This window comes from Durio zibethinus, chromosome 27 (assembly GCF_047325235.1).
Source record: "Durio zibethinus cultivar Kanyao isolate XHJ-2024 chromosome 27, ASM4732523v1, whole genome shotgun sequence".
NCBI classification, from domain to species: domain Eukaryota; kingdom Viridiplantae; phylum Streptophyta; class Magnoliopsida; order Malvales; family Malvaceae; genus Durio; species Durio zibethinus.
This window is the reverse complement of record NC_143188.1, coordinates 328,540-470,694: the sequence shown is the minus strand read 5'-3', so window position 1 is coordinate 470,694 and position 142,155 is coordinate 328,540. Positions and strand designations below refer to the sequence as shown.

At 34.3% G+C, this 142,155-nt stretch overlaps 14 protein-coding genes and 2 pseudogenes across 24 annotated transcripts in view; 5 read left to right on the top strand and 11 right to left on the bottom strand.

Moving 5' to 3' along the window:
• The window catches only part of LOC111279231 (pleiotropic drug resistance protein 3-like), a 10,616-nt gene extending 3,891 nt beyond the window's left edge, over window positions 1–6,725 (top strand). For both annotated transcript variants that reach the window (XM_089756504.1, XM_022866196.2), the window contains exons 13-24: window positions 82–185; window positions 269–422; window positions 503–631; window positions 722–795; window positions 884–1,213; window positions 1,442–1,732; window positions 4,481–4,564; window positions 5,018–5,151; window positions 5,401–5,628; window positions 5,720–5,891; window positions 5,971–6,225; window positions 6,346–6,725. In XM_089756504.1, the coding sequence (XP_089612630.1) occupies window positions 82–185; window positions 269–422; window positions 503–631; window positions 722–795; window positions 884–1,213; window positions 1,442–1,732; window positions 4,481–4,564; window positions 5,018–5,151; window positions 5,401–5,628; window positions 5,720–5,891; window positions 5,971–6,225; window positions 6,346–6,612 (2,222 nt within the window). In that variant the 3' untranslated portion in view covers window positions 6,613–6,725. The remainder of the gene's footprint in view (window positions 1–81; window positions 186–268; window positions 423–502; window positions 632–721; window positions 796–883; window positions 1,214–1,441; window positions 1,733–4,480; window positions 4,565–5,017; window positions 5,152–5,400; window positions 5,629–5,719; window positions 5,892–5,970; window positions 6,226–6,345) is intronic.
• Window positions 6,726–10,228: 3,503 nt separating this feature from the next.
• LOC111279217 (squamosa promoter-binding-like protein 1) lies at window positions 10,229–18,214 on the bottom strand. Of its 3 annotated transcripts, none has more exons than XM_022866168.2 (10): window positions 17,011–18,214; window positions 16,649–16,853; window positions 14,470–15,110; window positions 13,814–13,888; window positions 13,627–13,734; window positions 13,419–13,536; window positions 13,056–13,197; window positions 12,739–12,889; window positions 11,180–11,815; window positions 10,229–10,810 (listed from the first exon to the last, which is right to left on the bottom strand). In XM_022866168.2, the coding sequence occupies exons 2-10, from the start codon at window positions 16,809–16,811 to the stop codon at window positions 10,355–10,357; spliced, it is 2,490 nt and encodes an 829-aa protein (XP_022721903.1). In that variant the 5' UTR covers window positions 16,812–16,853; window positions 17,011–18,214; the 3' UTR covers window positions 10,229–10,354. The 3 variants fall into 3 exon arrangements, with proteins under 3 accessions (XP_022721903.1, XP_022721902.1, XP_022721901.1); XM_022866167.2 differs by having other exon boundaries at window positions 10,229–10,904; window positions 16,649–16,803; XM_022866166.2 differs by having other exon boundaries at window positions 16,649–16,803.
• A 7,896-nt stretch (window positions 18,215–26,110) lies between these two features.
• On the top strand, window positions 26,111–34,156 carry LOC111279643 (Protein kinase superfamily protein). Its single transcript, XM_089756062.1, is given in 9 exon segments — window positions 26,111–26,201; window positions 26,388–26,644; window positions 26,733–26,829; window positions 26,832–26,858; window positions 27,303–27,576; window positions 27,920–28,052; window positions 28,140–28,179; window positions 33,491–33,543; window positions 33,778–34,156. Coding segments are annotated over 9 exon segments (1,116 nt in total). The 3' UTR covers window positions 33,922–34,156.
• A 125-nt stretch (window positions 34,157–34,281) lies between these two features.
• On the bottom strand, window positions 34,282–38,446 carry GPK1 (glyoxysomal protein kinase 1). Its single transcript, XM_022867281.2, has 7 exons — window positions 37,166–38,446; window positions 36,956–37,060; window positions 36,643–36,765; window positions 36,388–36,558; window positions 36,054–36,183; window positions 35,518–35,730; window positions 34,282–35,283 (listed from the first exon to the last, which is right to left on the bottom strand). The coding sequence occupies exons 1-7, from the start codon at window positions 37,789–37,791 to the stop codon at window positions 35,185–35,187; spliced, it is 1,467 nt and encodes a 488-aa protein (XP_022723016.1). The 5' UTR covers window positions 37,792–38,446; the 3' UTR covers window positions 34,282–35,184.
• Window positions 38,447–57,314: 18,868 nt separating this feature from the next.
• On the top strand, window positions 57,315–61,620 carry LOC111279243 (Nucleotide-sugar transporter family protein). Of its 3 annotated transcripts, none has more exons than XM_022866215.2 (11): window positions 57,315–57,652; window positions 57,832–57,898; window positions 58,048–58,149; window positions 58,391–58,498; window positions 58,908–58,939; window positions 59,039–59,089; window positions 59,666–59,727; window positions 59,818–60,079; window positions 60,306–60,571; window positions 60,672–60,766; window positions 61,043–61,620. In XM_022866215.2, exons 3-11 carry the CDS (start codon window positions 58,066–58,068, stop codon window positions 61,220–61,222), a joined length of 1,140 nt encoding a protein of 379 aa, XP_022721950.1. In that variant the 5' UTR covers window positions 57,315–57,652; window positions 57,832–57,898; window positions 58,048–58,065; the 3' UTR covers window positions 61,223–61,620. The 3 variants fall into 3 exon arrangements, with proteins under 3 accessions (XP_022721950.1, XP_022721952.1, XP_022721951.1); XM_022866217.2 differs by having other exon boundaries at window positions 57,342–57,652; window positions 58,043–58,149; XM_022866216.2 differs by having other exon boundaries at window positions 57,456–57,652; window positions 58,023–58,149.
• A 302-nt stretch (window positions 61,621–61,922) lies between these two features.
• NPSN13 (Putative plant snare 13) lies at window positions 61,923–65,381 on the bottom strand. Its single transcript, XM_022866219.2, has 10 exons — window positions 64,990–65,381; window positions 64,597–64,689; window positions 64,397–64,490; window positions 64,097–64,134; window positions 63,759–63,856; window positions 63,146–63,225; window positions 62,993–63,049; window positions 62,818–62,910; window positions 62,655–62,729; window positions 61,923–62,235 (listed from the first exon to the last, which is right to left on the bottom strand). Exons 1-10 carry the CDS (start codon window positions 65,067–65,069, stop codon window positions 62,140–62,142), a joined length of 804 nt encoding a protein of 267 aa, XP_022721954.2. The 5' UTR covers window positions 65,070–65,381; the 3' UTR covers window positions 61,923–62,139.
• A 118-nt stretch (window positions 65,382–65,499) lies between these two features.
• On the bottom strand, window positions 65,500–68,307 carry LOC111279678 (pentatricopeptide repeat-containing protein At5g66520 pseudogene; annotated as a pseudogene). The gene has a single exon (XR_016334550.1). The product of XR_016334550.1 is annotated as a pentatricopeptide repeat-containing protein At5g66520 pseudogene (transcript).
• Window positions 68,308–69,084: 777 nt separating this feature from the next.
• LOC111279150 (pectinesterase-like) lies at window positions 69,085–71,512 on the top strand. The gene is made up of 2 exons (XM_022866041.2): window positions 69,085–70,195; window positions 70,574–71,512. Exons 1-2 carry the CDS (start codon window positions 69,196–69,198, stop codon window positions 71,269–71,271), a joined length of 1,698 nt encoding a protein of 565 aa, XP_022721776.1. The 5' UTR covers window positions 69,085–69,195; the 3' UTR covers window positions 71,272–71,512.
• Window positions 71,513–72,991: 1,479 nt separating this feature from the next.
• Window positions 72,992–74,116, bottom strand: LOC111279152 (PHD finger family protein). Its single transcript, XM_022866044.2, is given in 2 exon segments — window positions 72,992–73,393; window positions 73,395–74,116. Coding segments are annotated over 2 exon segments (849 nt in total). The 5' UTR covers window positions 73,979–74,116; the 3' UTR covers window positions 72,992–73,128.
• Window positions 74,117–74,731: 615 nt separating this feature from the next.
• RPL3P (ribosomal protein L3 plastid) lies at window positions 74,732–79,049 on the bottom strand. Its single transcript, XM_022866042.2, has 5 exons — window positions 77,844–79,049; window positions 77,455–77,664; window positions 76,874–76,978; window positions 75,420–75,533; window positions 74,732–75,114 (listed from the first exon to the last, which is right to left on the bottom strand). Exons 1-5 carry the CDS (start codon window positions 78,216–78,218, stop codon window positions 74,944–74,946), a joined length of 975 nt encoding a protein of 324 aa, XP_022721777.1. The 5' UTR covers window positions 78,219–79,049; the 3' UTR covers window positions 74,732–74,943.
• On the top strand, window positions 78,590–82,102 carry CRSH (Ca2+-activated RelA/spot-like protein). The gene is made up of 4 exons (XM_022866040.2): window positions 78,590–79,142; window positions 80,010–80,942; window positions 81,075–81,359; window positions 81,753–82,102. The coding sequence occupies exons 1-4, from the start codon at window positions 78,750–78,752 to the stop codon at window positions 81,885–81,887; spliced, it is 1,746 nt and encodes a 581-aa protein (XP_022721775.1). The 5' UTR covers window positions 78,590–78,749; the 3' UTR covers window positions 81,888–82,102.
• Window positions 82,103–85,001: 2,899 nt separating this feature from the next.
• On the bottom strand, window positions 85,002–90,140 carry CIPK1 (CBL-interacting protein kinase 1). Of its 2 annotated transcripts, XM_022866873.2 has the most exons (12): window positions 89,644–90,140; window positions 89,196–89,258; window positions 87,398–87,469; window positions 87,211–87,318; window positions 86,977–87,057; window positions 86,718–86,897; window positions 86,411–86,623; window positions 86,235–86,339; window positions 86,004–86,120; window positions 85,742–85,804; window positions 85,465–85,539; window positions 85,002–85,378 (listed from the first exon to the last, which is right to left on the bottom strand). In XM_022866873.2, exons 1-12 carry the CDS (start codon window positions 89,836–89,838, stop codon window positions 85,310–85,312), a joined length of 1,341 nt encoding a protein of 446 aa, XP_022722608.2. In that variant the 5' UTR covers window positions 89,839–90,140; the 3' UTR covers window positions 85,002–85,309. The 2 variants fall into 2 exon arrangements, with proteins under 2 accessions (XP_022722608.2, XP_022722610.2); XM_022866875.2 differs by lacking the exons at window positions 87,211–87,318; window positions 87,398–87,469 and having other exon boundaries at window positions 85,080–85,378; window positions 89,644–90,034.
• Window positions 90,141–97,960: 7,820 nt separating this feature from the next.
• LOC111279811 (Late embryogenesis abundant protein (LEA) family protein) lies at window positions 97,961–101,902 on the bottom strand. Its single transcript, XM_022866863.2, is given in 2 exon segments — window positions 97,961–98,670; window positions 101,334–101,902. Coding segments are annotated over 2 exon segments (1,014 nt in total). The 5' UTR covers window positions 101,776–101,902; the 3' UTR covers window positions 97,961–98,098.
• Window positions 101,903–102,564: 662 nt separating this feature from the next.
• Window positions 102,565–107,499, bottom strand: LOC111279312 (uncharacterized). 2 transcript variants are annotated; one of them, XM_022866336.2, is made up of 4 exons: window positions 107,337–107,499; window positions 106,670–107,019; window positions 104,664–106,582; window positions 102,565–102,992 (listed from the first exon to the last, which is right to left on the bottom strand). In XM_022866336.2, the coding sequence occupies exons 2-3, from the start codon at window positions 107,014–107,016 to the stop codon at window positions 104,689–104,691; spliced, it is 2,241 nt and encodes a 746-aa protein (XP_022722071.1). In that variant the 5' UTR covers window positions 107,017–107,019; window positions 107,337–107,499; the 3' UTR covers window positions 102,565–102,992; window positions 104,664–104,688. The 2 variants fall into 2 exon arrangements, with proteins under 2 accessions (XP_022722071.1, XP_022722070.1); XM_022866335.2 differs by lacking the exon at window positions 102,565–102,992 and having other exon boundaries at window positions 104,280–106,582.
• Window positions 107,500–110,950: 3,451 nt separating this feature from the next.
• LOC111279721 (protein TRIGALACTOSYLDIACYLGLYCEROL 4, chloroplastic) lies at window positions 110,951–113,668 on the bottom strand. 2 transcript variants are annotated; one of them, XM_089756223.1, is made up of 4 exons: window positions 112,694–113,668; window positions 112,218–112,578; window positions 111,605–111,936; window positions 110,951–111,288 (listed from the first exon to the last, which is right to left on the bottom strand). In XM_089756223.1, exons 1-4 carry the CDS (start codon window positions 113,198–113,200, stop codon window positions 111,091–111,093), a joined length of 1,398 nt encoding a protein of 465 aa, XP_089612349.1. In that variant the 5' UTR covers window positions 113,201–113,668; the 3' UTR covers window positions 110,951–111,090. The 2 variants fall into 2 exon arrangements, with proteins under 2 accessions (XP_089612349.1, XP_022722479.2); XM_022866744.2 differs by having other exon boundaries at window positions 112,218–112,575.
• Window positions 113,669–113,816: 148 nt separating this feature from the next.
• On the bottom strand, window positions 113,817–118,227 carry LOC111279105 (G protein-coupled receptor 1-like; annotated as a pseudogene). The gene is made up of 9 exons (XR_016334604.1): window positions 118,049–118,227; window positions 117,523–117,554; window positions 117,247–117,416; window positions 116,922–117,016; window positions 116,522–116,623; window positions 116,338–116,422; window positions 115,606–115,748; window positions 114,866–114,936; window positions 113,817–114,413 (listed from the first exon to the last, which is right to left on the bottom strand). The product of XR_016334604.1 is annotated as a G protein-coupled receptor 1-like (transcript).
• Window positions 118,228–142,155: the final 23,928 nt, after the last annotated feature.

Sequence of the window (142,155 nt, the reverse complement as noted above, 5' to 3'; positions counted from 1 at the left end):
GAAAGGATAGGAATTGATCCATATATTTCTCGAAACAAAGCACAGCAACTAGACTAATGAGCAGAGCTCTTTCATGTACAGCTGCTTTACCACCTTGGTTGAGATGGGGATTCTGGCTTTTTCCCATGACATACGGGGAAATAGGTATATCGCTGAATGAATTCCTTGCTCCACGCTGGCAAAAGGTGCAGTCACGATGGCAGAAACTATTCATACCTTGTTAGGTAGTATTGTTTGGTTAATAACTTGGGATCAGTGTCATTTGTAGGTCTCAGAGGGAAATACAAGCGTAGGGACGGATGTTCTAACCAGTCATGGATTGAATTTTGATGGTTACTTCTATTGGATATCATTTGGGGCATTGCTTGGGTTCACAATACTTTTTGAATTTGGATTTATCCTAGCTTTAACTTACTTAAAACGTAAGTTCATTTTAATCAATCATCTGCATTAAAAAGAAGTATTTTCTCTGCTTATTTACCCGTAGTTTTTGATGATGCAGCTCCAAAGACATCTCGAACTATAATATCAAAGGAGAAGTTCTCTCAACTTCACAGAAGAGAACCTTGTAAGGTTACCACACGGGTAGACACAGGGTCAACTGCTGTTCCCCAAACTACAGCAGAAACAAGTAAGATAAAAGTTGTTGCTCAATGTTGAACTCTCAATATAATGAACAAGAAGCTTTTATAATGATGCAAAGATATGATTGGTGATACAGAGAGGATGGCCCTCCCATTTCAGCCATTAACTGTAGCATTTAAGGATGTGCGATATTTTGTGGATACGCCTATGGTAATTAAGTTAAACCAATGGTATACAATATCTATAATGAGTTTGTACATCAATGAAGCTGACTTCATTATTTGTTCCTTCTGCTCAGGAAATGAGAAAGCATGGGTCTGAGAAGAAGCTTCAACTACTTCATGATATCACAGGAGCATTTAGGCCTGGGATTCTTACAGCTCTGATGGGAGTCAGTGGAGCTGGAAAAACAACTCTCATGGATGTTCTTTCTGGAAGGAAAACTGGTGGAACCATTGAAGGAGATATAAGAATAGGAGGGTATCCCAAAGTTCAGAAAACGTTTGCAAGGATATCAGGATACTGTGAGCAGAATGACATACACTCTCCCCAGATTACTGTTGAAGAATCTGTCATTTTTTCAGCATGGCTGCGGTTGCCTCCAGAGACTGATCTGAAAAAAACAAGAGTATGGAATTCTCACAAAAAATATCCGCTAAACAAATTTCATTATAATGAAAACCACCAAAAAAGTGCTCTTTTGCAATGATCAGATCAAAGCATACCTTTCCTTATTCTATGATAAAAATTACTGGATAAATAAGATTAAACAATCCATTAAATAGGAATGAAATAGTCTGTCTTATTAAAAATTTACACTGAATCCTCAGCTGTCCATGCTTAATCTGTGATGCAGAGATTTGTAGAAGAAGTCATTGAAACTATCGAGCTTCATGATATAAAATATTCCTTAGTTGGCATACCTGGACAAAGTGGCTTGTCTACTGAACAGCGTAAAAGGCTAACAATTGCAGTGGAGCTTGTTTCTAATCCATCAGTAATATTCATGGATGAGCCCACATCAGGCTTAGATGCCAGAGCAGCTTCTATTGTGATGCGTTCAGTAAAGAATGTAGCCGACACAGGAAGGACAATAGTTTGCACCATCCACCAACCAAGCATTGATGTGTTTGAGGCATTTGATGAGGTAAGGAATTTATGGTCTTCCTCGTATAAGTGCAAGATATGTTGAGCTTTCCATATTTAAAGTACTATTTTGGCTAGTTATAAGACCATGCTTATTCTTCGAGGGAGCCAAATTGTCACGCCTCGATATGAAACGTAACACGGTCGTGTTACTTTGAAGAAAATTTCAAAGTAATACGAAGTTTTCTTTTTTAAACATTCTAAAATTCTTTAATAAAACAATCTATTAAGTAAAATTCATGTCTTTAATCTAATTGATAATACATTTTTATACATCTAAATACAAATCATATAAAATACAAAACTATCTTGTAAGATCTCATTGGTCAACATATTCTCCGACGACTAAATAATATTTTCCATTTCATCTTCTAGCTTCACACAAGACTAACCAAACTTATCACTTAATCATCTGTAAAGAAAAAATAAAAGGAAATGAGTAAACCATAGCTCAGTAAGTATAAACTCACACACCTTACCAGATCAAGCATCGTTTTCTTACACATCATATAGATCATTCAAAACATTCATCAAATCATAATATCAAAACATTTCAAAATCATCGTTTTGTCAAATGTTTCATAAATTCATAAATCAATGTCAAAATATGTCACTTCATAAATCATTACAAAAATGCTATCATTCAAATATCATAATCAAACTAAATCATAGATCAATCATTAAAAATCATCATAAATCATTATTATCATAAATCATCATTATCATTGGTTTATCATTAGCTACGATCACAGCTATAACACGTGACATTGGTCGTATCAACAATTTCATCAACATGATCATTGCTAATTATTATAACCCGCTAGCCAGGGCCTTATGCTAACTATTATTACCTGTTAGCTAGTGTCGTATGATCATGTCTTTGCTAACTACTATTACCCGTTAGTCAGGGTCGTAGAACTAATTCTGGTGTCGATGATCCCATTTTTCAGGGATGTAAAAACGTAGCCATCACAAAATCATTCTTTAATCATAAATCATTTTCTCATTTTATTTATAAGCATGATCCATCATTAGTATAGAGAAACACAAAATAATCATATACTTGATCATATTTTCATACATCAAAAATAAAAAAATAAAATATTCATTCATTTATAAGCACATATATACATAGATTCGAAAATAAGCAAAGTGTGTGAGATTCTACTTACCTCCATTAGATTCCACCACTTAATTTTTCTCCCAAAATAATTAATGGCCTATTCAAGATCATTTAACATATTAGAATTTAATCAACTCTTTTTGAGACAATTTATACAAAAATCAACTAAATTACACAAATGGTTAACTTAACTAATTAATACTAGAAGCCTGACCTATTTTCATTAAAACAGTCATATCTCAATCCATCCAAATCAGAATTATGATCTCTTTAATGCGTTAGAAACTAGACTTGATAAGCTTTCTAACCATATATGGCAAACCTCATAATTCCTAGTAGATTAATTATAACAATTTTTGAAATCTACGTCATATACTGCTGCCAAACAGTCTATATACCTTCTAATAAAAATTATATATTTATTCACAGGAAACTCCAAATTCAATTCCGCTTATTTCATTGAAAAGTAGACTCAATAAGCTTTTCAAACATGTATGGCTTAATCAATAAATCCTTGTATACAAATTAAAAAGAATTTCGTAATTCAACCCTGATACTGCTGTCTTATAACCTGCACATCTTTAAGTTAAAATTAGACAACTTTTCATAGAAAATTCGGATTTGATTTTCGTTTATTTTATTAGAAACTAGATTCAATATGCTTTCCAATGATGTATAATAATCACAGCAATAATCTATCCATTAATACAAAATTCTATTTTAATTCATTATTACAGATCACAATATCTCATCCAAAAATAGAATTTCTCCTTCAATCTTTAAAAACTAAAATCCTTATTTTCAGCCTTCAAACTCGATTCAATAATCATCAATAAATCTTAAGAACATAAAATAAACAAAGCCCAGTAATTTATCCAAATAGATCATGAAGATTAATAAAATATTTCATGATTTTTCTTGGTTTTGCTCTCAAAACTTCAACTCCAAATAATAACAATCAACTTGATATTTCTTTTTAAATAAAAAGAGAGCATGTACTCACCTTTAAGGGATTAACTTAATTGTAGCCTTTATTGTGAATCTACAACTTGATTTTTCATATTCTCTAACCTTAAGGAAAATGAAGAAGAAAAACTCTATTTCTTTTTTGTTTCACGATAGGTAGGCTTTCTTTCATCTAATATTTCGACTTTTTTCTTTTTTCACTAAATAATATCTTAATAAACTGATAGGTTTTAGTATTAGTCTAATCCAATTATTATTTGGGCTGAAGTATTACACAAATAGCTGTTAAACCAAATGTTGGAGCACATTCCAAGTTTCTGTAGTTACCTACAATAAGTTGGTGCGATTGTCAAGAGAATTCAAAATTCCCAACTACAGGGTTGGTTACAAAAATTAATGCCACCCATTTTTCCATAACCTAGTAATTGTTTTGTTTCTAATTAAATTATATGTTTAAGCAGTTGGAAACGGGGTATCTTTATTCTTTAACACTACTTTTATGCTTATGGCTTTCAAGTTCCATGTTGCACCACATATCTCAGTCTTAACAGTAGAACACTTCGTCAAGATTCATATGAACAAAGAACTAATAATTACACCTGTTTTCTTTCTTGTTGCCACTATCTTTTGGTCACTAAACGAGACTTCCTGTTCCTGCAGTTGATTCTAATGAAAGCTGGAGGGAGGATTATTTATTCTGGGAAGTTAGGTCATCATTCAAGCAAACTTATAGAATACTTTGAGGTCCTGCTTCTTTTTCAACTTCTCATAGTATATTAGTATCAGTTTTTTATTTATCAGTGAGAATGTTTCTCTATCATGGATAACTTTAATTTGGATGTTCCAATGATTAGAAAGACATTAATCAACTAATATGAGTTATAATTAAGTTTATATGTGCATCTTTTACAATATGAGGGTATTGGATTAATTAGTAGATAACAAGAAAAAACAATGCAATCATATCAGCTATAAGTCTCAAAATACAAAGTGCCTGTAACCTTTTGTATCGGCATGCGTCTGGGGTATTATCATCAATGAGCCAATTGTGTTGTTAGCAAATTTCTTAGAAAAATTGAAGAAATATGCTAAATAACATGATATAGGCCACTATTGTGTGCACATACAATAGCCACCTCGGTATGTACTTCAATATTTTCAAAATTACTGACATCATAGACAAGCGTTATTTGACAGGGGATTCCTGGTGTCCCAAAGATCAAAGATAATTATAATCCAGCTACATGGATGTTGGAAGTTACATCTGCATCAGTGGAAGCAGAACTCAAACTAGATTTTGCCAGCATTTATAAGGAGTCACATCTGTATAAGTGAGTAAATGACTATATTATTTGTTGGGATTCAGTGGAAAGGACTTTATGTCAGTGAAAAAAAAAATTTCAAGCGGTTAAACAAAGAATCATCATCCTGTTCTTGGTACTGAGCTCTTCTGTTTGCTCAATTTTTTCTATGCATGTTGAGTTGATTCGTAACTCTGTCTGTCCATAAATCATAGTAAGTTTGCAAGTTGAATTTTCCCAAAATTAATTATAATCGTTATTATTCTCATTCATTTACAGGGAAACCTTAGAATTGGTGATACAGTTAAGTGAACCTCAGCCAGGTTCAAGAGACTTGCACTTTCCCACCCGTTTTTCACAAGGTAGCTGGGTACAGTTTAAGGCTTGCCTATGGAAACAACACTTATCGTATTGGAGAAGTCCCGAATACAACCTGGCCCGTTTCATATTTATGCTTGTTTCATCCCTGTTGTTTGGGGTAGTCTTTTGGCAAAAAGCAAGAGAAATGTAAGCATACAATGAAAGGAGAAAAATGAAAATGATAGTACGAGTTTGACAGGTATAAACGACTAACAATTTTTTTGTTGTTTTTCTGAAGCAACGTTGAACAGGATTTAATTAGCATACTTGGATCAATATACGTTGCTTTCATATTCTTGGGAGCAAACAATTGTTCAACAGTTATACCATATGTAGCAACTGAGCGCACTGTTTTATACCGGGAAAAATTTGCTGGAATGTACTCTCAATGGGCTTATTCATTTGCACAGGTCACTACTCCAATCATGTGCTTAAATGTATTGATGGATTATGAATAATTGATATTGTTAATCATTTTGAACATTACAGGTGGCAATCGAAATACCTTATGTAGCATTGCAAGCAATTCTGTACACTGTCATTACATATCCAGCAGTAGGATATTATTGGTCAGCATACAAAGTTCTTTGTTACTTTTATGCATCATTCTGCACATTTCTATATTTCGTATACCTCGGGATGCTTATAGTTTCCTTGAGCTCAAATATCGAGATAGCCTCCATATTCTCGACTGCTGTCTACACCATATTGAATCTTTTCTCAGGGTTCCTTATGCCAGGACCGGTAAACTTTTTTGTCTTCCATCTCTTCCTGTATTATTCACATAATAATGTTGCTTTTAGCCTATTCAATTGTACAATTTCATCCTCCTTGAACAAGAAAGATAACAACTATATTATGCAGGAGATACCCAAGTGGTGGATTTGGTGCTATTGGATTTGCCCAACATCTTGGTCCCTAAATGGCGTACTGAGCTCACAGTATGGAGACGTGGACAAAGAGGTATCCATATTTGGGGAGCTCAAAACTGTTAATTCTTTCCTAGAAGACTATTATGGTTATCGTCATGATCGCTTAGGCCTTGTTGTCGTTGTTCTCGCCGCTTTTCCAGTTGCCTTTGCATTACTTTTTGCCTACTGCGTAGGAAAACTAAATTTTCAGAAGAGGTGACTTGGAACAAAACCGTAGAAAGGTAAGATATGTGGATTGAAATCATGAAGCATGACTGTATAATTTTACCAACTTGGGATACTTAATTTGATCAATTTCTAGGTTGATTTCCATATGGTTGTTTTTCGTTTGGACTGTAGTTAGTTTGATTCTTTTCTTTTTTTTTCTCCAACACATGAAGACCCTTCTACATTTGAGCCAGACGTCAAACAAAATTTGAGCCAGCGGCCTAGAGGTATCCTGTCAAGTCCTTTTTTTATAACCTTATCTGCATTGACTCAGCCATATATATAGGACGGCTTAATTGAATTAATACATTCAGATATTGAAAGTGTGTGTTTCTGGCTCAATTTCAAAAATACGGATCCCATCTTTCCATCATTTCAATATGACTTTTATTACCGTATAGGTTAAGTGTCACCGGTCGTTCGATCTTTAAACCAAAATCATGCATTCGTGTTGTACTAAAATTACTCAGAATTAGAAGTTATTCTTTATTGAGTCTCTTTTTTTATGAATAGCTCATTTTTTATTTTTTAAATTGCATACTCGTGAGTTTTTTTTAACTCGAATTTTGTAAAATCGCATATAACATTTTCAAATTCTGTAAAATCGTATACAACATCCATCTTTATTCACGAACATTAAGGTCTCAAGTATCAATCGATCTTACTTATAAGGACGCATAACCTCAATTATAATGATATTATCTCATTCTAATATAAGGAAAAACTTAACACCATTATTGTCCATATCATACGCAAACTCTCATGCCTCAAACCCGAAGACACAATATAAATGCTGGTCAGCAACTAACACAAAGCCACACTAGTCTCGTCTCATCTCACGAAACTCATATATTAAGACCTCAACCCTTAGCTTCATTTTAGCCTGCCCGCACATCCAACATTATGCTTGTCCTGCTTCGGAGAATTCAAGTGTGCTACTCCAACCGCAGCACACCTCCACCAAATGGCCACAAAAGTCTAGTAGCGTGCCTGCCTGCTAGCTTGCTCATCCTTTAGACTCAATGTTATCACCCCTATGCAAACACTATCTCATAATCTTTGGTTACACATCGATCTAGCTCAATGAAAGGAAACTGAGGGGGTATAACGAACATTACCATCAAACCCCATGGTTTAATGCAAAGGCGCGATACAAGCTTCATTAGCCTACATCATCCTCAAGTTTACCATGATCTGAAGAGACACCATGTCACACTCATGACTAGATAATATCCACTTACCTAGACACAACATATGCTTAGGAGTAGCTTACTTTAAACTAATCAAGCCCCACCCACTTGCTAGCCAAGGGAATGGTGAAAAGCTAACACTAGTCGTCTTCCTATAAAAAAGGGTAAGAGAAATCGCAACTCTACTACCAAAAACAGTAAACATGTCTGAAATAGGGACATTTTTCTTCGCAACCATCCCAAAGTCCTCTTCAGCTAAATAAATTCAGGCCCCAATAACATACCTTTTGGCCAATATAATATCAGCAATTTATTTGTTGCTCCATCAACTCACTTGAAGGTGCACGTGTCATAGATTGAGACTTAAGCTCCAAGCTTACGTGGCTTCAGGATATGGGGATGGCTTCTTTGGTATCCCAGATCAATCTAACTGTCACAAGTCACATCAATTTGTGAGATATTATCCACTTTGACCCCTTGGTCTTATAGTTCTTAGATCAGCCTAACTGTCATGATTCACATCAACTGATAAGGTATTGTCTGCTTTGACCACCTTGATCTTACAGTCTTGTTTCACAAAAGGGGTTTAAAGGTGATGTGAACTTTTATATTCCATAATCAACTCTAGTATACAATTGATGTAGGATTCATGGTTCCTCCCTAAGATCATAACATCCCCTCCACTCCAACAGACACAAAGATAGCCTCTTTTGTGTCTTAGATAAGCCTAACTGTCACAGTTCATGATTCACACGAACTTACGGGATATTATTCGATTTAGCTCCCTTGGTCTCATAGTTTTATCCCACAAAAAAACGTTTAAAGGTGATGTGAACTTTTATATCCCATGATCAACTCTAATACATCAACTTGTGATCAGCTCTAGTACATCAACTTATGTGGTATTGTCTGTTTTGACTCTTTTGACTTCATGATTTTATCCTACAAAAAGCATTTGAAAGTGATATAAAATTCATAGCTCCTCCTAAGATCGTGACATCCTCTCTATTCCAACGGATACAATGATGGTTTTTTTCGTATCTCATATCAGCTTAACTATCACAATTCACATTAACTTATGAAATATTATTCGTTTCGATCTTTTTAATTTTATGATTTTATCTTATAAAAAATACATTATAAATTAAAAATAATGTGAATCTTTATATCTTATAATTAATTTTAATACACAATCCATATAAAATTCGTAACTCCTCCCCAAAACCGTAACATACATGGTTTCGAGCCTCAAGACCGTGACACAGTTTCGATTGATAACACTCAACTGGCTATCAAGCTCCAGGGTGCTCGCACGTTGACTGCACACTGATCCGCAGTTGTCCACCCATCTTGGGATTAGGGCATACTGCCGACAGTCTATAAGCAATATGTTCCCGTCCTTATACTGCATGTACACTGCTCTAAGTGTTAGGATTTGCCTTGAATCTCAGAATCTCACATTGAAAGTTAAGTGAGTTTGAGTTTGTCTTGTATCTCACATCGGAAGTTTAGTAAAGGTATAAAAGGTTTCACCCTTATAAATAAGATGTTTTGATTTTAGTTTAATAACCCCAGAGAGTTAGACACCAAGAGAATAGCTAAGTGAGTAGGTTATTAAAGGGTGTAATTGAGTTTTGGGTTAAGTTTTGAGTAAGAAGTTTTAGGAGACTTTTTTCATTTTAAAAGTCTCATAATTGTAAAGATTTATTTGATAATGGATTTGGTTTGGAGTAGGTCATTTTGAGTTGAGTCGAACCAAATATATTTGTGTGTTTTTATTCTTGATTTGAGTTTATTATTTTATGTGTGATTGCTGCACGTAAGTATTGTGATATTTCCTAACACTAAGGTCACTATTTCAATCACAAAATCTCGGTCGTTGCTCCACTCAGGATGATGTTCATTGTCCACACAATTTTAGTACGGTTAAAAATCTCTTTTCCAAGAACAGAAAGAATCTTTAAAAAAAAGAAAAGAAATGAAAGCATGCAAACATCTTTGCAGGACGCCGTTATTTTTCTATTTTTTTAAACATAAAAGAAAGAGCTTCTTTAATTATACTTCTATTTTCTCGAGGTCTTATTCTTTAAAATAGTACTTCCTTGTGTTTGTTACAATGGGAAAAATGCACATTTACAACCGTCACTTGCGAGAGGATTGCCAGCATCCTTAATGCCCAATCTTTTTTTTTTTTTTTTTTCATCATACTTGCTTCTTTCTGGATAAAAATAAAAATAAATAAACAAAAAGAAAAACTTGCTCTAGGAAATAGCAGCTTGAAAAGACACCTTCACCAGCTCTTGCTCGGCCACATTGGGAAGAAGCCCAAGCATCGTAACTTCCTCAATATTTCAGGAATCCTAGTCTTGTATGTGTTTGTGTGTATGTATATATATATATATTTGAAGTGAACTATCATAAGTAAATTATATGGTGTATTTTCCACATAGATATATCCATACAACTCAGCCTTGTTTCTGAGAATAAAAGAAAAGACTGCAAACATGTTCCAGCCTGTAGCCGGTAACTGATATCATAACTACCTTAGCTAGACCCATACTTCAGCAGTTCCCATCTGAATGGTCGGGATACGTCAAGAACTTCAGGAGAGCTTTTGAAGAGCAAAGCCATGCACACACAGACGGCAGCAATTGCCACCATCGAGAGCATTGCTGGCCTATATACCGGGGATGTTCTGCTGTTTCTATTAGCCAGCTTTTGTTCACATGCCTTGCAACACTGGCGCCTGGTTTTCATCTTTATATTTTCCGTCTCCAGACTAGCTGCTTTTTCCAATCTGGTCCCATCTGATAGTTTCTGCTTGGAATTGGAGTCTAACATGGTTCGGGGGATATCCAGCACCACATGTCCACATTCTGATTTTTTGTTGATTTTTCTCTGAACCAGGTGGATGTAGGAGTAGTGACCTCGAAGGCATGCATAATCATTAGGTGTAAGACCCGTGCTGTCCCGGGCACTTCTCCAGGCTTCAATTGCTGCCTGGACAAGGCACACACCCAGATCAGCAGCAGAAGAGGAGCCCAAAGGGGGTGATTAAGACAATTTTACACCAAAATGCAAGAAATAGCTGAATCTTTCCTCCAAGAAAATCAAGAAATATGTCGTTAGAAAATCCAATTAAGTGCCTGTGTGTGTGTGTGAAAGAGAGAGGGACTCCAAAGATATCAATCAGCATTTGAGCAGTTCAAGCTCAGTGAGCCATCAGGAGTCAAGTAGGATCACAAATCAGTGAGCTAGAAAGAGAATGCAGAGGGGCACACAAGGATGATGAATTAAACTCAATAGCATGCTTTTGAATGACAAAAACATAATGCATTATGTTAAAAGTACAGAGACAGGAGGAGATACCGATCCAGGATCTTCAGTTAATGCATCTAACACATTCTCAGAGCCTCCCCTACTAGCTGCCACGTGAAGAGGAGTCAACCCAGCAGGCCCGGCAACATTTGGCTTGAACATGAACCCATAGTTGTTTCCATCCACTTTTGGCTTCTCAGATCCTGACTTATCCAATACTTTATCTGGGACATATCTTAATAGTAATTCTACCATGGGCCTGCAGTTTCTTTGGACAGCTCTGTGGAGCAGACACATATCCAACAAAGCAAACTCAATAGAACTATGGTCCCTCAAATCAATTGTTCCATCAAAGAGAATGCCCAGAAGTTTCTTCACTACGGCACACCAGTCATGGTCCATGGAGAATTCCATAAGCCACTTGAACCGCCTGAAAGGAAAGAGATATGAATTGGGGTTCAAGTGACCCAGTCTCCAACTCAAGTGATTTCTGTGAAGAAGCCATCCCATTTCATGTATAAAGTCCAGTGCTTGATTCTTGGTTTCCATTTTCTCCACATCTTTGTTAATGTCAACAGTAGGTACAGCTGTCTCTATCACACCCTCCAGAGTACAGATCTCAGAACACACTTCTTGCTCTGCAACTATGAATGGAAAAAAGGTACTGCTGAGTCCATGGCCTTCAACCTGATAGAATCAGATGACCAAAATCCTTGTATTAGAATGGGATGTGAAGAAACATTCCATCCATGCATGAAACAAACAATTTGTGGCAATTCTCTCTTCATTTGTGTTTTTCTTTTCTTTTAAAAATCCAAGATTGGGTCTCAACTAACACTTAGTGGATACCTTCTATAACGCCCCCAATCCTACATTTGAAGAATATGTGGATAAGTAATAATATATATGTAAAGATTTAATCCCAAACTTGCGAGACATTTTTTGTGGGACAAAACCGTAAGACCTTCGGGTCAAAGTAGACAATACCTCGCAGGTTGGGTGCAAGTCTCCACAAATGATATCAGAACGGTCACTAGTCGAGAGCTGTGGGAGTCACTAAGTGCTATACAGTGGGGTCGTGGGAGTCTGTGAATAGACTCGGCTTGACAGGGACGTCAAGCATTAAAGGTGGAGAGATTGTAACACCCCCAATTCCACATTGGAAGAATATATGAATAAAGAATGATATATAGATAGAGACTTAATCCCAAACTTGCGAGACTCCTTTTGTGAGACAAAATCTTCGGGTCAAAGTGGATAATACCTCGCAGTTTAGGTGCGGGTCTCCACATCTTCTTTCAATGATCTTTACCAAGTCACTGACTTGATTCCCTAGTTCTAAAGCATATGCCAGTATTTGATCAAGAAGATATGAATATTTAATAACAATATTTCACAGAAAATGAGACGTTATGTTTCCACAGATCTTAATTACAGGAATAATTAAGAATAGCCACCTTCATTTAATGGGATGGAAATTAAGAATTAGTCCTGTAAAAACGACCTTCATCATAGATACTTCAGTATTTTACTATATCTAACCAAATTTTGCTGTGAAAGAAAAAAAAAAAAAAAGAACATTATCAGAAAACACGAAACGATGACAACACCTCAATAAATCCTCTCCCAGAAACATTTGGTATAGAACAATGGAAGCTAAGGTATTGGAGTTCATCATGTTCATTGACCGGATCAACAACCTCCATCAAGTTACAACAACTTTCCTGCACCAGATATTTTCCTTCGATTGCACAGAGTAACCTGAACCAGAGGTAGCTGGATTTAGTACTTGTTCAGTCAAACTAATAGCATAAAAAATTATTTGAACGGTAGTTTTTATTAAATCTGAGATCCTTCACATCCTATTTCACAAAGTAAAATGGATGAAAAGAAAGCATAGCCAGATGAAAAGAGAATGAAGAAATACCTCGTGCCTGACTGATTAAGGTTAAAGCCTTTAACTAAAAATTGAGCTCCCTCTGTTACAGACACAGCAATCGGTTTAATGCTTGAGATCCTGCAGTTTTTGTCACTTTTTAGAGGTAAAGTGGTGTCCAATAGGACCCTACCTGCAGCACAGATGGAAAAAAATCATATGCTTTTCTTTTGGCAATGTCACTACAAAATACTATATTTGTTGGTACTTGGTAATTAAAATGAAAAGGAGAAACTTTGACTAAGAAACTCTTTCAAGTTCACACAGACGGATAGCACATACAAAAACATAAGCACACACAGAGAGAGAGAGAGAGAGAGAGAGAGAGAGAGAGAGAGAGAGAGAGAGCAGAACCATTATAAATAAATGCAACAGAGTGCTGAACCCTAGCATACACCCATCCTGTTTTCCAGAAAGAATCGTTGGACATATCAACTAGCCTTCTCAAACTGGAACCCAGATCACAGAATAGCTGTATGTAAAACAGTTTTTAAGAGGATCAGAAAGGCTTTTCCTTAATAATAGATTCAATTCCCATTTTACCATCTGTGACCAAGCATACCTCTTCCCATGCAGACTCCCCTAACCGAAGGTATATTGTTAATATTATACAGCCAGGTCTTATGTAGCTTTCGATGTCCGTAGGGCTGTGGGATAGCCAGTCAAGGATCTGAAAGTTCAATGATTTTTACAACCAACTCCATGAAATTATCAAATAGATTCTGAACCTACACAATTCTTCAAATTACCTGTCTACGCAGAGCAATAGGAAAATTATTTGGGTCCTTTCCAAAGAGCTTAAAAACAATGCGATTAGTGCAACTCTGAACATTGGTAAGAAAATAGTAGTCAAGTCAGAAAATGCTTTAACATCAATATAAAACAACTTTATATAATTGTGCTTAATCTCAATAAAAAGTGTTCCGGTAAAAGTTGCATATTTTCACTGCATTAAGTTCTCTCAATCATAGAAAAATTTCAACCCCATACTTAACAATACAGAAATCATAGAACAAAATATGGAGAATGAGACAGTCCAACAGCCTTTCCAAACAATTTATATAAAAATAATTGCCTCAAAACAGATAAATAAATGAAACACAGATGCATGGCATATGCGTATGTGTTGCTTGTTTATGTACGAGTGTCTATCTCTATCATAATATGCTTAGAGAGAAAGAGATACAAAAATGGAAAAATATAAGTTAAGCCTTTTGTCAATGGTAAATATTCTTTTGATCCAAAATATTGAATTGAACACAGTGATGGTAACATATTCTAGATGACAATAAGTCAACAAGCAATTGTTGTCTCTCTATCCTAAAATATAGTCAAAAGGTGACAAAGCACTTTAAAACACAAGGAATGTTGATTTCACCAAAAAAGAGAAGTGGTGATCATGCACCTGAGCCTCTCCACTAGAAGTACATGGTGATTGGCCAGAGGTTGAATCTGAGTTCCCACTCTGTTGATGTGGACTTGACTTGTGTGATTCTGACAAACACACAGAGCTATGCAAAGACCCATTTACAGGGTTTTTAAGGACCAGAGCTCTTTCTAAGTTATCCACATAGTCCTGTGAATCATTATAAACATTATTCAAGTCTATGTTATTCATTCTGATCCTCCCGACTGTTGCCTCTGGTTCATTTGCTCTGAATGGAAAGCTGGCTCCTGATGGAATCAGTATTTTGGATGGTGAATCAGACAAACTTCCATCCTGAACATCATCATTAGCTCTTTTCTGTGCCAAATCGGAAGCAGGTAGAGTCCCACAATGACCCATAGGCCCCTGCCTATCTGGGACATTAGCACAGCCATCTATTTTAGAGGCTGAACCAGAAGGCGTAGCACGTTCAGTACCATTAGAAACCACATCAGTCACCTTTTCAAGATTCCCAAGAGATGCCCCAGCATTCACTACACCTTGAGAACCTTGTGGTAATCCAGATATGTTTCTTCCAATAGTTGAACCAGTTAGACTCGCCAGGCTCCTCAACAGTTGAGAAAGCAGATCTTGATCCTTAGTTTGATCAGAGTTGTTAGCTGCAATTTTACAAAAAGCCAAGATATCTTCAAGTCATGGAAGGAGAAAGAAGAATGAAGTTGGCGAGACAGTGAGGAAAAACATATCACAAATAAACTAAAAGCATATCAAAATGACTTTACAAGTATGAACTATTCTGTAAAGATTGCAAGTGGAAGTTAAACATTTACATAAGCAGTTCCATACTCCAGGTATCCTAAAACCAGTAATACTAATGAGCTCAAAATTAAAAAATAGCATCTGCCAGGAGCCAGTGCTCAGTGGCACTCTTACATAAGCAAAAATTGAGACAGACCAATGAATCAACTTGCTATTGATCAAGGACAGACCAGAAAATCTGTCATCAACATCAGATGTAACAATCTATTTCAGTCAATAAACCTTTCTTGTAAACTTCCATGTGATCTATTGGGTAGGAAAGCATGCACATTGAGATATCTTGAAAACCATAAGTGCAATATGTGTGGAAACCCTCCCATCCTTTAGTAAGAAGCATTAGTATCTGCAAAGTCACCAATCTCCTTCAAGCTTAATATGAACCTCACGGCTCCAAATTCCTTGATAAATTCAGAGTTATCAAAGTATAACCATAGCTGGAGACTTCCAAAAATATTTTAACCTAGATCATAACAACTTCTATCGATAACTCCCACAGTTTTATCAATGCGGTGATTGGAGTTGGACTTTACATGGCATTAGCACTACAAGACCCCATGGCCCATAATTCCTCCAATCATGAACTATACCTGAAAATAAGTTTTGAACCAGCAATCTGCCACAAAATCTCCTGAAGAATAACCAACCATGATGAGAACACAGCAGAAACAGTTTTTAGAATTATCATGTGGCATAGACTCTGCTACTTGGAATTTATATCCAGTCCCCAGTTTTCATATTTACCATTACTACCTATAAGATTTCATTTTCACAATTTCATTTGGAAATCATATTCAGTCCTAACTTTTCAAATTTACTATTACTACCTCAAAGTTTTCATTTTTACAATTTAATTTATCAAAATATAATAATTATCTTTAACCCATAAGCACCTTGTTTGCTTTTCCTTTATCTTTATTTCCTGTCAACTACTACCCTCCAATAATCTAACTAATAGAGCTAACTTGCAAGAACTTATTCACTTGTAAGTCACTAAAATTCATAACAGACTCCAAGAACAAGACCAACATTGTAAGTCTAAATGAAGCTATTAGTTTGGACAGGTCATATAAGCCCTAAGCTTAAAAAATCGTGCTTTATGTGGTTCCGCACAAAATTCTAACATTTTGTCTAGGATGAAGAGCATGTTAACCAACAAGCAAAGTGTAAATCCATCTATTTTTCTGTCACAAAATGTAAAGTAGGTACTAATTTCATTGACTTATAGACAAGGTAAATAAAGGCAATTTTCATAAAACAGAAAATCCAAGCAGTGTTAATCTTATCCATAGCTTTCAGTAGGTCTTCTATGCAACCAACTGATACCACTGTCCAAGTTAAGCGGCAAAATAATTAATTTTGGGCTAGAGCAGATGCTTACAATGCATATTAGAGAGAATCCTCAGAAGACTTATTAACAAATAACTACTACTCCTTTCATTATCAGGATTTGTCTTCCTCCTACGTCTGTTATGGCCAGCCAAACGTCGTCGACAGCTCCTCTTCCCGTCATCAAACTCTTGAAGAACATGAAACCTGCCCATAAGTATAAGCAAGTTGCATCTAAATGGAGAACAAAGAATTTTCTGCAACATAGTCTACAATTAAAAAAGCATACAAACTAAAACCCATACGTAAACAAGAAATTAGAAATGATAACATGCAAAATGCACTCAGAAAGCAATCGATCTAATGGCCAGGATCAGGATCATATCTATGCTCTAGTAATAGAATATAACCTACCTGCTACACTGTTGACAGAACCGCTGCATAACATTTCCCACCAGTGCTTTACTGGCCTTAGAATGCATATCACAAACTCTATGCCGTCGATGATAATCTTTGGCATTGCTAAGATCAGTCCTACAGTCCTCCACCTGACAAACTGCATGACTAGAAGTAGTTCCAGTAACCTTAGGCTTCTTCCCACACTTTGCTTCGTCATTCATGATAGGGTAAACTTGCCCTCCAAGCGTTAAATTAAGGGCAGCAGCATCACGATTTACCTCATCATCATCAACAACCTCAATCCTCCTTTTCTGCGATTCCCTCTTTCCTTTCTCATAGCCTAGATTGTTATGTTCTGAACAAGAAGATGAACCATGTGGAGGACCAGCAGTTACCGGAGCCTCAGGTTCAACAGCACACAATTGCCTACTCCTACAATCTGATGGCACAGAATTTAATGGAGTCGCTGTAAAAAGGTCACCGTCCCATTTCCAGTTATTCAAATCCCATTCTACACTATTTTTTTCAACTGCTTTCAAATCAGATACCATTGGACCATAAAATTGATGAGGCTTGCCTCCAAATTTAGCCTCCATTCATCAACTCAAAAATTCCCAAAAATGTAAGTTGCAAGATTCCAGTTGAATTAAACACATTTACAGAAATTAAACAAAATTCCACTACAATTAAAAAAAGAGAAAACTTTAAGCTACCAAAAATTAGCAGCAGAAACGTCCAAAGAGATTAAACCTGAAATAATTTTCATATTTACCCGCCTTGCACCGCCAATACTCCAAAAACAGTGCACCTAAGACATCAAATAAGGGCTGCCCACGTGTCCAAAGTCTTATAATCACCCAGAAATCACCTCAAAATCCATAACAAAATCATCTCTTTATTTCAATTCTAGAAAGTTGCTGAAATGGAGTTGATCACCAAAAGTCATAACAAGTTCCACAACGAGCAGCCTCATGAAACATCAAATTCATGAGGGAAAAAAGGGAAAAGGAACAGAAAAAAAGAAACTTGGCCAGAAATGTTAGGAAAGGTGAAACCCCGAGAAAGACAAGTGTGAAGGGGAAAGAATATGGAAGTGGAAGACAGGGAAAGAGGCAGTGCTCCGCTGGAAACAAAAGTGAAGAGAAGTTAGAGGAAATTTAGGAAAGGGTTAGGAGGGAGTATGTGTGATGATCTAAAGCTATTTCAGACAACACTTTCTGTTTATTAAAAGCAGTATAATATTATTATATTAGGAATCTAAGCCCCACACCCGTGTGTCTCGCTGTCAACTTGAGTCTCATGTCCCAACTCAACACTGTAAGAAAACAAATACACTAAAATGTTGGCAGTAACATGCTACTTCTTACACGTTTGGATTCTCCATAGGACATCCCCGGTAAGTTTCATTTTTCACCTGAGTAGCACCCAGTGACCCTGAGGCTGAGGGGCTGCCCTGACGTGGCTGGTGGCTGGTGGCTGGTGGCTGGTGGCTGGTGGCTGATTGACTTGGCCTTGGCTCTGAAGTCTGAACAAACTCTGATGATTATAGATACAACAACTACTGATAGTAATAATAATAATAATATAGTAAAAGAAAGGAGCAAAGCGAGTGCCGAGTGGTAAAAAAATAAATAAAAAACGCATTACACATCCAATGCAACTGGGATTAAGTAGACAAATTGATTGAGACCATTCTATCAGTGGACTTTCTTTATTTTAATTCTGTTGTGACCTTCCTTAAATGTTGTTGTTTCACTATAAATATATTTTTCTTCTTTTTTTTTTTCTTTGAACCTGACGGAAATTTATTTTTTGGATGACTTTAGTTTTGAGCCAAAATATTGACATGTAGATTTCAACATGCTTTTAGAGTTCTCTTATACCTGTTCACATCTAAATCTAGAATTTTAGGATTTATTTATATAATAGCAAACTTGTCAAAGCCAAAGTGATGGCTAACAAAATTTTATGGGTTTTTTTTGGCTACACGAAAGCTATTGCTTTTCATGTGGCTAAAATAACATAAACAAAGTTTTAAATTTTATAATCTTATTTAGATAAATTTTTATATTTTAATTATACATAAATAAATAAATAATATTTAATTTATATTTAAATAAATTCTTAAGTTTTAATTTATATTTTAAGAAGTTCTTAATATTTAATTTATATTTAAATAATTTTTTAAAATAAATTAATCTTTCATTTGAAATAAAATTTTAATTAAATATAAATTAAATGATAAGGGTTTATTTAATATTTTATCCTTTTTATTTCTATAAATTGTGAAAGCTCAAATATGAAACAGTTATGTATAGATGATACATAAATTAGATAAAGGTTAATATAGGGTAAAAAGGTAAAAGATATATTAGGTTTTTCATTCTTGTTCTTGGTATTTTGACCTAAGGGAAGAGTTGCAAATGAAAGAAGAGTTTTGGTTTGTTTTGTTTGTGACTTTAAAAAAGAAGCACAGCACTCGCTGTGAGTGAACCAAATTAAAAATAACAATAATATTTTGTACACTGCATTCTGCAGAATAGAATAGGGACAGTCTTAAGCTGAAGCGCAAAGAGTACCCTTCACTGCAGCTCTGCTCAATTTCTCATGCCTCATGCAAATTAAGTAAATAAATAAAATAGCAATGCAAACTGAATTCGGCCAACAACTTTTGGTGCTTTGTCTGCCTTTTATCAGTGTCCAACAATCATTAGGACGAGTATTATCATAATATACATATATATATATATATATACTTGTCTAGTACAATCATTTATTTAAAGGTGCTGCAGTGGGGACCTGTGAACCATTGTATTTGGGGCCAAGTCACAGGTTCTTGATCCATCAATTGCCGAGTGATGTAAAAAAAAAATGAAAAAGAAAACAAAAGCACCTCAAATTCTTTATGGAAACGGAAGGAAAGCCATTAAAATGGAGAATCAAGCGTGGATTGGAGACCCACCAAGTAACCATATGGTACGTTAACTGAACAAATGCACCAACAGTAGCTAATAGTATTAGTGATTGATTCTCATTTTGCCTTTGCGACATTGCATAGAGAAGCCTTATCCTATATAGCCCCAGCCCTAGAAGAGCCTCCCTCTCTCTCTATCTCTCTCTGTGCCTTGAAAGATTTGTTTCTTTTTTCTTCATCCTCTTTTCCCTTTTTCCTTTTCTTTACAATGTATCAAATCAAAAGAAAGAACAAAGACAGCTCCCCCCCCCCCCCCCCACCATCATGTGAATGCAAGAAAGAAAGGGAAGTATTTAGAAAATTAATTGAAGAAAACAAAGTGGTAAATGCAAAGTTGTCCCTTTCAAAATGAAAAATGTTAGAACGTCATTTAATTTTTTGTTGTAAAAGAAAAGTAATTGAAGGAAATGGAGGATAGGGAAACGAGGCATCCTTATAATTCCTTCACTTCAATAATCTTTCAAACACGCAACATACACTATTGGGATGGATTGGGACCCCATATCTGTTGAAAAATGAGAACCATATATAATTTCTACTTGAACTTGTATATGATAATACCTAACCTAGGCAAAAATTTCACCTTTAAGGGTGTCAGAGTCTTAGAGTGAGGTCACTCCTATGAGAATAGGTTTAACTTTAAGAACACGATGTGCATTTATACATATTTTAAAGAGATTAATAAATTACAATTGCATACTTATGTAATATATATATATATATATATAAAAACATACATACATATATATTTACTATTATCTAGTGTAGCAGCATAGCATAGTCCAGTTAAGTTTCAGTACATAACTAAAGATGATTAAACTCAAACATTGATTGAAGTGTAAGCAAATGAGGTTTCGATAAATTATTTATGAACATATTTTATTTTTATTTATTTATTAAATTTAATAAATTATCATAAATATTATTTATATATTTATTTATTAAACGAATCGAATATAAATATAAATAATTGTTTATTTATTTATATTTATTAATAAATTCATTTATAATTTATTTAAATTTTATTTATTTATTATTTGTTTATAATAATATTAATAAAATTATATTTTATCTTTTATCTTAATTTTATTTTAAATTTTGTTTATATTTGTTTGAGTTAGTTTATGTTCATTTAAAATTTATTTGTTTAAATTTATCTGATTATAATTTATTTATTGTTCATAAATGTATTTATTTATATATGTTCATAAATATGTTTATTAAATTTTTATGAATGAATTCGTTTAACTTAATTAAATAAATACAAATAAAATATAAATAATTTATTATTTAAATGAATAAAATATAAATAAATAAAATAATTTTTTTAACAAACATAATCAAATATGAATATATTTAAAAATAAAAAAAAATACAAATATATATTTATTCGTTTATATTCAATTCGTTTACAATCATAAATATTACTACAACTAGCTTTTCAAAAAGAAAAAAAAAAAAAAAAGAATATGAGGGTCTCTCCACTCTGAGTCCTGAGTCGCAAAATCAGAAAAGTGAATAAAATCTTGCCTTTTTTTGTAGTGTATCCATTATCCATCCAGATCAAGGGGTAAATAAAGGAAAGCCGTTTGATTTTACCTAGATTTTTGTTATCAAAATCGAAAGGGTGTGATCGGGGTTGGTCATGAATCACGATGTTATGTTTTGTAAGATAGAGGTTGGGTTGAGTCGGTATCCTTGTACCTTTCACTTTTTTTTCAATCAAATCGCTCGAAGTTGTGCTAGTTCTACTATATTCATTCATATCATATCATATATCATATATCATATATCAGATATCATATACGAACATGATGATTGATGATGACTATGGTAGTAGTAGTATTTTGTATTAATAATAATAATATAAAACCCAGAATTGAAAGTCAAAGAACAGAAAGAGAGAGAGAGAGTTACAAAAGTCACGGCAAGTAGACAAGGACAGACCAACAGCCACTGTCTCGACCAACGGCCCTCGCGTCAAGTTTCGCATCACTCACTTGACAAGACCAAGTGCTTGCATTTGTTTTTCTTTCTTACTGTTATTATCTTATAACTGTATATCCACTCCTCCTGCGCCTCTCTGTACCATAACAGCCTTCTTCATCCTCTCTCTCTTTTCCACAAAATAAATAATAATATACTGGATCAGTAATAATTCACTAGTATATTTATTTGTTAATGAACAAAAAATAAATATATACAGGTTCAATAAATCTAATCTAAACTCCGTTTTAAGTCGCAAACTAAGACCAACGCTCACAACACACATACTAGACGCAGTGGCTCAGGCTGACTTTCAAGTTTTATTACCTATACAGCTATACCAATACTAATAGAGGGACTTCTTTTTCTTTTTCCTTTTCTTTTTTGTGTTTAATTCTTCTTTCTCAAACTGACTTTTTGTTTCTTTAGTTCTTTTAGTTATGTTTGTTTATATATTTTATCAATTTTCTCCCTTCTCTCCTATTTGCTGTTTAGAGGAATAAAAAAAATTGTGATATATACCATATAAATTTGATGCTTGATGAGAGCAAGAGGGTCATGTTATTAAACAAGTTTTTGTCATTTTATATAAATTTTATTGATTGATCATTAAATCATGGTCACGATATTTTTCTTGTAATGGACTTGTGTTTCTGAAAATATTGTTAGAAAAAAAAAAGATAATAGAAATAATAACAAAAAATTTTGGTTTCAACACATGAAAAATACTATCGTAAAAGCAATTGTACTTCTAAGATATAATAAAATCTTAAAACTCTTCAAATAGAATTAGTAAATATAATTATATTGAAATATCTATTTTATAATGGATGAACAAATATAAAATTTTATTCAAATGGTTATCATATTTTGTATAATTATAATTTTTATAAATAATAATTTATTTATATTTAAATAGTTATGACCATTTGTCATATGATAATTATTTCTCTTCAAACATAATTATTTAAAATATAAATAAAATTAATACAAAAATTTAATTTTATTCATCAATAATTAAAATTTTTTATCTAATATGTGATGCATCACATTCTAAATTATCAACAATCTTTCATTAGTTTGAAATGTGAGTGCTTAATTTTTTAACATTTCATACAAATAAGTATTTCTTGATTTAAACATTCAATTAATGTATATGCTTTAGAATTCTAATGAAGTTAATAATGTTCACAATTAAACCTTAACTTTTAGTGTTAGAATTGAAGATATAACACATATAATAGTTATTTATTATTTTGTCAAAAGTTTATTACCTCTTTAGCATTATTATTACCATACGCTTATCCTATTCATAAATATTTATAAGAATGACCTCAAATCTTCTTGTTAAAGCGACACCACTTCTATATTTATATAGGTAGAGTTTCTATTATGTCTCTATTTTTTAAACATTTAAATAATAAACTCCATTAAGAGTATAAAAAACATATCATTTTTACGCAATAGATCATACTAGTTTTTCAAATTTGAATGAATTTTATTAGTACTTAATAGACACGTAACAATAACTTATTTTTACCCATTAAACTTTGTAATTAAAGGTTAATAATTCAAAGTTGGGTTCCCATTATTGGTGCCTAATAATAAATGTTTAAATTCATTTTACTTGTAGTGGTACTAATCAAATATCTTAAAATTCATTTTTTTTTATGATAATTACCTCCTCTTAAAATTAAATTTATAATATAATCAATTCAAAGTAGTATGTCTAAATTTTTCATTTTGCATATCTTTTATATGTTTTAGATATTGTTGTTTCGTTCTTGTCATTTTAAGAAATAGATGGTATTGGTTGTGGCAAAAATTCTATACTCATTAATATAAATTTTCAACCATTCTATTTTTACATTTTTATCTATTTTAGTACAATTATTCTTTTAATACAATTGGATAAACTTAATGAATAAATCAAGCTATTTTAGTCTCTTTTAGATATTTAAAAACTTTTTATGATTTTACTTTAATAAGTTGTACTAAGCTTATTATTAGCTTGTATAATTTGCTCAAAAATTATACTAAAATCTTACAATACTATGGTGGTAATTTTTATTTTTTTTTATTTTTTCACCCCAACCATATGCAAAATTGTATTATTTTATTAAAGAATGTCCAATTCATTTATCAATATATCATATATACTTAATCAAGTTGTCATTTTTTTTTCATTATTTGGTTGTTGTTTTTGTTTAAATAAAAGGCCTCCAAATCCACCTTTAGTGAAAGATAGCTAGTAAATATTTTATATCTTAATATTTTTTTTTCATAAAAACTATTTTAACTCAATGTAAGAGTATGCATTAATAAATATGATGCCAAATATAATCACTCTTAAAATTAGTAAACTCATACTTCCAATAGTTTCCTTTTGAGACTTTCATTCTAACTCTTGGATATTTAAAAATTATTTGATCGTGAACAGTTAAAATTTCACATATAACCATACAATACTATAAATTTTGTGTCCAAATTATAAAATACATAAAATTTTTTCACCCAACAAATAGAAAGCATTTTAACTAATTATTAAAATTCATATAATTTCTCTATTGAATTAAAGTTATCTTAAATAATATGTTTATTTCTTATCGAAATAATATTATATAAATCAAATAATATGAATCATACATTATTCTCTTGTCAATAAAATGCACTCGTGGAATATGGACCATAATATGATTTTATGATAAGAACATATATACTTGCTTTTTTTTTTTTTCATGAAAAGATTTATAAATACACAATTTCTTTTATGCCTTAAAATAATTCTTGAAAAATTTTATCATTTTGATTTGATAATTATGGTCTTAGCAAAATATAACAAGACTATAAAAGATTTATAATCAAAACTAGTAAGTACTCCATTTCTATTTTATGCTCATGACTATTCAATACTATAATCAAGAAAATTCATATATAACATATCATAAAATCATGAATCATAAATTAAATAATTTAATTCAAATCAAAAGATTAAAAGAATAGTCAATAAATAAAGCAAAATTCAATGAGACTCAATGTCTTTTATGAATTATTAATCATCAATTCTTTTAGTAGAATATAAAAACTAGAAAAAAAAAATAAGAAACTTATCTTATATTTTATTTTACCAAGAAACTATTCTAACTGATTAAAGTTTTCCATGCTTATTTCAAAAATCAATTTTGGTTTTGAAACCTCAAAACTCTATGATATAATAAAAACTCAAAACTCTCAAAGCAGAAGTAGTAAAAATGATTATGCTGAAAGATATGTTTATAATAAATGAACAAACATAGATTTTTGTTCAAATGATTATTCTTTTTTATATAATAATGATATTTATGAATAATAATTTATTTATATTCAAATAATTATGATCATTTGTCATATAATAATTATTTTTTTAAAATATAATTATTTAAAATATAAATAAAATTAATATAAAAAATTAATTTTATTCATCAATAATTAAAATTTTCTATCTTATATAAGATGTATCACATTTTAAACTATCAACAAATATACTATTGATATGTTCGTTTATCGTATACAATCACATTCACCCTTTCATAAAAGGAGTTACTTTAACGGAAAAACCACCCATCATAGCAAATATTTGGGAAGAGTTCATTCATTTTAATTAAAATTGTGGACAACTGGATGAAAATTTGGTAATGCATGAGAATCCCTTCCCTGTTTCTTTCTTCTGGAGATTCGTCTGAGAATATTAAGTGCCATTTTATATCTGATTATGAATGCATTGGTTAGCATTGGTAAGGCTATTGATAAAGAGAAAGTAGGCAAGGGTAGTTGCAACTCAAACCATACCAAATCCTGAGAGATCAACATTTGCAGTGGATGCTGAATTTGCTTGCCAGACCAGACCACCATTGGTATTTAATATACATAATCTGTAAAATGCTCATATGTTTCATCCTCCTCTGCCTTTATTTCATTACTTATGATATTTTCACTACATTATTTTTTCTTTTTCAAGAATTCCTTTAGCTAATAGTATAGCACTCTAGCCATTTGGAATTTATACTGCTATTTTTTTGGTGCGATTTAATTTTATTTTAAGGGAATCATATTAAATGTGCAATCTCAAGTCTCATTTTTTCTTACGCATTGAATGAGATTGCCAGGAGAAACAACATGCGTTGCTTCAGCTGTTGTGAAGAAGATGATATCCATAAAGCTTCTGAAAATGGGCCCTTCATGGCAAATAACCCTTTTACATTCTCAAGTTCTCTTTCTATCTCTTTTTAATTTTGTGTTAGGTCATCTTACTCCTAAAGTTTCACGCTTAACTAGCATCTTTGTCTCAAATACGCCTTTTTTTTTTTTTTCATGTTTTTCCTCCTTTAAATTTAATAGCATGATTAACATCCTGTTGGTTAGCATGAAACTAATTAAGCAGGTGCTCATGTAGCAAATACCGGAGGATATCAAGCAAGAGCAGCTGTAACAAGCAGGGATACACAGCCTGTTAATACTTTTCAACCTATTGCCATCCCTGCCATCCCAGTGGATGAGCTAAAGTAAATGACTGATGATTTTGGTACAAAATCATTAATTGGTGAGGGCTTTTACGGAAGAGTATATTATGGCATTCTAAAGAGTGGGAAGGCTGCAGCCATCAAAAAGTTGGACTCCAGTAAGCAGCCAGACCAAGAATTCCTAGCGCAGGTTGGGCCTAACAAAATTTCATTGTATAAAACACTGACAAGTATCACAGAATGTGCAACTTCCTTTCTCAAATCACATAACTTGAAAGGTCTTCATGGTGTCAAAATTAAAACATGATGACGTTGTTGATCTTGTTGGTTACTGTATTGGTGGCTCTCTTCGTGTCCTGGCCTATGAATATGCCTGTATGGATCTCTCCATGCCATGCTTCATGGTAAGTAACTTTGTATCAGTTACCCTGCTCCTGTATAGTTAGGACTCTTATCTAGATTGACCTATATTCATCCATTAATTATAGCTTTGACTGAGTGCTTAATTTAATCTGTTTCATTTTTTCTGGCATCACAAAGATTTATATGCAGGAACGTACGTATAGTGATTTTATTGCATGAATCAAGTGTTTGAAAATTTTATATGTAGAGAAGCCAAAATGCCTAATGTGTTGCAATTGATTTAGCAGATGACATCGGAGGTTCTCTTCTGCTTAGAGTGACTACTGAACATTATGGACTGTATGCATTGACATTTGAGTAGATTTAGAGTAGTGTTTCTATGACAAAAGAAGGCTTGATTTCTTTTCAGTTTTATCAATAACGAGTTAACTATCCTTGGTTCTACGGTGGAGTAATACAATTATGCAATTTGTGAACATATATAGGAAAGAAAGATGTGAAAGGAGCACAGCCAGGTTCTGTTTTATCTTGGCCAGAGAGAGTCAAAATTGCTGTTGGAGCAGCAAAAGGCCTTGAATATTTGCACGAAAAGGCACAGCCTCCTATAATCCACCGTGGCGTTAAGTCCACCAATTTACTTCTTTTTGAAGATAATGTTGCTAAGATTGCTGATTTTGATTTGTCAAATCAAGGCCCTGATACGACAACTCGTCTGAATTCTACACGGGTTCTTGGAACCTTTGGTTATCATGCTCCAGAGTAAGTTGCTCCTTGACTCTTCAAACTTTTTCAAGTTAGTGACCATAAATAAGGCAGCATTTGGTTCTTACCACCTAAGAACGGCCAGTGCATCCATCCAGATCATCTCGTTAATCAGTTTACTTCTTGCTAAATAAGAGTAATGGATCAGTTTAATCGTATAGCTGCAAAGAACATAGCTAGAAAGAAAAAATCAATAGGAAGTTAAAACTTTCATTTCAACTTTGGTATATATATACATGTCCTCTGATCTCTTTTAGTTGCTCTTTGTCTAAATATAAACCAACCACATACACGACAGTCGGACACTGATCTAATTTCTATTTGTGATTTTGAATGGCAGATTTGCAATGACTGGAACGCTTAGGTCTAAGAGTGATGTCTACAGCTTTGGTATCATCCTTCTGGAGCTCTTAACTGGACGTAAACCTGTTGATCTCACACTGCCACGTGAGCAGCAGAGTCTTGTGATATGGGTACTGCTACTTTATAATTCATATTCATCTTATCTTCAGACTAGTAACTGATCCTAATTATCCTATTTGCATTCTGGACGGCATTAGGCAACTCCAAAACTACGTGATGAAGCTGTGTGTTGATGCTGTTAGGAAAATGGGGTCCAGTCCCATGTAAGTGGTTTTGGATCAAGTAAAGGCCATGGGCCTTGATCTTTTATTTTACACAGAACCCTAGCTACTTAATAAAAAAGAGGTGGGGTTGTTTAAGGTGTGTGTCGACAACCAAGCAGAGAAAGAAGAAAAGTCAGGAAAAGTAGAGAGAGAAAAAGGAGAAGGGAGAGTTGGTTAAACGGAAGTCGATCCGTGGTCCGAATGAGTTGGAACATTGTCAGGAGGTTTATGATTCAGAGTTATATATTCTGAACGGTGAAGATCGGGTTTGAAGCTCTCTAGGAACAAATCTATGGTGTATTTGTTGAGTCACTTATTTGGTGAGATTTCTCCAATTATTTCTCTAGTTGTTGATTAGCTCTAGTTTTAGCTAGAGAAGAACTTTGTATAACTATTATTTGATAGTGAAGATTTTTCTGGTGGCCCGTGGTTTATCCCTCTACACTAGAGGGTTTTTCACGTAAATCTTGGTGTGCTTTATTTTTCCTGCGCATTTGATTATTGATTGTTGTCTATTGCTTCTGTATTGTTGTGATTATTGCTTCAGGCGCAACAAGTGGTATCAGAGCGAGAGTTATTTTGAGACATCGATACAGAAGCAACCCAGGATAGAAGTAAATTCTGTTTGAGATCATGGAGGGTGATACAGGTTCCATGATAAAATTGACAGCATCAAATTATTCAATTTGGAAGCCTATGATGGAGGATCATCTATACTGCAAAGATTTGTATGAGCCAGTATTGGGTGATTCGGCTAAACCAGCAAATATGAAAGATGAAAGCTGGAAGAAGCTAGGTAGAAAGACGCTGGCTACAATCAGAAAATGGGTTGATATCAGCGTGTTTCATCATGTAGCGCAAGAATCAGATGCTCACATTGTTTGGGAAAAATTGACAGCATTGTACGAGAGAAAAATAGGTATGAATAAAGTTATGCTTGTTAAAAAGATTGTAACTTTACAGTACAGGGATAGACGATCTGTTACAGAGCACTTGAGTGATTTTCAAGATATATTTAATCGGATGACTACTATAGAACTTAAGATGGATGATGAAATGAAGGCATTATTTCTTTTGGGTTCATTGCCAGACAGCTGGAATACTCTAGTTGTGACTGTTCTTAATTCAGCTCCTGATTATAAGGTGACATTGGGGATGGTAAAGGACAGTATGCTTAATGAAGAAGCGAGGCGAAAAGATGTAGACCCTGGGAATCAAGCTCTGGTCACAAAGAACAGAGGTAGAAACATCGACAGAGGTCAGGACTCAAAAGGCCGTGGTAAGTCTAAACATAGATCCAAGTCTAGAGGTAAAGTGAAGTGTTTCCATTGTGGTAAGGCGGGTCATATAAAACGAAACTGTAGAATCTTGAAGCAAGAGCGAAAAGATGAAAAAGGGAAGAGTTCAGATGATGGCAATGTTGCAGCAGTGAATTCAGATAGTGATTCAGTTACTTTGATTTGTATACATGGTGATTGTAATCATGTTAGTGATCCCGGCATTGAGTGGATAGTTGACACAGGAGCGACATATCATTGTGTTCCTAAGAGAGAGTTGTTTACAACTTACAAACCAGGAGACTTTGGTTGTACCAAGATGAGAAACAAGAGTGTGTCGTAGATTGTTGGGATTGGTGATATTGTTGTACAAACTAGTACAGGCTGCATGTTGACTTTGAGGGATGTCAGACACATTCCAGATATGAGAATGAACTTGCTTGCTATTAATGTCCTTGATAAGGAGGGATATGAAAGCCGACAAAAGAATGGACAGTGAAAGCTTCTCAAAGGATTTATGATAGTTGCAAGGGGAAAACTATGCTGCACAATGTATAAGACATGGATGCAATTGAACGGTAACCAGGTAAATACCGTTGAAAATGATGCTTCAGCAAACTTGTGGCACAGGAGGCTGGCACACATGAGTGAAAAAGGGTTACAGGTTTTGGCAAGGCACTCTCTCATTCCCTTGACCAAAGGTATGTCTTTCGATTCATGTGATTATTATTTGTTTGGTAAGCATCATAGAGTTTCTTTTCGTAAAAGTTCTCAGAGAAAAAAAATAGATTGGAATTAATTTATTCTGACGTATGTGGTCCCATTGAGGTTGAGTCATTAGGTGGTAGCAGATATTTTGTTACTTTTATTGATGATGCTTCACGTAAGACTTGGGTGTATATGTTGAAATACAAAAGTCAGGTACTGCAATATTTTTAAAAATTTCATGTCATGGTTGAAAGGATGACAGGGTTACCCTTGAAGTGTATTCGAACTGATAATGGTGGGGAATACACATCTAAAGGCTTTGAAGAGTATTGCTCAAAGCATGGGATCGGGCATGAGAGGACAGAACCTGGAACACCGCAGCATAATGGTATAACTGAAAGAATGAATCGCACCATTGTGGAAAAAGTCAGATGTATGTTGAGGATGGCAAAATTACCAAAGCCATTCTGGGGTGAAGCAGTCAACACAGCTTGTTATTTACTTAACAGGTCATCATCAGTTTCTTTGGGCTTTGACATTCCAGAAAGAGTGTGGACAGGGAAAGATGCTTCATACTCTCACTTGAAAGTTTTTGGGTGTAAAGCATTCATGCATGTACCAAAAGAGCAGAGGTCAAAGCTTGATAGTAAAGCTACACAGTGTGTGTTTGTAGGATATGGTGATGAGGAATTTGGCTACAGGGTATGGGATCCAGTAAAGAGAAAGACAGTCAGAAACAGAGATGTGGTCTTTCATGAAAAAGAAACCATAGCAGACCTTAAGAAAAATGAGAAGACTACACGAGTTACTATTGAATGTGATGTTTCAACATCGACAGGGATTTCACAAGAAAGAGCCACAGATGGTGAAAATGAGCCAGAAACAGAACTTGGGGATATGAATGAGCCAGCCATAGTTGGTGATGAGCCAGATGCTATTAGTTTTGAGCAAGGGGAGCAATCCTCTCTACCTGAGAGTGTTGAGCAGGGGGAGCTACCTTCGACATCAAGTGAAGTAGAGTCTCAGCTCAGGAGATCTACTAGAGAGCGCAGGCCATCTACCAAGTATCCAAGTTCAGATTTTATTTTAGTTACCAGTGAAGGGGAGCCAGAAAGCTTTCAAGATATGCAGGCTACTCCGGATAGAGAGTACTGGTTAAAAGCAATGAAAGAAGAGATGGAGTCATTGCGAAAGAATGGTACTTATGATCTTGTTAAACTTCCAACAGGGAAAAGGCCATTAAAGAATAAATGGGTGTTCAAGTTGAAAAAGGATGGTGACAAACTAGTGAGGTACAAAGCTCGATTGGTAGTAAAAGGTTTTTCTCAGAAACCAGGCATCGATTTTGATGAGATTTTTGCTCCAGTTATAAAAATAAGTTCTATTCGAGTGGTACTGGGATTGGCAGCTAGTTTGAATTTTGAGCTTGAGCAATTTGATGTTAAAACTGTATTTTTGCATGGTGATTTGCAGGAGGACATTTATATGAATCAGCCTGAGGGTTTTGAAGTGAAAGGGAAAGAGCACTTAGTTTGCAAATTGAAGAAAAGCTTGTATGGCTTGAAACAAGCTCCGCGACAGTGGTACAAGAAGTTTGATTCTTTTATGGTGAGTCATAGCTATAAAAGAACAGTAGCGGATTCTTATGTGTATATTAAACAATTCCCTAATGGTAACTTCATTATCCTATTATTATATGTTGATGATATGTTGATTGTAGGACAAGATGCTAGTATGGTTTGCAGGTTGAAAGAACAATTGTCTAAGTCCTTTGATATGAAAGATTTAGGTCCAGCAAAGCAGATTCTTGGTATGGACATTATTCGAGATAGGAGAGCTGAAAAGCTGTGGTTATCACAGGAAAAGTATGTTGAACGAGTGCTTGGTAGATTCAACATGCAACATGCTAAATCAGTTAGCAGTTCACTTGCCAACAATTTTCATCTAAGTAAGAAATCTTGTCCAGTGTCTAAGGAAAAGCAACTAGCTATGTCTAGTATTCCTTATTCTTCTGCAGTCGGTTCTTTAATGTATCTTATGGTTTGTACAAGGCCTGACATTGCTCATGCAGTTGGTGTAGTGAGCAGATTTCTTTCTAATCCAGGGAAGGTTCACTGGGAAGCAGTAAAATGGATTTTTAGATATTTGAGGGGTACCTCAAAAATGTGTTTGACTTATGGAGTTTCACAACCAATTCTAGAAGGGTTTACTGATGCTGACATGGCAGGCGATCTTGATGGTAGGAAATCTACTTCAGGGTATTTGTTCACTTTTGCAGGAGGAGCTGTATCTTGGCAGTCTAAGTTACAGAAGTGTGTTGCTTTGTCAACTACAGAAGCTAAGTATATTGCAGCAACTGAAGCATGTAAAGAAATGTTTTGGATGAAACGTTTTCTTTTTGAATTGGGGTTGAATCAGAAAGAGTATGTGATATTTTGTGATAGCCAGAGTGCTTTAGATTTGAGTAAGAATACCATGTACCATGCTAGAACAAAGCACATTGATGTTAGATATCATTGGTTACGTTCAGTGATTGAAGAACAGCAGATGCTATTGAAGAAAGTCCATACTGATAAAAATGTGGCAGATATGTTGACTAAGATACTTCCCAGGGAAAAGCTTGAGCTTTGCAGTAACTTGGCCGGAATGAGTTCCCTGGCCAAGGTAAGTTCCAAATGAAATTGCTATGGTGATGAATCTCCTTCTAATGGGACTGGAGGGGGAGATTGTTAGGAAAATGGGGTCCAGTCCCATGTAAGTGGTTTTGGACTAAGTAAAGGCCATGGGCCTTGATCTTTTATTTTACACAGAGCCCTAGCTACTTAATAAAAAAGAGGTGGGGTTGTTTAAGGTGTGTGTCGACAACCAAGCAGAGAAAGAAGAAAAGCCAGGAAAAACAGAGAGAGAAAAAGGAGAAGGGAGAGTTGGTTAAACGGAAATCGATCCGTGGTCCGATTGAGTTGGAACCTTGTCAGGAGGTTTATGATTCAGAGTTATATATTCTGAATGGTGAAGATCGGGTTTGAAGCTCTCTAGGAACAAATCTATGGTGTATTTGTTGAGTCACTTATTTGGTGAGATTTCTCCAATTGTTTCTCTAGTTGTTGATTAGCTCTAGTTTTAGCTAGAGAAGAACTTTGTTAACTATTATTTGATAGTGAAGATTTTTCTGGTGGCCCGTGGTTTTTCCCTCTACACTGGAGGGTTTTTCACGTAAATCTTGGTGTGCTTTATTTTTCCTGCGCATTTGATTATTGATTGTTGTCTATTGCTTCTATATTGTTGTGATTATTGCTTCAGGCGCAACAGATGCTACACTTAAATGAGAATACCCTCCCAAAACAGCTGCAAAGGTATTGAATTTCATGGAGGTGATATCTATCTTGGGACGGAATTGTTTGCTTTAACCTTGTCAAGTTGGTTTACATTTCCCAAAGCAACGTTATTTCTGTCATTTGCATTTCCCAAGTTGGTTTGCATTTTGCTGAATTAGAAAACAATAGGACCCGAAAGGCATCAGGCTTCCCGAGTTGATGGTGCTTCGCTTCCGAGTATTTGCCTTGTTGATAGTTGTTTGTTGGAAACAGCTTGCTGCTGTTGCTGCCTCGTGCGTGCAATATGAAGCTGATTTTCGACCTAATATCAGCATTGTAGTGAAAGCTCTTCAGCCTCTTTTGAATACTACTCGGCCAGCTTCTTACCACACCCACAGTGAAACGCAACATTCGTGAATTCATCCATGAGGCTGAAGATGATCCCTATTGGCTATATTACTGTAACAAATTGGAGACTAGTTGAAGTGGAAATCCGGTCACTGTGATTTGTATTGTAAACGAGTGTTTTAGATCATCTTTCATCTACCATCTTCAATCCCAATCATGTATATATGTATGTATAGACTTCTTCATTGGGCAAAATCCCACAAATTTAAATATTTAATCTGCCAAATAAAGTTCGTTTTTCAAAGGTTTGCAAAATGTGACTCTGTTTGTAGTAATAATAATTATTATAATAATTGAGTTCAAAAGACGGAAGTGAAGAGAAAGAGGAGACAAGGATCTCATCTAAACTCTGAGAACAGAGGGGATTGATAAGAGGCATCCTGATCCTGGTGTAGCACCGGACGTGGTGGAGGATTGCCTTACTAACCGTAATCTGTTGTTTTCAATCCTTTTGCTTGCTTTATCTTGTGTTAGATTGCACGCACTTATCGTTGCCCCTTCCCTGCAAATAACAATTATATCCAAATCCACATTACCACCTGCCTGTTGTTAAGCTACTCTTCCACCTGCAATTTCACATACAATACATTTCTGTTATTGTCCCTTCGCCAACGGAACAAAATTGTCTAGGTGTAACTCTGCCTCTGTTCAAGTCTGTAGATTGACCACAAACAAAAACTTGGGACCATAAAAAAAGGTTTTACGTCTGCGATTCCCATCCAAGCAACAGATTTTTGAATGATCATCTGCACATGGGAGGCGCAAACCCACTCCAGCACATGGACCCACAGGCGCAGCCAGCACCATGGTCTTAATTTTCAGCTTGAATTATTGCTACCTCAGCAGAAATATGGTTGTACCTGCTTTGTTTTTCAGCATGCGTAGAGTACGTTCTGTCACTAGACTCACATCAATAGTATTTTTCTTTTCATTTTCTGATCCGAGCTACAAAATTTCATAAAAGTGAACTATAAGACATAATCCAAATAACGGGGAAAAATGATTTAGAATCCATATAGACCTGCACAGAGAATCTAGAAGCAATGGTGCCCTTTCCAAACTCAAAACAAATCTTCTCTAGAATCTAGAAGTGGACATGTAATTCAAAGCTCCAAAAAAAAAAAAAAAAACGATTCCCTCAGTTGCCTTGCCTGCATCTGCTGTACATGTTCGATCTCAACTATAGGCCATTCCAAGGCATCAGAATATTAACAAATGTAAGGATGATGGTTGCCCTTGTTCTCAGCTTCTAAAACCATTTTGCTCCCCAGTCTAGGAGTGATGCCGCATTCTACTGTCCAATCTTGAATCTGGATCATCACTCTTTTCAGCATCTGAATTCACTTCCGGATTCCTTCTGCGTCTTCTATCCTGAAAATTTTGGCCAGGATACATTACAACTTTAAACTGGACATTCTCCCATCAGACAATTTATCTAAAAGCAAGAAGTTGCTATCCTCTAGCCTGCTACTTCCAGCATTCACTATTATCAGCTTTTTGTCAGAAATATAATGCAACTTCCAAAAGTTTTCTTTGACATATATTTTAAGTAACAACACAAAGCAATTTTGATTAACTGATAATTGAAAAGCATCAGAATCCAACCTCTCGAGGAAAAGGATACTCCTCTGATTCAAGCATGCGAACAACCTGACTCATCTTTGGTCTTTTATCAGCATCAGAATCAACGCATCTCAAAGCAGTCAAAAGAGCTCGTTTAAGAGAACTAGTTGATGGTCTAGTCTCAATGTGAGCATCAACTACTTCCTCCGAGCGTCTAAGTTGCACCATCATCTTTAGCCACTCAACCATATTTACCTGAGAACTCACAATACAACAGGGCATGTCAAAAGAACTTTATGTCAAGTGTGCTATGTCCTTAGTTGTTGGGTAGGAAGAACAAATAAACAAAAGCACGAGACATAAAATTAACATCCTGAAATAATCAAGGCTGCAACGGGCTTCAGAGTAATTCTAAGCCTATATAGTTCAGGTACATAGGAATTAAAGACTTAAAAAGCAAACATCTGTATGGTATAAGCACATGAATGATAAAGCATTTAAAACAAATAACTCAGGATAAGCACAGGACATAAAAGCCTTTTTACAACCTATGCTGATAAAGAAGTGTTCTTCAGTACCTCAGGCTGAGGGCGACCATAATCTACTGGGTATCTTCCAGTAATTGCTTCTAAGAGCACAATGCCAAAGCTATAAACATCACTCTTCTCATTCAGGAGGCCAGAGTTGGCATATTCTGGAGCAACATAACTGGAAAACCATGCAAACAGGAGAAAACGAGAATATTAACCAATGATATTTCTAGCTTCTTGAATAATACAACTCCTCATTCCTTAAGAGTAAAAAAAAAAAAAAAGTGAAAAAACAACGCTAAAGCTAAAAGGAGTATGAATGAACTAGTGAAAGTTGAAAAAGTCAAGGCAGTTGATTGTAAAGGAAGGGCATTATTCTCACCCAAATGTACCCATAACTCTGGTTGTGATATAACTTTTACCATCACCTAGCAATTTGGCCAAACCAAAATCAGATATCTTAGCATCAAAGTTGTCATCAATCAGTATATTACTTGATTTTATGTCTCTATGCACAACTTTTGGTTCAATAGCCTCATGCAAATAAGCCAACCTGCAACATTTAGTTTTGAGTAACAAATGAGATTAAAGCCAAGGTAAGCGTTAACAAGCAAGAGTTAGTTAAAGGCAGACTTACGCCTTGGCAGTGCCAAGAAGAATTTTTATGCGAGCCTCCCAAGTAAGATATCCCTTGTGACACATATCTCCCCGGAGCCATTGCTCCAAATTGCCATTGTTGACATATTCATAAACCAACAACCTGGATTTTATGGCAGAAAATTAAAAAAAAAAATCAGTAAATATCTCTTTCCTTTTCATGCCACAGATTATATGAACACTAACACCTACAGATTAACAATTCATCAACTATAACTTTCATACAGGGACAAAGTCACAAGCAGCCCCCTCAACTTTCCAAATTATATGGAGAACAATAAACAACATTGTACCTCTGTGTGCCCTCGATGCAGTACCCAAGAAGTCGAACTAAGTGTTTATGCCGCACATGACCAATGGCTTCAACTTCTACCCTGAAATCCTTATCAGCTTGTCCCCTAAAAAAACATAGAATCATTATCAGCTAACCTTACAAGCTATGGACAGCATAACACGAATAAAAGGATTAATCTTCCACAGAAATAAGCTTCTCTGCAACATACGGATTGTTAAGGAGCTTTTTGACAGCTACAGGGGTCCCATTAATCAGAAAGCCTCTATAAACAACTCCATATCCACCATCACCAATAATATTATCCTTTGAAAACCAGTTAGTTGCAAGGTGTAGGTCTCTCAGAGTGAACCAATGACCCCAACCCAGCTGCGAAAATTCAGGCAGGCCAGACAAAGGTGAAGAAGCAGTCAATGGATGTGAAGAAGGCCTGTATGTGGAAACTGACTCAGTGCCTCCCTCTTCTTTGGGCTGAGATCCTTTAACATCCTTCTCCAAATGATTAAAGGAACCTGACTGACCACTATCATCTCCATTATCTACATCAAACAAAACCTTCTCTGAATCTCTGTCACTGAATTTATTATTTAGAGTGTTCAGACAAGCATTGTTCGCTGAAACTTGATCAACTCTTATCTCTTTAATTTCCTCTGAAACATAAAGTGCTTGCCTTACAGGAAGCATGCCATTAGGCCTTCTGGATTTCTTTCGAAAACTAAGCCACAAAGATATGCCAAGGATAACTAAAAAAACCACTCCTAAGCCAATTACAATAAGTACCCACAACTGCAGACTGATATATGTTTTTGACAGAGTTCTGTTCAGATCAGACGCCATTTTCACCAACACCAAGATGCCCGAAAAATGTTTAACTAAAATAACTTAAAACCTCAATCTGTATCTAACAATCAAAAACTGCTAAATATTTTGCATTTGTTGAAAATATCAATTGATTTATGACAGTAAATATTCCAATCAAATCTCCCTTCTAATTACATAAGATACTAAAATGAATATATGTGCATAAAAAGAGAAAAGTGACTAATAAGTCTGAAAAAACCACGTCCAGTACACGTTAGCATATCGCATATTTCACAACAGTAAACAAATGCAGTGGGAAAGCAAATATAGAAAGATAAGGATCAACAGTGTGATAAGAAAAACAGACCTTGAACCACAATCAAGTTTCTAAAGAAGAAGCCAAAGACCCTTCAACAACATAGAGCAGCTAAAAGGAAAGCAAAGTGCTTTCTTTAAATCAAAGTATACCGCCTACCAAAACTTTTTCAAATAATAAAAAAATATCAAAATCAAATAGAAATAGGCATCACATTTCCAACAAATATCCTACATTTGACAAATCATCACACATAATGAAACATACAGACTGAACCAGATATCATATATCCAACGTAAAAAAAAAAAGAACTTCAGACACCATTTGACAGGATCAATCAAAAATCAAAACTTTGAGCATTAGATGCCAATAAACGCAAGAAGAGCAAATGAATCACAACAAACCTCGTTGAGACACGGCTGGTAAGAGGCAACAAGGAAAAAATAGCAAAGTTTAGGACTTTGGGTGTTTATAAAGAAGGAAGGAGTAAACCCCACAGGGAAGCACATTGAGAGGCTAGAAAACAGGATGTTGCATTGTCAAAAAGAAAGGATTTGTGTAGGGTTTGCATGTGTCTGGGTTGGGAGATTGGGTAATAAGAAGAGGAAGTGGAGTTGTCAGAGGCAGGTAATCAGGATAGACATGCCTTGCTTTAACAGTGAAAATGGAAGCAGCTTAACAACAATTGGAAGCTTTCTTTACTTTTCTTTTTTTAATTCATTATCTAATAGATCTGCATAGTCAAAAAAAAAAACGGAGTGGTATTTGATTGACCTTGTCCCTGTGTGCCCCAAACACCCTTGCTTTTATACTAAGATTTACCCTTTAATTCCTTATGGGGATCATGTTATTCATATCAATACAATAATTAAGGTGGATGTGTGAAGTGTCATCCATGTATGGACATGAATAAAAAGAATATTGAAGAATCAAGCATAGTCCCCACAAACACAAAAGATAAAAGTGGGTAGAAATTACAAAAGGTTGAAGAAGCATTCGAAAGGTAAGGTCCAGCAGCGGCCCCAAAAATGCTAGAACATAATATTGGTGTAATAATGAAACCTGTGGAGTAAAGGAATAATCATGTGGTTTATATTATTATATATGTCATTAGAAGCAACCTCCTCTCCAGCCAAAAAGAGCTGTGTCATCTTAGGACGACATTTCACAAAACCAACATTTGATATCTAATTTGATTGGGTTTGGCAGAATTAATCAAGAATTTTACTGCTGTATTAATATATTTCTATATAGAGAGAGAGACTTTCAAATAATAATGGCAGTGTTGAAGTGGTTCCAAGGACAAAATTGTTGTTGTAATCTTTGTCCAAGTAAGAATAAATAAATAGAAGTCCAAGTAAGAATAAATAAATAGAATTCTAATGTTTTGATAAACTACGTTAAGCACTTGTAACTAATGGGTCCATTATTGCAAAATTAACTGCATATTCCAAGCCAGCCAGACCCTCAAGGCCTACGTGTCAGACTGCTTCAGATATCAAATACAACATGGCATCAATTTATGAGCACGTTTTTCTATTACATTTGTTTTGCCACCTTTGGCTCTGGCTGATGAACCAGAATCGTTCATTTCAAAGCGTTTTGAATCTTCTTGCTCACTTCAAGGATCTGTTGTGTTGTGTCGATCAGACTTTTGTTATCTGGTTTGTGGTCCTTAATTTGAAAGGGTCTGTACAAACTTTAAAATTCAAAGGCTAGTACTTAGTTTTATTGTAAACGGCCATCCAATCCATTTAGCTATAGCTAGCCCAGGCCGAGAATTTTAGAAATGAAACAAAAAAAAAAAAGCTCTCCAAGATATCAGCTGTCCTACGTTTTAACAACAATATTGTAGCGTTTAAAACGTGTTTTAAGGGGTGATCATTTATAGTTTTTAATATAATCTAATGACAATGAATACGAGGAGCTTCAGGGAAAAGCAAGACATTTATCCTTGCTACATGCATGCTCCTGACTGCAGAACATTATACAAAATGTTTAATGTGTCTGAAAAATTAACAAGGTGCAGTCTTATCTTAAATGTTTTAGTAGTTTACATTTTAATTAATTTGTTCAATCTATGTGTTTGTGTTATAGGTTTCGACTTAAGACTCAAAATCCATACGATCTTAGATTTGGAATCACTTCTTTCTAGTCTAAGTCAACCTAAAACATAAGCGTGCGAGCACTAGAACAAAGGGAAAGACAAAATGCACAAGTTTGAAAGAAACAAAAGAACAAGAAAGTTATTGGAATATGCTCTATATTACTAAAGCAAAGGTGTGTATCATGATATACAAAAGAGGGTGGGGCAACCCTCTATTTATAGTTGAGGCTCCCGACTACACTTATGGTTAAATCTCTAGAATTAAGGAATTACAATCAATTAAGGATTACACAAAATTACATTAATACAGGATTCTGCTTTCTGATTTTTAAGGTCAACCAAATCCACCAAAAGACTCATGTTGATCTTTTGTGCTTCTAGAGGATATTGTTATGCACTTCCTCTCTTGGGCCCTCCTGGATGTGGTGCGGCCATCATGTGGGCCTGGCCTTGGCCGTACGGGTTGGCTTGCATGTTGTGCGGGCTGTCTGAACTTCTCTACAAACCCCCGTCAGTGCTCCTGGTGTGCGAGCCTTAACCTCTAGTTCTAATGCTGGTGCGCCTGATGTGCCCGGCGTGCCCGCCCAGGGCGTGACATTCTCCCCCACCTGATTGCGTAATGCCTTTGTTGTGTCCTCTGCATCGTACTGCTTGATTGGTCTCAAAACTGCCATAAGTCTCATGATGGTTCCTAGCTCACCTCACTATCTAAAAGTCCCTTCCAGTGCACTAAGTACTCCTATCTTGGTTGGTAGTTCTTCTGCCTCGCTTCCTGATAAGCTATGATGCTATGAACCTCCTTATCATACGAAGCCCTAGCTCTCATGGTGTACGCTTTGACTCTGCTCGTCCTGGATCTCTCTTATCCTCATGGAACAGCTTGAGCATGCTAACATGGAATATCGGGTGTACCTTTAGCTTGGGTGGCATATCCAGCTTATAAGCAACCTTGCCTACCCTTTTGACTATTCGAAAAGGTTCCTTATACTTTCAGACTAGGCTTTTGTGCAGCCTCATGTGACATATAATGGGATGCAGCTTCACCAACACCAACTCTTCTATTTGGAACTACACATCCCGCCTATTCTGGTCTGCCCATTTCTTCGACCTCTTTTTCGCCTTATGTAAACATACTTTAGCCAAGTCAGCTTGCTCCTGCCAAGCCTTGGCAAACTTATATGCTGTTGGATTCGACCTTGTATAACCTTCATCAATCGAACCTTATGTCAAAGGCTACTGACCTGTTACAATCTCAAATGGACTTTGGTTCGTTGCCTCTCTTCTTTGCAAGTTTTAAGAAAATTGGGTGACATCTAACAACTTTGGCCAGTCCCTTTACGTGGCACTCACATAGTGCCTGAAGTAGACTTTCAATAGCCCATTCGCACGCTCAGTTTACCCATCAGTCTACAGATGCATGCTAGTGGAAAATTTCAAGTCTGACCCCAATAGCTTGAGCAACTCAATCCAAAACCTGCCCATGAACCACCTGTCCCGATCACTAATAATGGCCCTCAGCACTCCCCAGTACTTCACCACATTCTTCAAGAACAATTGGGCTAGTTTCTTGGTTGGGCATTCATTGGTTACTGGAATGAAAATCTTATACTTGGAAAACCTGTCCACCATTACCATGATGTTTCCAAACCTTTTTGACCTAGGTAGATTAACTATAAAGTCCAGAATGACGTTTTTCCATGGTTGCTCTAGCACTGACAATGGCTTCAAGAGACCATCTGGTTTCTTGAGCTCTAACTTATCTTGTTGGCACACCAGACAAGTCTTCACATAGGCTTCTACATCTTTTTTCATGTGCGGCTAATAGTACCAGTCCTCTAGCAAAGCTAAGGTACGGCTCATCTTTGGGTGTCTAACGTACCTTAAAATCATGGCACTCGTGCATAACTTCCTTGCAGAGCTTTCTATGCTGTGACACAAATAGCTTACTGCCCCTGATGAACAATAAACCATCTTGCAACTAAAATCACCTAGTCTTACATTGCTAGGCATACTTCATGAGAGTCATGGTTGTAGGATCGTGCGTAAGCCCTTTCTTGATGCGTGGCACTAAAGACCCTTCTGGTTGGCTAATGGTAGCAAGATTCACCTTCTTGCTTAGGGCGTTAGCCACCATGTTTGTGTGCCCTGGCTTGTACTCCATCTGAAAATCAAATTTCGTAAGAAAATCTTACCATCTCGCCTGCTTAGGGGATAACTTCTTCTGTGATTAAAAGTAACTAGTCACCATATTATCCATCCTGACCATAAATCTTGACCCCAACAAGTAATGGCTGCACAAGCAGTGCACCATTGTAGTCATCTCCTTATCTTGGATTGTGTACTTGTACTTAGTCTCATTGAGCTTCCTGCTCTCAAACACGATAGAATGTTCCTTCTGCATCAACACACCCTCTATTGTGTAGTCCGATGCGTCTATATGCACCTTATATAGCTTGGCATGGTCTGGTAAGGTCAAGATTGGTTCCTCAGTCACAACCTACTTCAATCGATCAAAGACTTCCTGACACCCTACGCTCCATTCCTATACTTTCCTTTTCTTGAACAAGTAAGTTAATGGCGTGGCTATGGCTGAATAACCTTTGATGAAGCACTTGTAGTAGTTGACCAGCCTAAGGAATGACCTCAACTCAGTGACCTTGGCTGATGGTTCCCACTTTAGGATGGTACATACCTTACGTTCATCCATGTGAATCCTGCCACCTCCCATTATGTGGCCTAAGAACGGGATTTTTTATTGGGTAAATAAGCACTTCTCCCTCTTAACATACAGCTTGTGTACCTGTAACACCTTGAACACCTACCTCAAGTGGTCTATATGCTCTTTCAACATCTGGTCGTAAATCATGATGTCATCCAGATAAACCATAACAAAACGATCAAGAAACGATTGAAGTACTGAAGTACCTTGTTTATGATGGTGTAAAATGTTGCTAAAGCATTCGTGAGTTCGAATGGCATGATCAAGAACTCATACAAATCATATCGAGTGACACATGTTATTTTGAGCTCATCCCCCTCTATGATCCTGGCTTGGTAGTAGCTCGATCTCAAATCCAGCTTGGTGAACCACCTTGCACTCTCAAGTTAGTCAAATAAATCTGCAATGAGTGGGATAAGATACTTGTTCTTAATAATAAGATTGTTCAAAGCCCAGTAGTCTATGCACAACTGCAATGACCTATCATACTTACATTAAAATTGAACCAGAGCACCATATGGCGCATTTGATGGCCTAATGAAGCTAGCATCAATCAACGTTTTGAGCTACTTCCTTAACTTTTCCAACCCTGGTAGGGACATTCATAAGGGGCTCTAGCTGGTGGCTTGGCCTCGGGCACTAGCTCGATCTTATGGTCCACTTTTTTCTTAGATGGTAGGTTGCTAAGCAGCTTTACGGGTATCATATCGCTAAAAGACTTTAGCACCTTTAGCATCTTTAAAGGTGTCTCAGTCTTATTTTCCCTTGGCTTTTCATACTTCAGGGATGCCAAGAAGGCGTCTTCATCCTTGCTCACCACCTTGGTAAATTGAATGGCTGACACCACCTTAGACTCAATCTTGGACCCTTGCCTCAATGGTACAAGGCATTGGCACCATGCATCCAAAATGTAAATACAATTGGTAAAAAGCACAATGAGGGCATTAATTCGAATAAAAAAGTCTAACCCAATCACAAACTTATAGTCATCCAAAGGTATTACTTTAATAGTTTCCTTACCTTTTCAATCTTCAAGCTGTAACTCTACCATTTATGTAACTCTAATGGTTAGAACTTCATTGGAGTTCATCGTCTTGATGGTACCAGTCTTTTTTTACACCTTTAGTTCGAGCTTTTAGGCTTTATCACTTGAAATAAACAAAGTGTAAGGCATCTGTGTCCACTAGAACACTTATCTTATGGCCCGTAACCATAAGATTCACAAACATCAAGCCCTTAAGCTTGTAGCTCCCCTTACTCTAGACAGTATTGAGCAGCAACAACCCAAGTTTTACTACCTCTGGCTTTTCATTAGACTCTTTGTCTATAGTAGCCAACTTGCCTTTCTATAGGCAATTACGCACTATGTAGCCTCTTTCACATAGGTAGCATCAATAAGATATATTAATGCGGTGCTTACCTTGGTAGCCTCATCTTGTATGCCCGTGATCCGAAAGTACTGTTTCATGCCCTATAGGTAGTTATCTACTTCTTTGACTGCCCTAGTCCCCTTAAACTCTCTAGGCTTGAAGATTTTCACAGAAGTCTTAGACGTTCCAACAAATATGCCATTCCCTATGGCAGTCTTGCACGCAGCGAGCTCGTTCTTGAGCTCCTCTAGCTTTTTGCACATGGCCTCCATGTCATCGTGCATAGTTTCCACTTGGGCTTTTAAGGTCTCATTCCTTTCGGTGATCACGTCTAAGCCATGATTGAGAGCAGCTTGTAACTCATTATTGAGCTTCTCCTCTATGGAGTCTAGCACTTCAACGTGAGTCTCTATATCATCAAACTTCTCTTTCATGTCATCCATGGTCACCTCTATCTTAGACAGCCTCTCATCTATGGTAAATCATATATCTCTCGAACTGGCCTTCTTATTTCTTTCACGACCTTGTTCTTGGGCCTCTAGTTGTTAGCTAGCAACATCACTTTTGGATGCCATCTCTTCAACTATGATCTAACCTGTACACACACAAATAAATAGAATCAAAACTGCTCTGATACCAACTATCATGGGCTCTGACCTAAAACTCAGAATTTATGTGGCTTTAGACTTAGAATCACCTCCTTCTAGCTTAAGTCAGCCTAAAACACAAGTGTACGGGCATTAAAACAAAAGTAATGAAAGAATGTGCAAGTTTGAAAGAAATAGAAGAACAAGAAAGTTGCTAGAATATGCTCTGTATTACTAAAGCAAAAGTATATATGATGATATACAAAGAAGGGTGGGATGACCCTCTATTTATAGTTGAGGGCCCTAGTTACACTAATGACTAAATTCTTATAATCAAAGAATTACAATCAATCAAGGATTATATAAATTACATTAATACAAGATTTTGTTTCTTGATTTTTAGGGTCAACCAAATCCACTAGAAGGTTCTTACTGATCCTGTGCGCTTCTAAAAGATATTTTTGTGCACTTCTTCTCTTGGGCCCTCCGGATGTGGTGCAACCATCATACAGGCCTAGCCTTGGTCGTGTGGGTTAGCCTGTATGTTGTGGGGACGGTCTAGACTTTTTTGTAAAACCTTGTGCCTAAACCACTGCTAGTGTTCTTGGTGTACGAGCCTTAACCTCTGGTTCTGGTGCACCTGATGTGCCTGGCACCCTCGCTAAGAGCGTGACATATGTACCGAGCTCTAATTTGAGGGTAATCCTATAAATACAAAAGAGAAGAACAGTTAGAAGTAAAAGCAAATGATATTTCTTATGTTTATACTTCGATACACAAGTCAGCAAAGGTCAAGTAAAAAAAGAGATAAAGTTATAAGTTTTTTTAACCTGGTTTTATGGTGCCTAAGTCTCCATATTTATAGACAGGGTGAAGGAGACAAAATGGGACAATTAGGATAGGATCGAGCTAAGGTGGCATTAGAGATATCAGACTGACCTGACATGTTAGGTTGACACAAATGACTAAAATATTCCTGATAATTTACTAAAGACTGAAAGAAGCAAAAAGACTATTATGCCCTTTTGACCATTATATGCCTCTAACACTTTGTCTTTTATCAAGCGATCTAAGTATCATATCACTAAATTTATTATCGACATACATGGTATGGGACAAGTTGTTGCATATTTCATCAAAGGTCGACGTTGTAGAGGGAGGTTAATTTTGAACGACAACTAGCTTTGAGTCGTGGTCTAACCTGACGATTATCCGATCTCGTGCATTTTTTCAAGATGAGTGCATAATCAATTTAAAGGTTGTTGAGGTGACAATTGTCTGGGGTGATTCGAGATTATGGCTAGAGTTCACATAGCCATGGTGAGACTTATGTTTTCTTTCAAAAATTTAGGCTTGAGCATTTGTTTTGAACCTTAAGAGTGAATCAAGTTCTCGACTTGCCTCTAACAATTGTCTAATTTAGTTGATTCGATCTGGGGTTTATCTGATTGGGTTGGTCTGATAGTATTAGATAAAGAGAGAATTAGTTTAAACATGGAGGTTTAAAGTAGAAAGATGAAAATACGTCTACCCATCCATTCTTTGACATATGGCAAGGATCATGTCATCCCTATAGGTTGAAGCACTTCTATATAAAAAGGCTGGTAGGGTTTCAGCTTTTCATTTTTTACTTTTTTTGCTCTTGCTCTAACCTAAAATTTTTGAATTTCATAACTTTTTTACCTTTCAAGTTTTTTCTACTTTCACTTCAGTATGTATTTCTAGCCATGTCTTTTAGTATGAGTTTTAAAGAGGCTAAGAGCTATAAGGTAAAGGCAATAAGAGGTCAATAAGAGCAACAAGATGATGACCTGATCCCCCTATTATTGGAGGTCGTAACTATATAAAAATCGCCTATTAGTTTAATCTAATATCCGAGAAAGGGTAATGACGTAATGAATAGAATGCTTGGGTAAAAGACGAGCGAATTTTAAGCACTGAAGAGCTGTGTGCTTAAATCAACTTTGAACTTTAAAATTCACCTACTTTTTCTATCTCTCAGGCCGATCCATCTTCAATGGCTGACCTTCTTTCTTTTTTAAGTATTCTTTCTTTTGAGGTTCAATCTCTTTCACCTCTTACCACTTCTTGAAATCTCATCATTTTTTAAGGGGTTTTCACTTCGTCCTTCTTTCTTCGGAATCAAGCTACTTTCGTCCACTGTTTTTTCTCGAAATCTATCTTTCATTTTAGAGTCAGATACTTTTAATAAAAAAAGTTTTAAGAAGAAATAAAAAGAAGAAAGTACTTCATTAAAAAAAAAATGATAGTGAGGGGAAAAGTCTTGTAAAGTAGGACAAGCTCATTAAAGTTCCTATATATACTCTATGTGACATCGGTATGATCCCCAAAGATGTGATGAGTAAGCTAAAGTGTAAAACAAATCTAAAAAATTATCCTAACATATACTGAGCTTATCACGTTTGAGTTTTAGGTACTGTTTTTCTTTTTTTTAGAGAGGGTTACAATGTAATAATACCAAACTCTTCAGACCAGATCACTGATAAACTAGAGCCACATTAGCTATATGTATATTAAGATTCATTCGTGACAAGTCTGAGGTTTTTACTTCATCTTTTATTCATTTCAATTTTTAATTCTTATAATTTAATAATCACTTAGCTCACTTTTAATATTGTTCAGTAGATAATTTTTTTTATCATTCTTTATCAACATTTAAACCTTCTGCCTTCTCTCTCTATTCAAAGAGTTCTTTTTCTTAAAAAATATTTCAGTGATAGTAGGTGATTTTATATCATAGCTCGATTAAATAAAAATATTCTCATCGAATGTATAAGCTCAATAAAGAATTGGAAGCTACTTTTCTTATGCTTTAAAAAATAAAAGGCTAATAAAGATGTTGAGTCTAAGGTTGAGGCTTAAGAAATAAGAAGTACACCTGGTTCTTTTAAGGATGAATCAATGGCTTTCTCTATCCTTGATCTTTCAGATTGAGATAATTTTAGATTTTACAAGGAAGATGGAGCTCATTATCGATGCTCTTGGGCTAACCTCATTGGAAGTAATAAACAATATAAAGTAGAGGTAGGTCTGAAGTAACCTCATTGAGTTTTATTTTCAATTGATATTTCATCTAACTATTAGCTCAGTTTTACAGATATAGCTAAAGCTGGATAAGACTTCAATGTCGCCCTATACTAACATGCCCTAAGGCCCAATAGGGGAAAAAATCTAGCTTAAGGCCCCATCGTGTGAGAGAGACAAAGTGGTCAGCATTGCCATGCATTGTGTTTTTTCAGGTCAAAAGTTGAAGGCTAGGACAGGTTCGGACCTGTCCTCCGTATTAACACCAATGCGACTTTTCAGGCAAAAAATCACAGGTGAAGGTGTTATTTACTCCTTCTGAGAACCTTAAGGCTAGGGTGCTGAGATCTAGCTCAAAAAAGATAACTATAAAATTAGAGTTTGCTATAACAGATGACATCATCTCCAATCTTGATGTTGCTAGAAAGTTTTACAAGGTCATAATTCTTTTTCTTAGTGAGTACTTTCTGATCTTAGCTCAGTTTCTTTCTATTATTTTTGTTTTTATTTTTCTAAGTCCAAAGTCTTTCCTTACAGTCTAAAAGAAGTTTTCACTTTAGTTTGTGAAGAATAGCAGTCGAGCTTATGCTTATCTTACAATGGGGCATATAATGAAGGTTCTAAGAGATGTCACTGCCTTTATTAAAGAGAATATAAAAAGCTCAGAAGCACTAAGTAATTTCAGATCAAGCCTCACTGCATTTTACAAAAAGAAGGCAAAGTTGAAGAGAAAAGTAGATAACCTGGTAACGAAGTTAAAGTTGTCTCAGTAGACAATACCTTAGTCAAATCAATAAAAGAACAAGCCAAGTTGAAATTAAATGATGCTCAGGTTAAAATTACAAGGTTGAGGTTTAAGCTAGAGGCTCGAGACAAAAGAGAAAAAGAGCTACAGGTGAAGGCTGTGGAAGAGTATAAGGCCTGCGATAAATGTTTTTGGGTAAAAGTAGAGTTTTTTAGGAAAAATGTTTTTAGTGCTTTCTAGCTAGCCAAGGAAGAAGTGTAGTTCAAATTCTTCTCTTTCAACCTTGACTTTTTTTACATTGATATCAATAATATCATATTAGGGCCTATTCCGAATCAACCCAGAAAAGATGAAAAAGAGGATGAGACAAAAAAAGAAGAAGAAGATAAAAATCAAGCCTTGAAGGAAGAGCTATAAGCTATTATGAGGATAAAGAAGAAAGCGGTAAAGGTTGTTGACGCTGAGGTTTTTTCTCCGCTGCTACTGACGAGAGCACTCTCCTAACTACTAGTAATAAGGGTACTCTTTTTGTTGCTATTGCTGCTAATGAATGAATTTAATGTATTTTTATTTTTGTTTTTGTAAACTTTTTTGTATACTTTGTGACTTTGAGGTCGGATTTTTTATAAAGACCTTTCATACTTGAACTAATATACTTAGTTATGTTAGAATAGAAAAGAAAATTTTTTGGTTTTCAGCTCATTTTTATTATTATTATTTTTTATTTGCATTAGTTCGAAAATGGTTTACTAATCCAAAAGTAAATAGTTAGATTGTGGACTCATGTAGTTGTTTTAGGTCAGATTAATGTAACTATGAGTTCTAGGTTAAATTTTTTCAAATGACTTTAGATCACTTATAGACAGGCTTACTGAAGATCTGTGTGTGAGTTCAGTTAGAACCAATCTAATGATAATAGATCTTTAATTGCATTTTATATCCTTAAGACAAAATAACATATGTGCGAGTTTGATTTGCTCTGATATACTGGTAACTAAGTTGATTTGTATTTCACGTACTTGAGTGGCAGCGTCATTCATAAAATAGTACAAGTGTGAGATCAATTTATATCGAGCTACTGATAATAGACCTATAGGTTGTCTACATTTCATGTTATTGAGACAACATCATTATTGAGATTTTGTAATTTATAGGTTACGTCATGTATGACCTCTTTAACAATATACGATCCTTCTCACATTAGGGCCAACTTGCCATTTTGATCATCTACCCTTGAGGTTTTACTTTTTTAAATACTAAGTCACCCTTTTTTTATGTGTTTACATCAGACCTTTTTATTATAATAATTGGCTATCTTTTGCTAATAGGCTACAATTCGGGTCAGGGCTATATCTTTTTATTCTTTGACAAGGTCTAAGTCAACCTTAATTGTCTCTCCATTTTTTTGCTCTGATGTTAATTCAACTCTTAAGCTCAGTAAGCTGATCTCAATTGGCATTACAGCCTCTGTTCCAAAAGTCAAGTGAAAAAGAGTTTCACCCGTAAGGTCCTTTGCGGTTGTATTTAGAGCCTATAAAGCTCCTAATAGCTCATCGACCTATTTCTCTTTTACTACATTGAACCTTTTTTTAGAGCTTTTAGTATTATCTTACTTACAGCTTTAGCCTACCCATTGGACTAGAGGTGGGCAACCGACGTAAACCTAAGATTGATATGAAAATTTAAGCACCATTCTCTGAACCTTAGATTATCAAATTATTTGCCATTGTCTGTTTTTATGGATTGAGGTAGCTCGAATCTATTAACTATCTTTTTTCACACAAACTTCTCAATTTGTATTTTCATAATAGTGCCTAAGGTTTCAGCTTCTAACCATTTTATGAAGTAATCTACTGCTTCTAAGACAAATTTGCTCTGACTTGTGGCTGAGGTAAATGGTCCGAAAACATATATCCCTTATTGCATGAAAGGCCATGAGATTATAATAAGAGTGAGATTAGTTGAGAATAGATGTTGCAAATGGGTAAACCTTTGATATTTGTCGTATTTTTTCACCAGTTTGATCATATCCCTCCTGATAGTGGGCTAATAGTAGCCCTACCTCAGTATATTATAGGCCAAAGGTTGAGATTTAAAGTAATTCTCATATATTCCTTCATGAATTTCTTTCAGGTTGTACTCTACCTCTTCTTCATCAACACATCTCAAGTAAGATAATTTGAAAGATCTCTTGTATAATTTTTCCTCAATCATTGTGTATCGAGATGCCTTTTTCATCAGTGCCTTAGCCCGAATTCTCTCATCAAGTAACATTTTTATGGTCAGGTATGTCTTGATTGATGTTATCTAGGTTTTTTTTCTGTTATCTATCCCATGAGTTTATCTTTAGTGTTTCTATGCACTAGTTCTTCTACTAAAACTTGATTTGAGCTTTTTATTATTACTCTTAAGCCACTTTAGATAAGAAGTCTATTATCGAGTTTTTTATTTTGGTATCTTTTTCATTTTGACTTTTTTGAAACCAGTTATCGAGGCTAGTGGTTTGTCGAGGTATTTTCGAATTTCATATTTTTAAGCTCCGAACTCTTTATTTACCTGATCAACCACTAGTTGGGAGTCATTATAAATGGTTATATGTTAAACATTCAACTCGATTGCCAACCTTAGGTAGGTTATCAGGGCCTCATATTCTGTTTCATTGTTGGATGCCCTGAACTTGAATCTCAAGGCATATGAAAACTTTAACCCTTCTGAACTGATCAAAATGAGGTCTACTCCTCATTTTGGCTTGTAGTAAATTCGTTGACAAATAGTTTCTAATCGTCGTTATCCAAGATTTTTTTTCTCTAAATTTCTTTTTGATTATGCTAAGGTGAGCTCTACTATGAAGTCAGCTAGCAGCTATAATTTTAATGTTAATGTGAGTAAAAAAATACATATCAAATTTATTGAGTTTTACTACTCATGTAATTAGCTTTTTCGATATTTTAAGCTTCTATAAGACCTGCCTTATTGGCTGATCCATCAAGATATGGGTCATGTGGGCCTGAAAGTACAGCCTAAGTTTTCTTATTGAAGTGACCGTGGCATATGTCAATCTTTCAATACTACCGTAGTTAACTTTAGTCATTGTCAATGTTTTACTTACAAAATAGATTAACTGTTGTTTTCTCTTTTTTTTTTGAACTAAGACTAGGTTGACAACTTGATCTGTGCTAGCTAAATACAAGTATAGTGTTTCATCGGTCCTTAATTTTGACAGGATAGACATAGAGGATAAGAACTCTTTAAGTTCATAAAAAGCTTTTTGACATTAAGGAGTCCATCTGAAGTCAGAGACATTTCTGAGAGTTTTAAAGAATGGTAAACATCATTCTATCGATCTGGACATAAATCGGCTAAGCACGGCTATTTTACCTATTGGCCTTTGCACTTCTTTCACCAAGGTCAAAATTTTTATTTTTAGGATTGCTTGAACTTTCTTGGGTTCACCTTTATCCCCCTTTGATTGATCATATAGCCAAAAAACTTGTACAAGGTAACCCCAAAAGCACATTTACTCGAGTTAAATCTCATATTATACTTTCTTAGTTTGTTGAAAGTTTCTCTGAGGTCTTCTAGATGCTTGGTCAAACTCTTACTTTTGGTTACCCATATCGTCTACATATACTTCCTTATTGTGATTGATCTGACCTTTGAATCTTTATTGACCAACCTCGTTAGGTCACCTTTGTATTTTTCAGTATGAATGATGTGATCTTATAGCAGTAAAAGCTTTTCTCAGTAATAAAGATTGTTTTATCTTAGTCTTTTTTTTAACATCTTGATCTAATTATAGTTAAAGTATGCATCCATGAAGTGAGGAGGTCGTGCCCAGCATTATCATCCACTATTTGATCTGTGTTAGGAAGAAGTTGTCTTTTAGACAAGCTTGATTTAGGTCAATAAAGTTCATGCACATCTTTCATTTTTCGCTATGCTTTTTTACCATAACCACATAAGCAATCCATTCAACATAGTAAACCTCATTGATAAAGCCAACTTATAATAATTTGTTGGCCTCTTCCTTAAAAACCTATTGTCTTTATGGGATGAAAGTTCTTTTCTTTTGCTGAACTAGTTTGACCTCGAAATTAGTATGCAATATGTGGATCATTACTTTGGTATCAATCCCAGGCATATCGGATGGTGTTCAGGCAAACAAATTAGCATTTATCTTTTATAAGTTAAGTCAATTAGTCCTAATGCTGGAGCTTGGCTCCGATTTACACGTGTTTTTTAGAAGTATTGTTTTAGAACGAAATTATCAAGAGGTCTTTAGTTAGCTCGAGTCAATTTTCATCCAAGTTTGATTTTTAATTGATTATCTCTTTTAGTTCCATTAGGTTATGATCATTTCTTGCTAAAATAGGTCTCGACGTGATGATAATTATATTGAACAACTTATTAAGCGTATGAGTAGAAGTGAAGTGTACTCTTCATTTAATGTTGTGTTTTGGTCAGCATGTTAGCTTAGTCCAAGTAACATTAATTTTTTATGCAGGCTTAAGAGCTCGGTTACTTCTATTGTTGTCTTAAAAAATTTTAAAAATTTAAAAAATAGAATAAAGTTAAACTTCTGTAGAGTTTAAGAGCTCAGAGCGGCTTAAGAGCTCATTTTTGTGAGATCGACCTTATATTTTGTGCTCTCGTTGTAGATTTTTTGCTTTTTGTTAGCTTTTTGTGTTGATTTTTTTTTGTCTTCTACCTCAGTATTGATTGAGATGTTTGTCTGCTTCCCAATCCTACCTTTCATTGTTATAACATAACATTGTCATACTGTGGACTGGTCTCCCCAAACTTCTTTAACTCTTATAGGTGTTGGAAATTTCACTTTCAAGTAGGGAGTTGAACCTATGAGTAATATGACAAATTGGCTAGGTTTGCCTAATATCATGTTGTAGGCAAATGGGATATCTACCATCATGAACTCCATGACTGAAATGATCATTTTTGACTTCGTTCCTAAAGAGATTAAGAGTTTGATGTCTTTTACTGGCATCTATTCATTTTCAAACCCAACTAGTGTTGTGGTGATCGACTTCAACTGATATTCGCTGATCCTTATTTTCTTGAAATAACCATAGTACATAACTTTAGTCGAACTCTTATTGTCAAATAGGATTTTTTTGATCTCATAGTTGATACCAGGGCTGTAATCATTATGGCATCATCATGTGGTTGTTGGATCTCTTCAAGATCTTTCGAGCTAAACAAGATTAGCTCGTCTCTCTAGTCTTTTTCTTTCTTAACTGTGGTGTCTATCGCCATTACGAAACTTGGATTGAACCTTTTTTTTTATCGATGTGGAGCTACTTTTGTGATCACATTAATTACCCCAACAATTGGCCTGCTATTGTCAATTTGACCTTTTTTCTAATACAATTCTTTTTTTTGAGCATCCCTTCTTCGTTGATCTAATCTTCCTTCTTTGCCTCAAGTGGGCATCTTGTAATCATTTTTGTAGTCCCTTCTAAATTGGTCTTGTCTTATCTACCCAATAAACTTTTTCAACTGACCTTGCCTAATAAGAGATTCAATCTCATTTTTCAAGTAGACATAGTTTTTTGTATTATGGCTGCTGTCTTAGTGGAAAGCGCTTTTTTTTATCGGATCTCGCCTTGTATTCTAACTCAATGGCTTAGGCCATCTAAGGTCGAGATTTTTTTTTATTTACATCAACATCCTCTCATGAGAATTATTCAGTGCATTATAGCTTCTATCTCTACTAGGGCTTCTAGCCTTTTGTTGTCTCCCTTTTAAGGGAGGCTTGTAAAATTTTTTACCTTTTTTATGATCAAAGAAGAGGGATGAGGCTCTCTCACCTCAGTTTATTTTCATTGTAGCTTCAGCATTAATATATTTCTCTACTATTAGCAAAATGTTAGCCAAAATTTTTGGTGGCTTTAATGACAATGCTAACTTTAAGTGGTACTATTTATCATTGAGTCTATTGGTCAATGCAGCAATGTGGCCATTTATTCTAAGTCTTTGACCTGTAGGGCTTCCGTGTTAAAACGTATATCATAACTTTTTAAAGTTTCATTTTGCCCTTGATGAATTGACATTAGGCTTAAGGTTGTTTTGTTAACTCTTTGGCTACTCATGAATCGAGACAAGAAAGAGTGGCTGAGCTTTTTAAAAGTGGTGATTGACCTTGACTCTAGACTATTATACCAAGACCGAGATGGGCCTTTCAAAGTGGTGGATAGACCCTTGCACATTTGAAACTCGTCTACCTCTTGTATCATTATGTTAGTTTTATAAAGTTCTAAATGATCAAAGGGGTCAGAAGTACCATCGTATGTCTTAAAAGTTAGTGTTTTGAATCCCTTAAGAGGCACGACTCTGTCAATCTCTTCAGTAAAGGGTGAGGTTTCCAAAAATCTAAGTTTGTCTTCAAATGCTACTGGCTTTGTTTTCAACTCTTTCTTCATGGCTTGCATTCAAGCTTTCAGATCTTTCTTTGGTTAGGGTTCATAGTCTGTTTATTTAGACTTTTGGGTTGTGGCATGTGTAAAATTGTAGCTGGGGCGATGAGGGGTTAAATTGGTGTGCTCTTCTTCTCTAGAGGCCGAAAAGGCTTCTGCCTCTTCATAGCTATGCTGCCCAACAACAACTTTTCAGCCCGATATGACTAAGTCCAGAAGTTTGGAGAGTTGTGGTGGGGTTATAGTTTGGAGCATCTATTTTAGGGCTTGTATTTACTCAGTCAGGGCTTGAAATTACTCCATGGCTGGGCAGACAAAATGTTGACTTTGGTGAGTTTCTATTCCAGCCAAAATAGTTGTCTTTCCTTCCTTTTGGATTCTTATTTTGGGTGGCATTGTTTTGTGCTCGATTGTTATGAAAATGTTGGGTCCCCTACTTGGTGAGCCAAATGTTTGTATCGAGTTTCGACTTGAGGGCAATCCTATAAATACAGAAGAAAAGAATGGTTAAAGGCAAAAGTAGAGGGTGTTTTTTATGTTTCCACTCCGACGTGCAAGTCAATAATAGTCAAGTCAAAAAAGAGATGAGAAAGTAGAAATGAGAGAAAGGTATGAGTATTTTGAACTTGGCTTCATGGTGCCTGAGTTTTCGTATTTATATGTAAAGTGAGGGAAACGAAAAGGGAATAATTAAGACATGATCGAGCTGAGATAGTATTTGAGATGTTAGATTGATTTGATAAATTAGATCGATATAAATAACCAAGATACTCTTTATTATTTGCTAGAGATTAAGAAAAAAAAAGACCATTATGTTCTTTTGACCGCTCTATGCCCCTGATACTATGTTACTTCATGTTTGAATCATTGCCCGTTTAAAATGTGTAAAACTTTACTGCAAGAATCGATATATGCTTGCTTGCTGGCTCAGTAAATGACGACCAAAGATTTTCCAGTTTACATTGAGACAAATAATTCTTGCTTAAAGATTTGACATTAGGCACAAGGAACATAATTATTTTCCAAATCCAGATTAATTACACAAGAAACAAAAAGAAAAAAGAAATAACTGAAGCAACAAAGCAAAGCATGAAAGCATTAAACATTAAAAAATAAATAGCGACAGCCACAGGTTTTGTGTCGGTGTTTGGTGTTTGTATAAATAATCAAATGAAATGGTTTTTATTCCAAAACAAAAGTCAACATCAGACATTGTCTTGCATTTTATAGGTAATTGTAGTATAATATAAAAAAAGTGTTATTAATGTTCATCTCCCGCCTGCACCTTGGCAAATGGACCATGCATCATCCCGAGCATTTGTATAGAGTGAATGTATGGAAATGGAACCCAAGTTTGGTATTAGTGCAAATTACACACAAGACCTGGTCTGAAATAATCTAAATAGTTGTCTGAATATGCGAAAGTGATGTATTGGATTATATGCTAGCAGCAACGATTTGATCCCAATTATTAATGGAACCAACAAATGGCACAGTCCAATTATTAGTGTAATTAAGTAAACAGGAATCTTCTTTTTTTTTAGGCCAGAGTAAACCTGAGGGGACGAAGTTGAAACGCTCTACTCTAAAAACAGATTCCTATCTTGTTCTGGTGGGTTTCTTCGTAGTTAGCCGCCAACAATGTTTCTTGCCTGCCTATGATTCCTACTAACCAATTGCAATCATGGTTGAAGCTTCATTTTTTTTCTTTAGTTTACAACACCAAAAAGGAAACCCTAAACGTATACATATGAAATACTGGGATATCTATATATATATATATATATATATATATATAAGATAGAAATAATAAATAGGAACGGTAGTCCTTTCTTCCTTATAATTTCCTCTTTCCTCTCACCTCTTCCTGGTTCTTATACATGTACAAAATCTATTTTTGTCAAATTCATGCATGGTTTAAAGTACTTTGTTTTTTTTTTTTTTTGTTGCTAACTAATATTAATGATTTTTTTTGGACAATTTTAATAATAAGTACATGTAATTTCTAGTTAATGCTTAAAACACAAATTAACCTTAATAAAAATATTATTTCTCTTTCATATGTGTACTCACTAGTGTTTCATAGTTTTTTATACTTAAAATGTAGTGCTACTTATCCATAAATAAATGTGTAGTGAAAATAATTAAAAAAAAAAAAAGAGTTTCCATGATTTATCTGAAGTTAGTACTTGGTACTACGCAATTTTATTTCAGAATTGGACGACCGATTACCATTAATGTGTGTGTTTGTGTGTGATTGTGAGACGAGTCGAGGCTGGCTCTGCCATCTACGTAGTTTGGTGTTAGGCCGACCCAAACCCAAACCCAAACCCAATCCTCTGCCTCGACTATTTTCTTCCTTTGTATGGTAATATATTTTGTATATATGTATTTAAATAACAATTACGATTACAATAGAATTCAATTACTAGTAAATTCTCCAGTAATACTCTTCTCTCATCTCCATCTCCATTTCCATTAATTCAATCCTTGTTTTCTCTTCTCCACCTCCGTCTTTCCATAACCTCTGATCTGCCCAATTTACCTCTTTCAGATTTGCAGCCGATGCATCTGCCGGTAACTCTCTTTCTCTCTCTCTCTCTGAAACGGATCTCTGCCTCCGCATTTTCCTTTTCTTTCAAATTGCATCTTTTTTTTTTTTCATATATATCTTGTTGTTTGCTAAATTAGGTTAAAATTTAATCTTTTCTTTCTTTTTTTTTTTTACTTTATATATATATAATTTTCATTTTCAGGTAATACTATCCCACTACTAATTCAGATAATTTCACTGCTTTCTGATTTATTACACCCGACAAACTAGTAAGTACTATATCTTTTTTGAGAAAAAAATTTTGTATTTTTTTCCTGTGTTGACAACTTAAGACGATGGATGGTTCGCTGGACACTCAACTGTTAAGCTGTTTATAATTTATTTTTTTTTAAGAATTTTGTATTTGGTGAAAGGAAAGGAAAGGGAAGGAGCGAAAATGATAAACAAGCCACTTGTACTGACCTATCTCTACCTATTGATTTACGTTTTGCTTTCTTCCGGAGTTATATTGTACAACAAGGTACCATCTTTTTTCTATCTTTTGCTTCCTTTCCTTTTCATTGTATGTCAATTACTTTGACATTCTGCATTTTGCTTTCCTTTTTTTTTTTTTTTTGGGAATGGTTTCAATAATATCGTGTAAATAAAGCTGCTTTATTAAAAGATGATTGAGCTGCAAGTAAAGCAAACTATGAATTTTGTGTTTCATTTTCGGAGGGAACCATTCATCTACGTAATTTGCGATCTTCATTTTATTGCAGTGGGTTCTGTCTCCCAAATACTTCAATTTTCCATTTCCTATAACGCTGACAATGATTCACATGGCATTCTCGGGTCTCATTGCGTTTTTTCTTATCCGTGTCTTCAAGGTATGACATGCAACTATATTCATTTCCCCCCTTCATCTATTCTTCCTTCTCCCCGATATTGCTAAGTATACTAAGGAATTTCTTCATACTAAACTGGTGAATGCAGAACAACAGACTCCATCATTTCCAATCTCACCATTATATGCAAATAACTATAGGAATGAGAAGTTTGCCACAATCAGAAACTAAATATTGTTGTTGATGACATTATCCTCTTTTCTTTGAGATAGTAGCTTCTCAAAGTATTGGAATTGGACTAAATAGGCCCTTTTTTTTTCAGTGTGTATGTTACTACATAAGCAAAATCTAAAATTGAGAGCACTATCATCATATTTCTTTGCAAGGTTCATTTTCCATTGTTGTGCTTACTTGGTAATACATTTTCTTCTCCCTCGATCTCAACATGCAGGTTGTAGCTCCTGTCAAAATGACATTTGAAATGTAAGCGCATTTCTTTATCTGAAATTGCCATGATTATTTTCAATTATTGAATTGCTACAGTATCCATCTTCTCTTAAACAAATTTCCTTGGTGTTGCAGATATGCAACATGTGTAATACCCATAAGTGCCTTCTTTGCATCAAGTCTTTGGTAAGCACTTAACTGTCTTATATCTGAACTTGTTTGGTGTGTGATGTAGTATTTTCCTAATTAAGATGGTATGATTTCTCCTGTGTAATTAGTCATTTCTGTCCGTCACAAGCACAAGCATGCTGCTTGAAAACCTTTCTCATCATTACTGATTAACTTGTTACTCTGTATTGGTCATGCAGTAAGTAGCTTGAATCATAGTGCACCGACCCTTCCTTTGTGATGTTTCAGAATGTTTTTGTTGTTTTTGGTGTGTTATTGTTCCAGAATGGATCTGTGCTTGTCTTTCCTACAATATGTTAAAAAGTTTCTGCATCCGAAGTAGTTAGGTTGACATTGATTTGTTAAAATTAGAAGTTAAATTTGAATCCAATAAACCTAGATGATTAGTTTTACACTTACACCTTTATTTTATTGAGTCTCCTAAAGGTTTCTGCTATAGACTGCAAATTGCTTAGGATATAGAGCTTGTTGTTTCTTGCTGTACAAAATTTTGACTGCTTTGTTTTATATTTCTTCCCTTTGTAGATATTGTTTGCATGTTCTAAACATCGTTTTTTCCTGTTGTTGATACAGGTTTGGTAACACTGCCTATTTGCATATATCTGTGGCTTTTATCCAGATGCTTAAAGCTCTAAGTATGTGGAAACAAAGTGCATCATTTGATATCATTGCATGAAATCAATCTCTAATTCCAATGACTGACTATTGGTGGTTTTGTGTTACAGTGCCAGTGGCAACATTTTCCATGGGTGTTATGTGTGGGACTGACAAACCAAGGTGCGATGTGTTCTTAAACATGGTGCTGGTCAGCGTCGGAGTTGTCATTTCCTCGTATGGGGAAATTCATTTTAATATAGTTGGCACAGTTTATCAGGTTACGGGCATCTTTGCAGAAGCTCTTAGGCTGGTCTTAACTCAAGTCCTCCTGCAAAAGAAGGGCTTGACTCTAAATCCGATTACCAGCTTATACTACATTGCACCATGCAGGTAAAGTATTATAAGTATACCCCCTTTCTTTTGTTTCTATTTTTATTTTTAGCGCCTGCAACTTGTACTTCTTTGAGGAAACCGGTTTTATCATATGAGTGGCATCCCTAGTATATAATCTTTAACGTTGGATATATGTACAATATATTGCTTAACTGATGTTTTATTGTACTGCTAGACAACAATGGGACAACATATGATCTTTTTTTTGTCTATTTTTTTTCAGTTTTGTATTTCTTTTTGTGCCTTGGTGTTTACTGGAGAAGCCTGGGATGGCAGTTTCACAGATACAGTTCAATTTTTGGATCTTCTTCTCCAATGCCCTTTGTGCTCTGGCTCTGAACGTGTCCATATTCTTAGTAATTGGAAGAACTGGAGCTGTCACCATCAGGGTGGCTGGTGTTCTAAAAGACTGGATACTGATTGCCCTTTCCACCGTTGTTTTTCCAGAGTCTACTATAACCGGGCTCAATATAATTGGTTATGCAATCGGTACTTCACTCAGTATCATGCCATTACATTGGTCTTTTTTTTCTCTTGTTTCTTTTTTGAGAAATTAATTTAATACAAACTCTTTTTGTTCTCTATCCAGCTCTCTGTGGTGTTGTCATGTATAATTACATAAAGGTTAAGGATGGTCGTGCTTCTCAGCTACCTACAGATAGTATTCCAGAGAGACTCACAAAGGTTAGTCTTCTTAAAAAATCCTTGATATCAAGACCTTGTCAACATATTGTTTTATTGCTTGGGAGTAGAACTTTGTATCTGAAAATTTTTACCTATTTTAATGAAAGATAATACTATAACTAGTAAACAAACTTGCAAAGTAAAATAAAATGCAGATCCAATATTGAGATGATGTCCAAGTTCTAGAATAATCATAAATATTAAGTCACACTTTATAAGGTTAGAAAGAGATAATGTGTCTTGTAGCATTCATGATCTCGTGTCTTTTTAACACAGGATTGGAAGTTGGAGAAGAAGTCATCAGACATATTCACCCCCATTAGCACCAGTGATACCAATGGAGGAAGCGGTGGAGGGAACTTCAATGGCTCGGAATTGAATGATGAAGAGGCGCCTCTACTTTCATCAAGGCTATCGCATATCGGACGTTCACAACTCAGCAACCATACTGCATGAGTTATGAAGGCTCTAGTGCACAACGGTGAATGATGGAGAGCATACCATTTGGACAGAAAAGGAAATGCAAAACGGAGCCAGTTGACACGGACCCACCCTTCTAATTTAAAGGGAGATAGTTCTTTAGGAAGAGATTGATCTATTACACACTTAAAAGCAAAGAGCGATTTTATCGTAATTACTTTGATTTTTGTATCATGCATGCAAGATTATCACTCAGAGATTTGCGTAAATGGGTGACGAGATGAGCTTACGGTAATATAGCAGCTGATGCTTATTTGGATAGAATTGCATTCTTTGACCTCCGCTTACTGACATTGATATAACTCTTTTTGAATTCGCAAATGGTGGCAGTGTTATTATTATTATTATTATTATTATTACGTTCACGAAGTTAATAGTAATATGTACTCTTTTTGTTTAAAATAAAAAATAAAAAAGTATGCTTATGCCTACATGATTAAAATTCCAAGATGAGAAGAAAAAAGGAAAAAGAAAGGGAGAGGCAAGGCATATAAATTACCTGCATGGTTAACACTTCTGGTTGGGATACCAAAGATTGCATGCCTTCTAAGTTATGAGATGGAAATTCATACATGCATATTTTAAAAACAGAATACATCCCCCTCGAAGGGCTGTACATGTGGAATTCACATCAGAGTTGAGTTTGTTATTTCTAACACCACAACATATTCAAAAGTTTCATCGAAAGAAGCAGGGCATCTCATTCCAAATAATTCAATAACTGCTCCAACATGATTTACAAAGACAACCCTCAGGCAAGAAATCCATGATAAAAATTGGAGAGAGAAAAAAATCGATACATCCCTCAAACAAACAGTACCTTTCGAAAATTCCCACTCTCATCCACTAGAGCATACGTGGAAACCTCTGCCTTGATTGAATTGACCAACTCTTTATTGCAGGTCCCTTAGATATAACAATCTCCTTGAAGGTGCTGGAGGTGCCAATCCAGGAATATCTCTGATATCTTTGTTGTTTGGATTGACAATCTGAAATTTTCCACGTTGCAATTACAAGATGGAAATTTTGCACAGTTCTATGACAAGCATTGCTAAGAATGCATGTAAATCTAAAGCATTGTTAGAATGCATGTGAATCTACTCTTTTTGTACTTAAAAGAACACAATTACTGAATTGCTTAGGTTTACTCCAAATAATTAATCATAGCCTGTTTTGACAAACATTTCTCAAATTGAAAGCTTCTATCCTGCCATACCACAAAAGAGATGGTAGTGCAGTTGAATGTGTTTATGACAAACAACCCTGGAGGTCAAGTACCCACAAATATTTTGTTTTTCAAAAGCTTCATTTTCAAATTATACACCAAACATGCCTCACAACTTCCACAGCAATAAGTCAGTAACTTTAACAGGCTACAAAAGTTGAAATCAATAAGCGAAAAGAATACCTTCACAACTATGATAGCTATAACACCGCAAACGATAAGAAATAGAAATAGCATGATGCATTTATCAGTGGCCACCTGGAGGGAGAAGAAAGATTTGTAAATATGGCAGAAAAATAGTCAAATGGAACAAAAGTTGCCTTTAGAATGTTAACAATCAACTAACCTGCCTACCAATCTCCTTCACCAGCTGGGATGCCTTTTTAATTGAGAACTGAATTGTATCCAGCTCATTTACAATACGGCCCATTTGTTCAGTCTGTATAACTTTCTATCAGTATATGCAACACAACTTGAAAAGAAAAAAAAAAAAAAATCAAAGACCACTTAATCCGACTTACTTGACCCTTTAGGGTAACAGCAGTTTGAGTTCCTACTTCAACTGTTTGTTCAACAACCTATTAACCTCAAAGTAATGAAAACACCAAAAAAAAGAAAAAAAACACCGAAACAATTAAGCTGAAGCATGCACAATTGTACAGAAAGCTGTTTACCTTTTTTGTGCGTTCAATGGCCTGATCAGTCTCATCCATTGTTTTCATCCCATGATCAACAAGCTCTTGATTTGACATTGCTGTGGAGCAAGCCATGCAGTACTAAGATAATTTTATCCAAAAGTACAGATAAGCTCTATGTTGAGATTCTGTTGTTATAGCTTCATCATTTCCGTCAATATCATGGGATCAAAAAGCACAGATAAGCTCTATGTTGAGATTCTGTCGTTATAGCTTCCTCATTTTGGTCAACATCATGGATTAGATTGATTATGGTGTAGCATCCAAAGTCATGAATGCTTAGTAGCATTGTTCACAAACTTATGAGTCTACCATCCAACATTCTAAGAAGACTTCACATCCCAATTTCTAGACAGGAGTTGATTAACAATCCATATGGCATGATAAAATCCAAAATCAACTAAATCAGCATAACTATAATTGATACAAGATACTTGGTATTAGAATGTATTTACATATTTCAAATTAAAAAAACCCCAAGAGAAGGTGACAAAAGCATACCCAACACTTTCATAACTAAGAGTCTTCGATCCCAAGTAAATATGCTATATAGATCAAAACTCAATGGAAGGACAAAAGAAGTAGGTCTTACACGATGCCACTTTAACATTATCATCTGCTGTAGGGTCACTGACTCCAGCTCCCATATCAAAGAGTTCAATTTTCTTGTTACCATGGGTATTCATGTATCTGCAGTTATACACAAACAAAGCCATGAAAATTACATCAAAAAAGCCAATCTCATAGAAATTTACTGGCTAAATTCTACGACTCAAAAATGGTTTCATCCTACATTAGGAGTGGCAATTTTCAGACTAAGCTATTCTCCAAACTTCACAACTCAACTGGCACTATTCTAAATGAAAAATTGAACTTCAGAAGGCAAAACTTAAACTTCACCACTATTGCCTTTAAAATAGGCAAACTTACGTTTTCCTAAATGCCACATAGGAATTCAGTTCTTTGATCTGCAAAAGTAAGGTAAAAAGAAAACTTAGATTAGAAGCCATAAAGAAAATATATTAAGGGTGATAATTCTTCCACCAATAAACTACTGCGACTACCTGTTTCATCCCCCTCCACCCACCAAAGGCATTCTACTTCCCCAAATTTATACATTTTAAGATGTGATCCTGAAAAGCATTTGATGATGCTACTAAAACCACTCTATCATGCATATGCCTTTTATTGCCAATAGTCAAGAAAAGTAAGGTTCAAAAAAGAACTTGCCATAGACTGCTTCTCATCATTGAGTTGCTTATTCACTTCAGGAGGATTTCTGCTTTCCTCATCTTTAATTTCACGATCAAACTCCTTGATTAATCTTTAACAACTCATTGAAGTTAAGATATAAGAATGTATAAATAAGAAGAATCAAATATGTCATTTACTCTTAACTTTATGTGAAAAATACAAAAGAAATGGCAGACCTTTTGCATTCCCTCATCTTGGCAGTGAGCTCTTCCAGCTGTTTGCTTTGCCTATTGGAATCTTTGATCTTATCCAGCCTCTGGAAGCCATTTCTGAAAGCAATTCATCATAGTTTTACAACATTTATCAAATTTAACGCTGGAAGGACAACCCTAAACAACAAAGTTGAAACCTTGTATCTTTTGAAGGTGTTAGAACTTCAAGTTACATGTGATAGGCTTTCATGGGATGCATAATTTGGAATTAAGAAACATTAGTGTGAAAGACTGAGTTCAGCTGAGCAGAGGTGGTAGACCCAACCTAAATGCAAGTAGCAAAACAAAGTGCTTTGGTTGGTTGTTTTGATTGCCTAAACAATGTTTACTAAGTTAGGTAAAGTTTCGTAGACATACGAAAGAGCACGAAAATTATCGCGAATTTCACCATGGATCTGCTCCAACTGAGGGTTCATCTGCAACTCCGTGGTGGCCATGTCGTCCGCAGATTCTTCAATTTCAATTCCCCAAACGTACTTCTCTTCTCCTCATGCAACCGCTTCACAAAATTCTACCATACCCACTCACTCCTTGACGCTCGATTTTTTCAGTTTTTTTTTTTTTTTTACAAACTCTCTTTATTTAAAAAAAAAAGGAAATATTTTTAGGGTTACAAAGACCCAAAAAAGAAAGAAAAGGATAGTATGACTAACGAGAAAAGGAACAAACGAAGCGTGGAACTGTAACCAAGAGAGAGAAATAAAGAACCATTGTCTGTCTGCTCTATTATGTGTGTAAACAAAATATTTGACTATCGCAAACTACGCACTCCCAAAAAAATTAAAATAAAAAAATAAATAAAAGGAATTCGGTCCGATCAATTTTGAACCGAGTTCACTTGAGTTTTTTTTTTTTTTTTTTCAGAGAAACTCGAGCTATGTACCAACTCCGATGGACGGATTTATTTATTTTAGCTAAGCATTTTTTAATGTGTCTACTTTTTAAAAATATTTGTTTTAGTAAGACGTTGGTACGAAGAATTAACAATGTATCTTTTGTATTCCTAGTATGAAATGAGATTTAAATTGTAAATTTTAATTAAAAAAAAAAAAAGAATCCCAATATTACTATGACTTTTGTTTGTAGTAGTAAGTAACCATTTCCAATAATTTTACAAATAATAATAAGTAGATTGATTGAAGTAATGTAATGGTAATGGATATCAAACACTTTGTCCCACCTCGAGCTCAAATGACATATGATAACATTCATTTTCATTTGTTTTGTTAGCTTAAAAAATTTTACTAGTAGATTAGATTACATTTTTGAAGCTAACAAATCAAATAAAATGAATGTTATCATGCGTCTTCTGAATTCTGATATTAGGAGGTGAGATAGGTGTTTGATATTCATTAACATTTCATTACTTCAATTAAACTACTCATAAAAAGCATTAGGTTGATAGATAACTGTTAATCCCAGATGAAAGATGATGGAGAACTAGAAGAAAGTTGTTGTTAAAGACCAAAAAAAAGTCTTGCTCAAATCAAATCTAACTTCACCACCCTGTACTACCAGAAATCTTTACAGGAACACTCTCCATCTTTGAAATGGTGAAACCGATTCCTGTCCCTAACAATTATTTCACGATCAAAAACCTTTGAGATAAGCTTGCTAGCATGGTGACAGCCTTTACAAACTCTAAGATTTTTTGTGATGCGAAATGTTTCCCCTCGTTTAGTCTTCAACAACCCCAAGGCAATGGCAAGCTTCTCACTGTGATAGTATGAAGGATTCTCCCTCTCCTCCTCATCAACATCATGCATTACTCCTTCAGTACTGTCCGGAACACACCCAACTGATCTTATACATTCCAGCATCTCATCAACTTTGGCATATATCTCTTTAGTTTCGGGGTGCGCCCTTCCTCCAGCAATAAATTCATTAACAACACCTTCCAATTCAATGACAGAGAAGCCAGGAACCTTCTTCACTCCTCTGTCATTCATCATTCTCCTCACATTACCCACATCTTCCCATCTTCCGGCAGTGGCATATAGATTACCCAACAACACATAGCGTCCACTATTCTCTGGCTCCAGTTCAATTACTCTCTTTCCTATCTGCTCTCCCAACTCAATATTTCCATGGATCCTACAAGCCCCAAAAAGAGCACCTAGTACACTTACGTCAGGGCTCATGGGCATCTCATCAATTAATTTTTTTGCTTCATCTAGTAATCCAGCTCTTCCCAGCAAATCAATCATGCATCCGTAATGCTCCATTCTGTGTTCAATTCCATGAACTTCATTCATGTAAAGGAAGTAATAGCGGCCCTCCTCAACCAACCTTGAATGAGCACATGCACTAAGGATATTCACAAAGGTGATGTTATCGGGAGTCACTCCCTCCTTCTCCATTTCCTTGAAAAGTGCAATGGCAGCCTCTCCCTTTCCATGCATTCCAAAGCCCCCAATCATGCAATTCCATGAAGAAATCCCCTTAGAAGTCAGACCTTTAAAGGTTTCATAAGCTTTCTCCAAGCACCCGCATTTGCAGTACATATCGATAATAGTTGTAGCAAGTTTTGCGTCGAGTTCAATCCCACTGTTTTGTATATAACCATGTATCCATTTGCCTTGCTTAAGAGCTCCTAAACCTGTACATGCTGACAACATACTAGCTGCCACGAACTTATCCAGCATCACCTTCTCAGCCTTCATCCTATTAAACAAAGCAAAAGCCTCGTGGAAGCGGTTGCTCTGCACATAAGCAGCAATCATGACGTTCCAAGAAACGGAATTTCTATCCGGCATCAGCTCAAAAATCTCAAAAGCCCCGTCAACAAGACCCAATTGGGCATACCCACTTATCAAAGTGGTCCAAGAAACAACATTTCTTCTAGGCATCTTGTCGAAGACTCTCCTAGCATTTTCTAAAGCCCGAAAATTTACATACATATGAATCAAACTATTTAGACAAAACCCATCTGCAGCAAACCCGAGTTTGAAGACGAGGGCATGGATTTGGGTGCCTTCTTCAACGGCATTATCAATAGAACAAGCTCTTATAAGAGAAGGGAAGGTGAATTTATTAGGAAAAACAGAGTCATGCAACATTTGCAAGTAGAGAAGGATGCAGCGGGAAGGTTCTTGGCGTTGCAAGTAGCCTCTCAAGAGGATATTGTAAATGAAAGCATCAGGCTGAGGTAATATATCGAACATGTGCAGGGCATAGTCGAAATCTCCGTTTTCAGAAACGGCACAAAACTTGATGAGGCGGCCCATGGCATCATTGTCAGCGGAGAGGCCGAGTTTGATGAATTGGCCATGATGTTGCTTGAGGTGGGCCATGGAGGAGCATGTTTCCAGGACTTCAAGGGGTGAATAGGGTGGCTTTGATGAGGCAGCACAAGAGAGTGGAATGGCTTGAAGGAGCTGGCAATGGAATGAGCTCATATCTAAAAACCTAAATTATTGCTGCATTTGCATTTGACACTCGCAAAAAATTTCCTTTAAAGCAACTATCATCACTTAATAATCTTCTTTGATATTTCACGGTTCACACCACCAACCATCTCTATTTCTGTAATAATATTATTTATTATATGTCAGTCTCAAACTGAAAGTCTCAAGGTCCACGTTTGGAGAACAGAGGCGAGGAGCAAGAAGAAGTCAGTTGTGGTTCATCTTGGACAGATTTTTTCCAAAAATTTTATCTAAATTTTTTCGGCTCAGCCTTACTTTTTACCCTTTAGGCCTTAATCTTAACCTTAAAAAAGGAGTGGGTATAGCCAAACGGGCCATAAACACAACAAACGGTTTTGGGCTTCTCTTCAACTTCAAGTGCCTTTTAATTTTATTAACGGATCAAACAGGTTGGTTTGTTTTACGTATGTATGTTGTTAAAATAAAAAGTTGGGACAAAGAAATAACATTATTCCTTTTAAATCTTATTTATCCAGAAACGAAAAATAAATTTGTAACATCATTCGGCCAAAAAAAATAATAATAATAAGTAGCATGCATGTCGACTTACAGACATGTATATGTTGAGAATTGTAAATAAAAAATGTCAAACAATTAGTAACACACTCAATTTATATTACAATTGAGTAATGATATTGATAATTTTTTGTTTTTACAAAGGTCAAAATTTGAAATAAGAAAAAGAGTTACATCTAATTGGATTTAAACTTTAAATTTATTATATGTTATTTTTTAGGGTAAATGCACGAGTTAATTGAATTAGATTTTATATTTTAACTTTTTTTTTGAAATATTGATAATCCTTTTTATTTTTAAATACAGATTACTTTTTTTTATATCCTCACATATATATTGCCGTAAATAGTAAACAGCCATGAATATTTGATCAGTGGGGAATTGATTTCGGACAACTGCTGGAGTCCCTTTGATTCCGCTTCCTTGCATATTCAACTCTTTATCCAAGCCATAGGACCAAGACCAACTGCCCCTAAACTCGAACTTTGGAAGCCTTCCATTCCCCTATATAACTCCAATTGATGGCCTTTGCATGCACTTCCAATACTCCAGGAAACCAAGTCTCTGTTTCTTCCCATTGCCGGGTGGGTAATTACAACATTCATCAAAATTAACCAAAATGAAAGGAGTTGTTGTTGGGGGAGTCTCCATTATCCTTGTCGTAGGCGTATGCATTGGTCTTATAGCTAGTGTAGCCCACAAAAACAGCTCTGACAGTGAAAAAGATGTCTTGTCCACTACTTCCAAGTCTGTTGCAGCGATTTGCGCCCCAACCGATTTCAAGCAGGCTTGCGTTGATAGCCTCGGTGCACTGGCCAACAACGAGAGTGCAGTCCCAAAAGACTTTATTCAAGCAGCCATTCACGTCACCCTCCAGGAGCTGCAAGCAGCCTTCAACAAAACAGGATCGATATTTGGGGATGCTGTGAGTGATAAAACTATAAAAATGGCCAAAGATGATTGCGACGACTTGTTGCAATATGCTATCGACGAGCTACAAGCCTCCCTTTCAATGGTAGGCGATAGCGAATTGCATAACATGCAGGAAAGAGAGGCTGAGATCAAGAACTGGCTAAACGCTGTGATATCATTCCAAGAGTCGTGCGTGGATCAGGTCCCTCAGCCTCAACTACGGCAGCAATTGTCAGACGGTTTTCTAAATGCCTCTCAGCTAACCAGTAATGCCTTGGCCATTGTCAATTCCATTTCACAGATTTTAACTGCTTTCAATTTGACGTCGTTGAACTTTGGTGGTGAAAGCAATCGGCAACTGATGGATGAATCTAATCCTGATGATAAAAAATACCCTTCGTGGGTTTCCTCTTCTGACAGGAAGCTATTGGGAAGCCAAAACAATGCTCAGTTGACGCCTAATGCCGTAGTGGCTAAGGATGGTAGTGGCCAATACAAAACCATTGGTGATGCCCTTAAAGCATATCCAAAGAACCTGCAGGGAAGATACGTTATCTATGTTAAGGCTGGGATTTACGATGAGTATATTATAGTCGACAAGAATCAAGTTAACGTTTTCATGTATGGGGATGGCCCGCGGAAAACGATGGTGACCGGAAAAAGAAGCAACCGTGGCGGTTACACCACCACCGATACTGCCTCTTTTTGTAAGTACTTACATATTCCTTCCTTTTCCTTCAGCCAATCAGCTTTTCGTTTTCCATTCATTGAATCTTTTAGCTCCAAAAACCATTTATCCTCTATTAATTGTACATAGATTAGCCCTTGCTATAACAGATATAATATATATATATATATATATATTGCTGAATAACGAATTGAACTAGAGAAAAGTACTTTTAGTTTTAACTTGGATAGAAATCTTTATAGGTTCTTTATACTATGATCAATCCTGGAAATGAAATACCACATAGTCTAAATATAAAAAAGATTGATTGTGTACAACAAATTTTAGTAATTACTTAACAGTCAACACAAAGCAAAAGGAGTTGCCATGTTTATGATGTTTTGGATCTGAGTTTCAGCTGCTATTGGAGATGGATTCATTGCAAAGGCGATGGGATTCCAGAACACTGCTGGACCTGAAGGACACCAGGCTGTGGCTCTCCGAGTCATATCAGATCGTGCAGTCTTTTACAACTGCAGGATGGATGGGTACCAAGACACCCTCTATGTTCAAGCCCATCGACAATTCTACAGGAATTGCGTCATATCTGGCACTGTTGACTTCATTTTTGGCGACTCTAGTACAATCATCCAAAACTCTAAACTCATTGTCAGGAAGCCCATGGACAACCAACAAAACCTCGTGACAGCTCATGGGCGTAAATTCCAACAAGAAACCACTGGTTTGGTTATCCAGAACTGCCACATTGTCCCAGAACAGGCACTTTTCCCGGTGAGATTCAAGGTTCCCTCTTATTTGGGTAGGCCATGGAAGGAATATTCAAGGACTGTTATCATGGAATCAACAATCGGGGATTTGATTCACCCAGCAGGGTGGCTTGAATGGGAAGGGAACTTTGCACTCGATACACTGTATTATGCTGAGTATGCAAACCGAGGTCCAGGTGCTGCAACTAATGGAAGAGTCAAATGGAAGGGATACAAGGTAATAACGAACAGAAATGAAGCTCTCCTATTCACAGCTGGTCCATTTCTCCAGGGACAGACGTGGTTGGCAGGCTCTGGTGCGCCTTTCTTCCTTGGCTTCCGGCAGTAAACTGTAAAGAGTTAACTCTTTGGCTCTTCGCACATGATCATCGAATGTTAACCTCAATCCAAACAAAAAATAAAGTCATGCAGAGAGGGCGAGAGGTAGGCCATTGGCCCGTTGTTTGTCACCCCTCCAGACATTGCATAGGCTCACTCATCTAGATGTAATATGCCGTTTTTTTTTGTATATTTATGTTATATGTTCTAGTCACGGCTTACCATACAAAGCAAATGTTCACTTTTCAAGCAGAAATTCATTCAAAAAATAAAAATAAAGAGATAAAATCTAGCCATCAAAGATCCGAGGCATTTGCCAAAACAACTGGGAAGTTCATCATACTCTGAACAGTTACTGCATCTCGCTACGGCTGAAAAACCAAAATACTGCACATTTAATGTAATTTTTGCCCAAAATCAAACTGAAATCAGCTGAACTTGTTCAAAATCTTGAATAGACAAAAACCAATCAAATTCCTGCTTAATTAGTAGCTAGAGCACGGATGCCCCCCATACCCCTACATAACAAGCTAAAAGTTCAAAAGCACCCTTCTTTCTTCCTTACTTTGTTTTGCTTTCCTTGGATCCCGTTTCTTCTTCCTTGGGTCAAAAACTTGTTTTCTCGTCGTTTTTTCAGTTCAAGATACGCTCTTTTATTACTTTGATTTACTCGTTATCCGTTTCGGTTGCTTTCTTATCGATTATGTGTTTGTTTTCATCATTTTAATTGGCTTTAGTTTACTGATTGATTGGTTTTATGGTTTTAGCTTCGATTCGAGAAATGATTAATCTCTTGAGCTTTGCTTGGTGGAAAGACTGAAAAGAAGTGAAAATGGAAGAGATCTTATGATCAAAATTCATAACTATTTTTCTACTTTGAAGCTTAACCAACGTAATAGCAAGTTTTCTACCAACCAGGCCCATGATGTTGATGTGAGTTTGACAGCTGATGTTGGGGATATTCTGCGCAAGGAAGGGCTTTGACTTCCATTCTCTCCAGCCGATCGCTACAATCCCAAAATATTTTTACTTCCTAATATTCACCGTCATTTCACTTTTACCTTTACCGAAAGGTTAGATTATCGCAAAACTCTCCCTCTCTCCCTCTATTCTCCAGTGCATATAGGTAAACATAGACGAACAAGCAACAGAAACAAACCTCCAATGCATATAGGTATATACGTAGATAAACAAGAAACAGAAACAAACCTCCAATCCATACAGGTAAACATAGAAGCACAAGCAACAGAAGCAAACCTAGGAAAAGGATAATTATAAATGTTTTGATTTAGAAGTAGATGCCTTTGTAACAAAGGTTGCAAAACGATAACGAGCCCTTTACAATATTTAAAAAGATTTACTATGATGGTAAGTTAACAATCAAAGATCCATCCAGTAAAGGTTTATAACACTTACGCAGTGGAAAGCAATGCCTGCTTCCGTCTGACAATATAGCATGATAATAACTAAAGTGAGAGATAAGCCCTTATGTGCTATCATGATGCATTTGCATCAAGTGTTTAGGGTAAGAAGTTTGACACTTTTGCTGTAATCAGGTCAGGTGTTATTTCAGCGTTTAACTACTTGTTAAATAATCCAAATGACCAGATAAGCTTGATTTGCTAAAACAAAAAGTAGAGCATGGTGTCCAGAGAGTTTGGCTTTGGCATAAGAAGGGTTTAAGGTGAATTTAAAGAAAGAACAAAAAAGCAATAAGGCAAAGAAGAAAATGAAGAGAAACAATGGCCTTAATGAAAATACATACAGGGCAATACAGAAAGCCACATAAGAATAAAAACAAAAAGCTGAGTACAGAAAAAACAGGCTATTACCTTCCTAAATCATCTCTACAAATCCATGAACGGAACTACAGAAGGTAAAGGAAAACAAAGTAACCCAACAAAAGCAAACAATTAATGGAGATTATGGGAATGCTCAATGATCGATTAGGCATACCATGAGCGCTGTGTTGACGCCGCAACTTGGGAATTGGAATGCGAGCATTGGCAGGAGAAACAGAATACAAACCATTATTTCCATTTTCAGGAAGAGGAGATGGAAGAGACAAGGCGTTGGTTTTGGGGTCAGCAATAGCAGCAGAAGCAGCAGCATCAACTTTGGATTTGGGTATGGGACGATTTCAAGTCTTTGTCCTTACGGGCCAAGAAGGCGAGTCTCTCGAGAGCCTCTTTGGCCCTTTTCTTTGTCAAAGTAGCCTCCTTGACCCTCCGCTCAGCCTCCACTCTAGCAACGGCCGCTGCTTTGGTCATGGAGGCAGCCGCAATCTTAGCAGCAGCAAGAAGAGCCTTAGCAGCCTCCTTGTCAATAACCCTCTTCATCAGGTTGGGGTCATGGTCGTTAGATCCTCCCTGATGATCAGGCGTTGACTTAGGTTTCTTATTGGAGGTGTTAGGGGTGACATTGAAGAAGGAGAAATTAGGGTTGGAGCAAGGGGGGCAGGTGAAGGAGGCTTGGGAGGAAGAGGAGGAGCAGGAGAGGTGAGAAATGGAGGGGCATTTGAGGCAGATGAGGCGCTGGTGAGAAGGAGGGGACTCGTTGAAAACTTCAAGGCAGATGGGACAGAATAAGCCCTGGTGGTTCTTCAGGACACAGTTCGTGCAGAGACGTCGGTAACTGGCTCTGTGACGGAGGTTGTGGAGGAGCAACCGCTCTGGAGCACCGCAGGCCCCGCATTCTGACTGCTGATCCCGCTTCATGTTTGCTTTGCAGCTTAACGGTGAATTTTAGGTTTTAGGGCGAACAATAAAATAGAATTGCAAAAGTGAAAAGTGCAGATAGAAGAGAGCGTGCGGCTCCGGCCTTCCTTGTTCCCAGGGGAAACTGATGTGAAAAGAGAGTGCAAGGATTTTAGAGTGTGGGCTCAAAGTTTGATTAGTTTATTTCTGCAGTGAAGTAGTGAACTTCTTTGGTTTTGGTTTTGGTTTCGGTGGCGTACACCTTACCGAAACTGCGTGAATGTTTTTAATTACACTATTTTATTTACCACTATTCTATTTCTACACTGAGCGGGGGCTGGGTGGGTAGTCTTTTAATAATAGTGGTGTACAAATTTTTAGAATTACTTGGCATGGAAAGAAAGGGCCAAGACCGAATGGGTATGAAGGAAAAGAAAAGAATTCACTGCATTTTGGGAGAGGCCCAAGAGTTTTGGGTGGGTTTGCTGCTGCTGCGTTGTTTGAGTTTTGGGTGGGTTGGTTTTCCTAATAAATTTGTAGATGAGTGTCTTTAATATTACTTTATCCACTACTACTCATAATAAATATAAATCCTGTAAGTTACGGCAATTATAATACTACGACTACTGCTAGAACTAGTACCAGTAAAACGTATTCATTTTCTTCCATTTCCTGGTCTTCACCAAAATTTAGGGGATGATAACATTGCAAAATACAAACCCATTTGACTTTGACATTTTGAACAAACCCATTTCCTAGCCATAACCAGCTCAGTTGGATCAATAACAATTAACAATGCTTCTCATAGATGATTTCACCCCATTCAATTATTATTCTTTTCTCTTACATTATCATGTCAAAACAAAATATCTTCTTGGATGATAAATAAATAATATGCAAAAGCAGCAAACCATATCTAAATTCCCACAGAAAAATCAATGGTCAATTACTTCAAAATTCATACATCAAATTCAACCCAATAATGATTAATCTGCTACCATAAATGGATCTACATTCCCAAGATCAGCAACGAGAGGTTCTAAATCAGTTGCCTCCTCTTCTGTGGCAAAATGAGTTGGGAATGGAAGCAGTGAAACATCAGGTTTGTTGTAAACAGCATCCTTTATAAAAACGAAGTTTCCTGTGGCACCTGGGACCTGTAAAGAATAAGAGCTCTCTAAATGATACTGTTGATAAAAACTAAACAGAATGCAGATTAGATGTTAAAACTACTGATTCAATGTAATTTGTTCCCATCCTTTGCAATCACTTCTGAACAAACAAATAATAGGAAAACAACATCAAAGCATATACAAAGTACAGCTGACGATGTTAGTCCTTATTTTTTATGACAAACATTTGAAACTTGCAACCCTTTTGCAAAGGCTATAGCCTCCTGATTTCCATTAAAAAACTTGAGCACTTGAAATAAGAAAACCAAATTAGGAAAGAAAAACCATACCTGGCCTTTCACCCACATCAAATTCCTTGCTGGATCTATCTTGTAGACACACACATTTTTAACTGTTCTCTGCTTCCCACCCATGCGCCCAGGCATTTTTTTTCCTTTAAATACCTACATAATAATAACTGATTGTCAATTATAACTCAAGGGCACTCCGCATTGTAAAGACTGATAATCACATGGTTACAAGACTGCCATAATTTATTTGTTGTCCAATAATAAACCAAAAATTAAACCGGCCATATTATCACGTGCTTGACCTGGCTCCATACAAAATCACAATAAAGCCAAAAACATCAATTTGAACTTCTAAAAAGAAGTCCTGCATGCTACCCACCATTGATCAATGACTTCGTAAATGGGACTGAGAAGTAATTAACTACAGAGTTTGCAAAACTATTTTTTCCCCACAATTAACGACTTCAATCACAAACATCTGCAAATGTCTATCAAGTGATACTTAGAATAGAAATATAGGTGTGCGAAAAAAAATGAAATATGCAGAACCAAATCACATTTTAAGAATGAATCAATCATACAAACAACATGGTCAAAGAAAGAATCCTGCAAGGAAGACAGTAATTTAGGCCCAATGATTTGTTTCCAACCATAAAGTTATTAGTTCAGAAAAAAAAAATGCTTCAGTGAAAAGCATCACCGAAGAGTCTATCAAGTGATCCTCAGAATGGAAAGAGATGTTTAGGTAAAAAACAAATCATGTTACAGCGACTAATAAATGAAATGAACATGTCTGTCAAGGAAGCAATATAATATTGGCCTTCATAAATACAAAAGCTTAAGTTATAACAAGGAATCCATACATGAATAGGGAATAATTGATCACTTATCCCACTCTCTTTGCATTTATTCTTATCATGCTTAAACACCTAAAATGTTGCTCTATTTGCAATTGCTATGGTGAAAAAGAATGTCTGTTAGAATTCAAGATATTTGTATCATTAAAGCTTCAGGAGTTATCATCTTGACTGTACATAATATTCAAAAAATATCCACAGGCACATCTAGCAGTTAGAATATTCCCATTAACAAGACAAAGGACACACACACACACATATATATATAGAGAGAGAGAGAAGTAGCAATAATTGAATTTCTCCCAGATCAAAACTATATATCTCATCATCCAACCACATCAATGCAATAAACAAGACAAAATACTAAACTTCTAAAGCACAAAGAGCATGAAGATGCCCCAAAGAGGATATCTTAACAGTTAATACTTGGGACTTCCACCCTGGAGGCTCAAGTACAAGGCTATTGCCTATTATGTAGCCCAAGGTCTAGCAGCTCTCTATATATACCAAAATAAGGAAAGACCAAGCAGATTAAATCAAACTAATGATCAAATATCGTATGCATACATTTTCCAGTATCATTAAGTGTTCCACAATATGCTTAACGCTTTGAAAATAAAAAATAGCCATGCCAACCTTTCCAGGAGCATCCCTCTGCCCGGTAGAGCCAATACTGCGATGTGTTAATGATGTACCATGAGATGCAGGCATTCCTTTGAATCCCCATCTTTTCATTCCACCCTGGGCAAGCAAAAGAAATATAAGACATTTAATTGTTTAAGTCCCAAATGAATACTAACTTCATCATGTCTTAGAAAAGAGAGGAATTATAAGCCACAAACTTGCTCCATGTTTTTATATATTTTTATACCACTCCTCAACAAACACCTCATGTGCAAGGATTAGATAGAGTTTAGAGAATGAGAAAAATTGGCATGCACATGCTCAATGCATAAATTAACATCAGAAAATTAGCAATTCTTTCTGCACCATCAAAATTCAAAATCGTCATGCAGTAAATAGTTTTCAAAGCAGTCTAACTACAAATGCTAGCTCTATTAGTCTATACAAACAAATAGTTCAAGGATGGAAAACCTGCTAGTCCTACAAACAACTGAAAATGAATTCATCATTTTCATCATTAGGTGCTAACAAAGAATTATAAAAATGAATTCATCACTGAAAGCATGAAGAAATTGATGGAAACAATAAATCACCTGAAAACCTTTCCCTCTAGAGATTCCAGTAACATCTACATATTGCCCTGGAACAAAATGGCGAACACCAATGGCTGTACCAACAGGAAGAAGAGCATCTTCGGTTACAGGGAACTCCTTCAATTTCCTCTTCAAGGGAACACCTTGAGCTCTGAAATGACCCACTTGAGGCTTTGTCAAATGTTTTGCCTTCTTGTGGCCGCAGCCAATCTAAATAACACCACAAATTTAAGCACTTGAGTAAATGTCAGTCATGATTTGATTAACATACTTATAGACGGTTGCTGCGGTAGTAAAAAGAGCATGATTAAGTTAATCAGAATAATTAAAAAAAAAAAAAGAATGTATCATGAATAGATATAATGAAGCAAAGAAAAGCAGTAGAATACCTGAAGGGAAAAGATTCCTTCCTTTTCAAAAGTCTTGACCTGAGAGACGATATTGTCATCAACCCAGAGGACGGTAATGGGAAGCCTAGCACCCCACTTGTCCCAAAGAGCAGACATGCCACATTTCACGGCAATGAGCCCAGTCCGCTTGGAGTTTGGAGTCATGATAGCGGGGGAGGCCTGGATGATGCGTGTCGGTTGTTGTTGGACGATCTGGGAGCCATCCAACAAGGCATCGGAGCTGAAGAATGTCCTAGTTAAAAGATGGAAGGAGAAGGGTGTTGGGGCTGCTGCAGATGATGAAGATGGGCTCGATAGGGAGACGAGGTGCTGGTGGAGACGAGAAATGAAGCCTCTGGATAAAAAGGCCGACATGGTTAATCAAACCAAGAAAACCGTAACTAACGATGGACTTAATTAGTAGCTAGAGATTAAGGTTGCACCGTTGCAGAGGGAGTCCACGATGGTTATTGGGAAATTGGGCAAAGGTCGGAGCGGAGAGAAAGAATAGAGAACAGAGTAATTTTAAATAGTTCTACAAAGTTAGAATAGGTAGGGTATCTATGTGAACAGAGTTGAGCAAAGGAAAGGGCTTTGGTTGTTTGCTTGCTTCTCCTAGCCCTAGGGTTTTAGCTTTAGACATATTTTGGTGGGCCATTTAGGATCCAGTTGAGTCCGGCCCAGTTTTCAAATTTCCCATTGTCCAGTTTAACGTGGTAAACAGACAAAACTATCAAATACCGACTAGCTCTACTCAGCTCAGCCACGTAATTCTTTCTTAGTTAATCATTACAATTACGAATGAATATGAATATCAGCCACACACAGACAGAAATACTGTAAATTTAATTTAATTGAAAGTTTTCTTTGATTGGATAATGCAATAATCAACCAATCTGCTGAAGCATGGTGGCGATAAGATCGATGGAGTTGCCGATCCCCAAATTCAGGGTGGTAGAATGCTACTCCAAGTCCCAACAGTTAGCACTCTCATCATCGTCATCATGTATCCCAAAGCAGCAGAAGTATCGGGCATTCATGTGCAGAGCATCAGCGGGGGCATCGAATGTGATGGCGACGGCGCTGGAGCAGACGGGTGGGAAGATGGTGGTGGAGCTAGTGGGAGCCTTCAACCAGCTTACCCAGGAGATCAACGTCTTGTCCAGTAGCTCCTCTCGCTTGCTCTTCAAGTCTCTCAAGCTCTCCATTCCCATCCTGCAGGCCTTGCCTCTCGCTCCGGATGGCCGCCCTCCTCTTTCTAAGGCCTTGTCTCTAGCTCTCCTTCTCGCCCATCTCCAGGTACCCACTCTCTATTCAATCAGAAATAAAAGAAAATGCACGGTAAATTGGGATAATATGGGCACATAAATATAACAGCAGTTTATTTTTGTATTGCCTTTTTAGGATGGTTATCATCTAAAATTTAAGATGATATCAGAGCATACGATGTATTAGTTTTCTTAGCTTCTCCTCCATTATAGGTGTGTTATGCTTCCTCACGCCGCATGTTAGGTCACGTGAAATACATACCAAATGATAGATCTGATGTTTCTACATCTGAGATTTCATACCAAATGATAGATATGTTGTTTCTGCATGTTAGGAAATTATGAATTAGAGATTAAAAAAAAATCTCACATCTAAATAGGCATAATTTGGGCTCCTAAATATAATATCACTTCACCTATTGCCAATTGGTTTGCATCAAATGTATAAACTATGCTATTTCTTTGTGGAATTTGTTGCTCCTTTACTACAACTACTATTCTTCCATTTGATAATTCCATAAATATATATATATATATATAGAGAGAGAGAGAGAGAGAGACAGACTGAAATGAGGTTTGAACTCCCTCTGCTCTAACGCTCTAACTAAATACTAAGGCATTAACCGAATACAAATGTTTCTGTTCTATTAAAAAAAAAATCTACGCTTTCTTTCTAATTAAGAAGCTCTACAACACTTTTCATATGCCATGTTACATGCAAAATCTTCAGCTTAATTTGCAAAATTAACCATGTTGCATTTACATTATATATGTCCTCTATATTTTTCACTTCTTAACGCTTGAAAATGGTTTCTGGCAATTTACCCCAATCAAAAAGCTTAGTGTACCCCAATCAAAAAGCTTAGTGTAAATCCTGCAACTTGCAAACTGATTGCAGATGGATGCGGAAGTTATTTCAGCTGGGCTACTCATCCACGTTCTGGAGGCTGGTGCCGTTTCCATCTATCAACTCAGAGATCGTATTGGTACTGGTACTGCCCATCTTTTGCATGAAAGCTTGCGCTTAAAGAATATCCCTTCCAAAGTCGAAGTTTTGGATGATGATAGTGCTGCTGCCCTAAGAAAATTCTGCCTTGCTTACTATGACATCAGGGCTCTCATTTTGGACCTTGCTCTCAAGCTTGATATGATGAGGCATCTTGATTACCTCCCAAGATATCAACAACAAATGCTTTCTCTTCAGGTTTTGAAGATATATGCCCCCTTAGCTCATGCTGTGGGAACCAACTACTTGTCGCTAGAGCTTGAGGATCTCTCTTTTCACTATCTCTTTCCTTATTCATACCTGTACATCGATACATGGCTACGGAGCCACGAGACTGGAAATAAATCTCTAATTGACATATACAAGGAACAGCTGCTCCAATCTTTAAAAGCCGATCCTATCTTAGCTGACATGGTTGATGATGTCTCTGTTAGTGGTCGCTATAAAAGCCGTTACAGCACAATGAAGAAGCTCTTGAGAGATGGCCGTAAGCCAGAAGAAGTAAATGATGTTCTAGGATTGCGAGTCATATTGAATCCTAGGTCTGGCATAGACATGTCACAAGTAGATAAAAGAGCATGCTACAGGACACGTGAAATCATTCAATCATTATGGAAAGAAATTCCTTATAGAACAAAAGACTATATTGCGAGGCCCAAAGCAAATGGTTATAAGAGCTTACATATGGCAGTTGATGTGAGTGACAATGGAATGACTCGACCACTTATGGAAATACAAATCCGCACTACTGAAATGGAGATGTTGGCCACAGGTGGAACTGCATCTCATTCATTGTACAAGGGTGGCCTAACAGGTCCAGAAGAGGTCCGCACTCTCTTATTTGATTGAGATCAGTCTTAAATTCTACATTAGTGACTCAGCCTGGAAATAGTACGACTAATGCTTTCTTTTCTTTTAACTTTTGTTTAAAGCATTTGGCTATTTGTTTATTCTCAGGCAAAGAGACTAAAGGCCATAATGATTGCAGCAGCTGAACTTGCAGCACTTCGGCTTAAAGATTTTTCATCCACAAATCATAAAGTCCTTGAGTTTGGTCAAAGGGATGAAGTATTCCACCTTCTTGACAAGAATGGTGATGGTAAGATTAGCATTGAAGAACTAATGGAAGTTATGGAAGAGCTTGGTGCATCCGGGGAAGATGCCCGGGAGATGATGCAGCTCCTTGATTCAAACAGTGATGGTTCTCTAAGTACTGATGAATTTGATTTGTTCCAAAAACAGGTAAAGCACAAAGTAGTAAGAACATTTTCCTATACTGCTATCCTCTAGCCTGCTTTTTTCCTTTTGTGTGTCTGTCTGTTGGAGGGAGGGGGTGGTTATTATTTTTTAATGGAATCATCACTTGTTAGGTGTTTATGATTGCAAGGAATTAGGGTTTAATATGCACTGAACTTTGATAATTTTCTACCTTTTCCATGCTGACTCTCACGGAGAGAATTTTTTTCTTGGTAACTGCTTGAGCTGTTGTCATGGTCTTTAAGATCTTGGTTACTGGTGTTCATGTTGAACTAATTCTGATGAAGTTTTACTCAATAACATAACTCTGAGTTTGGCATTACTGGTTTATTATTATTACTATTATTATTATTAGAGTGGTTCTTTAAATATCCACAGGTCGAATTTATGCGTAATTTAGAGGACAGAGATGTCCAATACAAGACCATGCTGAATGACAAGCTCCAAATAGCAGAGAACAGTGGCTTGATTGAGGTATATTGTAAAGAATTTGGTGACAGGCTTGCAAATTAGATCTGATTGAAACTTGAGTGATTGTTGGTAAGCTTTAATCATTTATATGCTGATTCAGTGCCACGTACGTAAATCATTTAGTTGTAATGTATATACCATATAGCATACTCAGAACTTTTGATCTCTCTAGAATTGTAATATTTTAGGAAAAGACGAAAACATGCCCTGTAATGCATAAATGTAAATGAAGCTGACTATGAATCTGTATGAGCAAACCCCTGTTATCAAATTCCTTCATCATATTATTGTAACTAAAAACTGAATAACAAACTCTGAATTGTAAGACTGCAAAAGAAGAAATCTGAGAAAAACGCTTCAAACATGATAGACGAAATGCAATCGTTACAGGATGTGCAATCTGTAGTGCATGGCTATCTATAAGTCATGGGCATTGCTATGACTAATGTTTCTGACAGTGGAGTGCGATGAGGTAGCACAAGTCCTGCACTTCCCACTCTCTCCGTTGATTGTTTTAGCAAAGAAAAGATAATCTCATTTTTTTATTTGTTTGGATGCTCGGAGCATCAATTATAAGCAATGAAGGATATATAATAGAATAAAAATGCGGAGAGGGTAGAGAGGCAACTAATGTTTTCCTTGATAATATATATAGTCAGGTATGTACATGATTATACCATCAAAAATCAATGATAAGATGGGAATCATAAATAATATTGTATTACAACATACATAAAAATCTGATGAGATTTACTTACGTTAATGTTTAGGTAGATAACATATATTTTTAACACGTAAAATATTTTCAAATAATTTTATTAAATCAATTATTTAATTTTTAAAAATTTTAAAATTTCAAAATTTACATTTATCAAAATCGTTTCAAATATATAAGATTTATCTTAATTTAAATCTAATAAAATATATCTTCTCATATTTCACTCTTATCCAATTCAAATAATTTTTAAAGGTTAAATTTTTTTAAATTTTAAAAATAATAAAAAATTATACACCATCTAAATTAATATTCATATAAATTTAAATAAATAAAATTTATGGTTAAATTACTGTTATTTATCAATTTTTGTCTTTAATTTTTTATAATTTAAAATAAAAAAGAAAAATATTTTATCTCAATTCAAAATTACACATTTATATAAATTTAAAATTATACTAACTTCTTTTATCTTAATTTACAATTAAACTTAGATAAACTAAATTTTTAAAAATTTAGATTTTTTTAAATTAAATAATTATTAAATATATATTTATGTTTTTTTCTCACAATCAATGTTTTTTTTTGTCAAAAAAATTTGACAAGGTAAAGTTTCAAACTTAAATATGAAAAAATCTTTCATGATATATCACATGTGTAAATATTGATTTTTATACTAAAATAATATATGCTTTTAAAAAATTTATATAATTGTGAATAAAAGTTAATTTTTTCATTGATATTTGTATATAATTGTACTTTCATAATTTAAAACTTTCATAATGCTTATTTAGATTCTTTCATAATAATTTATATATTGGTAATTTTTTTAATTTTAAACTAAAAATTATAAATGATTATGATTATTTTTATTTATATATAATATAAAAATTAATATAAATTAAAATTTTAAACTATAAAAAAATATAATAAAAAAACTCCGTGCCAAAAAAACCAGTATTATTAGGATAGAGACAGGCCGATGATTGATGAGGAGTAAGATCTGTATATCTTTAACGCAAATTTTTTACAGATCGGCCGATTCTGTGTCTGCCTGCTCCAAGGCCCGTGCTTTGACCTCACAGTACTTGGGAATCATCATTTAGGTCTGGTCCATTGTTCCGTGGTGGGTAGTTATGACAACATCAACGCACACCAAGACTTGGATAGTAATGTACAATCAAGGACAGTAGACGCTCGTTAGTGACAGGATGGTACGGTTTTAGAAAAGAGTGATAAATATTAAATTAATCGTGTATTAAAGTTAATTTTAAAATATATTTATATTATTTTTAATTTATAATGTATATTTTATAAGATAAAATTATGAAATATTATATTAAAATAAATAATATCTCATAAATTAGTATAAATCATAACATTTAGTATCAGAATTGATTTTGAGATACTAACGACGTTATTAGAGACAATAAGATTTGTTGGAATGGAGAATATATCATGATATTAGAGAGAAATCAAGAATTTCAAATCGATTATATATTAAAATTAATCTTAAGATATAAGTCTTCATATCACTTTCAATTTGAGAGACATTTTTTATGATATAAAATCATGAAGCTTAATTAATCGAAGCGAACAATAATTCATAAGTTTGTGTGGATCATGATACTAAATATATGACTAAAGAAATTTCCCCATTATTCATTAATTTCCATTTTTTTCATTTCTTAACGTCAAAAGGAGATTGAACTAGAAATTTAATCCAATAAGTTTGTACAATCATTCTTCACTTTTAAGAGTAGACTTAGTAATTCGTATTATCGTGTCGTGTTTCATGTCAAATATAATTTCAGATACGACATGAATAATTTTGATACGAACACGATACAAATACTTAAATGATACAAATAACTTAAATGTAAACATAACATGTTTATTATACGTGTTATATATGACATGACATGATTAATATATTTAAAATTAATTTATACTCAAATAACACGATACAATTAATACGATTATATATGAATAATACGATTAAACACGATTAATCAATTTATTTAAATAAAAATTATCATTTAAATTAGAATTTAAACAAAAAAATTTAAAAATTGAATATTTATAATCTATTTAAACGTTAAAATGATACGATAAATACGATTATTAACTTATTTTTTAAATAAATTAAAATAATTTTTAAATTTTTTATGTTATGAATATTACTATATCTTAAATGTGTTATTACTGTTTAACATGAATATTTCTTAACCGCGTCGATACGATTAAAATATGAAACATGATTACATTAAACTCATATATATATATATATTTTTGTATTATACCATCATATCAGATTTAAAATTATTAAGTGTACTTAAGAGATCACATTTGAGTTTAAAATTCAAATTCTAACATCTACAATTTTTTATTTTATTTTTAATTTTTTTTGTTAAAAAAAAAAACAAAAAAGAGGGGAGATCTTCAGCAAGCGAAATATGCAGAGTTTTACTAAATTTAATTTTATATTCATTAATCAATAAAACAAATTCCCCTATATATGAACATGCGGAAAGCATTATCTGTGGTATATAAAAAGGCTGGATTGCTGCTTCCTCCACATATCTGCGCAATTTGGACACATGTGCCTGTGAGTGTAACTTTAGTTTGATCTCTCTTTTCTGGAAACAACTATATCTGTACCATAAATAGACTATTATTATTAATTCTCTGTCAGGCTCAGATCTAACATCCTTTGAATGTTGCTAGAGCCAACCACACCAACTATTCTTCAAGCTTCGGTGGACAGTAGCCCTTGGCCCTTAGGAACGCCTAGCGTATTTGATAACTTTGTACATAACTGCAAGTATCACATCACATTGGAATTAAAACCGAGAATAAGATGACAGAATTGGATTGAGTGAAGGAAAGCCAGAAATAGTGTACCTGTCTATAAACTTTAGAATCACCATATGATTTTCTTAATTCAACTACATACAATGAAGGACTTATCTCAAACACCTGATACAATTACAAAGACTTCAATTAGTGGATTAAAAAAAGAAAAAGACTTCTTTTTGTTAATGGATTAACTATTGTCCAGGTTCACAAGGATCGACACAGTAGGGGGGTGTGTGAGTTTCTATAGTGATAAATTGCTGACAACACACAATTTGAGTCAAAATTGACAACAAATTTGCTCAAAGTTTAGCAAAAGAATTACCTCAGCTGCAACTGAAAGACTGCCAAGACATTTCTGGCCTCTTTGTTCTTGTGTTGCTTTCAACTGATACAAAGGAGAATATAAGATTTTAGCACTATATGTTGTCATTATTATGAAGCATACCAGATCTCCTAAAAGCATGTTATAACCAAATGCAGGTATCAGCAGGTGTTTTGGCGTATGCAAAAGATGAAGGTATACAAACATTTTGTACCGGAAAAAACTTAATGTATTGCATTAAGCAACTCTAAAAAGTACTAACCCTTCCGTTGTTCATTTGGACACGAAATCCCATCTCTGTCACAATATGTTGAATCCTTGCAAGCAAATCTTTAGCCGAATGATTGGATGTAAATCTGATCTTCCTTTCAGAGACATCCTGCGCAAAACTTTAAAATCAGCTGTTCTGGAAAACTTGTGAATTGGGGTGATAAACTAGGGACTATGCTACATAAAAATTACACTAAAAAGGCGACGTTAATTTTGCGCTTACCTCCTTCTCAAAGAAACCGGAAAGGTCTAGGTATGAGGACATTCCTATCAACTGAAAAGCGTTAATAAGAGTGGGTGATTCCTGATTCCTAGTTCCATCAGATGCCTTCATCAAAATAATGCTTCCATCAGTTATGTTCAAAATTTAATCAAAGATAAAATTTTAGGAGGTCATACCAGTTCATACATTGAGAGGGCTTCATCATCAATGTATATATGTTCTTCCTCATCATCAGGTACTGCAGGAGTATAGTCTTGCTTGAACCATTCATCATCTTTAATACCCACCATTGTTATCCTGGTATCAGGGTTTGGATCAAGAATCCTTCTTATCATGTTCCGAGCACCAGATGATAACCATTTAGGAATCTGAGTATCCCCTTTGAAAATCTGAAATTTCGCAGGAGGATTAGACATTGGAGTTGATAAGAACAAAATTATTAAAAAATTGTCAGAGAAATCACTAAAAGCAGCCCTCAAGTACCTTCTGATAGAGAACTGCAAGGTTTCTATCATCGAAAGGAAGATAGCCGGTGAGAATTACATATAAGATGACCCCACATGACCAAATGTCTGAAGTGGCACCATCATAGCCTCTATTAGCGAGAATCTCCGGAGCCACATAGTTAGGACTTCCACATGTTGTATGCAGTAAGCCATCCTCCTGATATTGGAAAATGAATTTAAAAATAGAAGAAAATCTTTTTTTTTTAATGAATTTCTTGTTCAGAAGAGCACTTTACCCTAATATGTTGAGGCAATGCACTGAGGCCAAAATCAGATATCTTTATGTTCCCTTTTGCATCAATAAGAACATTTTCGAGCTGAAATATGGAAAACAGATTTTAGCATATATTAACAATATTATAGAAATAAGAGAAAAGGAAGACAAATTCATAATACATGTATTTTTGTGATTTATAACATTTATTTGTTGCTTTAACAAATCAAAGGATGTTTAGAGGTGATGAAAAGACCTTAAGATCTCTATGGAAAACACCTTTGTTGTGACAGTAACTAACACCATCAATTAACTGCTGGAAGAACTTTCTTCCTTCATCTTCTGAAAGCTTCCCTTTGGATGCCTGTGATAGAAAAACACCTAAGCAATGTAACTAATTTAATATTATTGCAGAAGGAACACTAGAACTTCAAGTCCCTTACAATTCTGTCAAACAATTCCCCCCCAGTTGCGTATTCTAGGACCATGTAAATCTTGGTTTTGCTTGCCATGACCTGCATGTTTGTTACAAGCGAATGCATCGTTAGAGCAATTCAGTAGCTGATATCGATTTAGCTAGAGACGAGCAAGCGCACGCATGCACACCGAAAAGCTACAACTCCAATGATCTGATCGTTATAATCATTATTTATAGCTTATTCATACTTGAATTATCATTAATTTGCTAATCTCGAGTCTCACTCCCTAAGGATAAAGAGGACGCTGATGAAACAACAACCCAGAACGTGTTGCTAAAAAGCTGGCCTACATTTATTGGGAGTTTGAGAAAGATTTAATTTGGTAAAACTAATAGTAGCTAAGAGTAGTTTGAATTGGTTATCAGTGGATAGAATGCAATTTCAAGCACAATGAATCCATTTATTTGCCCAAACAACTACCATGAATACAATGTATCCATTTGCACTACCTAGCTAATCCTTGTGCATGTTCTGGAATTTATTCTCATCTCTCTCTCTCTCTCTCTCTCGTTTTATTTCATAGAATATCTCATATATCTCTCAATTTTAGTTACCTAAAGTATGTGATTGGCTTGTGGGGTTCAATGACTCTGGGCCTGGAGCACAAAGTGTCAAAGACCATGGAAGAAGTAATGAGATCATGCAAAATTAAAAACATTTTCAATTAGCTAGCTTGTGTAGCGGGCCAAAAAAGCATATGAAATCCAGAAACTCACGCCGAAAAGCATGCACAAGTCATCGTAAGTCATGGCCAGCCAGAAATCGAAAGTACAAAGTCTAATCAGCGTGATTCAGTCAACTGATCATCTCCAAAAAAAATATAATTCACGTCCATCAACATAAAAAAAAAAAAAGGTAAGACTGGAGGAATATTCCTTTGTCAGTCTTAACTTATTGGGAACCATGTTAAAAAACAAAAAAAGTAGGAGGATGGATGGAGTGACGGGGGATCTACATGATTTAAATATCATTAATTCTTGTACTATTTTAATTTTTACGAATATGAAAAGGCTGTGTAGAAAGAAATTAAGGACATGACAAGAATTTGGCTAATTGTGTCATCTGAGCGTGCTAAATCAATATTAGCCAACTTGACCAGCTGCCCACTTCTTATTTCCTATTTAGAAGTTAACGTAGAAAGGTCGTTGGGTGAGGATGGATATATCGTCACTGGCGCCCGCTTCCGTATCTCTCCCTCTCATAATGTAATAAATAATACCAAACCAACCAAATTTTTGATCCCTTGACACCGACTTCACGTGCAAAACTAAACCATGATGCAATGCAAGTCTGCCTTACACGTTGCTTAGTTTGATTGGGTCCTCAGTTTTGTAGCCAAAAACGACGAGGGTGACCATTGGTCTAATTTGGTTGCCAGTTGGGGGGCTTCCAATAAATGGTCAAGGCTTTTTACGAGTATGAATGTCGATGGACATGGTGTTATTGAATCCGACAAGTACGGATTTGATTGATTTCCAGTTACAAATTGCTGAAATTAGAAAATTTAAGTTGAAAAACAAAAAATAGGATTCCAATCCAATTATTAAGTTGAAAATAAAGCCACAAGAACAGGGGATTTTTGACCATATATTTTGCTTCTTCCACAATTGGTGCTACGCTGCGGATGAAATCCGGGATCACTATTCTTTTTCTTAAAAACCGACACAGAATTTGGGCTCAAAAGGATAAAGGAAAACAGAGATAAGTAATTAGCATCAATGGACGACAGGACAATTCAATAATAAGAGAAAGGCAGGCATACCTCATGTAACCGCACCACGTTAGGATGTCTGAGCAGCTTCAAGGTTGCGATTTCTCTCTTTATCTGTGAAATTATATTAATTGGTTTGAATTTAGAATTTGAAACGCATTGAAGTGGCTATGGGCAATTAATTACAATGGTTTTCGGAAGAATAGAAGAGGGAATCCCAGAAAGCAATCAGACAATACAAGCAGAAGCAACAAGGCACTTGCAGAAAGAGAAAGGAACAAACAACAGCCACAAAGGTAAAAAAAATGACATAAACCAACAATATTCACCCAGAGTAAAACAGGCTCCATGTGCACAAACATTAAAGAAAAGACTCCAATGCCGTTTAAGCAGAAAATGAATGAGGAGAAGAACACCCAGAACAGTAAAACGATATCACAACTTTTTTATTTAAGAAGAAAAAGGGATTAGTAGTTAAAAGAAAAGGAAGAAGAGGAACCTGATCGGTGATGTTGAGTTGAATGAGTTTGGACTTGTCAAGGATCTTAACAGCGAAAGGGAGACCGGAATGGAGGTTATTAGCCAACTTAACTTTGGCAAAATTTCCCTCTCCAAGAGTCCTTCCTAACTCGTAATTCCCCAATTGCAGAACTCCTTTCTCCTTCTTCTTCTCCTCTGTTCTCTTACTGCCCATTAACTCCTTATTTTATCTCTATAAATCAAAATCCGATGCGAAACTTAACCAAAACCACCAATCAAACAACTGATTCAATGTTAAACTCTTTATGTCTTGTCCCAGTGAAGAGATATAAACAAGACACGCAAAGAAAAGCAACTCACGGAGTTTGTTCGGCAATAAACAATCTCTCTTCCCCACGTATCTGATTTCTAATAGGAGAGTCTAACGATAAAAAATAATTTATCGGGACTAAAAGGAGCATAAAATGACAAGACAATAAACGAGAGAGAAAGAGCGAGAATATTTTTGTAACTTATGAAACAATTAATGGGAATTAAAAGATATATAACATTTCATTTAAGTAATCCAAGTCAATAAAACTATTTAATAAATGAGTAAATTTATTGTTTTTGGGATACATGATAAGTAAGTATAACTATTGCATGTGAACCGTAGGAAAAATATTTTTATTAAATATTCTTTAATTTCTAACCATTACCTAATTTCGAAAACCCAATATATATATGTTGTTTTTTATTTATATCCAAATTTGGTCTCCAAGAGTGAATATAAGTTCAGAAACTTTGAATTCGATTTTTCAATAACAAGTTAAATAATAAAAGTTTGAAAATTCTTTAAGATGTTTGAATTTTTTAAAAATATTTACAAAATCACGCTTTTTATAATATAAAATTTTTATATATAATGTATTAAAAATATTTTCTATATTTTGAAATTTTAATTAATATATTTTTCAAATGAACTATTTATTAATATACATATTAAATTATTTCGTGTATCGCACGAATAATAAGTTAATTTATTTATAAAATATATTTTCTTCAATCAATTTACATATTTTAAAATAAAAAGTAAATTATATATTTGGTTACTCAACTATGATCCTATTTCTAAAATTATCAATAGACTATAAAAATTTTCAATTTAATCACTAAATTTGAAGTTTTTTTGTTTTGTTTTTCAATTATTAATCTCTAATAATATGTTGATACGATAATATCGTGTTGATTGTTAGATGTCATTTGATATTATTAAATCAATAATTTTTTTTAATTTATAATCTCACATTAATAAAAGCACATAACATATCAAGTAATGTAATATGTCATGTGACATTTGACAACTAATAATGTATAGCCACATTAACACATTATTAAAAACTAATAATTGGGTGACAAAAAATTTACTCAAATTTTAATAACTAAATAAAAAATTTTAATAATTTAGTAATTATTTTAAAAATACAACCATAATTAAATAAGTAATATTATATTTCTTTTTTAACAAATAATAATAATACTAATAAAACTCTCTCAAAAAAGTAGTGAACACATGAACATCCAACAAGACATTCCTACATTGCGTCTCACAAATGCTTTCCACATATAGGGGAAGCTAACGCTAAAAGTAGTGGATAATATCTGCCAAATACTACTACTACAACAACTACTACATAATGAAGTGCAAAGATATTAGAAAAAAGAAATGGATGTAATTTATGTGGTGGAATTAGTTGAGTTGTTCTCTTAAATAATGACGTCAAAATTACTTCATCTTTCAACTTTTTACTAATTAATGCTAAATCAATAATTTCAACACATAACACAACCCTTACACTTCCTTCATATTGAGGATTTCATTTCTAGCAACTTTATATGCGAGCTTCTCTCTTTTCATTATTAATTTGCAGTAATGATATCATGATAACTTATTGAGTATTCTGTTTATTAAAAAAAAAAAAAAAAAAAAAAAACAAAAGCGATCATACCCTAAATCCTAGACCTTAAATAATAACAATTAGTAGTAACCTTAATTCTCTTGTATCCAAAGGAGGCTAAAAATATTGTGGATCGGTTCACATGTCATCCTTGACCTAAAACTTACTTTTGTTAAGCTTGTCAATTAATTATTAAAAGAAGATATGAAACCCGTTTTTTTTAACTTAATTACTTTGGAATAATATGTTATATTTATCTCACTTTGATAGACTAATCGCTAAAGTTATTATTTATCGAATTATATTAATTCATGTCAATTAATATTATGATACCATATCATTATATATTTAAATTAATAGTATGATTATTATTAAGTGTGATTTAAATTTAATATTTAAGCTCATAAATGAGATGAGTTAATTTTAAAAAACATATTAGGAGAGATTCTTAGTCTTATCTTTATATATATGAGGTTGACTTATTAGACTATATAACTTCAGTTTTTGAAAACACATAACAGTTCTTTTTCCTTTTCTGTGTAGGTGGCTAATCGAAACTCAGAAGGTGATATCGAAAAGCATAGGATAGTGACAACATTTCTTTAGATTTCGATTAAGCAAAATTGAACTCTTATTTATATCCAAGTAAATTTTAATTTTAATTATAAATTATGTTAATAATTCGATGAACTTTGTGCCAAATCTAACATATTACGTATCCAATTTTTTTTGTTATATATATATATATATGTATATATAAATGCATGTGCAATAGCTCTTGAGTTAACTGATATAAAAGATGCAAAAGTCAAATCTTTATCCGTATACACGAAAATCAGAAATTAAAGATAAATTTATTTTTAAGTAAATAAAAGATAGTAAAAAAGTTACGCATTGTATTTATTATTGTTAGATATATATATATATATATATGTATGTGTATGTGTCACGGACTCAAGGGGGAGTCTTGAATCCCACATCGAACATAATAGGAAGGTCACTGGGGTATAAAAAGATTCACACCACCTCCGCCTTGTGAAGCGCCTTTTGTAGGACAAAACCGTGAAGCCAGGGGGGCCAGAGCGGACAATACCTCACAAGGGTGTGAACCGTGGCGGTCAGGCTGATCTGGGACGCCGGAAGGGTGAATGCCCGGGTCTCGGAGCCGCGCGGGTTCGGAGCTTAAGTCTCGACCCGTGACAAGTGGTATCAGAGCCAGCCTTAAACCGTTCGATCCACGCCGAGCACCTCGAGGGAGGTAGGCAGGGTGGCCGGCCTCCGTGACGAGGGCGTCACGAGGTTGGGTGCGGGAGAATGTCACAGACCCAAGGGGGAGTCATGAATCCCACATCGAACATAATAGGAAGGTCACTGGGGTATAAAAAGGTTCACACCACCTCCGCCTTGTGAGGCGCCTTTTGTAGGACAAAATCGTGAAGTCAGGGGGGCCAGAGCGAACAATACCTCACAAGGGTGTGAACCGTGGCGGTCAGGCTGATCTGGGAACGCCGGAAGGGTGAATGCCCGGGTCCCGGAGCCGCGGGGGGTTCGGAGCTTAAGTCTCGACCCGTGACATTTGCGTGTGCATGTGCATGTGTCACGGACCTAAAGGGGAGTCCTGAATCCCACATCGAACATAATAGGAAGGTCCTTGGGGTATAAAAGGGTTCACACCATCTCCGCCTTGTGAGGCGCCTTTTGTAGGACAAAACCGTGAGCTCAGGGGGGCCAGAGCGGACAATACCTCATAAGGGTGTGAACCGTGGCGAAAGGCTGATCTGGGATGCCGGAAGGGTGAATGCCTGGGTCCCGGAGCTGCGCGGGTTCGGAGCTTGAGTCTCGACCCGTGACAAGTGGTATCAGAGCCAGCCCTAAACCGTTCGATCCACGCCGAGTGCCTCGAGGGAGGTAGGCAGGGTGGTCGGCTTCCGTGACGAGGGCATCACGAGGTTGGGTGCGGGAGAATGTCACGGACCTAAGGGGGAGTCCTGAATCCCACATCGAACATAATAAGAAGGTCCCTGAGGTATAAAAGGGTTCACACCATCTCCGCCTTGTGAGGCACCTTTTGTAGAACAAAACCGTGAGGTCAGGGGGGGCCAGAGCGGACAATACCTCACAAGGGTGTGAACCGTGGCAGAAGGCTGATCTGAGACGTCGGAAGGGTGAATGCCCGGGTCCCGGAGCTGCGCGGGTTCTGAGCTTGAGTCTTGACCCGTGACAAGTGGTATCAGAGCCAGCCCTAAACCGTTCGATCCACGTCGAGCACCTCGAGGGAGGTAGGCAGGGTGGCCGACCTCCGTGACGAAGGCGTCACGAGGTTGGGTGCGGGAGAATGTCACGGACCTAAGGAAGAGTCCTGAATCCCACATCGAACATAATAGGAGGGTTCCTGGGGTATAAAAGGATTCACACCATCTCCGCCTTGTGAGACGTCTTTTGTAGGACAAAATCATGAGGCTAGGAGGGCCAGAGCGGACAATACCTCACAAGGGTGTGAACCGTGACGGAAGGTTGATCTGGGACGCCGGAAGGGTGAATGCCCGGGTTAATTTTTTCTTTTATGCAGACAACAACATTTAGGAGAGAAGTGAAAAGAAGAGGACAATTGCCAGTGCCATTCAATTTCTCTCTAATGTTCAAACCCATTTCCAAGTCTGTCCAGAACTGGGGTGGTTTGGAGAGAAATGCAACAAAAGCAAAAGCAAACAAGGATGTTTGGCACCACCACCACCATAGCAAAACTAATCGCTTCCCAAAAATCTTAACAATTAATATGTTCACTGATGCTTTACGCTTTAATTGCAAAATTTTGGATTACCAGAAGGTATTGTAATTTTAAGGCATAGATATGATAGTTTTAATTTACTTAAAATTAGAAGTAAATAAACATTCTATTTATTCTTTAAAATTTATATGATTGTATTTTTTTTATAGACATGTTAAATTTACACAAAATACAAAAATAATAAAAAAATACATGAAAATGATATAATTTAAAATTTTAATAAAAATTATATATGAATTTGATAAAAATTAAAAAAAAAATCTTTGTATTTAGTATATTATACAAATTATGACACAAAAATTTGTGTATTTTATACTATTTGACACGAAATAGATATTATACGAATATGTAAATTATCATATCTAATTTTTGAATCACATTTTATCATTTCAAATTAGTTTACTTTAATTTTTTTTATATTGAGCTGGGTTTATTCTGACTTTGAATGATATTAAAATTCATGTGATCAATTATATATTTGAAGAACAGACTAAATTTTATTTTAATAGCAAAAATCTATTTTTTCAACTCAGTGAATGAATGGACAATTTAGAGTGACAAATAGGCTAACTTAAATTATTATATATGTTACCCATAAGTTAAATTGAAAGTAAATGAATTGTTAGTGTTTATAATTAATATTTCTAATCATATAATTTAGAGTTATGACTTTGTCAAAGTAATTATAAAAATATAATTCACTGTAGAATTTTTAAAAAATGAAGATATTTCATTTTATTTGTAAGTAGAAATACTTCTTTCTTATATACGTGGACAAAAAGCATTCACATGGTAAATAAAAAAGTACAATTTTTTTTTTTTTTTTTTTTTATTTTCCATCAAAGGAGTCAACAACAAAATATGAACCTATTATTTGTTAAAATAGAATCAAAGAAAAATCCAAGAAATAAATACAGTACAACATATTTATGGATTGAGATTAAAATTTTTATTAGACTATACATCAATATTGCATTTTGTTATTGAACTTCAATTTAAACAAAATGTTATACTTTTAATCCTGTTGATTTTTTAACATAAAATAATTGAATCTTAAAAAATTTATCATTTGTAATAACGTCTTTCGTAAAATATTCTAATCCCGTTACTTTGTTTATATTTTATAATTAAGATTATGAAAAATTATATTTTAATTATTAAAATTAAAAATTTAATAATCTATCAGATCTATTAACTTTTAGACTTTACCTAACACCAATTAGCAAAGCCTTTTGTTAATGCAATTTCTGTTATGATGAAAGCCAAATAGGCAAACCACCTCGCACAGAGGTGAACAAATCTAATTTTCAGCAAAGAAAGAAGAAGAAAAGGAAGAGTTTTTTTGTTTTATATATATATATATATATATATATATATATATATATATATATAAATGCATGTGCAATAGCGCTTGAGTTAACTGATATAAAAGATGCAAAAGTCAAATCTTTATCCGTGTACACGAAAATCAGAAATTAAAGATAAATTTATTTTTAAGTAAATAAAAGATCGTAAAAAAAATCACGCAACGTTATTATTGTTAGATATATATATGTGTGTGCGCGCATATGTGTGCATGTGCGTGCATGTGTGTGAATATATGTATGTACGTGTGTGTACGTATATTTATTAAAATAGGAAGTAGAAAAATTTAGAATCTTAAATTTTAAGACATTGATTTTTCTTAAGAAGAAACTTGAAAAGAAAAGAAAATTCTAATGCGTGTAGTGTTAAATGACACAAGTGATAACAACAATAATAAAGATTAATTTAAAATTTGTACAAACAACTTAGTTACATGGAAGAAGAAAAAGTCCTATATATTTAGACGTAACAAAAGTCAAAAACCATCTCGCCTCCTTTTATTTCATCACGCTTTTCCTCTCAATCATTCAACAAAACCATTTACTTCCATTCTCTCTCTCTCCAAAATTATTAGTTATATCATTGTTGCCATTTTTAACATTATATTTAATTAAAAACTTTAATTTATTAAAATAATATTAAATTCTTATTTTTAATAACAAACTTTAATTTTTAAAATATAAAATATATATATATATACGTAGCTATAAATATTGTACCCATGCATATATGCTCAATTAAATTTCTGATATATATTTTCTAATTACATGATTAGTAAGAATAATAATTAGAACTAAAGTGTTACAAATTAACAAGATCCAAAGTCGATGCATTCTAGTCTAGGTATATTAACGTTGATTTGATTGGAGGGTGTTGGAAGGGTCCATTCATAAGTAGGTGGAATAGTTAACACATGTTTTGAATTTAAAACATGTATTAGCCGCCTATCCCTCTTACTTTCCTATATACATATGGCAGTCGCCCATATGAAAAATGATTGATGATGAGTGGATGAAATATGTTCATCCAAAACTAGTGAGGATGAAAAAACATTCATCCATATCACAAGGCAAGAATGAAATAAAGGGAGAAAATGACCAACAAAACAAAAGAATAAAATATTTTTTGTGAACTCTTCGAAAAAATCTCATATTTTGATATTTAAAGACTGACACTATAAATAGTAAATAATTTTTTAATACGTTATCCTTAACCAATTATTTTTATTTTGACTAATGATGCTTTCAAATCTTTCACGTTATTTATGATATATATGATATATGATTTTGTTCGTACATTATTATATTATCCTTATGAAAGTCTAACAAATCTCAGCTCAAATTGACCTTGAAACAGTAACTGCTATTTCTGAAGTTTTGTTGGACGATTCACTTCTCTATTTCCAATTGCCAAGTTGTAATTTACATATTCTTTATCGCGTAAGATACAATCTTTCGTATTCTTTTCTTGGATATATGGGATTTAATTATTTAATCGATCCAAAGAGAGTAGTGAACATTAATCCGATGAATTACTATTCCTTCTCCTGCAACCTTTCAACCAGCAACACTGGCCCTTTGGATCATAAGTGGGTGTATATTTCTGACTTGTTCTGCTCCGATGAACAATATTCCATTCACTTTAGATACGGGTAAGTACATGCCATAAAACAAAGCACATGTGGTTCAGCCACCATTGTCGGGGAGCAAAAAATACAATACCTCACTCACCCCCAAGAAATTTCGTCCCTCCCTATTCTTCTTTCGCTTTCTATTCGTTGCGACAATTCCCAAACCATAAACTTGGAAACAGGAGGGCCTACCTGTACTGGCTTCTGGCTACTGCTTCGTTTAAGTTCCCCCTAATAAAACGACCCTTTCTTCCCTTGGGAGGCATTTTCCTCTTTATCATCAACATGGATCATGTCAAATGCCAATAGCAAATCCGTTTAACCAATCTCTTAAAACACTGATCACCTAACTTCAATAAAACACTTGAGGACCACACCACCTTGGGTACTTATTCTGTTGGCTTGGCTATTGCTGCAAGCTGTTGGTTTGTCTTGGATTACAAGATTATGGGCTTAACTCATGCTGATCTAAGCTAAAAAAACCATCACCCGGCCAGAGAGGAGTAATGGGCCTAATCGCCATTAGGCTTAATCCAAACAATTATTAAGCTTATAAATAGGTTTGAGAGTAGGATGGATGCTTCAACTAGAAATATTAGTATGGCGGAATGGCATACGGGTCTATGAGTCAAAGAGAAGAGGTAACGGTATTTGAATTGAAAAGAATTGTTCAGTGATTTGAATTGAAAAGTGGATCTCATTAATCCCTTAATCACTATCTTATCAAAACAAACAACCCCTCGGCATTGGCAACTCAGAGCTCCTCGTCATGGCATCGACCAGATATATTATCTTTGACTTCTTGGGATTTCTGCTTTGCAGACTCATAACTTGAAGTAACGGTGTCCTTGGCAGACTTTAAGGTCTCTTCAGCGTTGCTTTTGGCCGCATCATAGCCTTCTTTAGCTTCCTTCTTGGCCTTGCTTTTGGCAGCATCTTCTTCAGCTTTCTCCTTGGCCCAGCTCAGGCTCTCCTCTGTTTCTGCCTTCTTGGTTTCATCCATGGCACTCTCTGTTTTCTCTGCAGCTGCCTCCTTTGCTTGTTCGGCCTTCCAAGCTGCTTTTTCCTTGGCTTCATTCGTCAACTCACTTGTTGTATCTACCATGTCAGTGACTTTGTCCTTGGCTGAGATTGTAACCTCTCTAGCTGCATTGGATGTTGTGTCAGCCTTTTCTTTTGCCTCATTTGTTAATACACAGGCCTTCTCTATCGCTGCGTTTTTCATCTCAGCAGCCTTTTCCTTTGCCGCATTCTTCATATTACCGGCATTCTTAGAAGCTGTATTTTTCATATCCCTTGCCTTCTCTGCACTGTATTCGCCAGCTCCTGCCCAATTAAGGTTAATTAAACCAATAAGCATATTTCCGGGGCAGGGGGCAGTTTCTGCTTTGACATGCATTATATGTAAAACCTTCTATTGGACTCGCACTTACTGCTTTGTTTGAAAGCTATAATAACGATGTATAATTAAAGACGATACTGTTGGTAATATTGACTCAAATCCCATAAAAGATTTGTTTGAGATTTGTTAGAGATTTGTTATTGCTTGATGGACAAGAAGACTTGCAAAAGAAGAATTTCAAGAGAAAGAGGATTCTTAATATGTAAGTTTGATTTACAAAAGAAGAATTCTAAAAGGAAAGAGATTATTAATAGGCAAGTTTGACTTACAGGAGAAGAATTCTAAGAAGAGAGTAATTCTTAATAGGCAAGTTTGTATGGTTATAAATAGGTGAAGTCTTTACAGGGTTAGGTATAAGAAAAAAGATGTAAGAGAGTTGTAGGGTTTTGTGAGATAGACACCTCATAGGAGTATTGGGACTCTATGAGACTCTATGACTTATGAGTGTGTATGTTTGTTTGTGAATGGACTAGAAGAGACTGAGAGGATCCACATAGGTATGATGTATGTGAGCATATGGGTATATATTTGGTTATGTTGAAAGAGTGCACAAGGGTTTGGGTTTGTGTTTGTTTGGGTTGAGAATACTCTATAGGACTAGAGGAGATTGAGAGTGTCTTATGAGTATTGATTGTTGAGTAAGGTTGATGATTTGATGTATGTTTGTAATTCTCTACAACTAGTGGATCTTGTTTTTCATCCGTGGATGTAGGTCAGTTGGACCGAACCACGTTAAATTGTTATCTTTTGTGTGTTTGATTTACTGTTTGATTTACTGTTTGATTTCGTTTCCCCTGGTGTGATTGGATTGAAGGCTTTTAGCCCAACAAATGGTATCAAAGCTGTGGTGTTCCCCAACAAGTGGTATCAAAGCTGAAGGTTCGAAACATGAGAAAAGTTGAAGATTCAAGATATGAAAAGAGCTGAAAGTTCGAGATGTGAGAAGAGCTAAAGGTTTAAGATATGGGAAGTGCATGGTTTGAGTCATGGGAAGAAGCAAGTTCAAAAGAGCTCGATTCAAGAGAAGAGTTCGAGTTTAAGTTTTGAATATTGAGGATTGGTTTGTATGAAGCGTGAAGACACAAGAGAAGAGAAGATGATTGTAAGACTTCCATTGCAGGTGGAGCCAAGCATGTCTAGCATGAAAACAGATGATTGATAGAATTTGAGTCAAGGTGGAGATTGTTGGAAATATTAACTCAAATCTCATAAGAGATTTGTTTGAGATTTGTTAGAGATTTGTTTGAGATTTGTCAGATATTGCTTGATGGACAAGAAGACTTGTAAAAGAAGAATTCCAAGAGAAAAAAGATTCTTAATAGGTAAGTTTGACTTGCAAGAGAAGAATTCTAAAAGAAAAGATATTCTTAATAAGCAAGTTTGACTTACAAGAGAAGAATTCTAAGAGTAGAGGGATTCTTAATGGGCAAGTTTGTATGGTTATAAATAGGTGAAGTCTTTACAGGGTTAGGTAAGAAAAAAGATATAAGAGAGTTAAAGAATAAGAAATTCACTCTTGACAGTAATATATGTTGTATATGTAAATCCTAGATATGAAAATATGCGTAATTCGTTTATGAAATGAAAAAAAAGGAATATAGATGGAAAAAGGGGGGATAGGTTAGACGTAAAAAAAATCGATATGCTAAAATAAAATACGAAATGAAATAAGGGCTAATGAGATAGAAATAAGGAATCGTAAATAGAGTTCGGGTTCGAATTCCATAGATAATATGGATGGTATTGCCTATAATGATAGACAAATGAAAGACTCTCTCAAAATTGTTATTTATTTATCCACTTGATATTTTGCAAATAGGTTGGTTGAACTTAAAAATTCCTTCATTGAATAAGGAAACAATCCAATTGAATTGCATTTAATTGGATGGTACCAACGAAATCGAGTGCTAATCCTCATTTCTTATTGAATTGTAAGATTTTATGGGATAGACACTCCATAGGAGTATTGAGATTCTACGTCTTATGAATGTGTATGTTTGTTTGTGAGTGGACTAGAAGAGACTGAGAGGGCCCACATAGGTATGATGTATGGGAGCATATGGATATATATTTGGTTATGTTGAAAGAGTGCACAAGAGTTTGGGTTTGTGTTTGTTTGGGTTGAGAATACTCTATAAGACTAGAGGAGATTGAGAGTGTCTTATGTGTATTAATTGTTGAGTGAAGTTGATGATTTGATGTATGTTTGTAATTCTCTACAAGTAGTGGATCTTGTTTCTCATCCGTGGATGTAGGTCAGTTGGACCGAACCACGTTAAATTGTTATCTCTTGTGTATTTGATTTATTGTTTGATTTTTTTTCCGTTGATGTGATTGGATTGAAAGCTTTTGACCCAACAGATACAGCAATGAAAATTAGGAGAAAAAAAAATAAAAGTAACCAGCAAGTAGCGCTAATCCAGTAAATCATCCATGCCACCCAATGGGAGCATTGCTCCACTCGTAAAATTCCAGCCCTCATCACGCTTTAAAGACGTAATTGTACTGAAATTATCAAGCAAACATGTCAAATAACCGCACATTAGGCAAACTCTAAAGTCGGATGTAAGTATTTTAATTAATTAACCTAAGGCCACGTCTTGGACCTTGTCCTTGGTCTTTGTGGCAGTGCCAGCCACTGAATCAGAAGCTTTTCTAACAGAATCCTTAGGATCGTCTTGCTTAAACCCAAGTTACGCAGAGATCTTCTCCTTAGCCCACTCAGTCCACGACTCTGAGGACTCCCTGGCCTCTTTCCCCACCTCTGATGCCATATCCTCGGCTTGTTTTTTCTTGCTCTTTACCTCTTTCGCAGCCTGCTGTGTCTCATCTTTCAGCTCATCCTTGGCTTGTTGCGTCTTGCTCTTCGTTCCTTGTTGCGTCTTGCCCTTTAAATTGAAATAGTCTATAACTTCCTCCTCTGTCGATGGCATGTGGTCAACACTTGTGCAGCTAAAACCGGCAACAGTCAGGACCACTACCGCCCCCAACAGAATGAAGAACCAACGAGGACATCGCCTGGAAGTCATGAATATGAGTCGAAGAAAAGCAACAAATTATATTCACAAAGTTCTTTGTTATATCTCAACAGTTTTTCTGTAAGAAGAAACCTTTTTTTTTTCCTTTTAGATGGCGAAGGATCAAGGAAAACTTCTTTTAAAGATAGTAAGCGTAGGAACAACTTGATCTTGGCCGTTTAATTTTAGGTGAAGCGGAGGTGACGGGATGAAAAATGATAGCTGTCCTGTAACGTGGCAAATTCAGACACATTTGAGGTTGGCAGGTGCCGCCATCAACATTCCAAGTGTCAGCTCCCTAGCTCTAATAACTGTAAACCAAACTAGAGCTTGTCTTATCACCGACGCCCAATCTTCGCATTGGTTACCAGGAAAGAAAATTGCAAAATCTCTTAAAGGCATTATCATCCTAAATCATAAGTCATAACGGTAGTTAAAAATTGGCAATTTCCCCTTCTAGGTCATAATCTGCTTGACTTCTTGCATAGGTTGTCCAAATTTGCTCGGTTAATCAAGCTAAAGAGAAAGCACCTAAGAGCCAAACAAAGTAGTTTAGATTTACCTAACTGAGCAGTGGATTACAAGCAAATAACCTGCCGTGGACATTTCTGTTAATTATAAGTTCTAAGTATAAGAACTGCAAGGCAGCGTCTGGGAGCTTAATGCCCCTAACAAAACTACTCGCACTCATAAATCGAATGATTTAATAATGTAACGGTGCTTTCCTTAAGTTTCTGTTGCGACTTCTACAAGAAACAAGATAGCAAGCACTTTTGAAAAAAGTTCCTAAAATCGGCGAGATAATTGAAACTGTTTCAATTTTTAAATTAATCAATTCGAGTGAATACTCTCAGTTAAGGCACATAACAAGCCGTTTCAACCAAAGAATGTTACATGAACAAGTTAAACCTGCTCCCACTATTAGTCACCTCAACATGAAAATTAAAAGAAAAAAGAAACTAGAACTACTGTTCCCATATTTTACAAACAAAAGCAAACAGAGGGCGGTGAAAGAAGCTCCAAGAGAATGTTGTGTTGTTAACGCATGTGCTCACTATTGTCAGGTCAGAATGGTGATGAAAGGTCATGACACGAGTAGTGAAAGCACCCCAACTCCAAATATGCAACTGATTCGCAACAAAGAGCACATCTTCAGCAAGATTATCACCAAATCGTAGTGTAAAGTTCTTAAGTTCTGTAATAATTGGAGAAATAATTGGAGAGAATGCCTGCAAAGACCAGTGGATCACAGAGTTGTCTTAGCATGAATGCTGTCAATCCCGGAAATCACAATATTCGTATATGTGATATCAATTCTGTGCCATGCACATCAACAAGAACCAAATTGCGGAAAAGATACACCTGGTTATAAGCTTCTATTACATCTGGTTCCCAGGTAAAATGCATGGAAACTAAGAAACACAAAACCAAATACTAATTTTAACTACAAGAAATCTAGGTTCAAGCACCATGTCCTTTCCAAATTTTTTCCATCATCCAACCTTTCTTTCGATACAAGAGGGACTAGGGGAGTTCTGTGAATCAAACCTAGGATCTCTACTCAAATCCACCTCACCCTTACCATCCGGAATAAATGCATCTCTCTTAGATGCCAATTCTGTTTTCAAAGGGCAACTCATTAATTAAACTAAAACAGCAGCTGCAAATTAAAATGAAAGCAATAATCACCTTCTCTCGGGAAGCGACAAGAGCAATACAGATTTCGCTGCAACTTCAACAGATCTCATCATGATAGGCAGAATAAACAAATATGGCAAATCTTGCAGAATAGAAGGCAAATGTAGACCAAAGCATCACGCAATATGACAATACACAAATGAACTAAAGTCTATTTACGCTCAAGATCACCAGGAATACAAATACGCATTGCAGTTTGACAAACATGCCAACTTAATCATTCTGCTGCTAATATTTATGTAGGGAACACTCATAAACCAGGAATTCAAATTTCATAGACAAAAAAAAAAAAAAAAGGGAAAAACCCATAAACATTAGTCATGTTGGAGAAAAGCTGGATATGTCTATGTAAAGTTTATTTCATAAACTTAATTTTTCAAACTAACCCTGCCATGAAACAATCTCCAAATTAATGTCATTGCAGTTTCAGTAGGAGCATCCAATATTGGAAAAGAAGGGAAAAAGACAACAGAAGAAATGAAACACACGCAAAAGAAGGGAGCATAACGTTTGGTGTTTCTTTTGGCCCAATATCCTTTGTTTTTGGAAAATTGGAAATTTATTTCATCATCCAATGAAACAGGGTAATGACTACTCGATGAGTTCTAGCTGATAAAAGGGACAACATAATTATTAGTCATATAAATTATATACTTCATTTTTTTTTTTATCTATCCTTTGGCTTCTACTGAAGCATCCATTCATTCATCTGCCCCTAAGCAGGTTATCATGTGGAGCATAGCGTAGCAGAGCTCTTAACAAAGCAGTGTTGACTACGAGCAGGAACTATATCTTTACACAATAGACACAGTGTTGACTAGGACCAGAAACTATTCACAGAATAAGATTGTTTAGTGAAACATCCACTGATGATCATTGCTAGCGCCCAGAGTATAGCTACCAGTCGCATGCTATAACACATGTCAGCCTAATTCTCAAATATTATCTAACTTTCTGCAGATAAGCATTATAAAAGACCCTCTTTGTTGGGTGAATCTTAGTACATGCTATCCAAACTTTAAGACATCACCCATAAAAAATGCCATGGATGATGGTGACAGACATAAAAGTAGAATCTGCTCCAAATAGTGTTAGAGGTGGCATCACAGAAAGACAAACAGGGAAGAGCAAGTCTAGATAGCCAACCAAAACTATTGAATCTTATATAGTTGGAAAGCCATGAAGAGTAGATGCCTACTCACAGTGTCCAGTGTCCTAACATCTACACTAGGATTCTTTGCATGTTTTCTTGTTGTGGCCAAGGCCCTTGCATTTGCTACATTGAAGCTGCCGTTTAATAATGTCTATTGATTCAGCCTGCTTCATCTTTGGCCGACCTGGTGGGCGTTTAGTTGGGGGAGGAGTTACAGCAACAGCTGCCTCAAGTAATTCATCCTGAACGGGTCTGTCTACATTTGGAACAGGATGAATGGACTCTGCATACGTTAGGTGGAAACTCTCCGTTGTGAAGTATCTGGAACAATAGTCATAAGGGCTTCTACTGATGCAATCAAAGACAGCAATAGCATGGCAGCAAGGCAAACCAGCAAGTTGCCAGCCCTTGCAGCTGCAGTCCCAATGGTCTATATTAACAACGTCAACAGATTCCCCACGAACTTCGAATATGCTACCATGTGTGAGTAACACTTGAAGTGACCTCGCCACCGCAGTTTCTTTCTGCAACTTTTCCTCATTACATGGAGTTAACTTTGTCAACCATTGACTGGAATCTACACGACGCTTGTAGATCGACTCCATCATCTTACCCCGCAATACATCAATCATCTGTGTTATAGGAAACTCATGTGCCTCTGATACCCAACTATAAAACTGCTGTCCAAAATTTGAGGTCATGTGGTTATACCTTGCTCCTTCAAAAAATGCATTTGCCCAGTGCTCTGGTTCACTTTGAATGACCCAGTTGTAAGCTTCAGGAGAAATGCCCTTTATATTTTCAGCAGAATGCTGGAAACCCTCAGGTCTTGGTGCATAAGCAGCAGCGTAAAAGTCATTGATCATAAACCGTCTTGCCTCATGAGAAAACTGCCCCTTTAAATCTCTATTAAGTTTCTCAGCAAGATGACGTAAACAATAGCTGTGGTAGCATTTATCAAATACATCAGCCAGTGCCCGCTTTAAACCATTCTGAAAATCTGCAACAAATGTTAACTGGCTAGATGTAGAAACTGCAGATTTCAGTTCCCTTAAAAACCAAGTCCAATTGTCCTCATTCTCAGCATCAACTACAGCAAAAGCTACAGGAAAAATACCATCCTCTGCATCTGCGGCAGTTGCAGCCAACAAGATTCCTTGGTATTTAGAATTTAAAGTAGTACTGTCAAGAAAAATGAGAGGCCGACAACCTTGTTGGAAACCAGATATTGAGGCATGAAATGAGACAAACAGACGATGGAAGCTTGAGTCATCCTTTGTAGTAAAGGTGACAATACTGCCCGGGTTAGTCTCCTTTATCTTCTCACAGAAAAAAGGTAAGAGATTATATGCCTCTTTATAGGAGCCTTGAAGCTGTTCCCTGGCAATCTCTTTTGCACGCCATGCCTGAGAATAGTTCAGTTGGATTCCATATTCTCGCCTGATGTCATCAGCAATATCTTTTGGCTTGTAGTTTGGGGAAACTTTCAATTTCTCCTTTATAATACTTCCCACCCAACCCCTTGTTGCCCGATACCCAGCTTTTACGGCAGCTCCCTCACATGTATGTTTTGTATTCATTTTCTTGATGCAAATCAACTGGGTCGTGGACAGTCTTGACGCATATATCCTCCAGGGACAGCCTTGAGATTTGCATTTGACAGTAACACGATGACTATCATTTTTCTTATACCTATAAGCAAACCCATGAGCAATTGAGTATTTATGCAAAGCTTCTCGGAATTCACTAAAACTACTAAATCTTTGGTCAACGCCAGTGATTGTATTCCCCCACTGCTGTGCAGCTTTATGATGGTTCTCATCAACAATATTAATGGGCATACAGTCTAAAGGATTTTCATCAGGCATTTCCATGCCAACTTGGTCAATGGTATTGGTCATCCCAACGGCTGCACTGACAGGAGCAACCATAGGAACCACAGCCTCAGAGACAGTTGTCCTGCTAGACCTGCACAATCAAGCAGCTGTAACAATGACAGAAAAAGCTGAATTTATATGGTAAATCTAGAAATAAGCAAGACTGAAGAGTAACTACCTACTAGCAGGCATGTTGGAAACATTACGAGCAGCAGCTTCCTCTGACATGATGAAGACATCAACGGTGGCAGAGTCTCCAAGAAAATTCAGCATGCGCTGCAAATCCTTGTCTTTGGATATGGTGATGAGGGTCTTCTTGTTGCCAGGGAGGAAGTACTTGATAGACATGTTATCAGAGCTAAAACTAAACATTTCTGCAATTTCAGACTTGAAATCACTTAACCGAGTTTGCTGATCAATGTCTACAGCATAGGCCTCACCACCATTATAAGACAATGAACCATCTTTATTGGTGACAAAATCACCCCCAGACTGACATATTGCTATAATTTTCTTTGCCGCCATGGCCTAACCATGAGAAACCAAATTATAACCAACGTATGAGAAACCAAATCAAGCACAACAAACTACATTAAAGAAATATGAAAAGTAGTAGTCTTTTTCTTTTTGCCACACACAAGAATTAAAAAAAAAAAAAAAAGCATAAAATTCCAATATTAAAGCAGTAACCAAAGGAAGCTAAATAACTTTATCTGAGACTACAATCGAGAAACGGAAACACCAAACTAAGCCGAAAAGAAGGGGAAAAAATTGCATTGTTGCATTGGGAAGTAGAATTCAGAAACCCTAATATCTATGGAGTTTGAAAAAGAGAAAGATGATACCTTTATTGGAGAAACATGAGAAAGGCAGGATTTTAATTTTCTTTTGTTGAGAGATTGAATCCTCGAATTGGAATAGGAGAGGACAGGAGAAAGACCCACACCCAAAGCCAAGACCAATACCCTGAAGGAAGACAATCCGCAGCGTTTGCCGGCTTCCTAATTCAACCCTTTTGATTTGTTATTTATTTATTTATAGATGATGGACTTTTACCTAGTGCTTTTTGTTGTGCTGTAATTGTAAGTGCCATTTATCACCCCGTTTCCATTTTTTAAATTTATTTATAGTTAATAATATTTATGATAAATTTAATAAATTAATTAGTATAGTTTTATTTATAATTGTGTAATAAAAATAATGATGAGTGAAAATTTATTAATTAATTTGTGAATAATATATCTATTTTATTTTTATAATTTATATAATAAATCAAATTTAAATTTAACTTTTTTTTTTTTTATTTGGTAAGAAGGGTTCTTAGAATTTTTCTTGTACTTATGCCTAGCCTAGCAAATTCACGATAAAGTATCTTCTTATATTCTCCTAATGGATTCAAATCAAGGCTAATTAAAAAATATATATATTAAAATAGATAACCAAAAAACAAGAAAGTGAAAGTTAAAACTAAAATAAGAAAAGTCTAAGAAAATATAAAAAGAAATAAGATACCACGTACATACTGCCATTTAAGGATGGCAGTTGGTAAGATTTATTATACTCACCTCGATTTTGGAATACGATTCTAATAATTTAATTCAATTTCGACTCAAACTCAACTCTGAGTAATTATTTTTTATAATTAATTTCTTTGATATATACGTTTATAACTCACATTCAATTTGTATTAATCTAAAATTATTTAAATAATTTAAATTTAGTATAATGTTTGTTAAATTTTTTTAATATAAATTACATTTTAAGTCTATATAAATATAATATTTTTATTAAATTAAGATATTAAATAATAATTTTATTAATACAATATATATTAATATAAAATTAAAATAAATATTTTATATACCCAAAGACAAGGTAAAATACACTAAACTTATCTCCAACCCAACCCTTATTTTTAAAACAAAAATACCTTGATCTAATCTTGAGTTAAAAAAATGCACTTATTAGATTAGACAAATTGAAACTTATTGGATACTTGTTATTTTATCATTCATATTTCTATTGATTTTTTCTTACAAAATATATCCCATTAAAAAAAATTAAAAAATAATAATAATAATAAAAAAAAAGAAAGCCAAATAGGTGCTGCATGGAGACACCATTGAACTCCAAAGTCTATAATGTATGCATTTCATTTTTATAATTTATATTACAAATCAAATTTAAATTCACTCTTTTCCGTACACATGCATTTTATATGATTTCAAAAATGTTATTCTTTGATAATATATGCAACAAGTGCTCCAATACCTGAATTTCAGGCTCGGTATTCTGCAAAAAGAAATGTTTACCACTACAAGATTTATAGTGACAGCATCATGGATCCATCTCAGCGTCAATATATTTGTCATAGTGTTTATGAACTTAATACTGCAAGCCATGAAGAGAAGCAGCAAAAAAAATTTATTAATGGAAAGCATGATTTCTCTCAGCTTTTGTTAATGCATCGCGTAATGATGGAGTGCCAATTATCCTGTGAAGACAATATTCCGTTTTGACGTCATTGAAATGGTAATTCTTGATCCTGAGATTAAGTAATGTTTCTTCTAAAATTGGTCAATTTTTCAACTTTAGCTTCCAGCTATCATGGATTTACTAATTCATTTCCATCCAGTTTTTTCTGTTATTTAACTTCAATTTTTGAAGAAATTAGGCTTTGAAACTGACCCTTCTACTGGCTTGTTGTTCAGGGAGCTGTTTTACAGCTGGAGTTTGAAGGTTCAGAATTTTTGTATAAAAAAGTTGGAAATTGTGGTAAACCGCAAATATAATTGAGTTCCGTGGCATGCTTGAATTAATGTTAACTAAGACTAATTTGCATTGTAAATTTTTTAAGCTCGTAGAGAAGAAAATTAACTAGATTTAGGAACTGAATCGTGATAGGTATGATATGAAAGCATAAGCATTTTTTTGGTTCTAACTTGTTAATTTTGTAGGTTGCTTTGTTGCTCCAAATTGGAAAGGAAGCAATTGCTCCTGATATAGTCCCAAAGATTTTGGCAACTCGAGATCGCAAAGAGCAGCTGGATAAATATCTCGTCTGCCCCACCACATGGGCTTTGCCTTGTGGCTGTCAAATACAATGAAAAGCGCCAACTGCATCCCGTAGGTTGCCCCACACCACAAACAAGCTTTGGTAGGAATCACACTGAGAGCAAATGTAAGCTTCCCTTTTATTAAAAAATTTCGACTCACAAGCAAAAGTTAGAAAAAATTTAAACAATTATTCAGCAAAGAAATGGAATGAGATTATCCAAGTTGTTTATGGTTTATGGGTGTCAACTTAAAGTTCATTCTATTGAATCCTGGTAGAACTTGCCAACAGCTGAAAATATCACAAAGGGGCTTCATTAGGGTGCCTTTACATTTTTGCTTGCATTTTTTAGATGTAGGATTTTGGTAGTCATCTGATTTTCCATTTGTTGAAAAAGGTCAAACCACCCTGGTTTCGTTTGCTCTGTTCTGAGCCCCTTCTTTTTCTTTTTCATTATCCCAAAAAAGGATCAGTTTCAAATTTAATGAAGCCGTGTACTCGAAGCACGAAAAAACTTGTTTGCCTGCTCTTGAACAGCAACTTCAGTTTACATACTTTTGGAATTCTCATTGAATCACCTTAATCATTCCCTTATTATTGCCAGCTCTAATATCCAAACAAAGGAAAGTATATAAAATCCATCGTGATATCAACTCACTTTAACCGGTAAAAGATGGTCAGGCGGTGTGAACGTTTGTATCATCTCAAGGACCGGCTCCATACAGTTGGGTAGAGAAACTATATTAAATAGGTTGCAGAATGACGAGTTCAATACGAGGTCCGAGTTGACCACAAAATGCACAAAAACATTCAATGGGTAAGAGTTCAAACTCTGTTATTTACCAAAAAAAATCACAAAATGCACAATATGAAGAGCACTTTCATGTTGTACACCGGACCAGGTGATAACAGAATTTGAATAATCATTGCCTACCGTCCCTCCAAACTGGACAAAGCACCAACTTTCTTGCAGTGACTCAAAATATAAGTTCCATCCAATCAAAAAGCCGTAACAAAATGTAATTGCCCATGGAAATGGAACGTTTTTCTATCAAATTTGAGATTTTCTTTTTCTATTTGAATAGCTTTATTTCTTAGGGGCAGTTGACAATTTCTTGTTTTACGATTTTTAAAATTTTGAAAACAAAAAACATAATTAGTTAAATTATATTATTCCATAATTTCAAAAACTAAAAACATGAAACATGCTTGACGAGTCTAAATCTCTATTCTTTCTCCGTGTTTTCCTGGTAACATGTTCCAGAATGTTCTGGAAATTGTAGGTTGTTTCCTACCATTTTCAATTTTTTGTTGCCAGTTTTTACAATTTGAAATAACATCCTATCAAACACAATTTATGTTTTATGTTGCAATATTTTGAAAACAAAAACATAAAACACGAAATAAAATTAATCCCAAATGGACCCTTAATAACCATCCAAAGTACGACACCTGAAAATGTGAGAAAAATCCTTCAAATGAACAAAGGAACTATAAGATCCAATAATGGAGTTTCTAAACATACCCACCCAAGGGCACAAGGTTTATGTCTCGAAAAAACGAAGCTCTACCATGAATTCTTGATGCTTTGGGGAATACCAAGCAACAGCCTTTGCCGAACCAAGGACCTGCAATGCATATTCAATGGCAAACACTGGTTCATCAGCATGTATGTGCCAACCATTGTTCTTGAAATCGATCACAACTCCCGAGTCAACTCTAAAACTGAAAGGTCCAGCAATCTGTAAAATCCAAATAAAGAATTTTATAGTATGTCCCAAATAGAAACTTGTTGACAGCTATGAATCAGAAATCAGAAAATGCCTAAGAACATTGGTGACACTATTCAGAATTCAGTATTGGAAATCTCAATTTCACATCAACAAACAGTCAGAAATTTCTAGGACAACCAATGGCATCGAAAGCTATGCACAGCAGCGGATAAAGTCTTACCACCAAAAGAGTAAAAATATTTTGCTGAACAACTACATTGGCTTCAATTGCAACTCTTGTTAACATCCTAATTCAGTATGGCCAAAAAATATTTCAAAGACATACCTGCTGCTGAAGGGAAAGGGTGGTAGCAGGGCGGATCATTTTAACCGTTTCTGAAGTAGGCTGTTGCGAAATAAAAAAATCTTGAGCTAATTGTGCGGCACCTGAAAGAAATTTAGAACCAGAAGGAAAATCAAGGCGGAGATGAAATCTTGTAAGATCAGAAAATAGCCGCTGGAACTTCCCATGCTGGGCTGTAAATGAGAGGGATGCAAATATATCCCCTAGAAGAGCAGATTTTAGAGTTGGATTATGAAATGATAAGTATTTAATCTCTTCAGTATCTCTATATAATCTGACAGAATTTTCCCCAAAACTCGCAGTCAAAGCAGCACCTACACATAAAAAACAAGGAATTTTTTAGTATTTCCCAAGTGTTAAAATCATAAACATAGCATCATTCATGAGTTGAACAACAATTATGGTGCTAAAACAGGATGTCAAATATGTATAGCGATAACTGCTATAACTTTGTAACAATGGATTGACAATATGAAACAATTATCAACTAAAATGAAGTGATAACCATAGCACATGGAAAAAATCCCTCTCCACCATAAGCATCTAGGTCACCAACGATTGAGGGAGTTGACAGGGTACTTATGTTATATTTTACCAATTATTCCTGATGCTGAAACGTGGGGATCTGAAAGCAATATGTCATAAGGTTGAATCATCTTCAGTTTGTGAGCTTTACTTCTCCAAATGTCAACATTCTTCTTGTAAGAAAAGGCGCCTTTGACAGAAAAACCAGGAAGTATAGAAATAGGGATTTTAGCCATGTGACCATCTCCAAATTGCTTTGGTGAGCCATGATTGTGGTGCAAGCACAGATGATAACTTGGACCAGAATCAGAAGGTAGAGAAGCCAAATCAAGTGCCATGGAGAAGGGGACATCCCAGTAATTACCGGTCTCTTTGTCCACAAAGAGAGCAGGCCAAGCTACATCTAGCGTCAAATTATGATGTGGAAACTGCTAATGACCATATACAAAAGATTAGATTACCATAGAAGCGAGACATACATGCATATATTAGTATATTATACTCGTAGGAAATAAGTAATCGGAGAAAAGCGAAAATAGCACTTGCCTTATGATGGAAAACTGCTTTCTTCCTGGGAGGGGTGTTGTTAGCATAATAGGAATCAGAGGTGAGAAGCAGAGTGTCATCAGAGGTTAATAAGAGCTCAGAAGAGAAGCCAAGAGCATACAAGGACTTGTCAAAAAGAAGCCTCCCAATGGATTTCAGGTCAAGCATATGCCTAGGCGTAGCTCCACCACTCCCCTGAAAAGAGGACAAAAACTTGCGCAGGTTGAACTGCCCCAGCAAAATACCGAACCAATTGTCAGTAAAAGGAATGGTGAAGACTCGCTGAATAGTCACGCCAAGGTGATTGGAATAGGAGGGAAGAAAAGGGGCGGCCATGAAGCGCTGCATAAAGTCGATCTGCTTGGGCCTGGAAAGTCTTGTGCCCCTTGACACTCCCAGCGGTAAAGCCTTTCCTGGTACTGCACGAGCTGCTCCCTCAAGGGTCCGGGGAGTGGAGGCGTCCAATTCCCAGAAGTCCCCGTCCATTGCCCATCGGAGCTTCTTCATTCTGCCCCAGCCAGATGAAAGTTATGACTTGACTCTCGAGCAGTTGGGGGAAGGAGAAATACTCGCACAGTAGTATACCATATGCTAATATGCTAGTTATAATACTTAATAATCTCCATCGGGCTCGGCCCCTTTTAATTCCGAATTTCCCCGTCTTCTTATGTGATTAAATTAATCACATTCACAGCTGAGCTGAGCTGAGCTGACCAGGTTTTCCTATTTTGGTTTAATTTGGTGGTTGTTTTCTTCTTAGCCAAACAAAACCATGATCACTAGATCGGCCTCGCTTTGTTCAGTGCTTAGTGCACAATGCAATGCTCATTCCTAGTAGTAGCAGTAGCATTTTGATAGTATTTGTTTTCTTTCTTTTTTCTTCCTTTTTCTATTACCGGCTGGTTTCCCTTCCCATCATCCCATGTTATGGCCGTTTCCTTCAACTAGTAATAATCAATATTTACTTGTGCTAGTCCTAGACAATTGTCTACTACCTTCTTCTTGGGTCTCTCTTAGTCTCAGATCAATCAATTATTTATCAATCGGTAAATGAGAGCCCTCCACTCAAATTAGTTTCCTCGTCATTGATAAATTGATGCCTAAAAAAATCTATTTAGGGACATGAAAAAATCAAAAATCTATTATCATGTTAACTAGTACTAAAACAATTTGAGTGGCACAGAGTTTAACAAATTCATCCCGGCTTCCACTAGCACAGATGGAAACAATTCTATTCTAGTGTCTGATTAGGACGGAAAAAACCACTCCAGCTTTTCCTAGAGCTAAAATTGATGCATAGCATCCAACATTGCTGGAGAGCCATTTGTGCCCGTGGACTTGCTGTATCCACTACTTCAAAAATACAGATGCTGCCTGAAATAGCCTATCCACAACACATCAGTCCTGTGAAGATCAAAGAAAGTCCACCATGATGCTGATCCAACTCCCTTTGCTGGAAAGAAATTATCCATAGCTTTCACTTGGATGCCAAGATCCACATCTCTTCGTTTCAAAGTTCATCTCATCTACCATTTAATGAATGAATATCTCCAAAAACGTGACAAAGCTAGTCACGCATTTTAGGGTTTAGCATGGAAAATGTCCAGCTGGCTGTTATTGCTTGTCCTGAATTTTCAGGGAGGTCAATTCACTCTGTTGCTGTTGATTTCTATACCGTGAACTGTTAGGGAACCATCTCCGAAGCCTCTCTGGCCAAAACCTGGTAAGGGATGCAAGCAGTCAACCTTTCACATCACCTAAAATAACAACTGCAACAGCAGCAATGCCAAAGATAAAAGAAACTAAGACAAAACAAATATTGGTATCTTTCTATCATATTTCCTAGCAGATATCCACTGCTTTAGAACCCAGAAGAGATGCCTATATCATTTCATAGTTAAGGTTTGCCTGCTATGTGGTCTCACATCTTCATCATATTCATAAACCAAGAGAAAATTGTCAACATGATTTCCAGCACCACATTGCTGCTTCAGCAATAAAAAAATGCAACAAATGGCACAGAATTCCAAAAATATGCGATTAAGTTCAATGTATTGAGTGGTCAAAATATATTCATATATATATATATATATAATGAGAAGTCCTGACGGATCCTATTAATGAATGTATAATTTCTGAAGAAATATAAGAAATTCAGAACTTGCTACTTACAGTTAAAATCTTTCATAAATTGCCCGCCTTACTGAAGCATTCAAACCGTATGCTATTGAGTTGAAAAGGACCTAAAATAAATAGATGGCAGTGACGAAATCAGTTTCTGAAAGAAACTTAATAACAAGGAACAACCACTTCATTGTTTACATGACACAAAATCAAATGTACTTAAGAGGATCAAACAAGTTATAGAAAGTAAAATTTGGTCCCCATCTTTTAAGATAATCAATCTCTTGAAGATTTTCCCACTTCTGAACAACCTGCAATCAAGCATTTGGTGCCTGGATAGATGCATTGGAGGTAGGGGAATATTTGTTTCACCCTCTCCCTTCAAAGATTTTCTCTGTGGCCATATCAATGTTACATAATTTGCTTAACCATTAAAATGATATATTTCATTTATCCACCCAAAATTTCGACCGAAAAAAACAGAAAAGAAAGATTGAGATATGGGCATATCATGATCCATTAATAATAATTTAGATAATAACCAAGGAAAAGTTTTCACCAAGACATGATCTTGAAACCTGGGTTGGTTTCCATAGTGGAATCAAAACAATCCATTTTAAACTGACCATTCCCAATCTTGCTCATAATATGCAGTGGGAAAAGCTTGTTTTGCAAGCGGCACTTAAATACTTAATTCCCATACTAACAAACACAATCACAGATACACACATACACATATACATATTATGAGTCAAACAAAAGTAGCAGTTCAATTTCTAAGTAATTACCATAAGTGTAGCTGTCCCAACATCAAGAAATGAGAGCCAAAAGATATTGTGGCCTGGCTCAATAAAACCGTGGATGCCATTGATTGTGCCAAATACCCATGATCCTATTAGGATCAATGGATAGTATCCCTACCTGTTCAAAGCTATAGGAAAAGGAAATCAACAGCAAAAGCTTACAAGGATAACTAGCTTCATTCAACTGCAACAGATTTTCTTCCTAAAGCTTAATTTAAATTAACATTGGTTAAAGGCAACAGAGGAAAGCAGCAGAAACTAGCTAATTCCAATGAATTATTACATTCCCACAGATTTGACAGGGAAATCTGGAAGACAGTAGAAAAGGCAGTAAAACAACCATGAAAGCGAAAAACAGCTAAGTCTGACTCCGTTCCAAACCAAGGAGCAAACCTTAAAAAGTGGAGCTTTACTAAGGTAGCAGTCTGAAAAGATGGCAATGGGCAAGTGTGTCATCAAGGATTCTGGTCTCTACATAATAGGAAATTTCTTTCAAGTAACAAAAGAAACCAAAAGGCAACAAGCATGACTTTCTCCAGGAAACAGAAGACATGTAAGCACCAGATTCATAGAAACAAATGAGGATTGCACTGGATAATGATCAAGGTAGAAAACAGCATAAATACATGAATTATGGGGCATTCAAGCAGTCAAAGCAACAGAAATAGCAAAGCTTCAGTTGATCCATAAGTCCCATATATTTAACTTTAAGCGTACCACATGCTCTGATGAAAGAATTAATTACCTTCGTGTCCGTCCTTGAATCAAACTGGTATGCACGATCTGACATGCCAACCGCCATCTAAAATTTCCAAAGATTGTACAAAAATGGCCTCAAAAGTTGCACAAATACATAGCAGCTTAAATTTATGATGATAGAAACAGATAATTGTGAACATACATGAGCGGCATTGTTCTGCATGCGTATCACTTGAAAGTATGTAAAACCATTGTAAAGAATTGCACCCAATAGTGGGACATAAAATGTTATAAAGTGAACTGCCTGCATAGATATGCCAATCAGATTAGAAAGTTCTACAATGCTAAGAAATCATGCTACTTTGTCAAAACTTTTTGTTAACCTCATCACTTCTATGCTCAAATAATATGTATAATAGAATATACAATACATGATTGTCAAGACACAGCAACTGAAAAGCTGCATTCAGAAAGGTAAAAAACAGGGCAAGGAAACATTAAAGCCTTACAGAAACCAGGTGGTTGAAGGAAAAGTTGAAATTTAGTAATTAAACAACAAATCTAAGTGGACAATCAGCCAGATAATGTTACTTGTCCCTTGCCTTTCCAGTGCAACCTGTTTGTGCCCAACACCATGCACTCAAATGCGTATGGTCATTACCAATAGAATGTATGACAGTCATAACCAGCGAAGTTCCTGCAGGAAGTAGTTAAAGTCCCATATAAAAGGCTGGTTGACAGCATTAAAGGAGGGGAAAGGAAGAAGAAAAGAAAATGGCAAGTGTAAACCACCATTGTAGATAAGTTTGAAGCAGTCAACAGAGTAGAAATGGAAACCGAAAACATAAGCATTGCGAGAAGGCTATAGAATTTGGTACGATGATAAAGAAGAAATGAATAATTGTAACAGAACATAGATGGACATACCCCAAACATACAAGTGAAAGATGGCCTCCAAATCTTCAACATCAGTTTTGTGTCTAACTACAGTTCGATGGAGGGTAAAAGCAATAGTTGTGGTCCAGAGGAAGGAAGCCACAAAGAAGAAATGTGTGGTGTAGCCCTAAGCGTAACAAAAGAAACCTTTTGGCGGGTCTCTGCATGGAAAAAAGATTTATATAATGATTTTTTTTTTGTACGTGGGAATTCCCCAATTCCTAGTATAGAGGCATGGGAAATTGTTTGCAGGAGGAGGAAGCATACCCGACCATGTTAAAGAAACAGCAAAGCATGTCCTGCAGCGATCAAAAAAAGAGATGAAGAGAGAAAATGTGACAATTGTAAAGAAGTAGGAAAAAAAAAAAGATTTGTAGTCCGCAAAGCATTAGATCAGATACAGAGGTTTTATAGAAAAATATTGCAAAGTAAAGTAACACAGTGATAATGGAACAAGACAAGTTTCCTAAATAATTCACTTTCGATGGCAAAAAAAGACAAGTTTCGTAAATTCCTATTTCCAGTTTATTAGATAGATATATTGGATCTTCAATCTTCATCTACATAAACGTGAATGAATTGAACAAGACAAGTTTCCTAAATTCCTAATTCCAGTTCATTAGATAGATATATTGGATCTTCAATCTTCATCTACATGAACATGATTGAATTGAACAAGACAAATTTCCTAAATTCCTAATTCTATACCTTTTGATTGTTGAACAAAACAATGCAAATGTACTAACTACTAGTAGTAACAATTTAGAAAAAAAAAAAAAAAAAGAAAGATTACAGAGAGGTAGAGGTAGAAGACGAGCTTGAAGGAGAACTTGCGAAGTTCCTCGAAGAGGGAGTAGCAAAGCACAATGAATCCAGATCCTACGAACGATAGACTAGATGCTCCACTGTTCACCGCCGTCGATATTCGTCGATCGTGAATTGACAGCACCGTCGCTATTTTTCTTTTTTTTTTTTAATTTTTATAAATAATTTTCTGCTCTTAATAAATTATTTATTTTCTTTCTTTTTCCTATTCTGGGCCGACTGAATTAACAAAAAGAATTTCTTTCAATCAACAAAATGTACTTTCCTTATACAGAACCAAGTGCGGTAAACCCGGATTCGTATGATTTGTTAAAAAAATTTTAATATTTGATTAAGTTTAAAATTAAAGTAATATGTGTAATTACTACGAAGAAATCAGTAATGCAAAATTGTTAATTTTAAACAATAATTTCTAATCGTGGAAGAATTGAACAGAAAAATTAAAGAAATAAAGATAAAAAAATTTCACTCTCAAATTTCAAAATGTATAAACAACATAAATCTATAATTCCATTTCTGAAACACATGAAATGCCAGTAATCAAAAAGATCATTACATTACAAAGACAATTAATAGCAAACTAACAATAAGACATTACCGACTAAAAAAAGTATGATTACTTCATTGAGAAACAACAAAGTACTCTTAGTAAAACATTTTAAGGTCCCAGTCTAAATTGAACAAAAAGCAAACCATTCTCTTAAAGTTCATTCAAATTCAAACACAAAACTTCAATGGCTAATACTTGGACAAAGTCCTCCGTACTTCACACCATATAAATTCTTCAATTTTTAAGATCTTGAAATCATCTGGTAGAAGTTGGGCCAGATGATTGTGAAGTTACTGACGTCGACAACCTCAAGGTTATCAACAGTCTCACCAATGTCAAGATATACCACGCTAAAATCAGAGTATTTCAAACTATCTTTCTCAATCAGTTCAAAAAGTTCTAGGGTACTTAGGCACCTGATTTCTCCCTAAAATTTTGTTTTGTTTTTGTTTTTTTTTTTTTTAAGAACTATATATATGATAAATTTATTACAACTTTTCATTTATCTAAAAAAGACAGTAATTTCTTTACATATCCACTAAAAAAATTTTGGCTCTTACCCAATTTGCAAACTTGGCAAAGGATAAAGGTCAGGAAAAGAGTCCATTCTTTTAAGTTTTACCTGCTTTCAAAATCCCTTCAATGTCCTTTAACCTAAAAGAGATAGCCAAATCCAAATATCAACTTACTTTGAGAAAAAAAAACCAAAACATTAATGATGTTGCAAAGGAAATATGATTAAGAATCCAGTAATTTCTTGATGAAATTAAACACCAATAAAGACATATATCATTGATAAACATAAAAAAGATCACCAATGATCAAGATATTGGAATATAATTCACATTATTAAGAAATCTGAATGAAATGTCTTATATATGCATTAAGAGCCCAATAACCTAATAACTTAAACTTTTAGGCTCAAATGGTATATAATATGTATGTATGGACTCTCTGGTATGCTCCCATGGGCTACAAGTGTGGTTTATCTCTCCAACAAGTAGTATCAGAGCCAGGATTATTTCGAGACATCGATACAAAAGTAACCCAAGACAAAAGTAAATTCTGTTTGAGATCATGGAGAATGATACAGATTTCATGATAAAATTGACATCATCAAATTATTCAATTTGAAAGCATATGACGGAAGATCATTTATATTGCAAAGATATGTTGACATCAGCGTGTTTCATCATATAGCGCAGGAGACAGATGCCCACACTGAGAAAAATTAGCAGCATTGTATGAGAAAAAATAGGTATGAATAAAGTTATACTTGTTAAAAAACTTGCAACTTTACAGTATAGGAATGAACGATCTATTACAGAGCACTTGAGTGATTTTCAAGATATATTTAATCAGATGACTACTATGAAACTTAAGATAAATGATGAAATAAAGGCATTGTTTCTTTTGTGTTCATTGTCAGATCGCTGAAATACTCTAGTTATGACTATTCTAAATTTAACTCTTGATTACAAAGTGACATTGAAGATGGTAAATGACAGTATGCTTAATAAAGAAGCAAGATGAATGTAGACCCTGAAAATCAAGCTTTAGTCATAGAGAATAGGAGTAAAAACATCGACAGAGGTCAGAACTTAAAATACCGTAGTAAGTCTAAACATAAATACAACTCTAGAGATAAAAGTGAAGTGTTTTCATTATAGTAAAACAGGTTATATAAAACAACATTGTAAAATCTTGAAGCAAGAGCAGAAAGATGAGAAAGGCAAGAGTTCAGATGATGGCAATATTGCAGCAGTGAATTCAGATAGTGATTCAATTACTTTGATCTATAAACATGATGATTGTAATCATGTTGGTGATCCTGACATTGAATGGATAGTTGACACGAAAGTGGCATATTATTGTATTCCTAAGAAGAGAGTTTTTTATAACTTACAAAGCAAGAGACTTTGGTTGCACTAAGATGGGAAATAAAAGTGTGTCGTAGATTGTTGAAATTGATGATATTGTTATACAAACTAGTACAGGTTGTATATTGACTTTGAGGGATGTTAGACACATTTCAGATATAAGAATGAACTAACTTGCTATTAATATCCTTGATAAAGAAGGATATGAGAGTCGATAAAAAAAGGGCAGTGAAAGCTTCTCAAATGATCTATAATAGTTGCAAGGAAAAAACTATGCTGCACAATGTATAAGACATGGATGTAATTGAATGACAACCATATAAATGCTATTGAGGATGATGCTTTAGCAAACTTATAGCACAAAAGGCTGACATACATGAGTGAGAATGGGTTATAGATTTTGGCAAGACAGTCTCTCATTCCCTTGACCAAAGGTATGTCTCTCGATTTATATGATTATTGTTAGTTTGGTAAGCATCGTAGAGTTTTTTTTTGTAAGAATTCTTAAAGAAAAGAAAATACATTGGAATTAATTTATTCTAATGTATGTGGTCCCATTAAGGTTGAGTTATTAGGTGATAATAGATATTTTGTTACTTTTATTGATGATGCTTTACGTAAAACTTAGGTGTATATGTTGAAAAATAAAAGTCAGGTATTGCAGTATTTTCAAAAATTTTATGCCATAGTGGAAAGGATGATATGGTTACCCTTGAAGTGTATTCGGATTAATAATGGTGGGGAATACATGTCTAAAGACTTTAAAGAGTACTGTTCAAAGCATGAGATCAGGCATAAGATGACAAAACCTAGAATACCTCAACATAATGGTGTAGCTGAAAGGATGAACCGTATCATTATAAAAAAAGTCAAATGTATGTTGAGAATGGTAAAATTACCAAAGTTATTCTAGGGTAAAGCAATCAACACAACTTGTTATTTGCTTAACAGATCATCATTAGTTCCTTTGGGCTTTTACATTTTAGAAAAAGCATGAACAGGAAAAAATGCTTCATACTCTTATTTGAAAGTTTTCGAGTGTAAAACATTCATGCATGTGCCAAAAGAGTAAGGATCAAAGCTTAATAGTAAAGTCACATAGTGTGTATTTGTAAGATATAGTGATGAAAAATTTAGCTACAGGGTATGGGATCCAATAAAGAGAAAGATAATCAAAAGAAGAGATGTGGTATTTCATGAAAAAGAAACCATAATAGACCTTGATAAAAGTAAAAAAACTACATGGGTTACTGTTGAGTGTGATGTTTCAATATCGACTTGGGTTCCATAAGAAAAAGTCATAGATGGTAGAAATGACCAAGAAATAGAACTTGGAGATATGATTGTGCTAGCCACAGTTAGTGATAAGCTAAATGCAATCAGTTTTAAGTAGGAAGAGCAATCTACTCCACCAAAAAATATTGAGCAGGGGGAGCTACCTTTGGCATTAGGTGATGTAGAGTCTTAGCCTAAGAGATCTACTAGAAAGCATAGGCCATCTACTAGGTATCTAATTTTAGATTTTATTTTAGTTATCAGTGACAAAGAGCTAAAAAGCTTTCAAGATGTGTAGGCTATTGGAAATAGAGAGCATTAATTAAAAACAATGAAAGAAGAGATGGACATATTGTGAAAAAATGGTACATATGATCTTGTTAAATTTCTAAAAGAGAGGAGGTCGTTAAAGAATAAATAGGTGTTCAAGTTAAAAAAAAGATGGTGATAAACTAGTAAGGTACAAGCTTGATTGATGGTAAAAAGTTTTTCTCAAAAATCAGGCATCAATTTTGATGAGATTTTCACTTCAATTATAAAGATAAGTTTCATTCGAGTGGTGATAAGATCAGCAGCTAGTTTGAATCTTGAGCTTGAGTAACTTGATGTTAAAATTACTTTCTTGCATAGTGACTACAGAAGGACATTTATATGAATCAACAATAATTACAACAATACAGAAGCAATAATCATAATAATGCAGATGCAATATATCGTAATAAACTTACAACAATAGACAACAATCAATAATAAAAAGCATAGAAAAAAAGCACATTAAGACTTACGTGAAAAACCTTTAGTGTAAAGAGAAAAAATCACGGACCACTAGAAAAATCTTCATTATCAAATAATGGATATACAAAGTTCTTCTCTAGCTAAAACTAGAGCTAATCAACAACTAAAGAGACAATTGGAGAAATCTCACCAAATAGGTGACTCAACAAATATACCCTTGATTTGTTTCTAGAAAGCTTCAAACCCAATCTTCATCGTTCAGAATGTAAACTCTGAATAATAAACTTGCTGATAAAATTTTAGCTCAATCGGACCGTTTATCAACTTTTATTCAACTAACTCTCTCTTTTTTTTTTTCTCTTTTTTTAAAACTTTTTTATCTTTTTTTTCTTGGTTTACGATTCCACCTTAAAACAACCCCACCTCTTTTTATTAAGTAGCTAGGGCTTTGTGTAAAAAGAAAGAACAAAGCCTATGGCCTTTGATTAGTCCAAACCCAATTACATGGTGCTGGACTCCATTTTCCTAACTATCTCCTTCTTCAGCCCCATTAGAAAGAGATTCATTACCATAACAGTTTCATTTAGAACTTACCTTAGCCAAAGAGCTCATTCTGACCAAGTTATTACAGAGCTTAAACTTCTCTTTAGAAAGTATTTTAGTCAACATATTTGCTACGTTCTCATTAGTATGAACTTTCTTCAACAACATCTATTGTTCCTTAATCACTACAACCAGTGATATCTAACATTAATGTGCTTCGTTCTAGCATGGTATATGACATTTTTACTCAAATTTAAAGTACTTTGACTATCACAGAATACCACATACTTTTTTTTATTCAACTCTAATTCAAGAAAAAAATGTTTCATCCAAAGTATTTTTCACCTACTTCGATTGTTGTAATATACTTAACCTGTGTAGCTGACAAAGCAATACACTTCTGTAACTTAGACTGCCAAGACATAGCTTCTCTTGTAAAAGTGAACAAATACCCTGAAGTAGATTTTTTACCATCAAGATCACCTATCATGTCAGCATTAATAAACTCTTCTAAAACTGATTGTGAAACTTTATAACTCAAGCACATTTTTGAGGTGCCCATCAAATATTTGAAAATCTATTTCATTACTTCTCAATGAACCTTTCTCGGATTAAAAAGAAATTTGCTTACTACACCAATTACATGAGTAATGTCAGACAGTGTATAAACCATAAGATACATTAAAAGAACCGACTGCAGAAGAATAAAGAATACTAGAAATAGCTAGTTACTCTTCTTTAGACATCAAACAAGATTTTTTACTCATATGAAAATGATTGGTAAGTGAACTGCTAACTGATTTAGCATGTTGCATATTGAATCTACTAAGCATTCTTTCGGCATACTTTTCCTATGATAACCATAACTTTTCAACTCTTTTATCCCAGATAATGTCTATACTGAGAATCTGCTTTACTAGACTTAATCTTTCATATCAAAGGACTTAAACAATTATTCTTTCAACTTGTGAACCATACCAGTATCTTATCCAATAATCAATATATCATCAATATATAATAAAAAAATAATCAGTTACCATCAAGAAATTTTTTGATATACACATAAAGATCCGTTATCGTTCTTTTATAGCTGTGGTTCACCATAAAAGAATCAAACTTTTTGTACTATTATCGCGGAGCTTGTTTCAAGCCATACAAGTTCTTTTCTAATTTACAAACTAACTGCTCTTTCCTTTTCACTTAAAACCCCTCAGGCTGATTCATATAAATGTCTTCTTGTAAGTCACCATGCAAGAAAATAATTTTAACATCAAGTTATTCAAGCTCAAGATTCAAACCAACTGCTAATCCCAGCACTACTCGAATGAAACTCATCTTCACAATAAAAGCAAATATCTCATCAAAATCGATACTTGATTTCTAAGAAAAACCTTTTATCATCAATTAAGCTTTGTATCTCACTAGTTTGTCACCATCTTTTTTTAACTTGAGCACCCATTTATTCTTCAACGACCTTCTTCCTTTCAAAAATTTAACAAGATCATATGTACTATTTTTTCATAATGACACCATCTTTTCTTTCATTACTTTTAACCAGTGCTCTCTATCTAGAGTAACTTACACATCTTGGAAGTTTTCTGGCTCTTTTTCACTGGTAACTAAAATAAAATCTAAACTTGGATACTTGATAGATAGCCTACGCTCTCTAGTTGATCTCTTAGGCTGAGACTTTACATCACTTGATGCCAAAGGTAGCTCTTTCTGCTCAACGCTTTCTGATAGAGTAGATTGTTCCCCTGTTCAAAACTAATTGCATCTAACTCATCACTAACTATGGTTGGCACCTTTGTATCTCCAAGTTCTATTTTTTGGTTATTTTCACCATCTATGGCTCTTTCCTATGGAACCCTTTTCGGGGTTGAAATATCACACTCAACAATAAATCATGTAATCTTCTCATTTTTTTTAAGGTCTGCTATAATTTCTTTTTCATGAAAGATCATATCTCTACTTTTGATTGTCTTTCTTTTCACTAAATCCTATACTCTGTAGCCAAAATTTTCATCATTATATCCTACAAACACATACTATGTGGCTTTACTATCAAGCTTTAACCTCTGCTTTTTTAACACATGCATAAATACTTTACATCCAAAAATTTTCAAATGAGAATATAAAGCATCTTTCTCTGTCCATACTCTTTCTGGAATGTCAAAGCCCAAAGGAACCGATGGTGATTTGTTAAGTAAATAACAAGCTATGTTGACTGTTTTACCCCAAAATGGCTTTAGTAATTTTGCCATCCTCAACATCATCTGACTTGTTTCATAATTGTGTGATTTATCCTTTCAATTACACTATTATGTTATGGTGTTATAGGTTCTACCATCTCATGCTTTGAACAGTATTCTTTAAAGTCTTTAGATGTGTATTCCCTATCATTATCAGCCTAAATACACTTTAAAGGTAACCTTATCATTATTTCCACCATGGTATAAAATTGTTGAAAATACTACAATAGTTGGCTTTTATTTTTTAACATATACACTCAAGTTTTACGTAAAGCATCATCAATAAAAGTAATAAAATATCTGCTATCACTTAATGATTCAACCTTAATGGGACCACATACGTTAGAATAAATTAATTCCAATATATTTTCTTTTCTTTGAGAACTCTTACGAAAAGAAACTTTACACTGTTTACCAAATAAATAATGACCACATGAATCAAGAGACATACCTTTGGTCAAGGGAATGAGAGACAGCCTTACAAAAACCTGTAACCCTTTCTCACTCATGTGTGCCAACCTTTGGTTTCACAAGTTTGCTGAAGCATCATCATCAATGGTATTTATTTGGTTGTCGTTCAATTGCATTCATGTCTTATACATTGTGCAACATAATTTTTTCCTTTCAACTACTATGATCTTTTTAGAAGCTTTCACTACCCATTCTTTTGTTGATTCTCATATCTTTTTTTATCAAGAATATTAATAGCAAGTAAGTTTATTCTTATATCCTAAATATATTTAAAATCCCTTAAAGTCAACATGCAACCTATACTAGTTTGTATAACAATATCACCAATATCAACAATCTGCGACACTCTTGTTTTCCATCTTGGTGCAACCAAAGTTTCTTGCTTTGTAAGTTATAAATAACTCTCTCTTAAGAACACAATGATATATCGCTCCTATGTCAACTATCGCTCAATGTCGAGATCACTAACAGGGTTACAAGTACCATATATACAAATCAAAGTAACTAAATCACTATATAAATTCACTGCTGTAATATTGTCATCATCTGAACTTTTGCCTTTATCAAATTTTTGCTTTTGCTTCAAGATTTTATAATGTCATTTTATATGACTTGCTTTACCACAATGAAAACACTTTACTTTGTCTCTGAACTTGAATCTATGTTTAGACTTACTATGGTCTTTTGAGTTTTGACCTCTGTTGATGTTTTTACGTCTGTTTTTTGTGACCAAAGCTTGATTCTCAAGGTTTACATCTTTTCACCTTGCTTCTTCATTAAGCATACTATCATTTACCATTTCCCTAACAAGTGGTATCAGAGACAAGGTTATGACGGGTTCGAGTCCCAGTGATGTTACTCAAAGAAAGATTGTTGGTAGATCAGAGGTTGGTCGCATCCATCAACTTTATGTGCTCGAACGCTGATATTAAAGGGTTTGACTTGAATGCAATAAGTTTATGATAATATGAAGAAGTCGAACACCCAAATGGGCGATGTGTTAAGTCAACTTAGAGTATAAGCTTGAAAGAGCACTGAGACAACTTAGACAGCCAGGTTGAGTGTTGTGCCCTAGCCTAAAGGCACATTAAAAATATGAGGTTGCCTGGCCTAAAGGAGAAAGTTGCTTGGCCCAAAATAGGTGTTAATAAGAGTTACTCATATGAGAGAGTCAATGTAAGACTTGATTAGAACTCATAAGTGAACGAAAAAAAAGTTGAGATATGATTCACATATGAACAAAGAATCCCATATCTTTAAAAAATTTGAATGAGATGTCTTATATATGTATGAAGAACACAAAAACTTAATAGCTTAAGCTTTTGGGCTCAAGTGATGTCCAACATGTATGTATGGACTTTTTAGTGTGCTCTTATAGGCTACAAGTGTGGTTTATCTCCCAAACACAAGAGCCTAACCCTTTGATTTATTTTTTTTTACAGGTTTTCTTTTTATGTGCAAGAAATGTGAATGCCAAATCAAAATCTTTGGTTGTGCCATGTCATCAAGTTAGTTATTAGCTTGTTAAACACACAGTAGTGGTCTATCTAGTATCTTTTTAACTTACAAAAGTAAGAAATCATTGTGATAAAATAGCATATGCTAAAATGAAAGTAAAAGCCAATAGATTTCATTTTAAGACATTAACATAATGTTTATATATTTGCCCTTTTAACAGATAAATATTACTCCTATCACCATTTTTTCTTCACATAAAAAGAAGAGAATAGCATGGCTTTAACATAGTCACATCCACAACTTAACATAACAGAGGTTCTTTAATCAACTTTATCTAACCCAATTTGGTCCTAAAGCATATAAAAAGCATTTGAATTTTCTTAAAGAGTGAATTAGAAGTAGCTTTAAAGAGATAATCATAGATAGTAACCTTTTTCCTAATGCAAGAATGGCAGGTATGATGGTCTTCTATTTTGGTGTTAGCTTTGGCTTGAACATTGAGGAGGAAAGATGTTAACTATGTACATATGCTTGTAGAAATGGTAGGGGACAAATAAATCATAAAAAATATGCATGTTACATGCTAAACTTTCATTTATAAGTGCTTTGATATGATATTATGGCAATGTAAAGAGAATTATGTAGATGTGACAAATGATAGAGCAAGATAAATGTTAATGTAAGAACAAACCAAACTGGTAACCACAATATCACAATAAAAAAGTTTCCATACACTCTAAAGCCATAGAAAGATATGTAATCATGAGTTTTAGAACCAAAAACTTAATAAAGATTATGTAATATTAGATTTTATCTTCTGCTAATTGTTCGATACTACCAATGCATTATGGTTCTCATAGATGCCACACCAGCATCATCAACATCCTTTATTGAACTTAAAATCAATTCAAGTATAATAATATTATTTGAACTCAAATTAAAAGAGTAGTGGCAAAAAATTGTAACCTGGAAACCAGGAAGCAAAAGTATGACAGTAATAACCTTGAAACACTTTTTATCATTGTAAGCCCACATAATATGTTGGTATAATGCTTTTAACACATGATTCCAAATAATTTCATCCCTTAAGATGTTTGATATAAAAAATTGGTTCTAGGAAAGGTTGTAAAAGAATGAAACAACAAAGAGAGTGTAAACAATGTAATTACATCTTTCATAATGAATATCAAAGTAAAAGATTAAGAAAATCAGCATATACCTCTATATAAACAAAGTGTTCTACTTTCTCAATAAGGGAGCAATAAGCACAATGAATGCTCTCTTCTATTTGGCTAGTTCCAGCAGACCACTGATTGATAGTTTTTATAATTCGAAAATTATATATCATCATTGATTTGCACTACTTATAAGCTTAAAGTCTTTTTTCAAAAGAAAAAAAAAAGTTAAACAGAATAGTAAAAATAGTGACAAATCACATTAATGTCATCATTATACGAAGCTTAAACTAACTGTTAGCCTTTCTTTCATTAGTGAAAGTTAAAGCTCATTAGGCACAAAAGAATTTCATGAGTTGTAAATACACAACATTGATGGCATAAACCAATATTAAAACCAGAGACATTACTTTCTTTGCCTTATTGTTGTAAATTTTATTTTTGTCTTGTAATAGTAATATGCTATTTAACAAAGTCAATGACCTGAATTTGAATGAAATTTTTATTTATTTTTTGAAGTAACACTAAGAAATTAAGATATCAAAATAACAACATATAAATAAATATTATAAGCCATATGTAAAACTTTTAAAAATCTTAAGGTAATATTATCAAAATAATTTTAAGAATAAAGATTAAGTCACTCAAGAATAACAATCAAAGATAAACCTTAGCGAGAGATGTAAGTCAGTTAGTAGTGCAGCTAGCGTTGGAAATGATGTCATATTCTAGCTTATATTCTTTTTCATTAACACCTACAACAAACATGGAATATTCTTACTGGGGACTGAGGTGATTACTTTCTTAGCACCACCCTGATAATCAATCTATGTGAGATAAAATGCATGTAAGTTTAATACAATTCAAAGCAAAGAACTTTAACCATTCAAATTGAAGAGTTCATAAATCAAATCATCCCTTTGCATTAGATAGAAATTTATTCCAAAAAAATAAACCAAAAATGAGACAGGACATTAATAAATCATAATTTAAACAAAATCATGCATGGAAAATAACATAAAACAAATAAAAACAATGCAAAAAAAAATGAACAAATAATAAAATACCTTTAAATAGGTAACAACTTTGTCTTTGTCACTGAACAGTCTAGTTGATTTAACTATGTATTCAACTCTGGTCTCACCCTATGGGATCTCCTCTAGGTTTCTAAAGTTACACAAAACATAATTCACTCATTGTAGACTCATATCTAATAAACAAACATAAGTTAAAATTAAACATTCTAAAAAATTAAAGAGCAAATTTACATGCTTAATACCAAAAATAATAATGGCTTCTCACCAAAGAACAACACGAATTTTAAACTAAAATGAAGTAACATGCAACTAAAAAAAAAGAGAATTCAAACAAATTACAACACGTCACATGCAACAAAACCAAATCCTACTAAACTTAAAGATACATAAAGACAATCATAAAACAAATCATCCTTAGCTTTCAACTTAATCTTGAACAACATTGAACAATACATGTCCAAAAAATCACTAATCAAACACAGAACACAAAGCAATTTGCCAAAAAAAATCTATTCTGAATATCATCCATAGTATTCATTGGGTAAAGTTCCTAATCGCCACTTACCTCTTTTTTTTTTTTCAAACACTTTCTTGCAAGCTTAGTTAATCCCATGGCTAAGCATTTTTGGAAATCCATGAGCTAAACCTGAAAATTTGGTTAAAAAAAATCTCAAAACCCAACAACTGTATGATTCTATGGGCTGAAAATTATTGGTAGTTTAGAATGTGGCGTATCCCATATTAGATAAAAAGATTTAATTATTGATGAATAAAATTAATTTTTGTATTAATTTTATTCATATTTTAAGTAATTATGTTTAAATAGAAACAACTATCATATGACAAATGATCATAATTATTTGAATATAAATAGATTATTATTCATAAAGGTCATGATTATACAGAAGATCATAATCATCTGAATAGAAGTTTATGTTTATTCATTCATTATAAATAAATCTTTTAGTATAACCATTTTCATTACTTTTGATTAGAGAGTTTGAGGCTTTATTGTATCCTAAAAGTATAATTGCCTAGAAGAAAGTGTTCTTCACACCTTAAAGCCAAAATTTATTTCTATTATTTCTCTTCTCTTATTTATTTTTTCTAACAATTTAAAGGCAATAATGAGAAATTTATATTTTGAATAAGGAAGATACAAGGAAAAAAATTTGGCATGATTCGAAAATCAATATTAGAGAAAGTTCAAAGTGTCAAAGGATTAATGTTTTTATAGACCAAAATGATAATTTTGGTAAAGATCTTCATTAGAGATATGCATTTTATTTTTTACATAATTGCTGATAAAACGATTAACTAAATGAGATAACACATTAACAATTTATTTCATTAGTGTGTAAAGTCAAAACATAATATGCAAAATATTGATTACATTGCATTAGTTTATGCATATGCTGAAATTGTTTCTATTAAAACAATCAGAAATGGGTAAAAGAATTTACCGTGAGAAATTAGATGCAAGTACAGAATAAAAGTAGAAAAATAAGATTTGGCTAAAGATTAGTTTCATTATTAAATCATGGCACCAAAATTGAGATAATAAGTTGAGTCAAGCTATTTGTATCATTCTATCTTTGTTAGTTGTTTATAAATCAAATGTTGATATATATATATTTAAAATTTATTATTGGTTCAAATTTTGACTAATGTTAATTTTTATGAAAACCAATTAAAATTAAATTTATATATGTGAATAATTATTTTTAAGATATGATGTTTCATGGATTAATTAGTGAATAATAAACTAAATAATGATTATTATCATAAACATGGAAAGTGTGACATGTATTTTGCCTACTGGGTGTATTACACTAGAAGTGATTTTACAAAATAAATTTTTATAGTGAACACTCACAAAGTGAAAATCATAAAAAAGTCGTCAAAGAGTTAATCAATGGTTACAAAAAAAAAAAAAGCATTGTTGCTTTTTGCATATGGGATATTGATTAAACGAAAAAGCATGCCATTAAAAAAACATTGAAACATTTGTCGATTACTAGCATTTTGAAGAATGCTCATCAATGTATAATTAGGCATGTTTATAAATTAGAAAAGAACATGCAAATTCAATGTTCCAAAGGCCCCAATACATGCATGTGTTTAATTTTATTTTGTGATGGCATAGAGAATATTGGTACAGTTTGCCATATATTACGAAAATGAACTGAATATGATGAAATTTTTTTTCTTCTACATATAAAAAAGATATGGACTATGGAGATAGAATGCCATCATCCAATTAATACATTATTGGTTAAAGACAATGAATGTATTTTTGCTTCTTATACTCAGAAAATGGCCATTTGTAGGCTGTTAAAATGAAAAGTGAATTAAGTATTCAAGGTTTTCAATAGTTTCATGACAATGGCAAGAATGTGGCTAGTTATATACCATATTAACATATGGGCTTAGGTAATAATGTTAGTTTATGAAAGCCGTAAGCCTTAGAGTTAGCCAATCAATGATTTAATCAATGCAAATTCATCACGAATTTTGCATGAAATATGAGTATAACGCATATTATAATTATTGTTTATACTATTTTATGAAAATGATTCTTTGGATTCATGTTTCATGACTTACATTGATATGGTGATCTAGATATGAATATATTGGTCACAAAATGATTATGAAAGTATTTGAAATTGGAGTTAAATATATTATAGACTCTTATTGTATATAGGCATATTGGTCCCATAAGTAAAGTTTGAATTTATTATATATTCGAAAATGTTTTGACCAATTAAAAGTGGTAAATAATAAAGATATATAGGCCACACAATGGTGGAGAAATAAAGTTCTTATAAAATTTTGAAATCAAGTTTAAAGGTTTCAATAATCATGAACTTGAAATTAGCCATTGGGCAATAACTATATGCATTGAAAACTCATGATAACATTTGAGATAGTTGGTTTTCACTAAAAGCTATCATTATAAATGAGATAATTTTAATAGTAAAATCTACATGATTTGTAGATATGAGGTGGATTATTATGGTTGGCTTAGAATAGCCATAAACTAAAATTGATGTCATAATCTTGATCATGTTGTGATAATTTTTGCTATGTATATGGTCTACTTCATGGATTGTATAAATGATTTATCATCTATGGTTTTATATAGTGAAAAATTTAAAGTATATTTACTTTGAAAGCCATGAGTGATTCAAAGATCTTGTAAATTTGAAAACTTTTATAATAGCAAAAAGAATGTGATTTGATCCATTTGGGTGATGAAAATGGTTTTGTTCATGGTAATAAAAAAATATTAATAGTATCCATGATGAAATAGATTCATATAAATATTTATGAATTGACATAAAAGTCTTAAAAGGAGACTATAGAAGCATGATTATATTTGAAATCTGCTTATTGATGTAAACTCTTATATTGAGTTAAAATACAAAAGTTTTGAAATTTTTATTGAAATATTAAGATATCAGCTAATTATCTTTCACTAAGGGTGGATTTGGAGGCCTCCTACTTAAAAAAAAAACCACAAAATAGTGAAAAGATAAATGAAATGGTAACTTGATTAAGCATATATGATAACTTGATAATTGAATGAGATATTCTTTAATAAAAGAATACATACTTGTACATGGTAAGGGTGATAAAAATCAAAAGAAATCAAAATTACTACCATAGTGTTATAAGATTTTAGTATAATTTTATGAGCAAATTATACAAGCTAGTAAGTTTAAACACTATTAAAGTAAAGTCATAAAAAGGTCCTTAAAAATCTTAAAAGGACTAAAATTGTTTGGTTTATTGATTGAGTTTATCCAATTGTACTAGAAGTATAATTATATTAAAAATGTATAAAAGCATGGAAATAAAATGGTTGAAATTAATAAATATAGAGATATGGTCACAACCAAAACCAACTATTTCTTAAAATGATAAGAATAAAGTAACAATGTTTAAAGCATATAAATGATATGCAAAATGAAAAGTTTGGACATATTAACCAGAAGTAATTATATTAGAGATTCAATCTCAAGTAGAGATAATTATCATAAAAGAAAATTAAATTCCAAAATATTTGGTTAGTAATACTACAAGTAGAATGGATTTAAACCCTTATTATTAAACATCAATAATGGGAACCCAACTTTGAATTAGTAACTTCTAATTACAAAGTTTAATGGGTAAAAACAAGTTATTGTTATGTGTATGTTAAACACTAGTAAAATCCATTCAAAATTAAAAACTAGTATGATCTATTACATGTGAATGATGAGTTTTTATACTCTTAATAGAGTTTTAAATGTCTAAAGTAATGAAAACATAATGAAAACTCTCTATATATAAACATAGAAATTGTGCTGTTTCAACAATAAGAATTTGGATCTCTTTTGTAAACGTTTATGAATAAGATAAACACATGATCATAATAGTGCTAAAAATGGTTATAAACCTCTAACAGAAGAATAAATAAGTATTATGTTTGTTATATCTTCAATTTTAATACTAGGAGTTAAGGTTTAATCTGCGGACACTATTAACTTTATTAGAATTCTAAGATATATATGCTAATTAAAGGTTTAAATCAAGATATACCTTGTTATATTCATAATATTTATTTATGTGAAATGTTAAAATTAAGCACCAACATTCCAAACTAGTAGGGGATTATTGGAGTTTAGAATGTGGGGCATCTTATATTGGATAGAAAGATTTAATTATTGATGAATAAAATTAATTTTTATATTAATTTTATTCATATTTTAAATAGTTATGTTTGAATAGAAACAATTATCATATGACAAATAGTCATAATTATTTGAATATAAATAGATTATTATTCATAAAGGTCATGATTATACAAAATGTCACAACCATCTGAATAGAAGTTTATATTTGTTCATCCATTATAAATAAATCTTTCAATATAACTATTTTCACTACTTCTAAATGGAGAGTTTAAGGCTTTGTTGTATCCTAAAAGTATAATTATCTTTAAGAAAGTGTCCTTCGCAACTCAAAGTCAAAATTCTTTTTTATTATTTCTCTTCTTTTATTTATTTTTTCTAATAAAAATAATATAAAGAAAAATCTTGACAACTAGTTTTGATTAATAAAACTTCGAAATGAACACCTACTTTTTGTTGCTAGAATGTGTAGAAAGAAGAGGGAAAGGAATAATATAAAACAAAGAAAAGAGAGACAGAGGTCAAAACATGTTGGGCAAAGCACAGACAGCTACCAATATAAAACTATAGTAGTATTGATTTACATTACATGTGTAAAGATAGAAGCACTTACAAATGCAAGCAAAACATTTAATATATATATATATATGTATATTATGCGTGTCATCATCATATCCTTAAAGACCTTTTTTATATATGACAAAAAACTACTTGACTCCTTAGACAAGAATTAAAGATGCAACAACCAAAAAAAAAAAAAAAAGGTGGGAGCTTAAGAATCTTTCAAGGATTTTTTTTTTTATGTAGGGTATATAAATACTCATTCTTGATAATTTTTTATTTTAATCACTCAATTATAAAATTTTATATTTTAGTAATTAGTGTTTAAGTGAATATTTTTTGATATTTCAATTATTAATCAGAATATTGATGACGTACGCTATGTATAATATCAATGACTACATGACATAATCAAATAGATAAATAAGTACACGTAACGTGACATATATACATAATTTAAAATTCTATATAAAATTCTAACATTTTTTTCTTCTTTTTATTTTTGTTCTCGTTTATCTAAATCTCTATGTATTCATTTTTCAAATCCATACTCAAATTTTGACTATTTTAAACCCAAATTCAATTAATCATTATCTCTGTTATTTGTCACCTCTTACCAATGTCTTTTCTCTTTTCAAAATTTATCCATTTCCTTTTGATTCTTTGCTTTTCTTCCTATCAGATTGGGTTTTTTCTTAAAAAATTTTTCACCAAAAATTCAAAGTACTCAACACACAAAAACCTAAATTTACCATTGTTGACACCTATGTTTGCCCCAAAAATCACTTATGTTCTATTCATCTTTTTTTCTCTTAACACTCTAGGATCACTTCACCTAAGCTCACACCAACTTGGTCATTTCGTCAATGTCAATAACGACCAAGTTGTTTCTTCTTTTTCTTTATTTTTTGAACCAATCACTAAACATTAAAGAATGCTATGAAAGTTAAAGAAACCATGCATGAGGTTTCTTTTGCTAGATTGGTTTCTAATTGGGCTAACCAAGTTCTTGAAGATTCACGAATCGATTACATAAGGAGATTAAGGTAACCACAATATGCTTTTAGAATTATTCAAAACTAATCAAGTTTTCTTAGATGGATTCTAGTTAAAAATCTTTTTTTTTTCAATTTTTTTTGTTTTTAACCCTGTTGTGAAGCAATATGTTGTTTAAAGTGTTTGAGTTATTAGATATTAGATAAATTTATCAAAAAAATGTGAATTTCTACCATTTAAAAAAAATGATGTTAATTAGGATAGGACTTGGAAGAACATGTAGTAATGATTTGCCAAACATGTTAGCAAACTATCTAAGAAGCTCTTATCCTATCAAGACTCATAAACCTAATCTCATTTTGGTTGAAAAATCCTAGTTTGATGCAGCACTGATATTTTATGAACTTGACACATAAATCATACTTGGAAGAAGGGAAGACAATTTGCTGATATTGTTATATCTTTATTTTTTATGAGCATCAATTTGGTTTATGTTTCAATTGAAGGAAGTAAATGGATGAGGAAAGAAGGAATTGTTGGTGACTAGTCTTGACATGATGAACTGACCAAGTTGGTATAGGTTGTTCATATGGATAAGAGAAAATTTCTATCTCTAAAACATAAGGATATGATTGATAAGATAACAAGTCCAATGTCATTTTTATTGTAAGTTGTTCATCTAAGCAAACTCTATAGTAAGTGTTTCAAATTTGTTGGTTGGCATGTTCTTTTTTTTTTTGGTCCTAACCACTAAACTTTGCTTCATACAATTAGTATATATCATATATTATGTATTAATGTTTGAATTTTTGTCATGGGGAGCTTTTATTTGCACCTTTTTTTTTCTTCACACTTTTTTTTTTCAAAATTATTTCTAAATAAAATCCTTAATTATATTTTCTCAAACCATTTTCAATTTTTAAGCCTTCAAAATTGCAAATTTGAAAACTTTTTACAAATATAAAATCTTTTAAAAATAAGTGGATTTGCATATTTAAAAACTTTTAAAAGTTTTCATTTTAGATCGTTGAAATTAAAAAGAAATCCAAATACCCACATGCTATAATCAAGTGCTTTTTCTATTGAAGTTATAATTTTTGTCTATCAATTCGTAAATGAGTTTATAATTATTTGAAACATATCATGCTTGTTCTTTTCAATGTTGTGAAAGATTTTCAAGATATGATATTTTTTTCCTCAACCAAACTTATAGGTTTTGTTGAAATCCTAGAAAATTAAATAAATATTTCTTTGTTAGATTGGGATGATATTGACTAAATGGTTTTGTTGAAAACCTAAAACCCAAAATCCAAAACTCCAAATATACCGAATATGTAGTTATAAAATTTATCACACATGCTTATATTGAGAGTTGTAAAGCTAAATTAAAAAGGATAATTAAGTAATTTCACTTATAGATGATTTTAAAAAAAAAGTGTGAAAAGTAAAAATAGAGTGCAAATAGAAGCACTCTTCATGTGATAATTACTTTTATATTGCTAGTATTAATAATAGTATGGTATAGTATGTTTAAGTTATTTCTAGGTTCAATTAGAGTAAAGTTTGTTAAAGGTTGAGCGAATGAACTTTTCAAACTTGTTAAAAAAAAAAAGTTTGGGGATTGCTGAAGTTAAGATTTTGGGCTATGTTACACCTCTTAAGTTAGTGAAGTGTTTAAAACAAAGAGAGAAAAAAAATACCAAAGAAGAAATGAATAAAGCAATAAAGCAATAAAGGTAAAATGGTTGCTTAAGAATTTCTCTTTCAAAGTTTTTCTTCCTATTTTTTATACTTTTACCTCTAGCTTGCTAGGTGTAATATGAAGTTTACGAAGTGTAATAAATAGAACATATGACAATCTAAATTGTCTTTTTTATGTGGGGCCTTGTGGATTTTGTTTATTAGGCTTAACAATTGCATCAAGACATGAAAGTAATTATAAATTAATCACCCTTATCTTTATCTAAAATAAGGTAGGCTATGATCAAGTCATCTTAAGAGTTCGGATAAGTGGTTAGAGTTGTTGTAAAGTGATTTTTTGGGCATTTTAGTGTGAGATTGCCTACTAGATTTTATATAAAAATACATGTGTGAGCAAAGTAATGATCATATTTTTATATTGGTGGTCGCTTACTCGCTTTAGCATTAATGGTTAATTGATCACTTTTTATATGTAAGAGTGTAAAACATGTGAAATCTGATAGCGTATTCTTTTATTTGTGAAAGCATAAAGCAGGTGAAATTTGATGATGTACTTTTTTACGCATTGGAGCATAAGGTTGGTAGAGCATAATAATGAATTTTTTTATATATGGGACCAAAGGGTAGAGGAAGCCTAATGATGCACCCATTTACATTAGAACATTTGGTAGAGGAAGCCAGATGAGGCATCTTTTTAATACAGGAGCATAGGGCGAACAAAGCTTGATAATGCATTCTTTTACACGTGAGAGCGTAAGGTAGGCAAAACTCGATAGTGCACTCTTTTATGCATGAGAGTGTAGGACAAGTAAAGCTTAGTGTATTTTTTTAGGCATAGGAAAATTGGGCGGGCAACCCTAATAATGTATTATTTTACGCTGAAGATGTAAGGCGAGCAACCTAAATGTTGTGCTTTTTTATGCGTGGAAGCGTAAGGTGGGAAACCCTGATGACTTGTTCTTTAATGCATGGGGGTCTAAGACAGACGACCTTGATAATGCATTATTTTGTTTGTAAAAATGTAGGGCGAGTGACCTTGATTATGTGCTCTTTTATTTATGAGAGCATATTGCGAGCAAAACCTGATGATGCACTTTTTTATGGTGGTAGTGTAAGGTGCACAAAACTTGACGATGCATTTTTTTACATATAAAAATGTAAGTTGAGCAAAGCTTGTAGACATTGGACCATATACTCGCTCGAAAGCAAAACAAAGAATGAACTTTGATGTAGATGATAGTCTAGTTTAGAGCTTCATATGCTATTGGGTGAATGCATTCTTGTATGAACACTTTTTCTAGTAGATGCTATCTTGGGTGGATACTCTCATGAGCAAATGTGTTCTTGGCATTTATGTAAATGATTATAGAAAAGAGGTTTAGATAAGTGTCGCTCGTTAATTTGCAACAATTGTAGTAGAGTACAATATGTTAAATTTATTTTAATGAAAGATATTTAATTAGTTCTATAATAAAAATGTTAGTTCAATGATTGTTTCATGTTGATATAGGTCCTTTGCACTAGTAGTTGAATATTGGCACCAAAGAGAGAATCGAAAAAGCTTTAAGAATATGGCTTCAAAACATCTTATGTAAACATTTTCCTTTAAACTTATTTGTCCCCACCATTTCTTATGATGCAACAGAAGTTGATCAAATAGTTTATGAGATACAATGACACCTTATTTGAATTCACCTTGCATTAGTAAAATTCAAAGCACTAAACATTTTTGAAGAGGCACGAAAATATCTAGTTTTAGACTAGGTTTTTTACGACGAAACAAAGTCTAAGAAACTTGTCTTTTTTTTAGAGTGAGAGGGGGAAGAATTTGGCAGACTTTCTACACATACTTTTAACACATAAAACCATACTTCAAATGACTTCTAGTAATATCTATTTATAAAAAATGAACTTAAGGTTTTATTTTTTTGCTTGTGTCATTTCAATGAACTAACATGGCTTTATATCTTAAAGACACCTTTATAAATAATTATAGACATAATTATTCACATTTCTAATAGTGAAAATCCATGTATGAAAGAGTATGTCTCATTTAAAGAGAAATCATTTTTGAAAATCACACTTTTAGTTGAACAGAAAGGTAGCATTTGGATGCCCATTATAAGGCATGCATATACCTTAGTGATTTTGTATTGATTTTTTTTAAAAACAATAAGTAAGCATTCGAATGCCCTATGTATGGCATTCAAATGCCCTGAAACATAAAGCAAGCATTCAATTGCTTTTTGCATGGCATTTGATTGCCCTAACTTCACTTTCACATATTTCAACATATTCTTACTTTCAAAGCTTGTTTCAAACTTACTTATATTTGATTTCTCATTTTTTAGTTAAATATCACATTTAGTTAATCACCTTTCACTATTTTAAAAATATTTTCAAAAAAAAAAATTATCTAGTTAATAAGTTCGAATAAGCAAACTCAAATAATTCATTTTTCTTTTATTAAGTTAAAATCTAGGACATTCTTTAGTTCATATCAAAATCAAGTACTTTTATGGTGGAATTTTTTGTATTTTTTATCTATGTATATAAATTATTGTAACACATAATAATAAATAATAATTGAAATTTTTAGAAAAATCTTAAAAAGAATTTTTTTCCATGTTTAAGTTATACACACTTTCACAGCTATATATACTTCCCAAACTACCTTTAACTTTTTTTTTTTTGCTATATTCCTCGATATTAGTTATTCATGAGCTTGGTTTTTTTAATTGATGATCATGGGGCACTTGCTGTTGCTTTAGAATGCTATGTTTCCTAGATTTGCTTAAATGGGCAATCATATTTTTGATTTACAACATCCTTATCCCTATTTGTATCTTAAGGTTTGGCGCCTTTTTTTCATAGCATGCTTGTTCTTAGAATGATAATGGCTATGCTTTTGCAGGTTTCGTTAGACCTTTTTCTTTCGACGAGGTAAGCGACGATCCATTTTTTAAGGATTCTAGGTATCCATTTTTTAGAGCCTTAAAGCTTTTCCAAGAATCCATTTTTGACAATTACATTGCATTTTTAAAAATCTATTTTCGAAAATACATAAATATATTTAATTTAAAAATAAATAATGCATTTAATTTTAATTTGAATAAAATAAATAAATTTATTAAGACAAAAAAAAAACATTTATCTTAAAATAAATAAAACAAATATGGGAATATTAAAGACAAGTTCTCGAGCAAGGATGGGTGGGAGGGTCGAATCATCGATATGCCCATTCTTACTTGATTATATGTGCGAATGGAAGAGATATGTTAGTTTTCAAGCATGCATAAGCATAAACATGTTTTTGTCTTGAGACCAAAAAACCAAGAACACCTTTTTGGCCATGCAAAGTCAGAAAATGAGAAAACCAAAAAATGGTGTTCTAGGTTTTTTGAAGTCTCAAGAGAAAAAACAAATTTATGCCATGCATGTTTGAAAACATTGATTTTAGTTCCATTCACATATATGATCAAGTAAATGGGTTCATAAGCTAATATATTTTCAATTAAGTCATATTTGAACAGCTCATGTGACATGAATTTGCATGATTAAGATTTTCAATGATTAAAAGTAAGAAATCCATTTTTTGAAGTGAAATTAAGCTTATCAGAAATGAATATATGAGAATGCAGTGTAATTTTTGGAAATGGATTCTCGTAAATCCATTTTCAAGAATTACATTGCATTATCATAAATTCATTTATGAAAATACTTTTGCATTATCAGAAATTTATTTTCGAGAATGCAATATAATTTTTTTCATTGTAGAATTTATAAAAAGAAAAAAAATTTAGTGTAAAAGTTATTGAGAGTATTTTTGTTATTTATTAAAAGCTAAAATTGATATTTATTATGTAGATATTTTTAAAAGAAAATTTAAAAGGTATATAGAAAAGATTACGTAGTGTATTTAGAACACCCTATTATCTAATTGCTTTGCTAGCCCAATACCCTTACGTTGATGCTTATAGCGTGGTTCTCTATGTTCTTTTTTGCCTTTTTCTTTGCCAACCCGATTTCATCTACCTTTTTATATTTGTGTGCTCTATGATAGATTTGGAGTTTATTAAACATGTATTTTAGATTTTTGAGCCTCATTATTTATCTTGAAATTTTTTAAATGAATTCTATTACATACCTAATTAGACTTTTAAAAATTGAAAGTAATATGATTAAAAAATATATTATTATTTTATTACTCTAAAATTTTTATAAGAGGTTGATAATGTAATTGAGGGAGTCAACTTATTGCATAAGTTGCTTTTTGACTTTTCAATGGTTTTAAGTGCTTACAAGTGTGTCCGTCTTGATGTTAGTTTCAAAGCTGTTTCATCATATGTATAATAGAAAGAGAAAAGGGAGTCATATTTTCCTTTCTAAACATATTTATTTTAATCATAAATCTGAATTCTAATTTTTGATGTAAAAAAATTAATTAAAAAACGAAAACTTATTTTTATAATTTTTAATTTCTTTAATATATCTTTCATGTATTTATTTTGTCAAATAAATTTGAGGCTACAACCTTTGCAGTTGTAGATGAATTTGCCAGCAGTCAAATGCTACTTTCTTTGGTGGAAAGAGCTAAGGACCATTTCAACAAGACATTTCCGGGAAGAAATGGTTCATAATATAAAACTTTTTTTTTTTTTATAATTTATAAATAAATTAATTCATATCTCATTATTATCACTATAATTTATTGATTTAAATATTTAAATACTTAAAATATTACGATTTAATATTTTACTTTCTT

Excerpts from the sequence above, each read along its gene's own strand:
- LOC111279217 (XM_022866166.2), bottom strand. The coding sequence starts at position 17,591 with ATGGAGGCTAAATTTGGAGGCAAGCCTCATCAATTTTATGGTCCAATG. Across the intron at positions 13,889-14,469 it reads CTTCTAGTGGAGAGGCTCAG|AGTTGCACTAATCGCATTGT; the intron begins GTGCATGATCAC and ends ACCAATGTTCAG. Across the intron at positions 12,890-13,055 it reads CTTAATCAGTCAGGCACGAG|GTTACTCTGTGCAATCGAAG; the intron begins GTATTTCTTCAT and ends CCTCTGGTTCAG.
- GPK1 (XM_022867281.2), bottom strand. The coding sequence starts at position 37,791 with ATGGCGTCTGATCTGAACAGAACTCTGTCAAAAACATATATCAGTCTG. Across the intron at positions 36,766-36,955 it reads TGCATCGAGGGCACACAGAG|GTTGTTGGTTTATGAATATG; the intron begins GTACAATGTTGT and ends CATAAAATCCAG. Across the intron at positions 35,284-35,517 it reads AGTATCCTTTTCCTCGAGAG|GATAGAAGACGCAGAAGGAA; the intron begins GTTGGATTCTGA and ends CAAAATTTTCAG.
- LOC111279243 (XM_022866215.2), top strand. The coding sequence starts at position 58,066 with ATGATAAACAAGCCACTTGTACTGACCTATCTCTACCTATTGATTTAC. Across the intron at positions 58,150-58,390 it reads GAGTTATATTGTACAACAAG|TGGGTTCTGTCTCCCAAATA; the intron begins GTACCATCTTTT and ends ATTTTATTGCAG. Across the intron at positions 59,728-59,817 it reads CCAGATGCTTAAAGCTCTAA|TGCCAGTGGCAACATTTTCC; the intron begins GTATGTGGAAAC and ends TTTGTGTTACAG.
- NPSN13 (XM_022866219.2), bottom strand. The coding sequence starts at position 65,069 with ATGGCCACCACGGAGTTGCAGATGAACCCTCAGTTGGAGCAGATCCAT. Across the intron at positions 64,690-64,989 it reads GATAATTTTCGTGCTCTTTC|AAATGGCTTCCAGAGGCTGG; the intron begins GTATGTCTACGA and ends AATTGCTTTCAG. Across the intron at positions 62,730-62,817 it reads TGAAGGAGATTGGTAGGCAG|GTGGCCACTGATAAATGCAT; the intron begins GTTAGTTGATTG and ends TTCTCCCTCCAG.
- LOC111279150 (XM_022866041.2), top strand. The coding sequence starts at position 69,196 with ATGAAAGGAGTTGTTGTTGGGGGAGTCTCCATTATCCTTGTCGTAGGC. Across the intron at positions 70,196-70,573 it reads CACCGATACTGCCTCTTTTT|CTGCTATTGGAGATGGATTC; the intron begins GTAAGTACTTAC and ends TCTGAGTTTCAG.
- RPL3P (XM_022866042.2), bottom strand. The coding sequence starts at position 78,218 with ATGTCGGCCTTTTTATCCAGAGGCTTCATTTCTCGTCTCCACCAGCAC. Across the intron at positions 76,979-77,454 it reads CTAGAGGGAAAGGTTTTCAG|GGTGGAATGAAAAGATGGGG; the intron begins GTGATTTATTGT and ends TTGCTTGCCCAG. Across the intron at positions 75,115-75,419 it reads TGATGTGGGTGAAAGGCCAG|GTCCCAGGTGCCACAGGAAA; the intron begins GTATGGTTTTTC and ends TATTCTTTACAG.
- CRSH (XM_022866040.2), top strand. The coding sequence starts at position 78,750 with ATGGTGGCGATAAGATCGATGGAGTTGCCGATCCCCAAATTCAGGGTG. Across the intron at positions 79,143-80,009 it reads TCCTTCTCGCCCATCTCCAG|ATGGATGCGGAAGTTATTTC; the intron begins GTACCCACTCTC and ends AACTGATTGCAG. Across the intron at positions 81,360-81,752 it reads TTGATTTGTTCCAAAAACAG|GTCGAATTTATGCGTAATTT; the intron begins GTAAAGCACAAA and ends AAATATCCACAG.
- CIPK1 (XM_022866873.2), bottom strand. The coding sequence starts at position 89,838 with ATGGGCAGTAAGAGAACAGAGGAGAAGAAGAAGGAGAAAGGAGTTCTG. Across the intron at positions 87,058-87,210 it reads TTTTCCATAGAGATCTTAAG|CTCGAAAATGTTCTTATTGA; the intron begins GTCTTTTCATCA and ends TCCATATTTCAG. Across the intron at positions 85,540-85,741 it reads GTCTTTCAGTTGCAGCTGAG|GTGTTTGAGATAAGTCCTTC; the intron begins GTAATTCTTTTG and ends TAATTGTATCAG.
- LOC111279312 (XM_022866336.2), bottom strand. The coding sequence starts at position 107,016 with ATGGCGGCAAAGAAAATTATAGCAATATGTCAGTCTGGGGGTGATTTT. Across the intron at positions 106,583-106,669 it reads TCCAACATGCCTGCTAGTAG|GTCTAGCAGGACAACTGTCT; the intron begins GTAGTTACTCTT and ends TTGATTGTGCAG.
- LOC111279721 (XM_089756223.1), bottom strand. The coding sequence starts at position 113,200 with ATGAAGAAGCTCCGATGGGCAATGGACGGGGACTTCTGGGAATTGGAC. Across the intron at positions 112,579-112,693 it reads AAGCAGTTTTCCATCATAAG|CAGTTTCCACATCATAATTT; the intron begins GCAAGTGCTATT and ends TATGGTCATTAG. Across the intron at positions 111,289-111,604 it reads CCCTTTCCCTTCAGCAGCAG|ATTGCTGGACCTTTCAGTTT; the intron begins GTATGTCTTTGA and ends TGGATTTTACAG.